General features: G+C 32.4%; 13 protein-coding genes across 29 annotated transcripts; 8 read left to right on the top strand and 5 right to left on the bottom strand.

Annotated features, from left to right (window-relative positions):
* Window positions 1–453: 453 nt before the first annotated feature.
* Window positions 454–14,384, bottom strand: LOC113846089 (zinc finger protein BRUTUS-like At1g18910). 9 transcript variants are annotated; one of them, XM_027473958.1, is made up of 12 exons: window positions 14,001–14,362; window positions 7,720–7,938; window positions 6,661–6,855; window positions 6,240–6,586; window positions 5,847–6,078; window positions 3,835–5,522; window positions 2,878–3,096; window positions 2,648–2,782; window positions 1,449–1,683; window positions 1,305–1,364; window positions 949–1,020; window positions 454–863 (listed from the first exon to the last, which is right to left on the bottom strand). In XM_027473958.1, exons 1-12 carry the CDS (start codon window positions 14,283–14,285, stop codon window positions 762–764), a joined length of 3,789 nt encoding a protein of 1,262 aa, XP_027329759.1. In that variant the 5' UTR covers window positions 14,286–14,362; the 3' UTR covers window positions 454–761. The 9 variants fall into 9 exon arrangements, 7 of the variants coding, with proteins under 7 accessions (XP_027329759.1, XP_027329762.1, XP_027329760.1 ...); XM_027473959.1 differs by having other exon boundaries at window positions 619–863; window positions 6,661–6,834; XM_027473963.1 differs by having other exon boundaries at window positions 619–863; window positions 5,847–5,994; window positions 14,001–14,348.
* Window positions 14,385–15,943: 1,559 nt separating this feature from the next.
* LOC113846273 (protein EARLY FLOWERING 5) lies at window positions 15,944–22,200 on the top strand. 2 transcript variants are annotated; one of them, XM_027474344.1, is made up of 9 exons: window positions 15,944–16,245; window positions 16,609–16,702; window positions 17,804–17,889; window positions 19,196–19,245; window positions 19,333–19,402; window positions 19,525–19,606; window positions 19,701–20,107; window positions 20,759–21,289; window positions 21,741–22,200. In XM_027474344.1, the coding sequence occupies exons 1-9, from the start codon at window positions 16,165–16,167 to the stop codon at window positions 21,957–21,959; spliced, it is 1,620 nt and encodes a 539-aa protein (XP_027330145.1). In that variant the 5' UTR covers window positions 15,944–16,164; the 3' UTR covers window positions 21,960–22,200. The 2 variants fall into 2 exon arrangements, with proteins under 2 accessions (XP_027330145.1, XP_027330146.1); XM_027474345.1 differs by lacking the exon at window positions 15,944–16,245 and adding an exon at window positions 18,726–18,821 and having other exon boundaries at window positions 16,650–16,702; window positions 21,741–22,147.
* A 1,930-nt stretch (window positions 22,201–24,130) lies between these two features.
* On the top strand, window positions 24,131–28,253 carry LOC113846553 (HIPL1 protein-like). 2 transcript variants are annotated; one of them, XM_027474963.1, is made up of 7 exons: window positions 24,131–24,271; window positions 24,371–24,528; window positions 25,110–25,913; window positions 26,000–26,216; window positions 26,444–26,622; window positions 27,057–27,298; window positions 27,854–28,253. In XM_027474963.1, exons 1-7 carry the CDS (start codon window positions 24,181–24,183, stop codon window positions 28,251–28,253), a joined length of 2,091 nt encoding a protein of 696 aa, XP_027330764.1. In that variant the 5' UTR covers window positions 24,131–24,180. The 2 variants fall into 2 exon arrangements, with proteins under 2 accessions (XP_027330764.1, XP_027330765.1); XM_027474964.1 differs by having other exon boundaries at window positions 24,181–24,275; window positions 24,372–24,528.
* Window positions 28,254–33,060: 4,807 nt separating this feature from the next.
* On the top strand, window positions 33,061–41,821 carry LOC113846551 (DDT domain-containing protein DDR4-like). Of its 3 annotated transcripts, none has more exons than XM_027474961.1 (12): window positions 33,061–33,705; window positions 33,779–33,889; window positions 35,256–35,342; window positions 35,436–35,473; window positions 35,554–35,635; window positions 36,644–36,750; window positions 36,869–37,034; window positions 38,279–38,371; window positions 38,528–38,651; window positions 40,144–40,186; window positions 40,307–40,492; window positions 40,575–41,821. In XM_027474961.1, the coding sequence occupies exons 1-12, from the start codon at window positions 33,364–33,366 to the stop codon at window positions 41,299–41,301; spliced, it is 2,106 nt and encodes a 701-aa protein (XP_027330762.1). In that variant the 5' UTR covers window positions 33,061–33,363; the 3' UTR covers window positions 41,302–41,821. The 3 variants fall into 3 exon arrangements, with proteins under 3 accessions (XP_027330762.1, XP_027330763.1, XP_027330761.1); XM_027474962.1 differs by having other exon boundaries at window positions 33,126–33,705; window positions 40,307–40,497; window positions 40,565–41,821; XM_027474960.1 differs by having other exon boundaries at window positions 33,126–33,705; window positions 40,572–41,821.
* Window positions 41,822–43,074: 1,253 nt separating this feature from the next.
* Window positions 43,075–44,613, bottom strand: LOC113848089 (AAA-ATPase ASD, mitochondrial-like). The gene has a single exon (XM_027477474.1). It carries the CDS (start codon window positions 44,611–44,613, stop codon window positions 43,075–43,077), a length of 1,539 nt encoding a protein of 512 aa, XP_027333275.1.
* Window positions 44,614–48,442: 3,829 nt separating this feature from the next.
* Window positions 48,443–51,316, bottom strand: LOC113874819 (hydroxyproline O-galactosyltransferase GALT6-like). Its single transcript, XM_027513029.1, has 7 exons — window positions 50,644–51,316; window positions 50,312–50,550; window positions 49,933–50,223; window positions 49,717–49,845; window positions 49,457–49,630; window positions 48,781–48,888; window positions 48,443–48,652 (listed from the first exon to the last, which is right to left on the bottom strand). The coding sequence occupies exons 1-7, from the start codon at window positions 51,314–51,316 to the stop codon at window positions 48,443–48,445; spliced, it is 1,824 nt and encodes a 607-aa protein (XP_027368830.1).
* A 1,713-nt stretch (window positions 51,317–53,029) lies between these two features.
* Window positions 53,030–54,452, top strand: LOC113847721. 2 transcript variants are annotated; one of them, XM_027476974.1, is made up of 3 exons: window positions 53,038–53,324; window positions 53,391–53,768; window positions 53,907–54,278. In XM_027476974.1, exons 1-3 carry the CDS (start codon window positions 53,109–53,111, stop codon window positions 54,060–54,062), a joined length of 750 nt encoding a protein of 249 aa, XP_027332775.1. In that variant the 5' UTR covers window positions 53,038–53,108; the 3' UTR covers window positions 54,063–54,278. The 2 variants fall into 2 exon arrangements, with proteins under 2 accessions (XP_027332774.1, XP_027332775.1); XM_027476973.1 differs by having other exon boundaries at window positions 53,030–53,768; window positions 53,907–54,452.
* A 13,427-nt stretch (window positions 54,453–67,879) lies between these two features.
* Window positions 67,880–71,481, top strand: LOC113847682 (transcription factor BHLH094-like). Its single transcript, XM_027476920.1, has 6 exons — window positions 67,880–68,302; window positions 68,386–68,589; window positions 68,675–68,740; window positions 68,825–68,893; window positions 69,019–69,096; window positions 70,858–71,481. Exons 1-6 carry the CDS (start codon window positions 68,168–68,170, stop codon window positions 70,984–70,986), a joined length of 681 nt encoding a protein of 226 aa, XP_027332721.1. The 5' UTR covers window positions 67,880–68,167; the 3' UTR covers window positions 70,987–71,481.
* Window positions 71,482–74,515: 3,034 nt separating this feature from the next.
* On the top strand, window positions 74,516–88,634 carry LOC113848562 (transportin MOS14). Of its 2 annotated transcripts, XM_027478173.1 has the most exons (27): window positions 74,516–74,835; window positions 75,199–75,276; window positions 75,423–75,485; window positions 75,713–75,760; window positions 75,887–76,033; window positions 76,691–76,822; window positions 76,945–76,985; window positions 77,568–77,659; window positions 79,631–79,758; window positions 80,627–80,702; window positions 80,867–80,987; window positions 81,075–81,174; window positions 81,481–81,562; window positions 82,714–82,796; window positions 82,991–83,110; window positions 83,991–84,042; window positions 84,157–84,312; window positions 85,070–85,193; window positions 85,281–85,362; window positions 85,443–85,531; window positions 85,633–85,707; window positions 85,820–85,874; window positions 86,303–86,422; window positions 86,641–86,733; window positions 86,818–86,963; window positions 87,566–87,743; window positions 87,843–88,634. In XM_027478173.1, the coding sequence occupies exons 1-27, from the start codon at window positions 74,713–74,715 to the stop codon at window positions 88,119–88,121; spliced, it is 2,883 nt and encodes a 960-aa protein (XP_027333974.1). In that variant the 5' UTR covers window positions 74,516–74,712; the 3' UTR covers window positions 88,122–88,634. The 2 variants fall into 2 exon arrangements, with proteins under 2 accessions (XP_027333974.1, XP_027333975.1); XM_027478174.1 differs by lacking the exons at window positions 74,516–74,835; window positions 75,199–75,276; window positions 75,423–75,485 and having other exon boundaries at window positions 75,713–75,773; window positions 87,843–88,537.
* A 1,112-nt stretch (window positions 88,635–89,746) lies between these two features.
* LOC113846840 (serine/threonine-protein kinase AtPK2/AtPK19-like) lies at window positions 89,747–93,670 on the top strand. Of its 2 annotated transcripts, XM_027475530.1 has the most exons (7): window positions 89,872–90,532; window positions 90,619–90,701; window positions 90,776–90,896; window positions 90,984–91,157; window positions 91,758–91,865; window positions 92,858–93,083; window positions 93,221–93,607. In XM_027475530.1, the coding sequence occupies exons 1-7, from the start codon at window positions 90,008–90,010 to the stop codon at window positions 93,229–93,231; spliced, it is 1,248 nt and encodes a 415-aa protein (XP_027331331.1). In that variant the 5' UTR covers window positions 89,872–90,007; the 3' UTR covers window positions 93,232–93,607. The 2 variants fall into 2 exon arrangements, with proteins under 2 accessions (XP_027331329.1, XP_027331331.1); XM_027475528.1 differs by having other exon boundaries at window positions 89,747–90,532; window positions 92,858–93,670.
* A 5,998-nt stretch (window positions 93,671–99,668) lies between these two features.
* On the bottom strand, window positions 99,669–101,863 carry LOC113846176 (transcription factor MYB1R1-like). Its single transcript, XM_027474157.1, has 3 exons — window positions 101,502–101,863; window positions 101,136–101,344; window positions 99,669–100,686 (listed from the first exon to the last, which is right to left on the bottom strand). The coding sequence occupies exons 1-3, from the start codon at window positions 101,746–101,748 to the stop codon at window positions 100,249–100,251; spliced, it is 894 nt and encodes a 297-aa protein (XP_027329958.1). The 5' UTR covers window positions 101,749–101,863; the 3' UTR covers window positions 99,669–100,248.
* A 10,467-nt stretch (window positions 101,864–112,330) lies between these two features.
* LOC113845941 (pentatricopeptide repeat-containing protein At1g74850, chloroplastic) lies at window positions 112,331–119,825 on the bottom strand. 2 transcript variants are annotated; one of them, XM_027473674.1, is made up of 4 exons: window positions 117,790–119,825; window positions 115,543–115,857; window positions 113,181–113,288; window positions 112,331–112,920 (listed from the first exon to the last, which is right to left on the bottom strand). In XM_027473674.1, the coding sequence occupies exons 1-4, from the start codon at window positions 119,607–119,609 to the stop codon at window positions 112,590–112,592; spliced, it is 2,574 nt and encodes an 857-aa protein (XP_027329475.1). In that variant the 5' UTR covers window positions 119,610–119,825; the 3' UTR covers window positions 112,331–112,589. The 2 variants fall into 2 exon arrangements, with proteins under 2 accessions (XP_027329475.1, XP_027329476.1); XM_027473675.1 differs by lacking the exon at window positions 113,181–113,288 and having other exon boundaries at window positions 112,426–112,920; window positions 117,790–119,791.
* Window positions 119,826–126,740: 6,915 nt separating this feature from the next.
* On the top strand, window positions 126,741–133,719 carry LOC113847364. Its single transcript, XM_027476421.1, has 4 exons — window positions 126,741–126,875; window positions 127,077–127,253; window positions 128,255–129,595; window positions 133,401–133,719. Exons 1-4 carry the CDS (start codon window positions 126,861–126,863, stop codon window positions 133,434–133,436), a joined length of 1,569 nt encoding a protein of 522 aa, XP_027332222.1. The 5' UTR covers window positions 126,741–126,860; the 3' UTR covers window positions 133,437–133,719.
* Window positions 133,720–138,394: the final 4,675 nt, after the last annotated feature.

Here is a 138,394-nt window from a genome sequence, read left to right on the forward strand (position 1 = left end):
ATAAAAGTGTAATATTTTTTTCAATAATTTTTTAATTGTTTAAAATTAACTTCGTGAATTGATATTTAATAGAACCGTTAAAATAAAAGGACTGATAGCTTTTCTCATTTGTATCGGCTTTATGGAAATGTTTTCCATCAAAAACTAAGTTTAGAAAGGTCATTTAGATCATATAAAAAAATAGAAAAGATTGAAAATACATACTTTTTAATCAAATGCACAAGAACACCTACTAATCCCTCTGGTCGTGGTCAACCTACTGCTCCATCAAATTTGTCAAAATTTTAAATCTATTTCTGAACCTAAAGCTCATACATATTCTCTGTTTTCCAGTATATCAGATAACTACTCAGCCTTGGCATCATTAGAATATAGAAGAAATCAATTTGTAGTAGTGTTCAGAACTCTAATGAATAGAAGTCAAAATTAAGCCGTTATCCACACTCAGTGTTGCAAGCATTTAAAGAGTCAGCTGACCACAAACAAAGTAGACAGCAAATGTGTATTAGTAGCAAAATGTCATGAATAGCATTTCATGCCTTTCAGACTGAAGATTCAATGCTGATTTTAACACCGAGCACAGCAATGGAAGAATTTAAATCAATTAAATGTCATAGACAGCAAGATAATTTTTTTTTTTACGGTAGAATGATTATTTTGGCATAAGCAATAGAGATAATCATTAAATATAATAATACAATCTAATGCTTTTAAATACAAAAGAGCTAAGGAGAAGCAACTTTATGCTCTCAATGGAAGAATCATAGAACTCTAGTGTTGTAGGAACCACAATAAGGGCATTTGTGGTAGAGCCAGTGGAAGGTGGCCGCTCCTTTCTTTTCACAGTCATTACACAATATAACCTGCAGGTTATACAGGGTCAATCAGAGTATACATTATGGAAAACCATACATAAACGCATCATAAACAAGAAAGTAGCCGACAAACCTGAGTTTGACTCGAAAGCACATCAGAATTTTTCTCTTCAGCCAATAATGCATCCAACATCCTAAAATATACCTGAAAAACATTCTGATGGTTTTAGAGAGATGATTACTTCAGAGACAAATACCCTTATTTAATATTGAAAGCTACACATTAAGACTATAATATCAATTTGTATGTAAAAACTAGAACTCCTAAAGTCAGACTTCATCAGCTTTTTGTAAATAATCATCAGAGAACAAGGCGGCTTCCAGTAACTCTCCAGCACATGTAGCTATGCAAGTAATGTGAAATTCAATGGTAAAATGTAATTTTAGCAATATGATATTGATATGTAATAACATTAAATAATAACTGACCTGCATGTCTCCAAGTGACTTGCTACATATTGGGCAGGTATATTTAAAGCAGGTATATTCCTGGAAAGTGCATTACAAATGCTACTAAAATTGTTTCTGTATTTGGTGGATGTTGGTAGGGGGAAAAAAAATACAAGAAAGTACCTGAAAACATGTTGAGTGCATCACATGACCACATGGGAGGGCTTTTACTGGAGAGCAGGATGTAAAGATATATTCATGACAAATTGGACAATTATCTTCTAAAGATTTCTCCCTGCATGTATGTATCATAAGAGAACGAGACATACAAGCATTGCAATTCATACAGTGAAAGTAGTCTACACCCAAACCCTTTCCAACACGGCACAGGTTACAATAGGGACAGTGATAAATTTCCCTGTTGAACATCCAAAAGTAAGAGAGCACTTTAGTTTTTCTTTCAGTGATAAATGAAGAACTTCAGTAACAAAATTTGAAAATTCAGCATAGCTAGATAAGGTGACAATAGGAGGAAAAGAAAAGGGAAGGGCCTCAAAAGAATTATAGGGGAAAGAAGGGAAATAAAGGGTAAATTTTACCTTTGTTTGAATGATACCAATTTACAAGGAGAAAGGAATGGAGGGTTAATTAAATTAAAATGACTAACAATAAAACAATTTACAATTTAACCCTTCTTTTTTAAATAAAAACATGATAAACCTAATATGTTTTTCCCTCTAAAATTGCCCAGTTTGGAAGAACTTAGAAAAGTATGAAAGGAAGGACTTTGGCAGGTTTAGTGAAAATCTCATCTCCTACCCTTCTTAAGACTTCCAAACAAGGGAAAGGCTAAGCATATGCCTTCCTTCCTAAATCCCTCTAAATTAAAAGTTGAAACACCAACATACTTGGAAGCCTTAAACACCAGTAACACTATTGCATATAGAAATCATCTCTCAAGTGCAGGCACTGACATTTGCTAGCTAATAGCATATAATTTAATGATGCTCTGGCATGGGGTGTGTGTATAGAGAGACAGAGAGAGCGGTTAGTATGCCAATGAAAATCAAAAGCATTGTTACAGTTACACCAATGAACACAAGGGTTAGAATATTAGCATGTAATCAACTGCAGTTATGTTATTGATGTCAATTAGTTAGTTAGTTGCCTCTTGATTGACTCCAATAATCTCTTTAATCTATGGTATTGATGCCATAAATAATAGAATAGAGTGCTAGCCTGAACAAACTACTTCTCACAAAAACTATCAACAATTTTTTTCTAGGATGGGTATTTTACAAAATCCAGCATTGTAGTGAAAGTAAATAAGACATGAAAGCTACTCTTAAAAGTATATAAAGAGACCAATTAAGCTACATTACCTTTCATCATCAAATAATTTGCAGATCCTGCAGTAATATTTTGCCATGGATAAATTACAAGAAATTGTTGAGCATGTGCCACTGATTGGTTGAATCATCAAGCACTTCATACACATCATCTTTTTAATAGATTTTCTATATATAATTAGGCAATTGGTCAAAGATGAATTACGGAAAATAGAAGTCCCCAATTCAAAAAATGAAACAAATTGAACACAAAGTATTCTTACCTGTCAATTGAATGATCTGATTCTTCATTATGGCAATGTATGCAAGTATAAAGTTGGTTGCAACAAGGAGCAAAGAGCTTACAGTTTCTCTTGTAGTGTTTACAACCGTAGATTAGTTTGAGAGGATCCCTGTAAGATGGATGATTCCCAGGAAATTCCTGTCCATCACTTTTGATATTGACTTCTGTAGAAGATATCTTCTGTCTAATAATCCAACGGCTGAAATTATGCATAAAGCAATGTTAAACCCTACAAGTGTGAATCTATTGCATGAAATAGATTACTAAAGGCTGCAATTAAGTTCATTCACACACATTTCCATTAACTTTAGAAGGGTATTCACTGAAGCAAGGATATACCGTTTGCTTAAGATTTATTTATGCTAACTTTTGTCAAATATAAATATCAATAAAATCCACAGGCATGCTGATGCAACAATGCAAGGCATCATTTGAATGCCATGGAATCGCATAGTTTACTCCCTTCCAAATATTAATGGGAAGGAAAATAAAGCAACATTGCACAACCTTGCAATTAATGTATGTTGGAATTAACTTATTTACACAAGAAAAAACTTGCAGTCAAAAACTTTCTCCGCATTTTGATTATAACCTTCTTCAAAAAAGGCAAAATAATCTTACCAAAATGTGCACTAAAAATGTCCAAGATTCATTGCAAATGAATTGTTTATTAACACTAAAACTGACAAGTAAAACCAACTGAGGAATATTATTGAATTGTCACTTCAAAATAGGACATATACAAAACTGGTAAGAACCAACTCTCTCAACAGTATAAAATGTCAGGTAAAAGCATATGAATAGTTGGTTATAAATTCTCTAATGTCATGTCATTAAACAACTCTCCCATAAACTTAAAATGTTAGGTGAAGGCATGTGAATGGCATTTTTAACTTACATCTATAACAAAAACCATTAGAAAAATCACAAGACCAACCTCATCAATATATTCTGTACTATATATGACTTTTTTTGAGGATCTAAGCAAGAGTCACGAGACACCCTTCTTATTGCCATCTCCAAATCATCTTGACTCAATTTCAGAAGTCGGTCATAGTGCCTGGACTTGTCACAAGGATGAGAAGACTTACCTTCATTACTTACTAGATTTGTGATATTTCCTACTTCATTGCAAGTATGTTTGTTATTATCATCAGATTGATTTGTGCATTTTGAGCACTGATTATTATTTTGTTCCGCATTATTAACCTTTACTTTATTGTCAAAGTAATAGTTAGGCAGCTCAACATTATCACCAATATGATCCTTCTGCAGACTATTTATGTTTTTGTTGGCAGATGATTCTTCTTGTAGTTCGTTTAGAATTTCTTCAGATAAATATTTGGATATGATCTCCAGTGGCTCAACAGGATGTAGAGGGGCATCATGTGATCCCTCTGTTTCCTTAGTTAAACTATACCCATCCCACCATTCACCTAACCATTCATCAAACATTGTATTTTTAGTAGCCATGGACCATAAGAACATTAAAACATGTTGTTCTTCCTGTGTTAGAGATGCCATTAACCACGGTATCATATCTTGTAATATTTCTGCTCTTATTCTTCCAAGCATGCATCCTATGATCTTCCCTTGCTCCTGATTTGAGAAGAATTCTCTAATTATAGGCCAAATTTCCATTTCCTCACGGTTTATATGATCTGAAAGTAGTTTATGCATTGATTTGCACTTTTCTTGCAACTTCCTGCATAAATGGTGATACCTTAGCATTCTCTTCTCCCTCATAGTTGAATCAGTAGTAGAAACTGAAAGATGTAATTCAGACATCTTATCAAGGATGCGAGATATTTTATCAAAGTGCTCAACTTCATGTTTGTGATCAAAGGCATAGGCATGGCTAATGTTTTTAAGTTTACCCCTTGTCTCCAAGGCTGGAAAAACTATCTCATCCTCTGCATCACTATGGATTTGATGAAGAAAACATATGAGATGGAATCGTTTGTGGAAATCCATAAGCAACTTATCATTTTCTTCTAACTGAGCTGAGCCAAGAACTAGGTATTCCAAGTCTTTCTTCATAGCCTTGTGAAAGAAAAATATCAGGTCAATTGGTTTAGGATCATCAAGAAAGGAATTAGAAGAATGATTTGTTGCATGTAATGCAGGGTGCAGATGTAACTTCACAACTGTGGCAGGAAAAAATATATGCAGATTAATTCCTGTGGAGTATGGTGTCTCATACTTGTTTATATTGCTGGATCCAGAAGATGAGGAGTAGGACGAACAATTCTGGCCAGAGACTTTATGAGGCTGCTTCTCAGAATTTAAGAAGGAAAACCCATGAGCTTCCTTCATTTGTTCAGGTAAAAAGGAACCTCTTCTTTTGAACATGTGTTGCAAGTCTTGTCTGAATTTTTCAATAGAGGTTTTACCTGAATAACCAATGCGGAACCACTCATGTAACAGCGATGCAAAAGCTTTACAGACAGAATTGTTTTCTTTCTTTATGTAATAGAGAATGGACCTGGATTCTTTTTCAGACAAGTGAACTGAAAACCAAGTTATAACACATTTTAGTAAACCAAGAGGCATCATACGCAGGCTCAAGCTCAGAAGTCTCTCTTCCATTCCACTTCTATAGTTCTTTCTAAGGATGGGAAATACCTGATAAAAAATAAGGGTGTCAAAACAGGAAACATTTGAAATCTTTCTAAGGATGGGAAATACCTGTACATAGGAAATTAAATTTATTGCTAAATGTGGAAGCCATAAACTGAACTTTTTTTAGCATAAGTTCATCTACTTGCTGCATTTTTTATCTTGATAATACTTTTACAGGTTAGAACAGTTTCAAAACCACAATATGAGGGTATTCCACTGAAGTTTAAACTGAAAGGTTGATGACCATCATCATATATTGTTAATATGCTGATTTCTTGTTCCCTTCCTTCCTTGGTAAAAGAAACAATTAGGGAATTAACAGAATACCTTAACTTCTTGAAAAGCAAATTGTTTGTTGACTTCTGATACAAATGATTCAAGTTTTCTGCAAAGCTTCTCCACAAATGTGCTCAAAGTTGTTCCACTTTCTGAGTTATATAATAGCAACTGTTGTATATCTTCAATGTGACTTTGGCTAACAAATTGTTCAATAGACTTAGACAACCATTCATAAGCATGTTTATTCAGTACAGGATGAAAGAATTTCTTCTGAGCATTGCTGTAATCAGTAAGTTACATTAAGTAATTAGACAGTTAAGAAGAACAACAGCAAGCATTTTAGATAGAAGATAAGGATCAGCCTTCAGGAACTTGAGCAATTAAAATAAAACAAATTAGTCAGATGCCACATTCCAGAAAAGAAACTGTCAGAAGCACTACCTGTAGAAGATGAGGATATCGGCAAAGAATTTTAGTTGAACAAGTATTGAGTCTAAATTCTGAAAGCAGCTGGATTGCCTTAGTAGATAAAGTTCATTCAGAGTTTCTTTCAAATCTTTCTTGATAGCATTATGCCAAAGATGAAGGACATTAACCTGGTTGACCTCATCTATTTCTGGACCATTCACTTTCATCCTACTTGAAATTTCTTCGGAGTTCTTATTGCAATAATTCAGCCCAACTGATTTATCTATATGTAGGAATTCATCAGCACCATGAAATTCTTCACTTGGAAAACACGTGTCAGTGAAGATAGGTTTATTTCTTCTAAGCCAAGAAAGCAAAACCTTCACAATGATATCTGAATTAGTAAAAAACATGAAGTTTATTAAAATATATTAAGTACTGAACTTTGGCCCACCTCTTGCAGTTCTTTTTCCATTGGTGCAATTTCATTTAAACTCTGGGCAAATTCTGTTTGTTTGTTTGCAGAAAGGAAGGATACCATCCATGGAAAGATTTCCTCCAGCAACATTATAGGAACACTACATATGAATTGCCACACAAGTGAGGCCTGTTCTTTAGTAGATAATTTCTGCATCAACAGAGGAAAAACCTGCAGCAGTGTAAAAAATTGATAATGTGCGTGTGACTATCAGAATGTATATCTCATCCAAAGATATATATTAAAAACATAGGTCATGAATGCCCTTTCTAAGTGTTGCTTTGCTTGTTGTCTTGATTTACCCCCACCACACATTTCTTTGTCCTGAAGTCAATTTAATGGTTCAGATCCCTTTTAACATAAAACCGGCACTAACAAAGTAGATGTTCAAGTAATTAATTGTTGCAAAACTAAATTTTAATCATGCATCTAACAGAAGGTACATCAAGCCAGATAATAAGTCATAATTGGCACAACTATTTTCATTAGTCAGCTTAATGTCTGTTCGACATAAGTTTTTTCTTGCACATTCAGTAAAGAAAAAATAAGTTTCTATCCTTTCCAAAAGTCAGGGTAGAAAGCGCTTAGACTCAACCACTAAAAAATTTTGAGGTTTTTGCAATTCAGTGATTTGACAGATTAAAGTTCCATGGGTGGGGGGTTTATTGAACACTAACACTTGGCAAAGATAGAGGATTTGGCCACTTTATAAAAATTCAGGGTAAATACGTTGAAAGCATGTTTTTTGCATTTCTATTACAATTGCATATGATCTGTATTCCATAAGAGGAAAAGGAGACAATGAATAAAATATATGATATACAATGTTTATGTCGACAAATTATGAAAGCACGTATCAACTGCATTTGATGAAGCATGTATTTTTCAAAGTACGTTCAAATAAATGAGAAATAAACCAATGAAAGCAACAGAGTAACCACATGAATGCATTTATGTCTGTAAAACAAATGAGGAAAGAACATTAAATGTAACTGGAGTAAATTTTCATGAATCATTATAATTGAAAACAGCCACCTGCTCTTCTTCTTTCAGCATATGTTGGTAGATGGAGGTTTGCAAGATTCCAATGCAATACACAAGTTCTTGGAACAGCACGGAAATATTCTTATCAGGAACCATCAGCTCATCCAAGAAGTGAAAGATGGAATCGAAAAGGTCATTGGTGCTGCTATGCTCAAGGGAATATGTACATACGACATTTTTCACATGTGTATCCAGTGCAAGGAAGATAACCTGGAAAAAATGTTTTGAAGTGATATTCAAAAGTGCTAACGTTAAATAGATAATGTTAAATTTATGTAATTATAATAATAAGACAAGTTTATCTTTATAATTATGTTAATTAAGTAACTGAATGTTTTATAAATATTCTGTAATTATCAATATAGATATATGCTTTGTTGTGGAGTTGAAACACAAATTCATCCATATATTCTCACTTTCTCTCTTTCAATGTGGTTGTTGTTAGTCACATGTTTATCCTGAATATCTTATTTCCTTATTTAGTTGATTGAGTCTACTTGTCATTTAAAGGACAATAAATATTTCATTTCCTAAAACAAGTGATTTAGTTTAATTATCTTTAATTCCTTCTTTTATGGGATTTGATTGGTCAAAGCTTTGTGGCCAACACCCTTTAAATTGTAAGCTTTTTGCACCCTTAAAGTTGTTAAAAGATAAAATTCATTTTTCAACATGGTATCAAGAGCTCTTTTCCCAGGGGCCTGATTGGAAGTCATGTTCAAGTTTGGCACCATGAGTGCCTATCAAACGACTTCTGATAGTACCCAAACAGTCCAACTATTTGATGTGGTCCCAAAGTGTTCTCATGTTTGTTTGTGGTCATGGGAAGGAAGAGTACCTTACCCGAGAAGCTGCCCAACCAGCAGATATAGAACCAAAGTACAAAACATGAAAAGCAGAGAACAATATGGGGATGCTTTGGCTTGTAAGTTCCATGATACCAGAAATTGGGGAAACTTATATGCTGGCTAAGACAGCAAACGAAATCTAGAAAGCTGTGAAAGAATCATGCAACACTGCTGCTCTATTCCAAATAAAAGGTATCTTAAGAGATTTGAAATAGGGTGATAAGAATGTTATTCAATATTATAACACCTTGGTGAAGTATAGGCACAACTGGATCTCTATGACGATCACGAATGGACCAACAACACAGATGCAGTGACCTATAAAAAGATCGTGGAAAAAGAAAAGATTTATAACTTCCTTTTGGGTTAAAAGGGTCTTAACCCTGCTTATGATGCAGTCAGAGGCAGGATCATGGCCACTCGCCCATTACCCTCACTAAGAGAAGGGTTTGCTGAGGTTCAACGGGAAGAAAGTAGGCAACAACTAATTCGTAGCCCGCAAGGCTTAGAATGAGGTATGGAATATTCGGCCCTTGCTGTCAGGGGGACCTTTAGTCCTGAAAATAGGCCTCGAAGGAATGGCAAACCACAGTGTGACCATTGCAATAGAACAAGCCACATCAAAGAGGGTTGCTGGAAGTTGCATGGAAAACCTCCTAAGAGGAAATCTTGACAACCACCATGAGAAGCCTGCGGACTCATGATATCTGCAAAGGAGAAGATGCCGGCTGCCTCCATCAAACCTAGCACGTTAGCAAGGAGCAATTGGAGATCCTCTAAAATTTAATTAATGCTCATAGACAAGAGAAACAATCTTGCATTAGGGTAATGGCGCAAATAGGTAATCTCATAACAGCCTTGCATACTCAAATTGAAAACAATGATGCATGGATTATTGACTCAGGAGCATCTGACCATATGGCTGGTAATGCTTCTCTTCTAATTCATTTTACTCAAAATTCTGAAAAACAAGTGGTGAGAATAGTGGATGGTACTTTGGCTGAAGTCAGCGATATTGTTATTGTAAAATTGTCAAAAGACTTGGTATTGAGAGATGTATTACTTGTTCCCCAATCTTTTATTTGTTAGCAAACTGGCTGGAAATTTGAACTATGTAAGTGGTGAGAATAGTGGATGATACTTTGGCTGAAGTCACGGGTATTGGTATTGTAAAATTGTCAGAGGACTTGGTATTGAGAGATGTATTACTTTTTCCCCAATTGACATCCAATCTTTTATTTGTTAGCAAACTGACCAGAAATTTGAACTATGTTATTCACTTCTCTATGAAATGGATATCATTTTCAGAATTTGGAGTTGAAGAAGAGGACTGGTAGTGCTAAGACATATGCTGATCTCTACTACTTACAAGGAGCAAAACAGAAGAAGAAAGAAACAATGAACAAAGACGATGATGTAATGGTATGGCATTATAGGTTAGAGCACCCAAATTTCAGTTATATGAAACACTTGTACCGAGACTTGATTAATAAAAATTCTTCCATTACTCCATGTGAAATTTACCAATATTCCAAGCATGTGAAAACTTCTTATCCTACTCACACCTATCAGTCTTCAAAGCCTTTTTCCCTGATCCACGGTGATGTTTGGGGACCATCCAACAACAAAAACATTAATGGGTCAACATGGTTTATTACTTTCGTAGATGGTCATACTAGGTTGACATGGGTGTACCTCTTGAAATACAGATTAATTGTCACTAGTGTTCAAATCCTGTCATAGATTAATTCAAACTCAAATTTAAACCGTAAGAGCAGATAATGCTTGTGACATTACCTCATATTTGGATTTTGGAAAATCACGGAATCCGACACCAAAGCTGATGTGTTAATATCCCTCAACAAAATAATATCACCGAGAGGGAAAATAGACATATATTAGAAGTGGTCTGATCTCTCCTTGCTTCGAATACTCCTGAACACTTTTGGGGTGAAACTGTCCTTAATGTCACATATCTTATTAATAGAATCCCTTCTCTAATCTTAAGTTTCACCTCTCATCATCAAAAAATTTAGACACTCACCCAAATACACATTCTATGCACCCTCCCTCTTAAAATCTTTGGGTGTACTGCCTATATTCACAATGATTGAGGTGGTAAATTAGATCCTTATATGATAAGATGCATATTTCTTGGCTACTACTCCACTCAAAAAGGGTACAAATGTTGTTGTCCGACCACCAAACACAACCATGAATATAACTTTCTTTGAAACCAAACCTTTCTGCTATCAAACATCCATTCAGGGAGAGACACATATACACATAACAGCAACAGGAATGGATGTTTGAAAGGATACTTGATCTAGAGCCTAAAAGCTTTCGTATCATCTCTAATATCCATCAAAACATACTTGAAAGAACCTCAACTACTAACCAAAATAGACCCGAAATCACACATTTCCTTAAGCTAAACACGACCATAAATCATGAAGACTCCACACTTGTTTCTAAGCCTAATGTCCCACAACAAAAAGAGTGGAAAGTTTACAAAAAGACAGCCAACTCAAAAGGAAGAAGCACCACAATGTGCTTTAAAGGAAGTCCAAGCTTCAACACACAGCACATGTCCATAGTAAGATCAAACCATTTACCTTACTCCAACTTTTGAAGAAATGGATCTGCCCATTGCATTGCAAAAGGGGTTAAAAAGTTGTACTAAGCATGCAATAAGTAATTTTGTTTTTTATGAAAAATTATTCCTAAGGTTACAATCTTTTGTGAACAATGTCACTTGTGAAAAAATTCCTAACAACTTTTATGAGGCAGCTGAGAAGAAGGAATGGAGGAATGTCATTCAAGAAGAGTTAACTGTGCTTGAGAAAAGTAAAACATGGGACACCATTGATTTTCCACCTGGCAAAACCCTTATAGGATGTAAGTGGATCTTTATAGTGAAGTACATTTTTAATTGTAACATCAATCATTACAAGGCTAGATTAGTAGCCAAAGGATTCAAACAAACCCATAAAATTTATTTTCAAGAAACATTTGCACCCTTGGCCAAGTTCAACACTATACTTTCTGTTGTAGCAAACTCATATTGGCTACTCCTATAAGTTAAATGTTAAAAATGCATTCTTTAACAAAAACTTAGAGGAAGAAGTGTATTTGGAAATTCCATTAAGAGTGAAACACAGAAAGGACTCGAAAAAGGTATGCAAGCTTCGCAAACCTCTATATAGCCTCAAACAATCTCCAAGCACATGGTTTGAAAATTTGACCAAAGTAGTAAAATTTCAATGTTACAAACAATGTTAAATTGATCACACTTTATTTCTCAAGCTAGGGATGGAAGGTTAGTAATTCTAATTGTATATATAGATGATATTATAATTACTGAAAATTATTTTGATATAGACAAATTAAAGAAGATGCTAGCAAATGAGTTTGAAGTATATAACATTGACAACCTAAGGTACTTTTTTGGCATGGAAGTAACACAAAGTAAGGAAGACATATCTATTTTTCAAAGGAAGTACACATTGGATCTGCCTGAGAAAATTGGAATGTTGGTAAGTTAAGAGGAAACTCTTTCTACTTAAGAGAAGTACAAGAGGCTTGTTGGAAACCTAAATTATTTCATTTTTACTTGTCCAAATGTTTCTTTTGAAATCAATGTGGTAAATCACTCTTTTAACTCCCCTTTAAAAGACATTGAGATATAATAATTTGCATTTTAAAATACATCAAAGAAGTTTCAGGGGAATATATTTAGATAAAGATAAGGATTACTTGAATTCTGGATTACTCTTATATACATATTGGACACTTCAACTAAAAAGAGATACACTTATGACTGTTACATTCTTATTAGTAATAATTTTATTTCCTAGAAGAATTAAAAACAAAGTGTAGTTGCTTATCCAAGTTCAAAAATAGAATATCCAAGTCATAGTCTTAGATACATGTGAACTTATTTGGTTAAAGTAACTATTTAAAGAACTAATATTTAAAAAAGTTATAAAAATGACACTCATTTGCGATAATCAAGTAGTCTTACATATTGCACAAATCCAATGTTCTATAAATAAAAAAAACATATTAAGATAAATTATCACTTCACTAAAAAAAAAAAATCTTATTTGGAGACATCACTACTAACTTTGTCAATTCAAATTATCAACATGTCTTCACCAAATCATTGAAAGATGTTCATATTAATTATATATGTGTAAGTATAGTGCATGTGGCTTATATGTTTTAGTACAAGAATGTATTAAATATGTGTAATTATAGTAATAAAACAAATCTATCTTTATAATTAAGTAATTGAATATTTTGTAAATATTCTACAATTATTATTACCATTAATATAAAATGTATGCTCCCTTATATAGTTAAAACACACGAATTTATCCATATGTTCTCACCTTTCTCTCTTTCAACCGATTACAATCACAAAATACATGCACCCCATTGCAGACACACGCTTCACAGCTCCAAACATGCATTAACAAACATGATGAACACAAATATTGGAAAGACATAGAGGTGAGAGAGAAGACATTGTACTCCTCATCCGATGCACCAATGATATTTAATTTCTCATTTAGTTCTTTTTATTTTTTCTGCTAGTGTTGATTGGCAGGTGAATTGTACTATAATCTAGCCAAGTATTACAATCAAAATTAGTTGATAGGTAGTAAAAAATGTATAAAAGCCAAGGAAGTTTCTTTATCATATTTGATTTAAGAGACTGAGATCTCTTTTTTTAGTTTCCTTTGAGGAAACATAAATCACGGAAAACTACGTAAGTGAAACACACATAGCAATGTTTAACAATATCATCGAATGATATCTAAAGGGCAGCCAATGTGAACTGTCCCGTCAAACTTAAAACCTTGTTGCATAACAAAAACCCAATATAATAACTGTGGACCGTTTCAGCTTGAATATGAATGAAATTAAACATAAAGTAGAAAATCACTTTCAGTTCGAAAAAAGAAGGTGAAATCTACAGCGTAACGTGAAGCAACTTAAAGTTGATACAAAAGAAATTTTTAGAAATTAAAGTAAATTTTATTTTTTAAAAAAATAGGAAGGGGCTTAAAGTTTAAACATATAAGAACCAATCAGGTTAAGATACTAATAAGATTAAGTTACTGTTAACACAAACCAGACAAAGCAAAATTAGTAACGAAGTTTGAAATCAATTCATGCGACCTTGAAATTCAAATTCCTCAAACCAACATAGGATAACGACGCATACAAATTACAACTATCTACACTCTTTTAATGGAGATTTGTCTAAAACTGGAAAAAAAAAAATCACACGTAGCTCAAACAACAGCAAGAGTAACGTTTACTTTTTTTTTTCTCCTCCTCTTTAAATTTTCTCTCTATTTTCCTCCGATTTTCTTCGGAATATATACTACAAGTACAATAGAGACTGAAACTGACCTCGTCTTCCGCAGCGCAATGATACTTATGAGCTAGTTTCAGGAACTGGAATCTTCGGTGAAGCTGAAGGACTAATTGTCGGCAAGGGCGTGGTTCGTCTTCCAACGACGCCGTTTCCGCCAAGCGACGAAGGAGGTGAAGTTCAGAGCGCAGAGCCTTATGGAAACAAACGAACAAGAGTATGGGAGCATCGACGAGTGAGACTCGCGACAGAATGTCCGTCGCCGCGTCTTCCTCATCGTTCTCCTCCTCTTTATCTGACAGGGAAGGATCGCCGCCGTCCATCCACGGCGAAATTGACGGCAGCAACCACCATCAACGGCGAGGGAGACGAAAGGGAGGCTCTTGTTGGAGAGTGGCATGGAATTTATCTCTGGCTCATGTAATTTTTTTATGCAGAAAAAATAAATAAATTAAAATTAAAAAGGAGTATGATATTGACAATTGGAAAGAGACCTTGTAACTAACGGCCAAGAGCGTTTGCGTCTTGGCGATTCGGATATATGATATGATATAAAGATGAGGGTGGCATGAAGAGTGCCTGTTCCACGGTTTAATAATTGAAGCGCGAATACGACGTGCGTCTTAATTAATGCCTCTGCCGCGCTCGGATTTGCTTTGAACAATGATGAGGTAAATTTCGGTTGCTTTTTTATATCGTGCTTTTGCTTTCGCGCTTTCTGTGACCGAGGTGAGGTTTGGAGTGGGTCACAGGGTCAGGGTCAGGGTCAGGGTCAGGGTCAGGGTCATGCTTTTTAAGGGGTGAACTGCAGAAAGGAGTACTCGTTCCATGCCGCCGTTACATTGTCTTCGACTGAGATTTCGTTTTTTAAATTCCTCACCAAGCGCTTCTATTTTTCAAATTCAAAATTAAAATAGTTCTCAAAATGCATACACTGTCCATGCTTTTAATTTTATATTGGTACAAACAATATTTGTGATCTTTTAATCTTAATTTTTTTATATTTTTAAGTAATTACCAAAACTATGTTAAAAATAATATATGGTTAATATTTTCCCAGTTAACTTAACATTTACTGTAGAGTACAGTTTTTCGGGAGAATTTAAAATTGAATCGTAGAAAAATATATGAAAAAAAAAATATTTATAACGTTACATTAATTTCGTGCCAACATGATGCAGTAAGCAAGTATCATCTGCAGCTATTTAGATTCCACAGTTCTGTATTACCTTTGAGAATGTTTAGTTGTCATTAAAATAGCTGCCCAATATATATTTTTTTCAGATTAAACATTTACCAGTTGACTTTTAGTTATTTTTAATGTGATAAAATCGTATTAAACATTTACCAGTCGCCCCCATTCTCCTGTGATGAAATTTTTTTTTTTCCAATTAGGCAAATCCTGACTGTTTGAGTTTTTCTGATGGGATTTATTAAATTTCGCATAGCACTATGTTCAACTGAGGTATAAAATTGCCACAATAAAAGTCATTCCACAAATCAAACACTAATAATTTTTAACTATTTTCAGAAAATATAAATTAATTACATCAGTGTCAGAGGTGGAATCACAATGTAAATCTGAATTAAATCGTGTGACTATCATTGTCAAAATAAAATGGAAATCGATTAATCGATTTCAACAATGACATTGTGAAATTAAATTTTTAAAATTGGTAGAAAAAATGTAACATAAAATAAACTATGTAAAAATGGCCCTTCTGTAATGGAACTTCAGACTTTAAATTTGTCGATAATAATATTAGCGCATAAAGTTAATCTTAAGTTATTAAAATTGAATATTCTTAGTTTGTTTTTAATTACTTGAAATCAATCTAATGCTAAGAAAACAATATTTTTCTTTTTTTTTTTGTCCAAATCTTCTCTTTTTTTTTTGTTCTGGAGCAGATTTTTCGTTTGAGATTGTGCAGGCGGAACTCATGCCTAAATAGAAGCCCAACAATAGGCTAAAAAGTTTTTTGGGCCGGGCTCTGAGGTGTTGTTCTTCGATTGGAACAAAAGCATCAGAGTAATCGTAATTGGCATTCCAAGGGTTACTGGTGCGTGTATCCCCTGGTAATACCCATTTGAAATCGTGGCAGAAGAATAAGAACAAAGAAGCAAGGAAAAGGGGGAAGGGTTTCGTTTTCGGAAGAAGAATAAGGAGCTTCTGATAGAGAGAGAGAGTTTCAGTCTTCAAACATGAAGACGACGAAGGGTGGCAAGGTGATGAACCCTACCGATGCTTACCGAAAGGAGCTTCGCAAGAAAGAATTGAAAAGGGTATTCTTCACTTTCTCATACTACCCTTCCTTTTCCTTTTTTATGTAATCTTGTTCCTCTTTCTATCTCTTCCATGCCCTAATTCAATTCCCGTTTCACTACCAATCGATTGAAAGTGCCAGTAGCTATTATGCAAATTTAAAATTATGACAGAAAGAAATGTAAATAGGTTTTTAAACCAGAGAGGTTATTTTGATGAAATGAACCTAGCTTTATTTGCCGCGATTTCTGTTTTCCGTAAAGGATACAATAATTTTTGTTGTGTATTTGTGTGTGTGTGTGTGTTCATTGCTTATGTTTTCCAAGAATTCAGCGCAGGGTCTAATTATGTATACTTGCACCTTTTTTTTTTTGCGTTAACAGAACAAGAAGGAAAGAAAAAAGGTGAGAGAAGTGGGGATTTTGAAGAAAGATCCCGAACAACTGAAGAAGCAGATTGAGAACTTGGAGATGATGAGTAAGTCATGTTTTATTCTGAATTGGAAGTCTGTGGAAATTTAGTTTCATTCGCTAATAATTATTATTATGGCAAAATGGTCTTTGAGGGTTGATAAAGGACTATTGGGTAATACGGTTGGTAGTTGTTGTGGTTTGAACCAATCTCTTGATTTGTGAAATTTCGAGAACCGTTTTGTAGGGAATAGTAGCAACTCTTAATGTTTCTGTAAGAATCACAAAAATATTGTGATGATGAAAAGAAACCAGTTTGTAGATTTGAAGAAATAATAACGAAGACATCAAATTTAAAATTGGTGAACTTTCCAAAATTCTAACTATGAATACGGAGAATCACCAAATGGCATTAAAGTGTGTTGGGAAGCTCATTTGAATTCCATCCAAATTTGTCTTTGTCCTGAAAGGATATTTTTACTCCATGGAGCATGGACTAAAACCTATGAGTCCATGTGCATTGGATGAATTATGTCACATGTAGTTATGTGTGTGTATATATATATATATATGTTGTGGTATGAAACATAAACATTTATGTATTTGTTTCTACCAGATAGTTGCAATGGGAAATATTGTTACCTACATATGCACGTGTTCGTGGTGCACTACTTTTTTCATATGGTTTTTGGGGTTATGCCCATTGGGGAGGGGGAGGGGGGAGGGGGGGGGGAGAGGAGAGTCTAAGTTATCTTGTTAATTCTTTATTTTTTTCTCTTTATATATTTATATATTGATTGACTATAGCTGTTGTCTGGTGTTATGATTTGTAAAAAGAAAACTGAGAAAATTTCTGTAATGAAAGTAATTTTTTCATTCATTCTCAAGTGTAAAGTACAACAATCTTTCTTATATATATAGAGAGAGAGACCTATCTATTGAACTGTTACATCAGGAAGAGGGTTTACTGACAATGACAGTAAACTAATTCTGTTATAACAATAATGGAATGCAGACAGCTAAGCTATCGGCACAACTACTTTACTAACACAGCAAGCTAACTGTATACTCTAACATATGGGCATATAGTTGTATTATAAATGAAGTGTGATGTCTTTTTGGATGCTATTGCCTATTTGAATTCACTGTGCATTGTTGGTTGTGGCAGAGGCTGATGGTGCTTTGGATAAAGCAAGAAAGCACAAGAAAAGACAGCTACAAGATACACTGAATCTTGTCCTGAAGAAGAGGAAGGTAATGATTTATTATGTTTTCTTTTTGTTGGACCACTTTGCTTTATTATCTTATATAGCTTTGCAGATTGTCCTGTACTTTTGTGTTGTGCCTGGTTATGTGCTTTCTTGAATGAAAATAAAGAAGAGAAAACTGTGTGGAATGATCTCTGGATTTCTGAATCCAATATCCAAACTGATTTCTCTTAATGATTCCGTGACATATTTCAACACTTCAACTACCTTGGAGAAAATTTTCTACCAAATTTCTTTCCCATACTTGAAGAAGTAAAAGAAAACTTAGTAGGTTTTAAGATAGTGAGAGTCTGTTAATGACACAAAATGTGGCAGAAATGGGCTACTTATGATGAATCAAAGTAATCATTAGTTCATTACATGATCCAGAGCTGCGCTCAGCAATGTGTCTGTTATGGTTGAAAAATATTCTTGGTTCTTTATCATCTTTTTTTCTTTGATGTGATTAAAAACCTTGTCATCACATTTAGAGTAATTGTGATTTTCTGACCTCTTAAAACCAGTCTTAAGACAAGCACATTGGCTGATATACCATTTTTGTCCATGGGCATGTGGCATTATAGTAGGTAGCCTATGTTCCTCTTGGGTTTATCAGCCCATAACTGGTAGTTTGTGGTGGAGTGTGATAGAAACAGATACTGTCAATGAACGAAAATAAGTAATCATAACATCATCATCCAGAGCAGCATTGACCAATGTGCCTGTTATAATTAAAAAAATTCCATGGTTCTTTGTTTTTTTAGTCTTTTTTCTCTGACATGATTAAAAACCATGTGTTATCACGAATAGAGTGATTGCTAATGTTGTGCCTCTGAAAACCAGTTGTAACAAGCACATTGGTTGATGTACCATTCTTGTCCATAGGCAAGTCTCATTAAAAGTAGCTGAAGGGCCCCCTCTTGGGTTTTATCACAATCTGTAAGTGGTAGCTTTAGTTGATATTTTCTTAGACCAATATAAATGGTTGTGCGTTCATATTTACAGTGTGTAATGGGTTCCTTTTTAAACAAACCTGTAACGAGTCATTTTTTAACTCTGACTTCTGAGATACCTGTGTTTTTTACTGTAATTTAAGTCTTAAGTGGTACAAGTCAAAATCAGAATTTAGTGCAAACTCGTTCATGAACTGAATTTGATATTGCATTAGTAGCAGAAGCTGTCTGGATATATGCATATATAGTAGCTGAAAGTCTTCAGAATTTGAACACTTCATTCAACTGTGTCCTTTATTTGGTTAAATGTTTATACCAATTGTTATTATTGATGATTGAAATCTAATCTATCTTTGATAGGAATATGAAGAGAAAATGCGGGAGAAGGGTGAAACCCCTGTTATGTTCAGGTGAAGTATTTTCATAATATTTTAAAATATGAATTTATACCCAATTTGTTTGTTTAGTTTACACGTTCTAGAATGTCTTTTTGGCAGTCATCTGGGGCCTCCTCGAAGGAGAACAACTGCAGAAGAAGAAGAGAGGGTTAAGCACCCAAAGCCTGAGGTAGGATTTAAGTTCTTTGTGTGTGTGCATTTGTTTATGATTTCCTTCTTTTTCTCTTTCTTCCGAACTAGACTGATGCAGCTGTTGTTAATCGTTGAGTTCCTCATTGATTTTTACTACAGGACTCTGTTTATTACCATCCTACATTAAATCCTACTGGGGCTCCACCGCCAGGGAAACCTCCTATGTTTAAATCGTCAATAGGTATGCTGAGCTTCTTCATATTTGTGTTGTAAAATTATGGAACTAGTTTGTTTGACATCTTCCTTATTTAGTAAACTTTTGTGCTAAACTGCAGGACCCAGAATTCCTTTGTCCGGGGCTTCATCAAGTGCTGCTGCATCATCCTTAGCAACAGAGTCAGAGGATGATGTATTAGCTGTACCTCCACCTCCGCCTCCTCCGCCACCACCACTGCCTGATGGTAGCAGTGCAAGTACAGCAGATGGTGCTGTTTTACCTGCATCCTTGCCACTGCCTCCTCCCCCACCTATGCCTCCAAAGCCTGCTACTGCTGTGCCAACATCATTACCGCCACCTCCACCTCCTGGTCCCCCACCTAAAGAACAAGTTGCAAATCGTCCTATACCTCCTCCACCTCCACCCCTACAACAGTCCCAACCACCTCCACCTGGCACCAGTGGAGGTGAAGACAGAAATCAGTCTGCATTGACAGATGATTCACCTTCCAAGGAGCCTGGTCAGGTAGGCTTTTGTCTAGCTTAATGGCTCCTGTTTTTTCTGTAATGGCATGAGCTGGTGGTAAAATTATTGTAGGACATGAAATTATAGATCTATTGAGAACATTAACTGGTGCTGCTCTGGGTTCTTTATCCGAACTGATTAAGTATGCAGATACTGCTATTTTTCAAAATCTAGAATATGCACATGGTAGGGAATATTGAATAAATATGGAAATTCTATGCTTACAATAGATAATATTTTTAAAAGTACTGAAGTTAGACAAATTTTAAAGGTTTTATTGATTTGCATACAATTTTCAGTCTATCTCATCCTCTTTTGGCTGTCTTCTGAACCTGTTTTTAGTTATTTAAATTACTTCAGAGCATCTATCAAACACATTAGGTATATTCTGAAACGGTTAAGACTCAAGTTGAAAGAGGACAGATACAGGTTTGTAGTGTTCTCTTGTATGTGTATGTGTTTGGTCTTGCACTCAGGCATGCATCTGGTTTTTGCATATTCATACTACATTGATGGGATGTTAGTAGACATTTATCATGGTTGCCAAACGGGAGCACATTACATTTTCTTATTCCTAGTTTAAAACTCAGGACTTGGTATGATTCTCCTAAGCAAAAGCTTGTTAGACAGTAACATAATTTCTACATGCAGGTGCAGCTTCCTCCACCTCCTCCACCTAGTAGGGTACCACCAAATTCTGGTGTGATTCAGTCTGATGGTGCTGTGGTTTCTACTGAGAGTAAGAATTCCCTGTCAAGCCAGGAGATCCCAAAATTGGTTCCCGGACCTCCTCCTCCAAGGCAACAACCTTCTGTTCCAGGACCCAACTTAATCCCAAGTTTACAACCTGATGTATTACCCCCTGGAATATCCCGATTCCTTCCACCCCCACCGCCACCTGACATGAGGCCTCCTTTACCTGTGGCTGGACTCCCAGCACAGGCACCACCTCCTGGAATGATGGTTCCCCTACTTCCGAGGCCACCATATGGTCCTCCACCGGGGCCTCCTCCAATGATGAGACCTCCACTTCCACCTGGTCCTCCTCCTAACTTTCAGGAAGAGGATCATGGGGCAGCTAGGCCACCACCTCTTCCTCAGAAACCATCATATGTTAAATCTGCAGCTTCTACTGTTGTTAAAAGGCCATTAGCTCAGCACACTCCAGAACTTACAGCTATGGTTAGTTCATCGTTTTTAATTTGCTTTGCTGTTATTTCAGCTCTTGAATTTTGTTCTTTTTTATTTTCCTGAGCTCCATTATTTACTTATTTTCCAGTAAAAGTTCTTTCAGTAGCCTTTAATAAGCTTTTCTGAGCACAAAATAAGCTAATGCCATCGTACTGTAAATTAGTTTTATGGTGATTGTTTTTACTCTCGTAGTGGTTCGAATCTCATGTATACCGAACTACTAATAACAACAACTAATGACTTCTTGTGTGCATTATTTACTCATGGAGGAAATTTTTTCTTAATAAGAGGCAATGCCATCTTTGAGTTTGAATTATGTCTACGGAAAGATAGCCGTCAAATAAGTTAACAGAGATCCTAAGTTGTTTATGACTGAGAACTTAAACTGCGCATCTTTGTATAAATTTTTGTCTAATTGAGTCTATATCTTGTTTTTGACTAGGTTCCAGCATCGGTTCGAGTGAGAAGAGAAACTGCAGTGGCAAAAGGCAAACCAAAACCGTCGCTGTCAACCTCTAGGACGGTCTCCGGGACAGCAGGACCAACTATTGTAAAACCAGAGTCGGTGAGCTCATCATCGGCTCCAAAAGCGCAGAGCATTGATGACTCATATACGGCTTTCTTAGAGGACATGAAAGCCCTTGGTGCACTGGATGGTTGAGATCAATGGGAGTGGCGTAGCAGGCATAATGCATGGGTGTCCACAATCAAGTTTGCTTATTTTATGTTCAAACAACCACCCTCGTGACCGACCTCAATTTTTTATTCTTGATGATAAAGTCTAATTAAGACCTTGTATACTCTTTTGTGACTCCTAATTCATCTCCTTTATCGCTGAAGTTTAAATTATTGCACTGTTAGTTAATAATATTATACGCTAACCAGTGATGTCTTGATACTTTATTACAACTTTTTTTTGTTGAAAAATTTACATTTTACATCTACATTTTAAAAATTTTAAATTTAGAAAAAAAATTAAGAACAAGTAACACTTTTTAGGAAAAGTAAACTAGTTGAAGTCATTTTTTTAGTGGGTTAAACAGATAGAATGTAAGTTAATTATAAAGACTTTTTTAAAAGCGCATATATTGATAGGTTCCAGTCTATTAATGGAGAAGCATTTGCAAATTATATTACAACTCCTTCCAGTTTCAATATAAAGAAAAAATAGCTAAATTATATTTATTAAAAGGCTATTTAATTTTATTTAATGTTCTTAATTTTATTTAAAACATAAATTTTTAATATGCCTTTTATAATAATTATTACACAATAAATATTTAAGGATGATTTAACTTTTCTATTATCATTAAATGACATTAATTAATTGTTTAAATTCATCTGCAAAATGTCACTGCAAAAAAGTGAGAAAAAAAATGAGGATACTTTAGAAATTTATTCTAAGTAAAAAAAAATTATTTTATTTTACAAGTTGAATAAAATTATTAATGTTATATCTCGAGCAAAGAAAAGGTCATTAAAAATAAAATTTAAATAATTAATATTTTAGGAATGATTTTATTAACTAACATAAAAATTAATTAAGATTTGCTTATATTTAAACTATCATACCTCGTTCGATATTGGAAGGAGTATGGTCTAGCCAGACGAAATATTTTTTAAAATATTTATTTAATCGCTGAACTAAAATAGAGTTAAAATAGGCAACATGCACTTAATTAGTCTCTGTTCATACTTATATGCCAGTAACTCTTGCAGTTATGATCGAAGGCTGTGTTTAGATGAAAAGTTTTTAAATTTTTAAAGAATATAAAATTAATAACGAAGAAAAAGTAAAATATGAAAATAGTTATAAGTGATAATTTTAAAAAATTAAACATAATAGATAAGTTTTCAAATTTTCAAGAAATCATTCAAATTTTATATAAAAATTATTTAATTAAAATTTTAGAGTATTTTAAAATATATTTTTTATTATCCAAATACATAGAATTTTATAATTATTAAAGGTAAAGATTTATAACTGCATGAAAATTTGACTGAAAGAGATGTATATTTGCTCGTTCACCGCATACTGGAATACTATATAGCACGCTCAAGATTTTCCATAATTTGGCCACATTCCTCCTCTCTATATGCGAAACAACTTGGATTACACAACATGACACATGTTATCGACTTTCAGCTCCCTTGCCAGCCAACACTCCTCGAATAGAATGTGCCATTGCTAAACATCGACCTAGCACATGCTCGTGAATCTTAACTAGATGACATCAACGACGAGCATGTGATGATGAACTGTGTTTTTATCCAATGATGATTTCCTTTTCTGGATTCAACTTACATATCACTCATCATATCTTTGTTGTCGATGGTTTTCTCTCTCCTCTTCCTTATTTTATTTTATTTTTCCGACAAGTGGTAATCCCAAGTGGACTTAACCAAATAGAATAAGGAGGAACATGAAGATGCTCTTCGCTTCAACTGGTTATGGGTTCTAGTTTATCACTCAGATAAAATAAGAGTGCAATTAATGCTACCCACGAACACCAAACACATATATTTTACATAGATCTTGTATGACCCAGTCTTTATTTACAAGGAAAATCCCACCCACTTGGTTTTCTAGATGCTGAGTTTCTCATAACCATCTCTCGTAATTTAAGTATTAATTGATCAAAAAGTCAAATATACATCACCCACTTCGTGCCTCAATGCATCTTCAACTAGTGAAGGGACACCCCCTCTGACTGAAAGTGACACATTCATTAAAAAAGTGGAAACAGAGAGAGGAGATCATGTTCAAGAGACACTCAAACAGATTTGTTGGCAAAACAGACAGATAGTTCAACACTTTAGGAACTAGTTTTCTTGTGAATACAGAGTGAGATGCATGTGAGCTGATATTCTGGTTTGGTGTCATGAAGGGTTTTCTTTCCATCAGCTTCTTGTTTTGTTGTTTCTTCCTTCTTTTGGATTCTTCAACTGCACTTCCTCTATGTGTTGATTCAAGTCAGTCTATAATTTCTTCGTTTGTCATTTTTTTTTTTTTTTTGAGTTTTGTACACTCAGTTTTTCTTTATAGTTGTGCATATTTTCTTTTTGGTGTAAGAGCACCCTTTACCCTCAATACCACACTCAGATTTTGTCCTTACAATGGAAGCACGTGTTGCAATTCCACAGAAGATGCACTGTTACAGAAGCGGTTCCAGCTGATGAATATATCTGATACTGCCTGTGCCTCGCTTTTGAAATCAATACTTTGTGCGGTAAGGTTCTGTGTTTTTTGTTTTTTCCCCAAAACCGTATATAATGAAAAGGACTAAAAAAAAGGAATAAAAATGTGTTTTTTTCCCCCTCTTCTTTGTCTCTCCCGTAGGTTTGGCGAATGAGTTATTTATGGTTTTGATATGATGTCAAGTAGTTTAGCTTGCTTGAAACAACAACATAAGGCAAGGTCTGCATGGTTGACTAAATACCAGTGGTCAAATTGTAAATATCAATCATTTTAATTCTTGATTTTACAAAAAATAAAATGAATGATTTTTAAAACACGAAGGACTAAACTGATGAACCCTTATAATTTCAAATACTAAAATGGGTATTCACTCACTAACAATTTTCCTGTAAAATAAACATTTTTATGCGAAAAAAATGGACACTAATGGCTATACCTTTTTGAAGCTGTAATGGTACATTGAGTAGGGTTGAGGAATTTCCTTGTCTTGTAAAGTGGCTAATTGATATCTCTAATAGTAACCACTAACCGCTATTTCACATTTCAAATTCAATCCATAAGTTTTACCCTGCATGCTGCTTTCCTGTCATGGCTAACTTTCTTTCTTTGTAGAAATGTGACCCTTTTTCAGCAGAGCTATTTACAGTTCAATCCAATCCCAGATCAGTTCCCGTGCTTTGCAATTCGGCTATTCCACCAAATTCTACTCAGTCAAAGGCAGCAGTACAAGACTTCTGCTCTGAAGTATGGGATACATGTCAAACTGTGTCAATAATGAACTCACCATTTTCCCCTTCATTACAAAGTCAAGGAGGAGGCACACCAGTTAAAACCAATGCAACCAAGCTAACTGAATTATGGCAATCCAAAACAGATTTTTGTAATGCATTTGGTGGAGCCTCAAATAATGAATCAGTGTGCTTTGAGGGTAAACCTATTGTACTGAATGACACTGAGACTCCTATTAGCCCCCCTCATGGTTTGTGCCTTGAGAAAATTGGAAATGGGTCTTATCTCAACATGGTTGCTCATCCTGATGGCTCTAACCGTGCATTCTTCTCTAGTCAAATGGGTAAGGTTTGGTTGGCCACTATTCCGGATGAGGGATCAGGAGGACAATTGGAGCTTGATGTACCAAATCCCTTTGTTGATCTAACTGATCAAGTTTATTTTGACACTCAATTTGGAATGATGGGCATGGCTTTTCATCCTAACTTTGCAAACAATGGTCGATTCTTTGCTTCATTTAACTGTGACAAAAATAAGTGGTCAGGATGTGATGGAATATGTTCTTGTAATTCAGATGTTAATTGTGATCCATCAAAGCTACCTAATGATAATGGTGCTCAACCATGTCAATATCAAACTGTTATCGCAGAATATACTGCCAATGGCTCTGCATCTCAACCATCCTTGGTACACATCTCTACACACAAGAAAATAGTAGTTTCTATAATGAGTTGAATTGAATGGATATAACTTCAATATTCTTGATTTTTCAGGCAACAAGTGCTAAACCAACAGAGGTAAGAAGGATATTTACCATGGGCCTCCCATTTACATCTCAACATGGAGGTCAGATACTCTTTGGACCTAATGATGGATATTTATACTTCATGATGGGAGATGGAGGAGGTTCTGGGGATCCATACAATTTTGCCCAGAACAAGAAATCATTGCTTGGAAAAATTATGAGGCTTGATATAGACAACATTCCAAGTGAGTAATACATCTTAATGACTGATGTGGTGACATTTAAAATATTGATCAATTGATGGCTATGTAAACGAGGGGGTTCATATAGAATCTAGTATGCTTAAAAGAAAATGTGCAGTTTAAATCATTGTATGTTTATTGAGTACTAATTATCATCCCTCCTCCCCCCCCCCCCCCCCCCCCCCTTCTCTCTTTCAATCTTGAGAATGACATCTATCATGAATCTTCAGGTGCATCAGAAATTAACAAACTTGGCCTCTGGGGTAGCTACTCCATTCCTAAGGATAATCCATTCAGTGAGGATAAAGGTTTGCAGCCTGAAATATGGGCCTTGGGATTAAGAAATCCATGGCGATGCAGCTTTGACTCAGAAAGACCTTCCTACTTTTTTTGTGGAGACGTTGGACAGGTTTGTCAATGCTTATCCTAAAATAAATCTTAAGGTACTAAATTAGTAGATTTATATAATATAGAACCGTTACGCAATCTGCAATTTAACTAGCTAAGAAAGGGAAAGAAACTTCAGAGTTTCTTAAAATTTGGATTCCTTGCTCCTGGAGACAACTGAACAAACAAAAGTCATATGCACTAGTCTTGACTCCTAAATATACTTCAAGCATATCTTTCTATTATTAAGTGCATGTTTTAATTTGCTTAATTTTCAGTCTTTGGAAAACTCCTTCAATAATATTTTAATCATAAACTACTTTGAATACAAAATAAGAATAGTACAGCAAGGTAAACAATAGTCCTGTTTGCAGTGTGACTACATCATGAAAACTGAGAACTTACCAGAAATAAATATTTTAAGTGGGAACTCCTAGTTACATAAATGATTTGCAGGATCTTTATGAGGAGGTGGATCTCATCACAAAGGATGGAAACTATGGCTGGCGTGTTTATGAGGGAACCTATCCATTCATTCCCACAGAATCACCTGGAGGCAATACCTCCCTCAATTCCATAAATCCAATTCCCCCAATATTGGGATACAACCATTCTGAAGTGAACAAGAATGAAGGATCAGCATCCATCACTGGTGGATATGTCTATCGATCCAAGACTGATCCTTGCATGTATGGAAGGTACACATGCTCTCTCTTTTCCCTCTGGCCCTTCAACTGTTTTTCATAAATGCATCAAATTCTAACTTATTAAACAAGATTTTTTGTTTACTGAACATTCCTCATGGTGCATAAACTCTTGCATGAGAACAAATTGCACCCACGTGTGCAATGTTATCAATTGTTTCTCATTAATCCTCGTTTTAGAGAAATGTTTTTTGAACCTCTCTGTTTTTAATGGTTTACTTTTATAATACATGTATATATATAATAAGGATAAAAGTGAATAGATAAAAATAATTATACATTTTTATTACACTTACAATTAAGTAGAAAGCTTATATTGAGAACGGAATTATTTGTTACTCTTTTATATCTGTAACCAATAAATATTATTATTATTTTAATTAAAATGCAGTATTTTTTATGCTTAAACTTAATTTAAAGAGTTGACATTAACAAAATTAATAATATATATAATATGATCATTTTTTAATATGTGAAACATTAGACAACATAAATTTTTATTAAAAATTATAACATTTAGTGATATTAATGCATTTAATTGTATTCCAGGTACTTGTATGCGGATCTTTATGCAGGTGCAGTATGGGCAGGCATTGAAGAGCCAGAAAACAGTGGAAATTTCAGCTCTAACAAAATACCCTTCAATTGTGCCCATGATTCTCCTATCCAATGTGACAATGTACCTGGAAGTTCCCTTCCAGCTCTGGGTTACATCTATTCATTTGGTGAAGACAACAAAAAAGATGTTTATGTTCTTACAAGTGCTGGTGTTTATCGAGTTGTTCCTCCAAGTCGCTGCAGCTACACTTGCTCACTGGAAAAGGCAACAACCACTACTCCTCCTTCTCCTTCTCCTTCTCCATCTCATGCAACCCATTGGAGTTACTTTTCTGGATATATGTTTCTCCACCTTTCATCTTTCTTCTTGCTTTTGATGGGTTTTATGTAGTACTTGACAACGTACTATGATCTTTGCACACTGCGTGTAGATAATTGAAGAGAATGTTTATAACTCACATTTTTTTTCTTCTCTAGTTTTTTCTCCTATTTTTTCTTTTCTATTGTATGATTAATTAATTAATATAAAAGGTAAGTGTATCAAAAATATGAGATTCCAATTTTATTGTTTATTTTCGTTCCTCTTATATCCTCTCCATTTGATGAGACCACAGATTGTAGTGCTTGATAGAGTTGGATTATCTAGCATGATTGGATTATAGTTTGGTACAATGAAAACCCGACTTTATTCACTTTTACTCAAAAGTTATGATTCGGAACTCAATTGATACATCTATGATTTTATCCACACGAAAAATCTAAATGCACGAAATCATTATATAATATATTTTTCTTTAATATAGGTTATGCTACTTACGATTGGTAATTGGCTATATCCCACACTCAATCTTGGATGAAGCATAAATGTTAACTTTGATCAATAATCACGAGGTTCGTGGGCAGCATTTAAAGTTTCATGCTCAGGTCTTACTGTACCATATAGTGTAGTCCAATTATTATAATTGTTGAAATGGAAAGATATCATTGAACTGAGCAATTGAACTGTTACACCACCATGGAAGTGAAGGGTACATTATCGGCAGTTGGTGTGGTGTGTGCCAATAAATGAGCAATGTTGATACATGTGTCAGTATTGACATGGCATAATTTTGGACCGCTTGGCACAGCTGCACTAGCAATTACTTGTAGAGTTAGAATGAGCTTAAAAGAATGGAATTGACAACCCACTGCAAAGGAACACTAGTCAACCTGACACTGAATTCCTTTTATCAATTGATGTCTTGAGAATCAGTATTTCAATTCATTCACTAATGAATACCAATCATTCATACTGTTCAGATATTTAATTTTTTTTATTTTAAAAATCTGTACAAAAATTAATCAAACTATTTCTATTGTTTTTACTATTTTATAAAAACATTTAAAACGGAAAATAAAATAAAAAGGTGATATTCTTTTGAATTTATTAAATCATTAATAAATAAGGTATTATTAAAAAATAATTAATATTTTCTTTTTTTTGAAATACTAAATGTTTTAAAATAAAGTTTTGTTAAACATTCAGAAATAAAATTTTTTTATAAAAAAAATATAATTATTGTATTAAATTATAAAATATAATAAATATATTTTTTAATAAAATTTTATTATTATTAACTATTTATCCTCAATTTTAATAAAATAAAATACTTAAAGATATGATATTGGACGGAAGGAATGATAAAAAAAAAAAAAAAAAGCCATTTAAACTGCGTAATACCTAAGAATCGAATTATTAATACTCTCTCTAACAGAATGACAGATATTGCATAATGGGATCCTGCATTTAGTACCCCAAGCCCATCATTCTCATCAAATACTAAAAAAAGATATTAGGAGCATTTTGAGGAATTAATAAAAAATTATAACAACGTGTAATTATTATAATTTTTAATTCATTGTAGTCATTTTTTAGTATACATTCTTTAAATAATTTTTAATTTATTTTAATAAATTTTATTATCAAAATTTACATTAAATTCTCACATAAAAATATTTAAAAAATACTTAATTAAATTATGTTGAAACGCTATTATTATTGTTACAAGAATTCGAGTTAACATAAAAAATAATACATTTAGGACTTTGTGTTTAAAAATAGTACAAGTTGATAAGTTAAATCGTGAAGCTAAATCCAGGAAAGAAAATGGTGTATTAAGTATGCAAATGAAAGACTAAAGGTTTGTTTGATTTAGTTTTAATTTTTAATTTTTAAAAATTATATTTTAAAATAATTTTATAAAACTGTGTTTAGAAAAATAAAATAAAATAAATCTTGTTTGATAATTTAGTTTTAAAATTATATTTAGTTAAATTTTTGTTAGTTTAAAAAAAAAAAAAAAAACAAAAACACCTAAATAGCAATTCTTTTTTTAATTTTAAAAGCTGAAAATAAAAATTAATTTTTATAAATAATTTTTAAAACTTACATTAACAAATAAGTTTTTTTATTTTTAATTTTAAAAACTAAAAATTCTATTTAAAAAGAGAAAACAAATAAGCTCTAATAATTGAATTTTTTTTTTTTACAAATGTACGATAAATTTTATAAAAAAAAATCCATTATATATTTATACATGAATCTCAATGTATAAAGTTTCTCTATTTTTAAATACACATAAAATTAGTCTCTTTATCAATTTTATTTTACCTAAATACTAGAATTCTCATATTTTTATCTGTTTCTTTTTGTCTTCTTGATGTATGCTATTTTTTTCGTGAATCAATGAAACAAAATTTAAAATCATAAAATTAACGATGTTCTATTTGTCATTACGAGTTACAACGCATGTTAGGTGTATTGACTAGAAATAGGAGTTTTCTTTTAACGACAACAAAATCTCATTCTACTTGTTGTATTTTGAAGTGTGTATCTAATTAATCTTATATGTTGATTTAGTATAAATCGGACTCCATTAATTTTTTCTCCAAACATGACCTAAAATTCGCGAAGTTTTGTTTTTAATTCTTGAGAAGTTGACTCTAAAATTCGTGGAGGCAGAACCAATCAGAACCTTAAAATTTATTTAGGACAAAATTATTTGAAAATGAAAGAGAAAATTGTGGTAGAAAATAATGAAGTATATTTTAAAAAAGAAATGGTCCATGGGTAGAAAATTAACAAATGATTTCGTAACATTTTAACAAAAAATTATTACAAAGGTAAATACATAAGAAAAGAATTTCTTGATTCAAGCCAATATACTTTGGACTTATTTGTACAGTGACCCTACGAGAATCTTGCCAAGATCGACCTAGTCAAACTGTGTCACATATTGAGAAACAGAAATTTGGCTTGATCCAATTCATTGAATAGGTTAGTACCTCTGGCCATAGCTTTAATGAGTGTTTCTTTTCCAGTTTCTTGACTTTAGTTTCAACTTTTATTCTTGTAGTCCTCACAAGAATGAACTTGGCTTCAACTTACTACTGTAGGAAGCTAAGCTTTCTCCAAAATCAACCAAATCAGTGACATGAAAAATAATTAAGGGAAAACACAAATTTTAAAGTAAACAAATGAATAAGGATTGCCAACAAGAAGTTTCTTGCTTAACTTGCTACATTATTGCTGTCTTGAGTTAGAGAAGGAAAGAGTATTGTTAACTAATGAAGACAAAGTACCTTCTCCTTTCTGTCTTCTTAACATGACCTTTTAAACTGAATCGCATGGATTAAAATAAATTGTTAAAAATAATTAATGTATTAATTTTTAAAAGTTAATTAAAATATTTAAATTTTAGTCTTATCAAAGACTTTTTTTGTTATATTAAAAATTAATTTAAATTTAATATACTAATGGGGTGGAAATAAAATTATATATATAATTTTTAAATTATATATATATATATATAAAATATTCCTGAAAATAAAACATGATCTTCCCAAGATTATAATGGTTATTTATATTTTCTTTTTCTAATATTTCCAGTAATGATTAACATAATACATAAGCGAATCTAACTTTGCCAATATGCATGATGATGAGCAGATAATGCCCCACATGCACAGATGAAACCCAGTACAGTAGTTCTGCAATTATTAAACTTATGCTTAACAACTCCTTTACATGCTTCAAACATGTACTTCAAATAAACACATTTACTTACAATTAGTTGAATTTACTCAAACATTTATATAACACATTACAATCTATATACGTATTTTTCTGTTATTCACTTCTCTTTCAGCAAAAAGGGAATTCAACTTGTTTTCTTTCTGAATCCGGTTTTAAACTTTTATTCCAGCAGCGGATTTACAAAAATGCATCTCTTGTCTTCCTTTTTTATGCCGAAAAGGGGAAATAAATCCATATTTTCGAAATTCTTCAGCCTCTGCAATTTTAGTTAGTAATTACTAGCTTATGTCGAATTAAACAAAGAGTTGCTAAGATAATTAAACAAATGACAAAAATTTTAAATTAGTGTTAAATAATAAAGTCGCATATTAATGTATTATTAACAAAGGTCACTTAAGCTCTTTTCTTTTTAATCGTTGGAAATATAAATTAGGGGAGGAGATGTGAAAATTGGCTTAAAAACAGGATTGGATCACTGTCTTTGATGGATATATTTTGCTAGCTCTTATTACTGAGCTATTACTGCAAAGACCCTCAAGCTTTACATCGTGCCCATGTTTAAAATCTTAATATAATTATAGAGCCAATACAAAAACATAAATCAATGGCCCATTTTTTTTAAAAAAAGGATCAATGAGTATACTACTAATGAGGACCTTATTGCCATAGAAAACACAAAAGTTGACTCCCCTCCCCAAAAAAAACTATTTTTTTCTTTATTTGTGGATTTATATTGGTTCAAGCTTTTGATTAAATTCAAAACTACCCTCTTTTAACTTGGATAAAAAATTTAAAACAAAACCAAACACACTGTTACAGATCTGAAGTATTACAAGAGAAACAGGGTAAGAGTCAAGGATAACTAAAAAAAACCTAATTTTATTTTTTTCCTCACTAAAATAATATCAGAAGTTGTCACTATTTTTTTTCAAAGCAAATATAAATTCGTGTTTGACTCATGAGTCATGAGGAACAGGCACTTAATTAAATTACCAGTCTAACCCAAAAGGTGAAGAAAAAAGAAGTGGTAGATTTTTTTCACCAATTGACCGAAAGTGAAAGCAAATCCAACTTTCACACACCAAATTGCAGCTATTGCTATTGTCCCCTCTTCCTCTCCATCACTCATCACTCTCTCTCTCTCTCTCTCTCTCTCTCTCTCTCTCTTCTCTCTCTCCCTCTCTCTCTCCCAAAGTTTTGCAGTCACATGAACAATACCTCATAGCATAGTGTATAGTGTATACACACACCTTTCCGTTTGAGGTTCGGATTGGACCCTTTGGTCCTTCCCCCCCCCCTTCTCTCTCTCTCTCTCTTCTTTTTTTCATTTTTCTTCTCTCTCTGTCTACAGTTCAATGCTAACCCACGATCCTCTACATGTAATCCCACCATAACTTCCCTAAACCCTCATTTGATCTCTCTCACCATGTCCCACGGATCCCCCTCTCCGGTTCCCGCCCAACCATCCTCGCCGTCGTCGGAACCCAATCCCCAAAACCACATCTCCTATTCCAAGGAGGAAACAGCCGGAGCTCCTCCTCCTCCTGTCACCCGGAGCAACCGCCCGCCCCGCGCGTGCACCATTCGCGCCGCCTCACGACTCCATTCAACTTTGCCGGCGGCGAAGAAGGAGAAATCGCCGCCGCCTCCGCCTTCGCAATGCAGCAAGATCGTGACGGCGCTTGTGGAGCCGCCCTCGGCGTCGCAGTTGGCGCGGTGGAAGCTGCGGTGCATGTGGGAATTCGCTTCGGCGCTGAATTTCTTGCATGTGAGCTTTGAAGCTTTGGTTTTTGTGTTTGGATTGCTTTTTCTGTATTTTGAAGGGTTGTGCGTTGTCGCAGTTGTTTAGGCCTCTTTTGAATATCTCATTAGAATTCTCTGCTGAAGAGTTGGAGACAGCGCTTCTTATACCCAACGATACTTTGTTTCACATACATATGCCTCTGCTTAAGGTTCGTCCTTTCTTCATGTTCTTGCTATTTTATCTTTCTTCTATGAATGTGGTCGTAGGCTTGGACTTGGGCTGAGTCTTTATTCAATGGGGTAGTAGGCTTCTGTAATTCCGGATTTGATGGAAGGAATTATTATAACCGAAGGCTTGCAATTTTTTAGTTTCTAATTATGTTATGATTGGTGACCTAACAATGAATTCAATAAATATAATATGGGTCTTGCTAAAAATAGGAAGTTTTTTTTTTTAAATTAGAAATCAAAGTGAGAATACATTACAAATCACAGTGTGGATTTAATAGTATATTTAATAAAAACTTTCCTTTTTGGATTTCTTAACCAGTGCCCTAAGGGCGTTAGTTAGCATTTTTGTATAATATTATGAGATGGAGTTTGGACATAATTGTTTGTGACTGAATTGCATGTTTGACAGAGATTTGTAATTAGATAGCAGGTACTGGATTTGAGGTTTTTATTACTAGTATGAGAAGGCTTTATTTACTTGCTAAAAAACAAATATGAACTTGCATTTTCCTTTCATCCCCATGGGTGTTAAATTAGGATATGTGCGGGTTGTAATATGCTGATCTAAAGGCCCATTTCCCTGCTGAGGAGTGGAATGTAACCTTAAAGTTTGTTTATTCACTTTTAAGAACAAAATATTTATGTTTGCTGTATTAAATGGCTACAAGCTGTAAAGCAGTCTGCATGAGTTTTAAAGCTTTGTCTGTGTATATACATGGGTTGACTCTGGTCCTGTTCCGAATGTTCTGGATGCAAATCAATTCTAAGGATATCAATTACTTACACAGTTTATAGAAGGGGTTATGCATCACTGTGAGTGAATTACAAGAAGGAAAGACCAACTTCGAAGAACTATTGAACCTTTGGTTAGAGGAGTCTTCTTCATACCTAATTATTACTAAAAGTTTTCTGACTTGAACTATAGTTCCATAGAAGATTCATCTATTGTGAGGAAAGTATGCAGTGAAAGGTTTGGAGATTTAGCTCTTAATTGAAGTTCCTATGCTTCAATAGGAAAACTGTTTTTATTAGAGGCAGGATATTCAACTGGTCACTGATCTAATGAGTCATGAATCAATGCAGTGGGAGTACTTGAACTTATGTTTATGTAAATTTTGTTTTTGATTTGAGTATTATAATAATATCAATCTTGCATTAATCTCTTCTGAGGGGATGGTTAGGTAACTAGGTATGTATTTGAACTTTTAAGATGTGGTGTAAGCTGAAGTTCTGCTGCAATGATCTTTCTCAAGGTCTATTTCTTAGAAAAGCAGTACTTTCATCTCCATTTATTTGCAGAGCTGCTATTGGTCTGATAATAATATTTATTAAACATTTTGATAGGCAATCCCTCCTATCACCCGGATGGCACTCACACGTGATACTTGGATAACAGTATTATGCAGGAAATTGAGAGATTGGTGGCATTGGGTAATAAGACACTTTTAATCAGCAAGCTGATTTTTTATGAGAATGTATATTTACAATTTCTAGAGCTAATAAGGGGACGGAATTCAAATGCAGGTTGCCGATGGGAATCTTCCAATCGTTGCTTCACATGGGTAAATCTTCATGCAATTTTTTGTATCCTTAGATGTTAATCTTTGTATTTCTCAAGTCTCAGGTTATGCTAATGTGGCAGGGCGGAAATTGAAGTATATAAATCACTTGATCCAGGGGTCCGTGTTGTCATCTTAAAAGCATTATGTGACATTCGTGTTGAGGTATTTTTATCTTTTAATATTCATCTATCTATATCTTTCTATCTTAAACAGGTTAACTTTGGTATCTTAGGATGAGGTCCCTCTGCTTGATGTTAACTTGAATCTTAATGGATGAATTTGTACACAGTCCATTCATGCTGGGCACCTAAATAAATGCTGTTATGTTATATGCACAAGCATAGGTCCCCTGTTTCAGCTTATTTTGTCATGCTCCTTGTATCTTTCACATAAACCAGTCCTTTATGCTTCTGCATTTAACAAAGTTGTTATAAATTATAATTAGCATCAATCTATTATCATGTGATATATTACAATCCACATAGATGTATAGCCATGCTTTATTTTACTTTTTTAAGGGCCAATGACATCTATATCTGATTAGGTCTCCTCAAAGCATGTTTGGAACTTCAGAAGCAATATTTTTCAAAGTTTATAATCTGATTGACGGAGAAATGCTGTTGGTGTTACTGTTCAAATGTGCTTGGGTAATTTAGATTATAATCTCAGATAAAATCTCAACCAAGGAAACAAATTTTGGAGCTTATAACTGTAAGCTGACAGTGTATTTTCTAGTTAACTTTTGTTTTCCCTTTTTATTCCCAACAATTTATTATTTTAAATATAAAACTAATTAACTAACTACTACAAATGACTTCATACCTTTTTTTTTTAATAATTTTACAACATAGTGATTTTTCAGGCAATCCAATGATTATGCAAAAATCAATTTTCATCTAACATATCCAAACATAAAACTTATTTCATCTCATAATCATTTATATTTATCATCAATTAGTAAATAATCTTTTTTCACAGCTAATCTAAACACACTTGTTCTCCTAAGATCTTTTTTTGTGGGGGGTATAAGAGGTGTCAGGGAAGCTGAGACCTCTATATCAAAACCCAACCCACTGGGTGCATCCATAATTCCCAAATGGTTTTACTTTGGTTACCCCTTTCTCTATTGTACCAGTGACATGATGATCAAATTTGAGTAATATTTTGCAGCAAGAAGATATCCGAAGTTATATTGATAACTCAATCAAACATGGTGTTCAACTTTCAACATTCCGTAAAGAGCGTATTGGAGGTGATTCACATGGAATTTATTATTGGTAATATACTTTTGTTTTCATGTCATCAAGGTCAATTTAAAATGTTACATTACATTAGAAAGTATTATTCATTTAAGTCTGTTTGTGGTTTTATTCATTTGAAATTTGACTAGTGCAGGTATGAAGATGACCCCATTATTGGTCATAGGTTGTATCGAGAAATAAGGAAAACTGAAGTGATCCAAATGAAGAAAGGGAAAGCAAGAGGTTCCCAGGTTATTTCTAGTACATCATTCCAGTGGGAAGCTGTTGCTACTAATTTTGATGAATTTCAAGATGTTTCTGTAAGTTGCTAAAGCTGTTGATCTATGTTCATTTTAATGAGTTATCATTTAACACAGATTTCTGATTGAGATATTCAATCACTTAATAAGCTAAAAAGTAAATTATATAATAGTGCTGTTATATTGGAAACTGCAATACAGTTCTACCTTTACAATGATTAGAAACTCAAACTTATATTCTAAGCAAACTTTTTGGAAGTACAAAACTGTAACTGCATTGGAAATCCAAATTTTGTCCTCAAATTATGAATACATTAGGCTCACAAATTATTTATCAGAATCTAATTATAAATTGATGGAAGCTTTCATGATTAAAATTACTAAAGATTCTTATTTCTTGCAGATTTTATTGATTTTTATATTATTGTTTTATTTTACCAAATAAAACCATTATTTAATGTTCATGGGCTCACATTATCCATTGGAATTTTAAGTAAACTCTATTATATCAGAAAGAGAAATTTACTAAAGTGGGTAGAAATAAACAACTAGAAGAAAAATGACAACACACCCATCAGGATACACATGCATAATAAAAACAACCGCTGAACCTTGTCCCATTAGGTGAGGTTACACATGCACAAATAAGGAAAAATTATACTGTTTGATTTCTGTGAGGGGAAAAGACATTGAGAATAATACTGAAGAAGCAAACATATGAAGTGATAAAGTTTGACTTCCGAAAATTCTGTGAGGATTTTCTTTAATTTAATAAATTCCCTAGTCAATACACTTTTTTTTCCCATTTTTTAATGGATACTATTGTTTTTAGCAGTTCTTACACACAGATAGGCATAGTCTTCTTCAGAATGTTGTGGATAGTTCTTCAAAGTCCCAAGATCTCTTTGTAGCTCTGCTATGTAGGTTCAAAAAGTTAGTTGTTTGATCTCACAAGTAAACAATATAAACGTTTGTTGTTTAACCTATATTGATTTAGAATTACTGCAATCTTAACTGGCGATGTAAACCAGAGGGGTTGAAGTTTCTCTCTCAATTATGTTATGATATCAGATGTTTAACGTGGAAGCAATTTTCTCATTCAATTGTTTGATGATTTGTTGTTTGGTCAATGTTATTTCATAGTAAAACTTTATCCAGATGATTGGATTCTCCCTTATTTTTCTTTTTATATTCTCTGTAAGTTAAGAATAAAAAACTTCCCCTGCTTTTTTTATGATTTATGTCTTGTTCTTTACATTGAGCTGTGTAAGGAATTTAATAAATTCTTTCATCTGCTCACACAGGAGAAGCTTTTCTCTAGTAAAAACAGAACAGAGGCTTCTGTGGGGAAAAAGGTGAAGATGGACATGCTTCCTGAAATTGAGAAAGTTCATAAGGTACTCTATACTAGGTTGAGAAATTTGAGAAGAATTGGTGTTTGGATAATTAAACTCAAATTCTGTGCTTTTTTTTTTGTAATCATGATTTATGGTCCTTGAAGGAACTTAACTGTGTTTTTAACTGATACCAAATTGATTTGTGTGTTGGAACAGAAAAAGGAGAGGTTACTGAAAAAGCAACACAGAGAAGCTCTTCTTCTTGATAATTACTTGGTTGTTGATGGGATTGGTCCTGGGCGTTCTCTTCGAGACAGGAAACCTGTTACCTATACTTTTGGTAAGAGCAAGAAAGTTTAATTGTAACTGGAGCCAATGTTTTCATGTTATTGGTAGTTGATGCCAACATTACTAATTGGTTTGAATTATTATTTAACAGCTGGAGCTTGTCTGTTAGTCTGCACTCCTCTTGTATAAATGTTAGAAGAATACCTAAAAAATAACTCACAAAAATCTTGATTGCATCTTTGAATGTTTTAGTGTCTTACATGATCTTTAGAATATATTGAGAAAGCAATATTAGGAGTTGTTTCCTTATTTAATTAAGATTAATAATTTATTGTATTAGGCAACTTGTTGGGCATGTTTTAGTAATTATATACTAGTACTTGACCTAATTTTTAAGATATATAGAACCTTTGAATCAGTATTTTGTAACAGGTGATTGCAACACGCATCAACATAATAAAATAGTATTCAGAATCTTTAATCCTTTTCCCCACCTTTTTCTACCTAAATACTATAATTTCAACCCAATTTGGGTTTTGGTAATTGCGCTTGAAGCACGTACTCTGGTCTATTAACTCATATGTACATTATGCCTGTAGGGGAATGTCAATGTTAGGGCGCATCAGTGCTACTATAGGGATAATGTAGTGGAAATATTGATGGTGGCTATTTATTTTTGGATCATCCAATGAGTCAATGATCTGATAAAGAATGTCCTATTTTTTTCCTATCTGGTGATCAGTAGTCTGTCTCAACACGATATGATATTATTAATAAAAATCTTAGATTCTGTATTGTTTACTCAGTATTTGGGTAATTTAAAGAAAGCCTTGGTGCAACGTCCAGATTTCTACCTTGTGGTTTAGTGGTTGGTTGCTGGTTTTAGTCAGGGAAACAACACTTCTCCTCATGAGGGTAAGGCTGTACATATGACCCTCTCCATTACCACAATGGTTGTAGACTTGTGCATTGGGCCACGGCCACCTTTTCTTTTTTAAATCATGGTTGTTCAAGATTCAAAAAACAAATCACATTGGTTGCCATCCCCCCTCGATGGTGGTTAGTTGCAGTGAGGCATTTTTGGAAATGAAAAAATCCAGTGTCACATTCTTCTGCAACGTGCAACTTCATAGATTGGCAATCTATAAAAGCTAGAATTGCATCCATTTTAAAAATTATTTACAATGAGCTTGGTGGTTCGAACGTATGAGTGAAAACTACAAAAGTATGAGTGCTATGAACACACTGAGTGATTGAAATTTGTGGCAAATTACAAAAGCATGGGTGAAAATGATTAAATTAAAAGTGAGATCTACATGATTTTTGTGATTTCAAAAAAATAAAATCTAATAACAGTGTGTTATAAAATGTGTTGCTGGCATTTCTCATATTCTAAAACACTCACATCTAGCCCAGTGCATTTGTCTTTGTTCAAATTGTTTTACCTGATTTTATTTGTAGTTGGACTTGAAATCAAGTTACCACCTGCTTAGAAACCACTGTGTTTTAGCCTAACGTAACTTTTGACATTACTGTTATTGCAGATGACTATGATCGATCAATCAATGAGGCAATTAAAGTAACCAAGTATGCGCTTATATCCTTTCACTCTTCGTTATTTGTATATCTCTGGGGTGGGAGATGGGCCAGTCATACTCACTTGTACTGCATACTCATGACATGAATATCTGTTTCTTCTGATTTCAGGCGAAAACAGCCATCTCCAGAACCTATGCCTAGGAGAGAATCAGTAGTAAAACCTGAGGCCTTGACTAATGGTAAATATGGTCCTTCGCATGCCACAGAACATCTGAATTTTGGCATGTCATCTCCAGAATCACTTGACTCGGATTATGATGAGGAAGATCATGAAACTGATTCAATGGACCGAAGGTGTGTAGTTTTTGTATCCATCAAATCTGTTCAGATGCTTTCTATCTAGTTTTCATTAATCGTTTCACTTTAACATCTGCAGTCGACGAAGACAGAGACCTAAGCGGTATTTAGATAAAGAGTTTGTTGAAGCAGTATCAGATAATGAGGCAGACTTTGACAGTGACGATGATATTGTTGGAGAAGCTGTATATGATGAAGAATATCTCAAGAAACGCAAGCAAAGGAGGCCTTCTAGTAGCTCTGAAGGAGATGAAGAATATCAGTGGGATGAATACAATGAAGATGACGAAGAAGAAGATGATGATGATGATGAAGATTCCTTAAGCATCAGTGAGGATAGTGATAAACCCCGTAAGGTTAAACAGTTGCCAGGCCGTACTAGGAGAGAAACCAAACTCAGGTCTGTGGATGAGATTCAATCAGGTCTTAGACGCAGTAAGAGGGCAACTAGAAACCACATAAATTACCGACAATATGAGGCGTCAGATTCAGAAACAGAGTTTGTTAAACCTGAGAAGTCCAATACATCAGCTGATCATTCGGATCCCAGTGAGAATGGTGAATACATGATGGAAAGTGAAGATTCAGATGAAGATCAGGAAATGAAAGTAGACGAGCCTGTTACTTATCCTGCAGTAGAACAGAATGAGCAAAACGAGCCTCCTGAAAAATTAAGTAGTCCTGGTCAGGAAGAAGTTGAGGGCACAGGAAAAAGGCGTTTTCTTGATTTGAATGAGCTTGCCCCTAGCACTGGTTTTGATGATGGTCCTAACACGATAATGAAAGATGAAGACAATGATTACTGAAGCTTCTCTCTCTGCTTTAGAGCAGGGATGGTAGTTTCTATGAGGGGAAGCCAATATGTATGATAGTAGAACTATAAATTTTGTTATAAGCCCCCGAGGAAGAGGTCTCTTCCTATGGCATAGTCTAAGCAAAGCAGCCTTGGGGCATGATTTGCCACCAGAAGCAGCATGATACTGAGTCATGTAGATTAGGTAGTCATTTTTTTCAGTAAAGGGTCCTCCAAAATGAATGAGAAATTGTTGGGCGTTATTTAGCCCATCCAATCCGTGTACAATAGCTGTTTAACAGGTACTGTAACTTTAAAAATATGTGGCTTTCAGATTCTTAAGCCCTGTACTTATCTCTTTCTTTAACTTGATACTGATTAGTGTGATTACCACATTAGATAGAGCATTTCGGTTGACAACCTGAAGCCATATCTATATTAAAGGACTTGTTTAGTCACCTGGACAAAAAACTTGTCATTTAAAATTTTCTTCTGACATATGACAAACTTTTACGGCGATGAATATAATATTTTTTTTTTATTTCTCAGAGTCATTATTTGCTAGATTTAATATTCATTCGTTATGCATCACTTTAGATATTTTAGTTTGTCTTAATATTTATCATTTTAGAAAATTAAGAAAATATTTTTTTTAATTTAATTACTCATTTGTTGTTATCTTACCTAAATAGTTCAATAAATTCACAATTGTAATTTTAATAAGGATTTTATGTTTACAAAGAAATTATGTTATCAAAGTAATTTTGCGTAGTCAATAATTTCTTTTAAGAACGGGGCATTAATATACAAAAAATGAGATTTAAAGAGTATTTTCTTTTTCTTTCTTAAATACTCAAATTTTATCTTCTTCTTTCTCTTCATGCTATCCATCATATTTGTTTTTCTTTTCTCTCAAAATTTACACACTTGAAAATATATGAAAAAATCATTTTGAAAATTTATTTAGGATTGCATATCGCTTCAATAATCAATTAGTGGTGATTATATTTATTTATTTATATCGTAACAGTAAATTCAAATTTAAACAGTTAAAAAGATTATTTAAGAATTTAAACAAAATATTCACCTCAGATTAAAATAAATTTCAATCACATAAAAGTACTGATAGTTTTTCAATTTGATTAAAAATAAAAATTAGATATATTAGGTTTTCTTTTCAATCTTTTTAGCAATTTTTTTAAAAAATACAAATAATATAATAAAAAGTATATGCATACATGATACTTGCATGATGGATATTGCGAACTAGCGATGGAAGTAATATTTACTATTAATCACCGATTCTGCATAGCAATGTAATCGAAGCACATTGTCTTACTAAACTAAATATTCCATCCGATCTTATGAATAAAATCCTTTTAATTGAATTATATATATTTAAAGAGTTATTAAAATTAGTTAATGTGTTGAGTTTTAAAAATTAATTATAATATTTCAAATTTATTTCTATAGAAAGTCAAACTTCATCATGCATTGATTGATGAAAAGTTACAGAAAGTTTAGTATTCATGAGAGACAAAATTGAAAAAAACAATAATTAGGGAGGTACCTATCCATAACAATAAATTTTATCAACTCCCTAAAAGAAGTGCAAAATTAATCCCAAAAGAAGGAAGATTTTTAATAGGAAATCAAAGATTTCATATGCTCAATTACAATCCGAACTAAACAAGAGCGTTGGAAGTATGTGTACTATGATGAGAAATGTGCCTCACAATTTACCCTCGTGCCAGAATTTCTTTTACACAAGATCATCAATAATGAACTATCGCTGGCATTGGTTCATTGCTTGTTCAGTTTCTTTATTACATAAAAGTTCACCATTTTCCTTGATGGAACTCTTATATTGCACATCCTCATCATTCTCCTTAATGGGACTACTCTGTCTCAGTTCCTCAGCTTTTGTAGCAGCTGCTGCTTCCTCAAGTGCTTCAATCAAGTTTGAAAGACACTTATGAGCATCATCCAGTGGAGACTTGGGCATAAGGTTCTCAGCAACATCAGCTGGAGTGATCTTGATCCCCCCCATTAGCCTCTTAATTGTGTCAAACAATGGATGAGTCTCAAGCTTCAAGTAGTTATTAGCAAGCACTTTAAACCCATCAAAACTACAATAGGAAAGCTCAACATGCTTGTCCATTCTTCCCCTTCTAATGAGTGCAGGATCAAGCTTCTCCACATAGTTTGTTGTGAACACAATCAACCTCTCCCCTCCACAAGCTGACCATATTCCATCAATGAAATTCAATAGCCCTGAGAGTGTGACTTTGCTGCCACTATTTCCTTCTTCTTTGCTGTCTTTCCTTCCAACGACATCCTTGTCATTCTCATCATCTGATAACTTATCTGATTTCTTCTTCCTCTGCCCTGTAAGATCAAGTGAGCAATCGATGTCCTCAATAACAATTATAGACTTACTAGTTGTCTCAATCAAGAGCTTCCTCAGCTCAGTGTTGTCCTTCACAGCAGTGAGCTCCAAGTCATAGACATCATAGGCCAACAAATTGGCCATTGCAGCAATCATTGTGGACTTACCAGTGCCTGGAGGGCCATAAAGAAGATAACCCCTCTTCCATGCCTTGCCAATCCTAGCATAGAAATCCTTGCTCTTGCTGAAAGTAACCAAATCCTCGATGATCTCCTTCTTCTTCTCAGGCTCCAAGGCCATTGTGTCAAAAGTGGCAGGGTGCTCAAACACAATGTGGCTCCACATGGTTTGCTTGTAACTTGGCCACTTGTAGCCAGGGCTGTTAGTGTATAACTTCCTCTGCCTGTTCCTCAAACGAATCTCCTTCCCTTCCCTCATCACATGCTCCAAATATGACCCAGTTATTACCTCTCTATACTTGTTGTGAAAAGTGAGCTTATAGAACCTTTTCTCTTGTTCTTGATAATAAGACATTGGAGACCTTGTTGGTGACATAACCTTGCTAGACACCCACCAAACTTTAACACCCTCATAGTCATCAGTTACTCTCTCATACTCATCCATAGTCAACACCAAGTTGCTACTATCCTTTCCCATCTCAGCTTTGAGCCTCTTTGCACTCTTTGATGTGTTGGCACTAAGGTATGCCTCCACAGCAGCATAGGCCTCACTACGCTTGAGCCTGTCTCCCAAGAACTCATGGAAAGATATTCTGATGTAAGGGTAGAAGTAGCCCATGATCGTATGTGTGTACTTCTCAAAAAAACGTCTAACCTCGTAGGGACAATATTGCCTTATGATCGCCCAGACAAACATGAAGCTAGCTAAGGTTGACCCCATTGTTGTCCACATCTCACTCATCTTCAGTGGCATCATTGTGTGTGTGTAACTTGGGGTTGATGAAAATATGGACTTGTATGTGATGGAAAGAGCAACAAAGCTCTCTCCTCTTTGGCCTTGTGTGTTCTCAAAAAGTGAGGGGAAAAGAAAAAAGTAGAGAGAGTGGGTAGGGATGAGAATTGAGAAAGAAGAAAAGGACTAGTGTTTATAAGAACCAAAATGAGTCAAATGACACTAAGGGAAGGAGTGTGGAGTATTTTTAAAAGGGGAAAAGGACAAGAAAGATAGAATATTAGGTTCCACTAAGTCCTTTGATTTGGTGGGTCTATGTGGAAGGTGGTCCAAGAGCCTCAAAGATATGAGCTGATTCATGCTATGTTGTGTCTTATTGGAGATTGCAGGGAAAGAAGGCTTAGAAACTTGAGCAAATACCATAAGAAAAAACAAATGTGGCCCCCTATCTATGAAGGTTTTTTTGCGCATGATTAGTGAAACTCTCTCTATTGAAGTTGCTACTTGGCTGTCAATGGAGATGACGGCCTTCTCAACACAACACATAATGGGGTCCTTCTCATGCTCACAATACTTAAATTTCTTGTGCTTGTGTCTACTTCTCATTGTTTGATACAGGGCTTGTCATTTTCTTCAAGTTGTTGAAACATAATAACACAAAGACAAGAATAATTCAACTTGATAAAGTTACACCACTAATGTTTTCCATATTAGATCCATGTTAGATGTTTGTTTCTTATCCAGTCTATATATAATTTCCCACTAAGCATTATTATAAAATTAAATTCAATGTTTAACTGTGGTCTAATTTGTATGACGGATATCACTTGATATAATGACGCAAAGATTCCTGAGATCATCAAATTAACACCTCCTGAGTAATTATTTTGCTAATTATGTTTCCTATGAATCAGAGTCTCTCGACTTAAATTGGGAAACAGAGAATTAAAAAAAATAGAACCCAACATGAATCATTTTTCCGATTCAAACACAAAAAACAGATTATTAAGTATTAAAGTTGGAATGTTCAAGAGAGGATTCTACTAAGTACTCTCGACAACGTCAATTTGATATACTGTTCAAACCTTAATTTGTAATATAACTTGTTGGGGTGAAGAAATATGCGACTTTCATTGATTCTGTGTACAAAAGATATCTCTAAAGGTAAATAAAAAGATACGGAAGAAAACAGAATCAAACGTTGTTGTTCTATATGCCCCAAAATTATAGTTCACACAACCATAATTTTCAGAGCAGTTTAATTTAAAGTTAAATAAATTTTATTTAAATGATTGAGTATGATTAAGACATGTATTTAAGTTAATCTAAATCACATTTTATTAAAAAAAATGAGAATTAAGTCGATAAATTTAAAACAAAGTGATATGAAACTTACCTTGGCAAAAGTGGTTCACACTTCACGGTCATGGCCATGTGATACCTGCCGCCACCTTTTAAATTTGAACAGGTTGGCGTGACATCCATTAGTTTTATGTTTCGGTAATGAACCGATCATAACCATGCCATCTCAACAGTAGAAATGGGTTGTGTTTTTAAAATATTGTTATTCATATCATAATCTTTATAAAAATCGCTGTGTAAAATTTATTAGAAAAATTTATTACAAGTATGAGTAGTTAAACGCGAGTTTTTACTGTATTATGATAAGATTTCCCGATACGTACGATGCAGAATTGGGTAGTAAAAGGGAAGATTGTGGTTCACTAGAAAATGGAACACGAGATTATTGAGATAATTATATTTCATACAAATGAGGCACTTTTTAATGTTATACGCACATGACACATCTAAAAAATAATTATGATTAGCTAAAATCCAAAACCCCAATCTGCTACTGCTTCCACAGCTGGTAAGGCTCCAAAAACTCAACAAGTAAACAAAAATTGGGTCATTATCGTTGGCGTGGCACTTGTACTTGACTCAACAAAAAGTTATGCCTTCCACTAGTGTTTTCAGAAGGGACTCGTATAACTTTTCCACATTCTCTCGAGTCCCTGTAAATCTTTTTCATTTAGGTAAAATAAACTACATTCAATATTTTATTTTTACTCTTTTCCCTGTTAATAAAATTAAATTTATAAAGAAAATTTACAATTGTGAGTAATATAATTTCATTATTTAAACATCAAATGATTAATGTGTATAACTATTTTTATGTTTTACTTATAATTATTTGATTTTTTGTATAAACATGTCTTGAAAAAGCTCCTCTAAAATAGAAGGGAAAACAAAAACTGTCTTACTTTAATTGAAAAACAAAATTCCCTAGAGGAATAATAATTAACTGTTATAGCAAGGATAACGATCTTAATTGAGACAAAGGGTAGGGGCACTCTGGCATGAAACCTAGCTAAATCAAATGTGGTGACAATTTAATTCAAATCAATAATGGCATTTATATAATCTGATAATTTTGTGGTGGTTGTCTAGGAATTCATTTATTCATGTTTTCTTGTCTGGTGAAGACATAATTTAAATGCCCTAACAGACTTCTAATTCATGTCTTATTCATTTATTTTTTGTTTTCAGTACAAAAATGATCATGGCTGTGTCTAAACCATTTTAGATAATAGTCCATCTCATTGCCTTTGACAAGAGTTGTAACGTTTGCTGATCATGATCGATGAATGCATTAGCAATAATTGTACATATATTATAATTCTTCAGTCGATGCATTATTGGTCTTACACTCTTACCTGCCCAAATAATATGTTGGATTGGAATAGTCTTGTAACCTAGTATGTACCTATTATATGTATGATCGTTCAAAATGCTGTTGATGCTTCACCTGTTCCGATTTCAACAAAATAATTTCCGAAAGTGGCTGATTTCAAGTTGTAAGTCACAATTTCCTCACACGCTTGCAACTCTGAATTCAACTTTTTAAAACATCTCAGTGCTAACTAAGCTGACAATGAATTTTTATTTTGTCGAATTGCATGATATCTATACTTATCTTTTATTTTATTATATTTTTGCTATCACCCTCTTTAAACTGCATCACATCATTAATCACATCTTTCACTAAAAAAATTTCTCTGATTATCCGTTATTGGAGAACCGCTAACCATAAAACCATTAAGTATGACAAAATATTATAAAAATTTAAACAACTAACTTTTCAAGTTACTTGTATAAAAAACTGTTATACGGAATATTGTAATATTATAAAAAACTAACTTTTCATTGAATTTTGTAATATTATCATGAATATTATATATACATATATATATATATATATATATATATATATTATGCAATTTATCGTTCATAAATATATAATCCAACAATAACTATTTAACTATATTTTGAATATATCACCCGTTAAAACATAGCAAAATAATAAAGTATCAATTGCTATTTAAATTTTATAGAGTTAATCTACTTTATAAAAATTTTACATTATTCATTTGATGAAAAATTATTAAAAGGAGTTATTTTACTAATTAATGTGATTTGATCTTGACCCAGTTTATAAAATGTCTAAAATACTGGAATATAAAAAATATTACAGAACTTGTGTGTTAAACAATATGTTCCAATTTTCATCCGGTAGTAGTAGATATTAAAACACATGTTCCCACTTCCCAGCCGAAACAAATAAACCCCCGAAACAGAAGATGATATAGATTAACTTAAATAATAAAATTATCTTTCAAAAAGAATGAATAAATAAATAAATAATGGAATTTAAAAGGCCATTTATACAGAGCTACCTTTAACTATCCAAGCTCCACTGTATATACAATATTCGAAGCTAAGCTATGACTGCAAAACTTGTTTACTTTGATCCTCACTGAATTCAAAGATGGTGGCAACCTATACCTCATCTTTATCTCATGTTGCAACATTGAGGCCTTGTCTGCGTCTGGAATTTATCCCACAAGCACATCATCTGCCTAGGCGATTGGTAATGGGCTGTATAATAGTCTTCTACACAACCAAATTGGCAGAACTTGAAGCTGTGCATATAGTATACCGGTTTCGTTCGGTTAAATTGCTCCACCCACATTCCCATGCTCACATCTTCCATCTTAAACAACTGCATAAAGAAGAAAATGCCAACACCTTCAACCACTATGGACAACAGATGCACCATCATGGAGATACCTGAGCCATTACAGTTACAGGACAACAGAGAAAATGTGCAATATATATTAGTACACTAACCCTTAACTTGTGCATCTCAAATTGAGATACAATGTAGCGTGCAATATCAGAAGACAAAACATAACCCGGTCCGTTAGCATAGGGTGGGTAATCCTCTTCAGGCCACTCCTGAAAATAGAAGACAACATTAATAAATTAATATACCAAAATTATCACCAGCAAGAATTTAGATGTTACAATTGACAACGATAAGGAAGCAGGAGCCATTGTTAAATCAATCACAACCAATTCTACAAGAGTAAGACTTCAGAATACTCAAGAGTCAAGATCAAGAAAGCATTTCATTGAATGCTCGTGTATGGTAAGCACAGTTACGGACCATGGTCTCCAATTCATAAATTCAGACAGCTAAGAAATATGGTGCTGCAACAAAGTACTGCAGATAAAAATGGGAACTTGATGATGACTGATTTGGAGAGAGAAAATGGATGCAATTTTTGCATGGAATAATTATTGTATAAGCACAGACCAATCAAAAGCTTGTGAAGTATTGAAATAATAACAAAGTTTGAGTTGAAATTATGCCTAACACCTTGCTCATGCACAGATACACTATTTGGATCAAATACAGACACGTTCTTGGTAACATATTGTAACAAACAAATTCACAAATATTTTTCCCAGACAACTTTCGCTCCTTAACTATGATAAAACCATAGCAACAGGTTCTGATTACCTCATATGTAACAGCCCATTTACCATGGCGCAAGGGTTTGTGGTGATAATTAATGTTCCCGATATAAAAACTCCTAGAAATTGGAACATTCCTTGCCTCATTTATAATAGCATCCACTCTTACAAAAGTGTCATCGTCACCCTTCATGATATACCCTGCAGAAACTGTGCGAACCTGTGAACGGTGCAGCAAATCTTATAACTCTCTTAAAATTTATTCCTTTTTCAAATTGAAAGATTTTTAAACAATCAACAACTTACTCCGTATTCACATATGGCCACCGTTTTCAACACAACAAGGTCATAGTTATCCATGTAAGGAACTATAACAATATCACCAAAATATTCTGCTTCCTTCTTCAACTCTACATTAACTTCTTTCCTCTGGTGCTGTTAAAACCATTCAAATGTCAAGAAATCAACACGAGCAACGAAACAAGCATAAAATTGAGAAGCTTGTCAACTTGTCTGCATTACCAGTGCCACGAAGAAACGAGCCACCACTTTCAAAGACTTGACAAGGCTATGCTGCATCCATGACTTCCTCAGAGCCATCCGTTCAGCAAAATGGTTTCCAGCCGAAAGGACGCCAACAAATAATTCCACGCCAGAGTAAGGAAGCTCTGGAGCACGCCATCTTGTTGAAAATTCAAGATGCTGCTGAGGTGAAATGCCAGGATGCGCTGAAGGCAAAGAGGCGGCAAATACAGAACGGACATCAATGTCCCCACTCAAAGTAAGACCAGTGGCATCCTCAAGAGTAAACCCCTGTTCAAACCAAACAGCAACATTAAGAATCATGCAAAAGTCATAACCCATATTGAGATTGACAAGTTAAAGGGCAATGACAACTTACCGTGCTATAAGGAAAAGAAGTTACATGCCTCCCATCAACATTAACATGATAACCCTCCAATCCAGCACTCAGAGTAAGAACAAATAGCTTGTTCTCAGAAAAAGGGAATGGCCAATCAACAGTTACTTGCTTTGTTCGACCAATGAGTCTCTTCAACCACCACGCAGCATTAGACTCCCCTGCATGCCTATCCACATCATCACCCCAAATCCACTTCTCACACTTCAACAACCCATCAACTGTATCAAACACAAGCTTAGTTAAACTATCTATCATGTCACAATTCACAACAATGAAAAACAAAAAGTGAATTCATTTCATATTAATTTTACCAGTATCTTCATCAGCCCTGGATTTCCAACCATCACAACGCAAAGCAGAACCCCAATGCATGCGGTAACAAGTGTTGAGTTCAATCACGGGTTTCCCACTCCAATCCCCTTTCAACCTAGGATTGAAATGCAATATCCTAGGTGGTTCTTCCCCTTCCACGATCGTCAACCCCTGCAACTCCATCACAAACTGACACGTTTTCCGTTTCATCGTTAACGGTATCCCAACCACCGTTATGTGGGACCCTAACGTGAGCCCACACGGAATAACCGCCACATTCCCGCGGCCCAGAAACTCCGACCCGGATAACGCAAAGGATCGCGGGCACGACCCGGATCGGTTTTCGGGTTTCGTGATCACGCTTCGCGGGTTCCCTGATTCTAGTTGTAGCTCTTCCCAAACGGTTTTCCCCACTCGGCACGCGGTTTTGTAAAGCTTGGAATCGAAAGCGGCGTCGTTTAGGATCAAAGAGGAGACGACAGCGTTTTGGCGGTGAAGGTGTTGTAGGGTTTGAGTGAGTGGTTGGTGTTGCTGTTGGGTTCTAACGACGAAGGGGATTTCGAGGGTGATCAAGATGAGGTATAAGAGTGCAATAGCGATGAGAATCTGAATGGATCGTTGCTTGCTAAATGATATAAATGTGTCCAACTTTGCTATTCTTCCTCTCTTCATCGCTGATTTTGAAGATTAATGGTTGGTTTCAGGTTGGGGATGTTGTTGTTAGCATTTTCTGGGAAACGGAGAGAAAAATGGGAATGGGATTGATAAGAGTGGAATTGAAGTTGGGTACCCATGGAAATTGGAATGGAGCATTAAACTTGGCTACGTCGTTCATAGGTTTCGCTATGCATGATCACACAACACGAGTGTGTATGTCATGTGCTGTTGCTGATGAATCTAAATTTTACTATTTTTCTGCCACGTTCTGCCCTCACTTTCCATCAAGATCAAGGTTGAAAGGGTTTAATTCAAAGTGAGAAAATCACGATAAGAAGAGGGTTAATAATTATTTTATTTAATTCACATGTATGTAAATAATTGTTTATATATGTGAATTGTGATCCAGCATTTAGCATGATCACAATTGATGACATTTTGTCGTGTTTTTTTTTTATCTTGGTAACATTTTTTAAGAAACGTTTTAATTTATTTTTGAGCCATTAATAATATTATTTAAAATAGGATTTTAAAAGTAGAATATGCTTTATTTTGAGATTATAAAAGTTTCTGTACTTGTAAACATTTAAAATGATTTATATTTATCTTTCTCCAAAGTGTTAAATGAGAACTTAAACTTTACGATTTTTTTTCAACAACTTACTATTGTTAAATATAAAACATTGTCTTATTATGTTTTTTTTTTCTTTTAAACTTGTCTTATTATGTTTGATTTAATTCTTAGGAGTCGTCAATTGTAATTATTGATAATGAAACATGCCATCATAGTATCATACCTTATAGGTACTTATAATGAATTCTAATGCTAGTTTCTTAAGTTGTATGAATCATACATTTTAGTTTTTAAAAATCTAAAAAAAACTAATCTTACAAATTTAAATATTAAAATACATGACTCATGCAATTTAGAATACTAACTTTAGATTTTATTTTGAGTATTAGTGTGAATTTTTTTATTAATTATTGATTTCTTAATATATATTTAACAATTTAATCGATGATCAATGAATGATTATTAATTTATTTTAATAAAGATGCCTTCAAAAATTGTTAATAATAATAAAGTTGTATTAAAGTCATTGTAATGTTAGCTTGAAATGTTGTTGGAACATGTTCATAATTTACTTGGGCTCCTGAACGTCCAGCGTGGCAGCATTTTCCTCTTTGGCCCTCCTCAGCAAAGACAGAGACAGAGACAGAGAGACTATTATGAATGTATCGACCACATGTGTGTTGCTGTGACTACGAGATTATTAGAACACGATTACCATGAGAATATTTAATTTTCCCATAAAAGAAAACAAGACGCATGCAACCATACAAATGACAAATATCAATCAACAGAACTAAACGTCACCAGAAAAATCAAAAGAGATAAACCATATCTTAGCCTACCAAAGTTCAAAATTGAAAGTTTCAAACCATCGATCAATAATAGTATAATACTACTCCGATAATCTATTCTGCACCCTGACCCTGACCTAACCTAATAGCCTACTATTATTACTAAGAGTATACCCATTCTCATACGCAAGATCTTATACGTATCAGGTCAACGGTCAATAATTCCCCATCCCCACACTCCCCTTGGCGCGTGACAGGATCCAACAGCAATTTGGTAGCCACTAGATCCATCTCCCCACACAAGTCCCCATCCACTTCATACACCACAGTATGAATAAGCATAGATTTGTTCACTTTGCCCATAACCCATATCTTTTTTCCATAAACAAAAACAAAGCCAAACCCACAAAGAGAAAAAACCACTCTTCTACCTTGTAACACTATGGCACACCGTTCCTCTCAACGCCGAAACTTGAAAGCTTCACAATCCTTAACAACTTCTTCCCCTTCTCACCATCCAACACCAAACCCAGATCTCACACGACCCTATAAACCCTCTTTCTTGGTAAAACACTTGTCAAGCCTAAACTTGGCCCATAAACACACTCCTCTCGTTGACACGCGCTTGCAGACCAAAACCATGACAACCTCTGCCATTGTCGATACCTCAAAAACTTCATCACTTCTTAAACCTAATACCCATAACACCAGACTTGCTCCAGAGCCTGCACAGAAAACCCACAAGGAGAAGCCCCATAAGCCTTGTTTAGAGTTGGAAAGGAGGAAACTTCATGGCTTGATTAAGAAGGATCCCGGGTACGAGGTTGAGGATGTTAAAATTGAAAAATCAAGGAATTTTGTTGTGGAAAAATATGATGTTGTTGAGAGAGTTTCTGTTTCTCTGGCTCCAAGTGGGGGTAGAAGAAGATCCTTCTGTGGGTCACAGGTTGATTTAGGAGATGTCTTTGCAATCAATGGGGCAAAAATGGTTTCAGCTGATATGCCACCCTTTATGCAGATCCATGCTGTGGATTGTGCTAGAAAGGCTTTTGATAGCATGGAGAAGTTCACATCCAAGACCCTCGCACTCTCCCTCAAGAAGGTAATAATCATAACGTTAACTCATTCTAACATTCAATTATTATTTTTCCTTGTTACTTTAGGACTTAAGTTGTGATTGATTTCAAAATTTGTGTCTTTTGTGGTTGATTGGTCAACGGCGGTGGTTGCAATTTTGCAGGAATTTGATGGGGTGTATGGGCCGGCATGGCACTGTATTGTGGGGACTAGTTTTGGGTCTTTTGTGACCCATTCGGTTGGAGGGTTTCTATATTTCTCCATGGATCAAAAGTTATATATCCTCTTATTTAAGACCGCTGTACAAAAAGCGGGTTGAAGGAAGGAGGTGAGTGAATTCTGCAATGGTCAGAAGAATTTTGGTATAGATTTATCTTAGAAAGATAAAGCCTTAGAGTAGCAGCATCCTCTGTACATTACTTCTGCTTCAAAAAGGAATCACCCACTTTGTTTCCGTCCAATTCTACCTAAGTGGGTCTGGCCATGTTAATGCATTGTATTGTAACCAATGGAGTTAATAGAAGAAATTAAATTTTACATGCCAAGTGCCTCTTCTTGTTGTTTACCTACATGCATCTATCTTTTTTTACTGAAATCAAATTTGTTTGTATAATTATCAGAATTGTAATTTTAAACTATTTCTATACTTTTAATTTTAACTAATTGGTACAATGTATGCGGACATTTTATAACAAGTTTCTGCTTTAGGAGGTTATTTTAGTTGTGTTTTGGAGAGTAAGGTCTTCCTCATTGTTTTGATAAACTGATATGTTTTATAACACGTAATATTGTCTCATTTGTGTTACTATTTTTAGTTGCTTGGTTACACTTCTCGCTAGGGACAAGTTTAATCTTAGTTGCTACCTCAGTTATCAGCAATATCATGAGTACGAAAGTAATTATCACGCATTCAAATAAATACATACGTTTTAATAAAAAAAGAATGACTAAAATCAATTTTGATATCTATCCTAACCATGTTTAAAAATTAATTTTACTTAATTTTAAAAGTGATGCTTACCAAATGTGCTAGGGAAAGTTGAGTAGCTGGATATCTGATCTGAACAGGCACTTCGTTCGTAGTCATGAAAGGCACATAGAACGTGTAGTTAGTATTCTCACGTCGCTCTCGCTCACTCATTCTTGCCTGCAAAATTTGTGCAATTATTCAACTTTCAAATAGATTTGGGGTCCATTGCATTAAATTTTTGGTCTAAGTCCTCATTCTCGTTCTTGTCCATTTCTTCTTTCTCTTGTGTCGTGAGGAACTAGAAGTTCTTAATCCTTGGATTGATAATTTGAAATCTGCCTTTTATTGCATACGTTAACCAAAATTCATTCAAATAGCACAATTCTTCCATCGACCCCGAATAACCTGGAAATTGTTGGCAGCAGTGGAAAGGGGGGTTTGGTACTTGTTCAGTTCATATCCTCCAACTTTCAAAGATGCTGTGCGTCTATGACTATAAATATTATATAAAAAAGAAATTATAATTTCGATGGAACTATTAATTACGTGAATCATTAAAGAATCAGTGGGTGTTTGAATCTAAATTTAAATGGTCATTGATGTACAATTGTTATTTTTTATAAAGAGCCGTGATAGTTTGATTTCCTTTTTGCTTTTTTTTATCTAACTTCCGCATGTCATTAATTTGACCGGATAGATTCTGATTAAGTTTCATCTCACACTTGTAGATCAAAGGTAGTCTTTTATAGGCAAACCACAATTGTACTTGTATACAAAGAGTTGACATGATTTCGGCAAGAATTTGGATTATAAGGAAGCAGAGCGGTTATATTTGTACTTTGCAGCTTAGTGGACACACTGCCTTAATTTGTATGATAAAGTTTATTGAGATTTGAGAATGGCTAAAATCTAAAAAGGGTGACCCAGATCTCCTAAATGTTTGTGTTCCTTGTTACACTTTTGTGATGCCGTTTTGTTTATACGTGTGTCCAAACTCCAAAGGAACCCTACAAACCAAACTTTACTCCATGGCATGCCACTTCTCGAGGACACCCCATGACCCTACAAACCCGGCGGTCCATCCCAGTTCCCTTGTAGGCCTGTATTATAAACCAAAATGTTCACTTGCACACCCATTATCATAACTTTATAACATTGCTTCAACATGTGACCAAAAAGGATCATAAATCAAACTATCATTTTAAATCAGATAAGTTAAGTTTGATATTAATAACTCATATATATATACTTAATAAATTAAATTATAGTTTTTTAAATGAATATAATAAATAAACTTACAATTATTTATATATATATATATATGCACATGTAACATTTACTTCATTCTAATCTATAGGAAGTATTACTTAAATGAATGGTCATTGTTTTTTCTTCAAAAAGAAATATCATTTTACTATCATAAATTCCATTTTTAAAATTTAATCCATCCTCATCAATAAAATTATATTTTACTAACCTTTTATTTTATTTTGTTTTTAGCATGAAAATATCCATTAGGTATTAAATTAATTAAAAAATATTCAAAGAAAATTCAATAAAGAATAAAGAAATTATAATTTTGACTTTGTAATTTTTAACCAAGTTAAATTAAAACTTTAAATTTAATTTTTGAAAAATAAATAAGTTGAACTCAAAATCTCTTTTTTCTTACAAGATAAACCTAAAGTGTTTAATTCAACTCATCATTTACATCTTAAGTCAGGAATAGGGAAGGTACTTTTTTTTTAAGGGTTTCCCAAAATGGAAAGGCATTTCGTATTGGTTCAACAAAGACACTTTTTTTTGTCAGGAATCATAAATTAAAAGTCCAACGACACTTACAAAATAAAGAATGTTAAACCTAAAGCATTATAGCAGTACAAAATAGATAAATTGAATAAAAAAAATATGCACGAGAGTTTCAACACAGACACACACACAAGCTAAAAATAAAAAGGCACTTCAAGTTGGAAACATTTACATTGGGCTTCCGTCACAAAAGATGGTCTCGGTTTTACCTTTCCAAGTTTTTAGACAAAGAAATATTGTCTCTCTAATTTAGAGGGATGGGCTTTATTTTAGTTTCGGGCTCAACAGTAAAATCTCTCGTCCCTTATCGGCCTTAACACAATTTTTAGAAGATTAATATTATGAAATATTAAATATGTAAAATTGAAAACATTTTAGAATTTTTTATTGATAATAAAAATATAATTTTATAATATTAAAAATTAGTTTTATTAATAAAATAATATGTTAATGAGATACTTTATAAATATATCATTGTGATTAGCAATAACTTAGTAAGTTTAAAATTTGATTAAAACAAATGAAGAAAATATAAGTTATATTTTAAATGGATAATCAATTAAACAAATATTATTTTGATATAATATAAGAATCAAACGGCATGTGTGTTACAAATAAGAAAAAAAAATGTTTGCATGAGAAGGATAGTAGATGAAAATCTTATCCTGCTTTCAATAATTAGAACCTAATTTTATAACATACAATTAGACAATACATAATTTTTTACTCTCTAATTGGTATCTCCCTAATCATTATTTTGATTTTGTGTTCCATGGTTTGCAAAATTATTTTGAGGGAAGAGAATTTTTAAATGTGGCATTGTCATATTTGGTGTCTTAAAAAAAATTCATAAGCATTGTTGAGAAAACAGCAACCACATGTAAAACATCTCAACCAATAGAAAAGAGAAGTGCATTTGGTAGAAAGTATATTGTGTGTACAAAATATTATTATCCCTTTTTTAACCTTTGTGCCTAAAATGAAAGGGTGAACGTATTGCTTTTCCTTGAAAACAGTAGTAGCCATCGTATGACTCAAATATTGACTTTACTTCTAACGACCGCTTTTTTTTTTTTTTCCTCTTATTGTATGATATTAAAACGTTATTATTAATTTTGGTTTTATCAAATCTGTTATGTTAACTTTGAAGCTTAAAAGTGCATATTTTAATGATGGACATTATTCTTCTTCATATATTTTAAAATATATATAATGTTATATACAATAAGGTATTAAATAATTCCAAAATAAGATTTTTGTTTAAATATTATCTTTATGATAATTTTTAAAAAATAACAGGGTGTCTAATAACTTGGTTAAATTGCTGATACAAAGCTTGAGCTCTCAAATATTTGAAGCAGTATACCCTTTGAAATAAAGGGAGGGTAGCTGAGAAGTGTGTCGGAAGCAGTATATTAGCTTGAAGAAAATGGCTGTATAGGCATATTAAACTGTCCCGTTTAATTTGTCAAATATCCTGTTGGTTTTTACTGCATTTAGCATCATTTTGTACTCATTCTGCATGATTCACCCGCTGCTTTTAGTAATGTAAGAATATAGCTGTATCCATTGACATCAACATGACTCAGTATGTAAGAATAAGCTCAGTCTCGAGTTGACTCCCAGATCTAAAGCCTAATGTATAGACAAACAAGTTTCGTTGGCAAAGTTGTTTTTCATTTCAGTTTATATACATATTGAAATAATAACATAGTTTAATCTAAAAACCAATTAAAATTAATTATCAGTAAAGAAGGTTCGCATTTTAATGTAAATTTCCAAGCATTTGCGGTGGTTTATCAACCAGGACTTGGTATGAAGTGAAAGCGAAATGGAGACATTTTTTGTATAACAAGAAAGAAAGAAAAACAATGATCTACAAAGAAAGGGCGTGCGAAAGCCGGCGTTGTAGGCTTGTAGCTGCTGCTGTTATTGAATATCTACAGTTCATGCGGCGCACCCTACAACTCCCAACAATCTATTATGATGGATGTATCTATGAGGCACACACATTTATCAAAGAATAATTCTAAGTCTGTGTTTAAGTAAGGATTTGTAAATATAAGTTTGGAAGAATTTATTTTATTTAAAAATATGAACACAAATATGCATACTTATTATTTCATATTTACTTTGCGATTCTCCAAAACGCATCGAAACTTGAAAGTGGGGTATTCTGCTGAACATTCTCATTCGCAAGATATCTTATTTGGAGTTTGGCATGACACTATTAAATCCCTATCCTCATTTGGCAATCTTATCTTTGAGCAAGTTGTCCTTCTTTACAAAGACACAATAAGATTTTCGGTAAGGGCCACAAACTTAGACTCCAGTTCAGACTCACATTCCTCGTCGTGACCCGAGACATACACATACTTTTGATAGTTCATAAGTTGATATTGACTTAACGTTTTGCGATCATCATTCCCTGTTAATAGCCACCTATCAAGGACAACGGCTTTTCTTCTTACAATTTCGCAATCTCCTCCCCATTGATTGAATTTTGTCATCATCAGATTAATCAAATCCTTCTTTTGAAGACAACGACACCCAATTTGTTATAATAATAAATAGTATAAATTGATTAATGATTATGCAAGAGGTCATGGTTCTTCCACCCACACTACGTCCTTTTTTCAAGGAAAGTTTATGGAAAAGTACATGCCCAAGCCAAAAAGAATGGATCTTCCCAATACAAACATGGAATGGATTTATAAACTATTTTTGAAACTGTTGTCATTACAAATCTCACGTTTAGTGGAATAATATATTTGAATTTCAACGTGATATTAAGCGTATATTTGATTTCACGTTAAATGAACTAATAGATTATTTGTCTAAGCTCTCTTAGTATGCTGAACTTGTATCAGGGTGTTCGAAATTATTTACAATATAGTTTACCCATTGTAGATTCAAGAACAGTCATATTTGACAGGGTGTTAATCCAAGTATATATACGTAGATAGATCTAATTATATCTTCGCATGGTCGCGTCACTTAATACGACTCATTCATATCATTTGAAAACCTATAGGGATGCATACATACATTAAAATAAATTATCTCATGTTAAATTTTCATGTGAAAAAGTTACGTATTTCATAAATGTTAATCAATTTAAATAAGCTCATAAAATAACAAATTTTAAATAATTTAACATGAGAGGACTGATTTCTCAAACTATGCTCATAAAAGAGAACAAAATATAAAATTTAATCTTGACTTAAGTTTTTATATTCCAGTACAAACAATTTTATTAGCTAAGACATCTCTTTCGACTTTTTTTTATAGTTATTGTTCTAACTTTTTTTTTTTTCAAAATAACAATATATGATTGAACGTTTGCATCAAAATTCATTATTAATCTCGTATTACGAACTTATATATATAACACAATTTAATAATTTGTTCTAAAATTAATTATTAAATTAAAAAGTTTTTATACTCTAGATTATTTTAAAAAATTATTTAATAAGTCATTCATATACGTTAAAATTAATGTGATATATATTTTACAAATATATAAAATAAAAATATTTTAATTATATTTTTACTGTTATTTAATTTTAACAAATATATTTAGTATGAAAAATTTGTAAAATTTAAATATTAATTAATATTTTATAATCTCAATGAATTTTAATGAATAATTTATTATTTATGATATTTTTAATCTGTACAATATTACACATTAAAATTTATATCAATTGTTTTAAAAAAATAACCACCATTTTGTTACATGTCTTCTAAATTTTGTATAAATAATTTTTATGATGATATTACAAAATCTAACCAGTAAAAATCATTTTCAATAAAAAATTGCTGAAAATATCATTTTACTAAAATTTTGACACTTGTCGTAGCCGTATGGATACATGTATGTATATTTAATTACACACGTGTAAAATTATACCAACAATTATACTGTTGAATAATTTTTTTATTCAAAATATTACAAAATCAATCATTGATTAAAAATTATTGCTATATATATCATACGTATACATTTTAATATTAATTCAAAATATGTTAATTATTAAAAATTTATATTAATTCAAAACATTGTTCATAACATTAAAATTAGTATAATATATATCTTTGAAATATATGAAATTAAAATAATTTTTATTATGATTTTATAATTTTTAAATTTTTACAAAATTTAATATAAATAACAATCAAGATAATATATAAAAATAATTCAACGATTATATTTTAAAAAAATATTTCATATAAATTTATTGATTGTTAATTACACAGTATCATATAAAGTTTAAATAATTAAATTGATAGAATTTATTTTTAATAAAAAAATTATTAAAATGTCATTATGAATATATATACATAATTTAAATACTAATTCATACTTTATTGTTTCACTGTATTTTAATCGATGATGTGTTATTTAAAATACAAAAAAATAACTATTGTTAGCTTATATATTAATAAATGTTTAAAAAAATTTAAATACAATTTTCATGATACTATTACAATAATAATTAAATAAATTAATAAATATATTTTTATAAAAATAGAATATCAAATGTGCCAGTTTTTGAGATATTTATGGTTTAACGATTTTTCATATTATTACATTTTAAAAAAATTATATCATTTTTAAAAAATAAAAATGGTTATTTAAATTTTTTACAGACTCGTATAATCAATCTTAAATTATTATTAAATTTTTTTGTCTTTGCCTTTTCAACACGTGCATGATTCTTATAGGAAAAGGGTACAAAATTGGAACAAGTCTATTATTAAGTTATTGATTAAGAGCTTTCAAGACGGTAGATGGAGTAATGACATTAGTGTATAATAAGGATATGAATTAACTTAATTCTTTAAAATTATAATTATATCTTAGAAAATAAAATATATTTATAATTATCAATAAAAAATAATATTTAAAATTTATGATAAAATTACACATATGTATAACAAATTATGTAATTGGTTTCAATCTTAATTATTAATTTTTGAAACTAATAAGCACTAATGTGTTTCGTCTTGTAATATATATCCTTCTCGTTTTAGAAGAACTTACATCTGATATATTTTAAATATAAAAATATAAAATACTGATAATATAAATTCATTAAATTTTTTATATAATTATATCAAAATTATGAAAAAAAATCATTAAATTATGTAATCTTTATTTTGTATAATTTAATAAACTTACTTAAACTGAATAATAATAATAATAATAATAATAATAATAATAATAATAATAATAATAAAATATTAAAGAGATTGAAGATTTCAAACTTCAAATAATTAATATTTTGATGAAAACCTTAAGTTTAAGCACTATTTGAATTGATTATTTAAAAATTAATTATCCCTTTTTAGTTTCTAAAAAAGTTATAAAAAAAAAACAATTATTTGTGGAAATCAATAAGTTCCAAACCAGTAATAAATAGATGTAACAACTATGTGTAATTACTTTAATGAGCGTTTAAGTGAACTTAATTAAGTAATTATTCATTTAATAAATTATTAAAAATAATAATTTATTTACGAACTTGATTATAAGAGATATCAAAATAAACTTTAAAAAAACGTTTTTGTATAAAATTTAAAATAAAACTGAAAACATAAAATCATAAATAATTATTTAAAATAAAAAAAAATCTTCAAAATGGTGATCTAAACAAGTACTAAAGCACTTACATCCTCTGATTTGATGTAACCGTGGAAAGTGGCATTAAGCATGGGTATATTTGTACATCACTTTTGGTGTTTAAGGGCATGCATGTGCTGCGAGAATGAGCTGGAAAAGTAGCGACTTGTGACTCACTGACGATCCAATCCAAACAGCTTAATTCCAAATTCAATTAAGCGAATAAAACCCAATGAACACGGAATAACCACTTGCTAGCTGGTCTATTCTGGTTTTCAGAAACCCAGAACTTGGGAGGCACATGAAAATGGGAAACTTTATTTGGGCATGGCAAACAAAGACTTTCTCGGGTTTAATTAATTTTTCTTGGCTGATTATCACTTTTTGGCTAAGCAAGTTAGGTAATGGTGAGTGATGGTTATGTGGGTAAAAATTTTCATAATTGACTAGTTAGGCAATAATGCTATCCTGAGCCTGGAAACTTCTGTTCAACTGTGTGAAGTGCTTGACATTTGACAATGAGGGGTAGCATTTATCACTGGCACCAACTTGCTGGAGTGTCCACGAGATGGGTTGTCAATTTCCATGGCACATCAACTCAAGAAGAGCCTGTCCACACTCAACACATACATATATAGAAGAAGGATTACGATGGGTAACAATCTTCCGGACAAATATTTGTAACTGAAACTTTAGCTATGGGTAACTATATATCGTCGATAAATAATGTAAAATTTGCTAAAATTTATACATTGATTACTCACGATGTTTTTGTTAACTAACTTCCCTTCATACGATATGATTTTCGTTATTATTGTTGCTAAATTAAATATGTATTGTGAATTTATACAAGACACTGGTAATCGATTATATTTTAAAAATTTATATTAAATTAATTTTTTTGGTTATTAGCAATGCTAATATCTTTTATTAAAATAAGTCTACTTCATATTCAGAGTAAAGTTTGGCTTTTTTGGGAGGAGGGTTGAAAGTTGCACATTGAGATAGTCTATTCTGTCACATTTTATATCTCACTTGGAGTTGGTCCCAATAGAATTTAAACTCTAGATCTCTAAGATGGAGTAGTCAGTGGTCAATAATCTTAATTAAGTGGTTGCCGTAAAGTGCATTTGTCTTATAACTTTTATTTTGGTCAACAATTGTCGTAAAACGTTGAGTCAACCAAACTGCAGCAGGCAGAGGCTCTTGGGCTTTAGAATTTTTTTAGTCTATGTTCAATTCTCTTCTCTGATTTTCCGCTAAGAAAATTCCCTGCTCACATAAATGATAGATCTTTGTTCTTCAAATCTCTTATTATATATAATCAATGTAAGTAACTCATATCTTCAGTCCGTACCGATATTCAATCCTGTGTTAAATCGATGTAAGAACAAGAATTATTGATATTTAAACATATGCAGTATGAAAACAAGTGTTCAAACACCGTGGTTAAAACAGAGCCAATTTAATAGTTGGGTTTTGGATTAGCTTTGTTGCAAAATGATCTGTAAAATAAGATATAAAAAATGACATATAAGATAAATAACAAAGAAAAACTGTCGTAGAATCTAATTCTCTAGTGGCTTATGATTTGTCCAACATAAAGAGGGTACACATCATTCGGGTGTTTTGATTTTCTTTTTAGTTAAGGTAAATGCTAATTAGTGTCTTTAGAATCAAGGCACTTTATTAATGAGGTTTTTCTATACTGTTTTATGTTAGTAAAAGTCTATCGACCATTTAATTAAAGTTTGGTTTCACCAGCTACGTTTTTAATGCAGTGCAAATAATTGTAAGGATGCAATTCCCATGGATTCTCGTTTGTCCTCTTATTAAGTTTTGTTAATTATTCTTGTGAGCTTAACAAACTCGAAGAGTACTCATATTCTGTTCCAGCTCTCATTCATAAATGTTGGTAGAGAGAAGAATAATTTCAATATTTGATAGGGCCCGATTTTTGGTATCATATTCAACGTATGATCGCAAGCAATGTTAGGTAAAAGTTGGAAGCAGGATATTGAAACGAAGGAAAGGACCCAGCATCATTATAATTAGGATAACAATGATTTCATGCACACGTTATTCTTTGTTTACAGCTCCCATGAGTACGATCGATGTCGTCCAAAGTTAATTTCTCAAATCAACCAGTAGCTTATTTAATCGGTTTTATACTTTAAAAAAATTAATTTTAGTCTTAAGAGTTCAACATAAGCAGTTAAAAATAGTACATTTTTTTATATTAAAAAATACCATATTTATCACCGTAAGAATAAAAAGTATGATAAATATTATATTTTTAATAAAAATATATCTTTAAAAATGTTTAAACTCAACAGTAAACATCTAAGTTAACAAAACTGTCATAGTCAAATCTCAAAATTTTTATGAAAGATAATTTTTTACCTTATTATAAATAAACTTTTCAATTAAACATAAATCAAACATATTATAAATTGTGAGATTCCCCTTCAGCAATATTTTTTTAATGTAAAGTATGCAGAATCATTCTTTCAACATGACATGCAATCGTAAATTTATAATAACTACTAAAGCAGTAAAAGTTATGTTTATTATACAATGTATTGGAAATACAGGTGAAATACAAAATCAATGTAAATTTCAAAATACTTAATACTAAAAAATATGTCACAAAATGGAAAAAAAGAAGGGTACATAAAAGGAATATTGTATATAGAAATTATTCCATTTTCAAGAATAATAAATCAAATTTACAGGGAGATTATTTCGTGCTAATGTTTACTTTCATTGACCTACCCAACCTGAGATAGCACTCTGCTAAGTGCTAACGAATATGAATATAACAGGAAGAATCAACTCAAGGGTCTATTCATTACTATCCAAGTGATTGATATGTAAGTGACTAAGATTTTGAATACTTTAGGTCTGTGCTACCAATTGATTAAGCATAACTGGAACCTTGGACTAGCCCGTGAGTCCTTGACAACTAGTTTGGTTCGAACTGAATGAAGGATAATTAAGTCCAAAAGGAAAAGGCGATAGCATAGCACGGTCCTTCCATTTGAGTCAGAAATTTTCTCAAACAAGAAAAAGGAATGGTTATATCTGATTCTTTGCCTGTCTGTTCACCCTTTCATGTCTTGCCTTTATTTTATTTTTATACGCTTCAGTCTCTTTTTTTTCATCTTGTTTGTTTATGACAACAATCTCATTTTATTTTTTTTCATTTTGTTTTCTGTTGATAGATTATATCAATTAATTGAGAATCAAATTCTAATCAGTAAAAAAAAAAAAAGGATTTTGTTTATGTACCCTTTTAAATATGTGAATAAAATATATTTTTTTGGCTAGCAAATACATTTAACAAATTAACTCCTTCTTAATTCTGAAAATTATTGAAAGTTCTTCCTAATGGGGATCTCTCGTGTCCTATTATTTGATGCTTTATTAGTTTGGGAGAATAATAAAAAATAAAGTGCTTACATGAACAGATAAAGAGAACGACCATATGTCTTCAGAATGACTGAGAGTAGCATTGTATATATAACATTGCAGGTGTGTGTTTAAGTGAATATTTGTAAATTTAATTTTACATTACTTAATTTACAAAACTAATTTTAACACAAAGCGAGTTAGAAGTACGTGTTTATGTGACTTTTTTTAACGTGGGTAGGTGTGTGTTTGCCTGTTTGGATGAATCTTTTGGTTTTGTAAACATGCACTTTTAATATTTACAACTTACTTTAAGTTTTGAATAATTTAAAATTGAATAGAACGAATTACTTAAGCAGTTAAGCTCTTTTAGTTTTTTTTATAAACTCGAATTAAGACTTGTTTAAAAATAATTAAACCATTCAAACAATTTTAAATTATAATCAGGAACTAGTGATTTCATTTTTTTAATCAAAACTTAAAGAACTTTCATTTTCAGCCACATACACTGCGTTTTTAAGTTTTTTACAAAAGGTTACACACTAAGATACACGGGTTTTCATTTTTTTAAAATATTACAGCCTAAAGTTAATTTTCGAGACATCCCGAGTAACGTAAAAATCAAGACACTCATCATAACATTTAATAATATTTCCATCATGACATTCATTATAATGTATTATTAATAATATTGAATTGATCGTGACATTTAATAATATATTACGCTAAACTTTTCATTAAATAAATTTTTTATATCGACCACAAGCAAGGAAAAGCGATAATTCACTGTACTACATTGAGATAAATCATGAGTGGGAAGAATAAAAAGATCCTATTGGATTTAAATTTTAATAATATTATATATACGTTAATATATAAAATTAAAATAATATTTAATTAATTTTATTTTCACTTTTCATATTAAAAATATTGTTAAAATATGTAAAATTAACTATATCCATAAAAAAACAAACGAAACTGTCACAACAATAATATAATTTTATTTCATTAAGTGAAATAATTAAATAAACTACATAGCTTTGTTTTGTTTGGTAAAAATTTAAAATTTTAAAAATTTTATTGATTATGGTCTATTTTATAATTATTTACAAAAAAAATTTAAGCTTTTTTTTACGCGAGTAATATATAATATATATTTTTATTGACATTTCAATGATCTTTTAAGTAAATGTTTAATTAAACTTTTTTTAATATTCTCGTCAATAAGTGTTATTGAGTTATTTTAACATAATTTTTTTCCCGCATGTAACAACATATATTTTTAGCATTTTACTTCTACTCTCTTTTTTCATAATTTTTTTTAAGTCCAACATTCATTACTGTAGAAGATAATTGATTGCAAAATATTACAACCATAAATAACTCCAAATAATTTATTCTTAAAATTGTTATACGTATATTTATTTTACTCTTATTAAAACAAGTATATTTAATTTTTAAAGTCAGTCTCGAAAAAGTTTAGAAAAGTTATCAACTATAATTACGCCTTTTAGCAAAAGACACACATTAAGAAATAAAATTCTGAATGTTAATTGTAAATATATTAAAAACTAAATATAAAAAATTTATCAACTATAATTATCTTTTTTAAGCAAGCGGCACACATTTCGAAACAAAATTATGTATTTTACTTGTAAATACATTTAAAAATTAAGTAAACAAGTATAGATTAAAGACTGAGTGAGCGTTGAAGTACACATATTTTTATAAGAAAGTTTTTAAAAATACTTCAAATAATTTCCATACTTGTAATTATTCCATCATTTACGCCTTGTGTATTTCAAATATAAACACCGGAAACACAAACACCCTTTTCATTTTAAAAACCTCTTACAATATTTTTTTAACACACACAATTGTATAGTTTTTTAAGTAATATATATAACTAAATTAATTTTATATGGTTTTACTTTTTCTTCTCTTAATTAATAGTCAATCACCATTTTTATATTTTCATAATATTGATAAAAGATTTTATCCCTGGTAACTTACAAAGCCACGCGTGATAATTTTTAAAGATACGAATAACTATGTCACATTAAATATTTAATTAATCTAAATTGAATAAAATAATAACAAAACTACCTTCAAATTTTTTGCGTAATTATTTATTGAAAGAATCAAATTAGAAACTGCCTATTAATACTATTATATTTTTATTTATGCCGGAAATTTTTGAATTAAAAAAGTTATATTTATCGTACTAAAATTTATAAAAAAATTACTTGTATTTTGAAAAAGAAAAAAAAAAGTCCGGAGACGATATGATATATGATAGTCGAAGTTAAAGTTGCATGACATGTTAATTTTGCTTTTTAGAAAGGGGAGATAAAAACAGGGAAGAGATAAGTAAGAAGCGCAGTAGGCGCAGTACGCCACACCCAGAGGAGCTTTGCTTTGGCTACTCCCACTCCCACTCCCAGTCTGAGACTGAGACTCCTTGAATGCTACAAACAAAAACGCAAAACATCACATATCACAAACTAACCTCACTCACTGTCCCTTTCATCCTTGCTCACCTCTCAATTCCACACTCAATAAATTAATTTCCAATTCTCAGTTCCCAATTCAATTTGAATGAATCTCCATGGAACCTCCCCTCATCAACGACTCCACATTCTCCTCCGATAACCCTTCCTTGTCCGAGATTTGGCCCACTCCTCCCCACACTCCCAATCGCCGCAAGAGGAACAATCTTCTCCCTCCCACTCTTCACTCGCTGGTTCGTTCTTTCCATTTCCACTTCTTCCCTTCCTTTTCCTTTTTCTCTTTCTCATTTCTCACACCCCTCTCTTCTTCTAACAGAATCACTCTGCCTCCAATAAACATATCAAGTTAGCAGACCAAAACGCTGCGTTCAAACTCCAAGCTGATGCCACCTCCGTAGCCGGTAACAAGTCACCTCAACCAACCGCTAAACCTTCTGAGCAATCACCACCTAAGCAAGACTATATACACGTGAGAGCCAGAAGGGGACAAGCTACCGATAGCCACAGTCTCGCCGAGAGAGTAATTCATACTTCACTTCTCTCTTGTTCTGTTGTTTGTATTTTTATAATTATTGTTTATTCAGAAGCTTGCGTTGTTTTCGCAGGCTAGAAGAGAAAAGATCAGTGAGAGGATGAAAATTCTTCAAGATTTAGTTCCCGGATGCAACAAGGTAACTAAACAATAAACATCATATTTTGTTGTGTTATTGTTGTTGTTGTTTTGTTTCATTTTATTTTTTACCTTTTCCATTTAGGTAATTGGTAAAGCACTTGTCCTGGATGAGATAATTAACTATATCCAATCACTGCAGCGCCAGGTTGAGGTGGGTACCTTTATCTTTCTATCCATTAACGTTTACCTCTCAATGATGTGATGTTTGTTACTTTTATGTTTTATGTTACGCTGCTGAATCTAATTCTGTCCAAAATTACTTTTTTTTTTTTGCAGTTTCTTTCAATGAAGCTTGAGGCAGTTAATTCGAGGTTGAACATGAGCCCTAATATTGAATGTTTTCCTTCAAAGGATGTAAGTCTATCGACTTCAAGTACGTTAAGCTAACGTCAAAGTTATTACGTTTAGGAAAAGTTAAGTAAAATTGTATTAGTGGGGTGTTGTTGACGTTTGGGAACACCCGAGAAAAAGCGCCCTGCTTGTCTGGGAAATTGTTGACTGAAATGGTTAATTTTGGGGCGAATTATATTTTACTAAAAAACTTAAAGAATACATCGATTTATAAATATATGGGTCCGTGTAATTTCCTAAAATCTTTCAGAGGTATAATAAATTAGACTATTGAAAATTAAACTAAGGGTTTTACTGGTGCGTTAAGAAATTAATAAATAGTAAATTTTAAATGTATGTTTATATTTTTAATGATATATTTTAAATTTTGTTCCTTAATCAGTGTATTAGGGACACTTGTTAACAATTTTCTTAAACTAATTCTTATTAAATACGAAGGAGGTTCAATGTAAACACACTGGGTGTCTACTCTAACTGCCTTTCCACAACTCTCTGATGTGTATCAATTAGCAAACACGCTGGATTTTTTATGCATAGATATGGAAAGAAGAATGTAATGGATGCACACTGCAGCGGTAGTGGAAAATAATTGAAAAAAAGTTAATATGGTTGATAAAAATTGAAAAAATATTGTAGAAGTCATTTTCCGTCTAAATAAGTGTATGGGAAAAGGTTGTAAATAAAGAATAGAATGATGCAAACTTCTTTGAGTGTCAAGAAACAAAATTATAAACGGCTTAGAAAAAGAATGAGCTGAATACTTTTTGTGAATTCTGTGGAGCCCTGAATCCTATGACCTTGTTAATTGTCATCCATTTTGGATTCTTATAAATGTCAATTATCACTGTACAGTGATCTGCATGTAACAGTGATGTATGAATCCTCAACTGAAGTGAACCCAATTGTCAGGTATCTTTGCCTGATTCTAGGTAATGTTCTGTAAGCTTTCATAATATTACACGAGATCTGAATCTTGGATTGCGACTTCCTCGTGATTCATGTTTGTCTGGAGCTGCTGCTTACCAGTTATATCTTGGGCTTTTTACTGTCCATTTTTTCATTTTTGATATATTGACAACATAATTCGTTGCATCATTCAGACAATTTTCTCTTATGATTTGCAATATTAAGCTTTGACTTTTCTCTGCCAGAAGAATTTAGAGATTCTCATTGTGTTACATTTTTTGGGCCTTTTGGCAACTATTATTTAAAAGATTGAAGAGAAAATAAAATCAGCTTTTTTGTAGTAGAGAAATGCTAACTACACATTCTTTAATATATTTTTTATTGATTAAAATTTATTAAAAATCACATAAATCATGTGGGTCTCTTTTGATTTAACGACTTTTACTCCTAATTTAATGATTATCACTCAAACTTTTAAAAATAAATTTTAGTGGAGAGAGTGTAGTTATTAATGAATTGTGCCGAAGCAACCAATTCTCACTCGTACAAAATTAACATTTCTATGCAATTAATGTGAGTCAAATTACTACTTTTGGCTTCAAAATAACCCCGTGGAAAAAAATTGAGTCATGGAATGTTATCTAGTAAATCAAGTTTAGACACTATCTTGACAAACACTCCTACCAGTGTAAAAGATTTAGTTGTTTAGCAAAGATAAATCTTCTCAATTGGCCTTCTGTCTCCAGCTCCAATATTGTTTACGTAGACCTAGAACATTTCTGTAACTCATCATTGTTTTTTTCGGACTGTTTATTTTCAGAATACTAAGATTTTGATCAGTTGATTTGTTTGATTCAGGTTGGTACTCAGCCATTTGACCTTGCTGGAATAATATTTGGATCACAAGCAGCCAGGGGATACGCTCAGGGATCACAGCCAGGATGGTTGCATATGCAGATAGCTGGTGGTTTTGAAAAAACAACATAGTTCGAGGGAGATTCATTGGGAATGACAGATCAATCAATGGGGTTGGTTTTCCATTAAAGAAAAAAAAAGATCACTTAGGCTGGTTGGTTAGCGTGCTAGATTAACAACCACCTAGTCAATTGATGCAAAAATGCAGTAGGTCTGTATGTCCATTGTCATAGTATGATATACCAAATATCAATTGTAAGAAATGCATCTAATCTCCTCGTGCATCATCTGATTGGGCATGTTGTGCTTCACTATGTAGCGACTGAAATAATCTTATTGTGGTTTTCGTTTTAAATTTCTGCTGTGAAGGGATTCTTCTCTCCTGATTTGTTGCATCACAATTCGTATGTAATAGCAAAACATGTATTCGCGTTTTTTGAGTGGAGTCGGTATGAAAAATACCCCAAGTTAGTAAAATTGAGTCGTTGTCAGAATCAGATTGGATAACGCCAAATATATCTAAGATACATGTATCATGTTTTTTGAGCAATAATTGAATTTGATATTTTAACGATTCTGTTGCATTTTGATAGAAAACCTGCTATCATTCACACAAATATAAAATTGTGATAAGATCTCATCAAACATTGATTTTCTGAAGTTTTTGTCATAAGAGAGCTTTAAAACTGCGACTTAACGAAGCTTAAGAGCGGAAGAGCCAGCAGTATAATTTGCATATAGAAACATGTACCGATAGGAAATGAAAATGTTGAGAATAATCACATGAACATTTACTTTCTAGACTAGTTTGCCGAAAGATTAATACGTGCTAGCTGTAGGGATGATCGAGCAAACTTTGAAACTCTCTTCATTGACCCCCAAGGCCAAGGTTGGCAAATATTAAGCAGAGGGTTTTGACTTTTGAGATGAAAGAAACTCACATCCTTGCTTCCTATTCTTGAGCTGCCCTTTGCAAAGCATCTAGTGTCAGAATAAGTCAATTTCCATCACAAGCTAAATTTCTGTTGGCTTTTTGAAGCAAACCCATGAGAAATTCAATTATGGTCATTTTTAGTATAACTACTTTGGGTTTTAGTACTCTCGGCTAAGCTCAAGATTAGTCAATTAGGCAATTGCCATCAGAATCAGGCAGGGAAACGATGGATCATGCATGGTTCACTTCGTTAGAATACAAGTGTGTCGGATTCCACTCTCTGCCAAGAGAGTTATACTTTTCATTTTCTTCATCCGGTCAAGAAAACATGTTTCCTCCATTTTAAAATCTTTTATGGTCTGTTTGGGTAGAAGGAAAACATAGATAACGGTTTATCTTTGTAAATTTCCAATTGGGTTTCTAATGTTTTGACTTGTTCCTCTTGTTTGAGATGCACATCATTACTTGCTTGAAGGACTCTTTCGGCATACTCAATATGCTCCTCCATCATTTTCTGATACTACCAAGCATCCATCTGCAAAGCTGCCTTCTCTTCCTGCGAGCGAGTGATCATGGCCATTGCATTGTTGGCCTCAACAGTTGCTGCACTTCCTTCTTCGTCCACCTCCATGTACAAAACCACAAATGACTTACGATTTAAATGAACTTGCCTCTTTAGATTGTTTACGCTACTACTTTAATAGTTTTTATAAATTTTAGTTAATAACCAACGGTAAGTTAAATTAGTATGCTAAAGAGTATCTTGCTACTATTTTATCTTTGATTATTTTCCTTACGAGAGTCAGAGGCAAATTCTATCTCTTCCGTTGATAATTTTGCTAATCCAGAACACCATCTTACTGTTGTTAGGAGAATTAGTAGGAGGGATTCCAAACAACTTGATTTCCGGGGGATAAAGTGAGTTATTTATGGAAGTTTCATGTTTTGTTAAAAAAATATTATAATTATAAGGATTTATTCTGTGTCTTCTTATCACGATAACACGTAGTCTATGATTTTATCATCCAAAAATTGTCAGGGAAATGGTCTGTAAAAAAATTATAAAATAATAAATTTATGTCATAAGTTCCTAAACGTAAATAAAAAGTGTACAGCGACGTTAAAGTTGTGTATATTTTATTTCTTCTTCTTCTTCTTTTTTATGTTGGTATTTTTAAAGGAAAAAAAAAACACATATGACTTATCTTTTCTCCAAATATTGCCCTGTGTTAAATTCGATTGGATTAATTTATTTGCCTCTTTCCTTTTACCAAATAGAAAATTAAATAACCTAATCAAGATAGCTATAAAATGATAAGATGCAAATGCTTGATGACATATTTTATTTATGGTTTTATTAATTAAGATTGAGTTTAAATAAGGAAAATAATAATTTTATTAAAAATATAGTATTTATTACAAGTTTATATTCTCAAAGTATAAATACAAATTTTCAATAAAAAATTACCACTTTTAGTTATTTATCATCGGTCATAAATATTGAGATTGACATTTTATTTTACTTAAATCAAATATGGAGTCATCCTATTTTAACCTATGGTTTAATTTATGATCTCCAAATCAAATTCAAATATGATAAGTTTAAAATCTTTTTAATGTTTACACATATAAATTATCTTAATTACCAAGTGAAGAAGCTATTGCATGTTTTTCTATATATATATATATAATTCAGTACTTACTTTACAAAGTAAAAAAAATTGAAAGTATCTTGCCTTTTATTTCTACAAATTTTTAATTATTAAAAATATTAAATACTTTATATAAAATTTAAATTATATATATATACTCATTTCATTTAATAATTGTTTTATAAAATAGTAAAAAATATTTAAAAAGTAAGAAGATAATAAAATAAAGGTATATAAAATTACAAGATTGTTAACATTTTTTTAACAAAAGTCAATTTAAATATAAAATAATGTCTCAATTAAAAATTATTAGGTTGAATTAGGATAAAAAGCCTCGGGCTCTATTGTTTTGCTTTGAAATAGGACTTCATATCTTCTTCTTAAAAAAAAATATATAACTACATTTAAGAGTGCAACTTAATTAATTACTTTTTAAATAAGTTTTTATTACACAGGGCTCATATAATAATTTTGATCATTAAAATTATTAGAATGAGTTTTAAAAAATATTAGAATAAGATAAACATGGTTTTATTTTTTATAACATTTTTAGGCATTCTAATAGAATTATCAATTTATTTTTTAATAAAAAACACACGTTCTAATCAAAATATATAGTTTAAAATAATTTAAACATAAATTTTAATTATATTAAATATTTGAAGTTTAATATTATTAAAATAAAATTAACTAACTTTTAAACCAAGGAGATACTGATTCAATCTTCAAAAGTTCAAGCATATTGTCAAGCAAAACGTAAAAAATTTAAAGAAAAACAACTGAAGTTCAGGCTTCCTCGTCCAACGAGGATTCACGCATTGAGTCATTGACGGTCTGTAAAGTGGGGCCCAGTCTCCAACCTGAATAGTAATCGCCACGTGTACAGATCAGACGCACTCCATCGCGTATTAACCTTCTGCTAAAAAGCGCATTGACCATGGGTCAATAAATCGAACGGCCGAGACAGTCTCTCTCTTGAAGATCGCTTATCAAAGTTTATTTATCAAACCCCTCCAAGCAAGACCCCAACCCTTTCTCACCGGGCGCCAAAAACCCCTTTCGTCGCTTTATCAACAAACCCACTCTCATTTCAAACGCATTGCCCACACCAAAACACCAAAATCCAAAAGCCACACTTAAATCAGAGCTAGATTGAGCTTCGCTTTCTTCTTTCTCTATCGGTGCTGCGATTCGATTCGCTTCGATTTGACCATGGACCTTCAGAACACTGTGAAGGAAGCCCTAAATGCACTGTACCATCACCCCGATGATACGGTGCGCATGCAGGCCGATCGCTTTCTCCAAGAATTTCAGCGAACTTTGGATGCGTGGCAGGTTCTTCTTCAATCCGTTCCTTCCTCTCTCGATTCGTTTCCTTTGCTTTCCGATTTGGTCTTCTCTTCTCCGCGCGCCGATTTGATTTTGAGCCAATGACTGGATAATTCGTTTGCTTTTCAATGCTATTTTTTTTTGTTTTCGATTTGACAATTGTCGTTGATTCTGGAGCTGTGAACTTCGCCGCAAGTCATCCAGCTGTGGTTTGGAGTCGCTTCTATTTATGTGGCTTTTAGATTTCTATGAGAATTAGGGCTTTTATTTTATTTATTTGTGAATTGCGAGCTCAGTAATTTAGTGCTGAAACACAATTTCGAATATGCTTGTGTACGGTGCATATGTACATTGCTTTATTTTCTGCAGGTGGCTGATAATTTACTTCATGATCCCAGTAGCAATCTAGAAACCTTGATATTTTGTTCTCAGACCTTGAGAAGCAAGGTTACTAACTCTATTCTTCTTTTACTTCCGGTTGATATAGTTATTGCTTGTACGGGTTTAAGAATATTAAATGCTAATTTGTAACTGAAAAATGCTTAACTAGAAGGGCTTCTTCTTCGTGCTTGCTTTTTTTTGGTATGATTTAGGTACAACGAGACTTTGAGGAGCTTCCTTCTACGGCTTTCCGGCCGTTGCGTGACTCATTAAATGTGAGTGAGTATCTGTATATTTTTGGTGCAGTTCCAAGGGAGTTTATTGAAGTTTGAGATATGTAATTTTATTCATCTTAAAGGGATTTCTTATATTCTCCTTTCTTCTCATATGCTCTGGTATAAAATTGTTCGGTTTATGGTGCCATGATCATGAAGATGTTTAAGTAGAAACAATACTTTATATGTTTGCATATAAGCTTTATTATAGTTGTTTCTGAATGCAGACATTACTGAAAAAGTTCCACAGGGGTCCTCCAAAAGTCAGAACTCAGGTGTCCTTTAGAAGTCCCTTGTGCCCTACTATCTTCTTTGTAGTTTGTTTCATTGGTTAGTTTTGTGCATTTTATATGGAATTTAATGTGCCCAAATGTATTGTTCAAAATTGTCTGGTCCTGTAGATTAGCATTGCAGTGGCTGCATTGGCTGTGCATGTGCCTGCAGAAGACTGGGGGGATGGTGGTATAGTGAAATGGCTTAGGGATGAGATGGATTCCCATCCAGAATATATACCAGGATTCTTGGAGTTACTTACCGTTTTGCCAGAGGTATATAAGCTGACATCAGTGACGTGTGAGGAACATGGATCTTATTTTCTTCATATTAATTAGACAAATGTCTAAACTTTCAATGACTAAATGCCAAGCGGTTATGATTTACAAAGTTGCTACTTTGACGTATAGTGTTTTATATAGTGCTCAGCATCACATGACTCCAATTATTCTGAGGGCATGTTTGGATGAGATTATTTTTGAAGATTATAATCGGATTGATAGAAAATAAAATTGTTGGCATTCCTATTTAAATGTGTTTGGTTGTTTAAATTATAATCTTAACACAAATGCGTTTATATGGTAAACAAAATTTTGGAGATTATGATGATTAAAAGCTAAACAGATTATTTTTCGGTTAATTTTTATTTTTCCCATTTTATCCCCCACAGTTGATTTACATACAAAACCAACTCGCGCAAATAATGTCTGTTGATTATTTTAGACAATTGAAACAAAATAAATTATCTTCAAACCTCTTTTCATTTTAAATATCCTAACTTTAAAATTGATTATTGAAATAATCCCTAAAAATAATCCAATCCAAATACACACTAAATGGTTTTAAATTTTTTTTTTTCAGTAAAAATAGGTTTATTAGCAATTTTTTGTTTGTGTTGCATATCATGCCTTTTACATTATTTTCATAAGCAGGAGGTATTAAACTATAAGATAGCAGCTCGTCCAGAAAGGCGCCGTCAATTTGAAAAAGAGCTTACTTCTCAAATGGAGGTTGCTCTTAATATCTTAACAGCTTGTTTGACTATTTCTGAGCTTAAGGAACAGGTGAGCAGTTAATTTTATTTATCAATTTACTTACTGTCCATTGTATGATTCTTGTGTGGTAATTCAAACTCAGGTTTATTGTTGAGTGGTCATATGGTGATGTTTTCATGTTAACATGTCAGGTTCTTGAGGCATTTGCTTCGTGGCTTCGCCTAAAGCATGGGTACAAAATTTCTCTGTTACTAAATTTTGTTTATCAATGGTGTATTACTGACGGTAGTAGTATGCTATTCTTCCTCAAGGTTTCTTTTTAGGCTTTAAGGTAATTTCTTCCTAGTTTTTAAGAACTTTTATCGCATCAAAGGCTCAGTTAAATCATATAATGGATCAGAAGAAGCTTTTATTGAAGTCATGTGAGTATTCTGTATTACCCAGAGATGGTCTCACTGTAATTTGTTTTTGGGGTGGGAGGGTTACATCAACATTAATTGTTGGCTTTCATGTAGAAGAATGTTAAAAGGAGTGTATACTTTTGTTGTAAGTTCTCCATATGTGGACTATTTGCAGAGCGAAAGTGATAAAAAAGTGTGGGGATCATATCTATAAATTCTGGGATTGGGTTTTTATAAAGTTGAAAGAAGCAGCTTTTGGATTATGTTACTGTTTATTACAACTTGATGAAATTATATTTCTTTTTTACCAAATATATTGAGGCTGCTCTTCTCTCAATCTTTTAACAGAGGAAAAAGAGAGGGAGGTATTTCATTCTATTGACCACAAATGAATTTTTATTTTTGTTCTCCAGGATTCCTGGATCTGTTCTAAGTTCTCATCCATTAGTTCTCACAGCATTGTCAAGCTTGAATTCTGAGTTACTTTCAGAGGCATCTGTAAATGGTATGACAACTGGGAAAACATTCATATTAATTTTAAAATATTTACGAAATGCATTTCAAATTGTTGATGATAGACATTTTTACACCCCACATAGGCAGCATGAAAACGTGTTGAGTTTTTTTTTTTTTTCATTTCAAATTGGTTCATTATTAATATTTGTTATTGTTTAAAACCTGTTTTCCTCCTTAAAGTAAAATATTTTTAGTTTATATAAAGTTGACTTTGAGGAACCCTGTGTGGGGTGTAAGTAGTAGACTCCCTACACAAGTGGTCAAATTGCCAAAGCTGTTGTCAACTAGTTCTAGTTCCTCCTTTTCCCCTCTATTATATTTGTGAATCACAAGTCGAGAGCTATTAGAAAATATGCAGCCGTTGAATTGGACTATCTGTTTGCTGAGAACATGGAGGTTTGACATACTCCAACAAAAAATTATTTGCAAAATAGTTGAAATTGACAAATACATGGTGTCTGGTGCCTAACTATATTGATTATAATAGTGGTCTCTTTTTGCTAGTCAATGTAATTTTTTTTTCCCGCTATTAGTGCTTGTTGATGAACATTAGGATTGATGCAGATACACTAAGGATATAATTGTAGAATAAATAAAGAATTATTATAATTCTCGACACTATTGGAAATCCAAGCCACAAAACCCTGTATACAAATAAGCTGGAATGTGCAAATAGTTTAATGCTATGATGCGTTGATATTAATTATCATTGGAATATTAAATGTTTGAAGTGTTAAGGAATCTTATAATGTAAAGGTATGACAGTACTATAAAACAATAGGATAAATGCCTCATGGCCAGTCTAATGGTAAAAGCTGAGATCATATACTTTCAATTGTTTGATCATTACTGTATAAATTGAATTGATTGAATAAAGAATTTTTACCATGACCAAAAAATTCCCCTTGCATACAGAATTTCTCAAATAAAAAAAAAATCTGGTCTCCTTCCCTGAAAGAGGTAAAAGTATATCTTTTATGAAAGAATACAAGCAACTGTCAGCCATGGAGGAAAATTGGGAAGAAAGGAAACTTAAAATTCAAAGGTGTGGTTTACATTCCCTTTGGGTTAACATTTTTTTTGGGCAGAAGCTCTTCTGTGCAGCTTGAACAAAGTTTAGAGAGCACTAGTCCTTCCTTGTTCCATCAACAACTGTTCTGATTCCAAAGCTAATATTTTCTCGACGAAATTTGTAACAATCTGACCAGCAAAGTGGTAGAGTTTAAAATTTTTATGGTCAACTTGCCATCAAGTTCATCTCCTTAATCTTCTCAGAAGACGTGGACTCCCACCTTTGGAGGCTGGTGACATACTTGAACTCCAAACAAGTGTATGAAGATCCTTTCCACAATTCACTATCAGCTCCATTGGCCTGCCTTTTTGCTGTTGTGAAAGATCCTGGCATTTGGAGGTGTCAGATATCCTCTTCCCTTTAAATACTCCCCCTAGGACGTATGGGTGAGTTAACGTTCCCTGCTGCAACTCCCTCTTCATCACTATTCATTAGCAAGGTAATGGTGGCGGTGGCTGGAAAGTGCTGACTGTGGGAACATGGTACGCTTTATAGTGTGAGAAATGGAGTTAAGTTTAGAGTTGGAATTGGAATGGATATCCTATAAGGTTTATTAAGTGGAGCATAGCTTATATGAGTATAGTGGGATAAAAAGCTAACTGTATTTGACTTTACTAATAGGCCTGTAATATTGCACTAGTACACAGCCTAGAATATTATACACTGTGGAAGATTAGTTTTTATGTAGCTATATCATCACCTTAAAATACTTCGATTTTTTCCTCTTTTGCTTGTTTGCTTAAAATTTTGATATATTTAATGATTGAACTTGCTTTCAGTTTCAGCATTTGTTATTATTGCCACCATTTCATTATTATTGTTGTTGTGTTATTGTCACATGGGATTTTGGCAATGTAATATTCTTTTCTTGTTGTGCCCTTTTTGCAGTGATTTCTGAGTTAATACACTACACTGCAGCAGGAAATATTGATGGGGTTTCTGCAAATATGCCCTTAATTCAAGTCATTGTACCTCAAGTTATGAATCTTAAAGCACAACTTAGTGATTCTACTAAGGTAAACACTTTTTTGAGTTCCAAATCTGCAAGCCCTTGGGCCTGAGGGATTGCCTACTCAATTAGAACTATATTCTGAAGCGTATGTAACAATTTTCTATGTGATGGTGCTGATTCAAATTTTCATTCTTATGGGAGAGGAGGGATGGAATTTCCAAAATCACCTTTATAATACCAAAGAAGTAGTGAAACAGTAGTGCGGTAAAAAGGGATCTTTGCCCCAATAATCATTGTAGTGCGATGGCCATTATCTGGCCATGAACACAACGACTATTGCTTCTAAAAAATATGACTGGGTGAACATTCTGTAGTGGCAAGGCTGCATGTTGTGACTTGTGAGGCGATGCTGCTGTAGGAGCAGTTTCAACAACTGTGCTCTATATAATTTTTCTGATACATGATATAACTAGAAAAGCCACATTTTGATGTTATTGAAGTTCACTCGTGCAAGTGTTTTTTTGCTGTTTTTTTTTTTTGCCAATGGATAAATAGATGCATGAGTTACTTTCCTAAATTTTTGTTTTTGTGCCTCTGTAAATTACTGCTGGAAGTGTGTGACACTCACTCTGTACAATTTGTTGAGGTGTCTCAATCAACAAAAATTGTAAAATTTGAAAAAAAAATAAAAATTCTCATTTCAATATTAAGCCAATACTTTTTCAATAAGAAATTCTTTTTAAGGATTTCAGTTATAAACTGTATGACTATGGAATGACCATCAACATTGAGAAATGTAGCTTTCTTCCACGTTTTGTATGATCAAAAAGATGTTTCATACTTTATATATTATGTTGACATTTTTAGCTTAAACACAATTGCATGCTGTTCTTCTTGTAAGACTCTTTCATGATTATTTTATCTGGCTTTAGGATGAGGAAGATGTGAAGGCGATTGCTAGGTTATTTGCAGACATGGGTGATTCATATGTAGAACTGATTGCAACTGGTACGAGTACATAGATATAAGCTTTATCAGTTTCCTTGAGAATCATCAGTGCTTTCTCATACACTCTGAATAACTTTGTAGCTTTGGCAAGTTGCTCATAGTTCTTAGTGGTTGTTAACTAACTTAACTTATTGGATCTCTATTTTCACAAATTAAACTTTCAGGTTCAGATGAATCAATGTTAATAGTGCATGCATTGTTGGAAGTTGCTTCGCATCCAGAATACGATATTGCTTCTATGACTTTTAACTTCTGGCACAATCTTCAGTTGAACTTGACCAAAAGGTGATTTTTCTCCCCTCTAGAAAGTATTGTTTTTATTGGGCGTTGACTTGATCAGATTGTAAATATGACAATTACATAATCTGACAGGGAGTCCTATATTTCATATGGGAATGAAGCCTCCATTGAGGCTGAGAGAAATAGAAGGCTGCAGGTTTTCCGTCCTGCATATGAGTCACTTGTATCGCTGGTGAGTCTTCCTGGGTGGAAACTGAAGTTGTAATCAAAATTTTCCTCTGGAACTGTTTGAAACCCTTGGTGATGCATGATTTCATGCCCATGTTGTGCCACCTTAATCAATTTTGTAATTGTCTATATCCAATAAAAAATTGCATGACTCTTATGTACAAAATTATTCTCAACATTGTTGTTTCATTGTGAGACATTATATTATGCACACATCGCTTAAACATCACACTTCTTATCTTCATTTATGACTGGATTGTGTAGCTGTTATTATTTTTATGTTATTTTTTTTTTCATGGATGTTTTACAGGTTAGCTTCAGGGTGCAGTATCCTGAAGATTATCAAGACCTTTCATATGAGGATCTTAAGGAATTTAAGCAGACTAAATATGGTAATGGTTTGGTGTTGTGATGCATTTGCTTGGTTTCCCTTTTTGTCTCCTATATTGTTGTGCAGTGGATTGATTCTATCCTGGGTTACAAGTATTATATACTCATTTTTATTATAGATATTAAATGCAGTCAAGGAAAGCAATGGATTTGTATGTGTGGCAGTGTGGGTGTTGTACGCACAAAATTATTGGTTTTGCTTGTGCACTTAATACCCTTAGATATGGCTATTTTAGTAGCAATTGCTGGGGATTTCTAAAGTACATATTTTCCAAAACAACTTCACTTTCTGAACATTGAATTGCAAAATTGTTGGGAATTTTCTAATCTGTTGTGGAGTAGTAGTATTGAAATCTTGACGGATGTGAAATTAAGAAACATATGATTATGGTTGGATTGGAGCGCAATAATTGGTCCTCCAAAGCTATAGGAGACACTGAGTTTGCCTCTCAGATTTTGGATATGAATTTGGTTCCTCCATGTTAAATGGACATCAGTTTAGTCCACAAAGTATCTATAGACATCAAATTGGTCCCTCAATTGATACTTATTTTACACTGTGGTATGAAGGGCCAAATTGATGGCATTTCCCCGACTATTATGTACCTTTTTTAATTCCCTTGGGATGACTTCTTGGCCTCTGTGCTTGTTTCTTTCTCTCCCTTTAACATCACTTTAATCCAGATAAAAAAAAAGTGACTTGTCATAATTGCAACATAGATAAAGCTTCCTTAAGTGTAATTGTCATTTCCATGTGATCTGACGTTTCTCATCAGTGGGGAATTTAGAACCACTCTGATTAATGAAACAAGTTGAATGACTAGAGTTTGACACTTGAGATTGGATTTGAGATAATTTTATGGGTTAATTCAAGGGTAGTTTGGGAATAGTTTTGATGTTGATGGCAAAGTGAAAAATTTTCCTTTGCATTAAGCAATTTAGTATTAAGCTGTAATGCTTTTTGATCTCTTTGAATACTAAACTAGAGATGACCTTTTTTGTGTGGGGAGGTGCTGGGCCCCTCGCCTACTCCATGCCTGAAACGCTATTTTCTACAACAGCTAAGTTAGTTTATGGGTTGCTCTTTAGCATTTTCATTTCAACCACAATTAGATGATATTTCTAACAGGCTAACTGCACATTGTTGTTTCAGCTGTTGCGGATGTATTAACAGATGCAGCATCAGTTCTTGGTGGCGATGCCACCCTTAAAATTTTATACATGAAGCTTCTTGAGGTGTGTATTATATCTTGAATTTCCAGGTCTTTAGTGTTTCATCTTCCTCTGCATTAACCTGAATATCAGCATGTAGGTTGTAGATGTTGGCTATATTTCTTCTGCCTCTTGTATGTACTTCTGTCTACATAATGTGAATGCTATTTTCTAATCCTCTTCAGTAGTTCTGAATCCCACCTTCTCTTCCTGCTTAGGCTGTATCTGCCCATGGAAATAATGAGCACAAGGAATGGCGTCCTGCAGAGGCTGCTTTATTTTGTATTCGGGCCATATCAAATTATGTGTCAATTGTTGAAGCAGAAGTAATGCCTCAGGTTTGTAAAGGCAATTATATAGATCTTCTCCAATGTGTGGCCAAATTACTAGAATTCCTGCTGGCTTTTATTTTTTACAAATGACTTTCTGCCTTTCAATGCCGTGTTATAAATCCCTGCTTGGTTTTATATACTCTTCACTTCTGTCTAGAATGATTTAGATGATTTTCTATCAATGTTTATTTCTTTTTGTGGATACATAGGTACAAAATACGGTTTAGTTTCATGTGATTTATATTAAAGTAACTTCAATAGTGAATGAAAAATTTTATTGAAAAAGAAACAATGATTTCTGAATTTTGTTTTATCTCTTCTACATTTTATATGTACGTGAAGAGTTTTTTAAAATTGAAAATATGCAAAGACATTCCTTTCATTTTAACCATACATTGAAGGAGATCGTAGAAGTGGTACGGTAATTGTTATACTAAAAAATTAGTGCCTTCTGCTAGCAACAAGTTTTTTCTGTTTAGATATGACAGTGAATGGTAAGGGAGTGAATTTAAATATTAAAAACTTGGGTGGGTGATTCTTAATATATGGCTGCATCCCAGGAAAATTAAGTTAATTTCCCCTTATCTACTGTCTGTTTGATATACTAATAATCTGAGTGTAATTTTACAACTTCAATTTTTTAATTTTGACAGAGAACTACTTAGGCAGGTACTCATTTGTTACATTTTTTTACAACTCCAATATGGCAATATACTTGCTACCCTTTTTCAGTGGCTGGTACAAATGTTTATTTTGCATAATAGGTCGGCCCCCTGATGTTTGCTTTGTGTGAGAATAAATATTTAACTGCAGACACTGAATATTTTCTATTGTGAACTCATATAAGACATTTGCATATTTGTATTTTGTTTTTTGCTTCATACAGATCATGGCCTTGCTTCCAAAACTTCCTCATCAACCCCAACTACTTCAGACAGGTAATGTGCTTCATGCTGTTTTTTTAAATAGTTCCGCCTTGTAGCTTTTCTATTTAAATTTCTATGCTTCCTTTCTAATAAAATGCTTGTTATGCCTTTTTGCCACATTTTCAGTGTGTTTAACTATTGGAGCTTATTCAAAATGGCTTGATTCTGCATCTTGTGGACTCTCTATACTGCCTTCAGTTTTAGATATCCTAATGAATGGCATGGGTACATCTGAGGAATGTGCTGCCGCTGCTGCTTTGGCATTTAGACATATCTGTGATGGTATAGTCAATTTATGTCTGAGTATATTTATGCAATTTCTTTTTATCTCTTGGAATGTTGAAGAGTTACTCTGGTGAGTTAAAACTACATTCAGTGAATGCATTGCAAAGCGGGGTCACTACAATTAAAATGATAACAAATCAATTTCTGAACTTTTTTTTCTGATTATGAAGCTTAGTGCTGAAGTTTTACATGGGGCATTTGTTTTTATCATTTTCATGCATAATGACAAAAAACTCTCGTGCTTTTATAGGATGATGCTTCTGGTTTAAATAAGCTTCATATGTTTATCAAGAAAAGGAAGTATCATGAATCTAATTATCCAACAAGAAAGCGAAAAAGAAGATAATTTTATTGGTTTTACTGAATAACATCTGTAGTGATTCTTAGAAGATAAAAAAGAGAAAGAATATTGAATGGGGAGACCATGGAATATGTTGTTTTAAATGATTTTATTATTTTTCCTGTGGCATGTTAATTTAGAATGAATATTTGATGGAGAGAATTATAAATTTTTGTGTTAGAATTTATATGTCATAGATATAAAGCCATTAACAAGCCTTCACCATAGTTGGTTTATGAGATAATATGAGATAGCCTCTATAACCGAATGGTCAAGAATTCAATCATCGTTGTCATCATTCTTCCTAATAAAAGTGCTTCAAGGCTCTTACCTAAGGAGACAAGTTGGTGATTGACAAAGTTTTTAGTGTTTGATACATTAATCATTACTCAGATGATTTGGTTCTGATTTCAGACTGTCGGAAAAAGCTTTGTGGATGCTTAGAGGGTCTGTTTCACATCTACAATAGGACAGTTAATGGAGAAGATAGTTTCAAAGTTCCTGCTGAAGACTCCTTGCATCTGGTTGAAGCATTAAGGTATTTATATTTGGGGGTAGGATTATTTGCTATGATTCTATCTTGAATAGTAGCTATTTGATTTTAACATCTTAAATATCCTTGCAGTATGGTTGTTACTGAACTTCCTCCAGATGATGCTAAGAGAGCTCTTGAAGCATTATGCATACCAGTCATAACTCCTTTACAGGTTAGTGACCATCTGCAGGGATTTTTTTTAATTATTTGTTTTCTTCTGATGATTTTTCTTAATACATCTTGCTCCATCAGGAAGCTATCAATCAAGGTGCAGAAAGCTTAAGTAAAAGACCTTCTCGTCAGTTAACAATTCATATTGACCGATTTGCTTACATCTTTAGGTGTGTTTCATAATTAATATTGCTATGTCCATGTATCCCAACCCTTCTTTTAGGCTCATTTTTTAACCCAATCCTGAACATGGAACTGAATATGCTTATAGATATGTAAATCATCCTCAAGTTGTGGCAGATGCTATTCAACGGTTGTGGCCAATTTTTAAGGCTATTTTTGATGTGTAAGTGTTTTATGATGTCTGTCATTTCTTTTTGTTTTCTTTGCCTGTTCATTGTCTTTTACATTTTGAAGCTTGGTTATCTGAGACTTTTTTATAATGATATTGATGCCAGTCGTGCCTGGGACATGAGAACAATGGAATCTCTCTGCCGAGCATGTAAATATGCAGTGAGTAAGCTAGACCATTAACTCTTCTACATTTGGCCAATTATAATTAATGACATTGCAAGAGTTGTTGTTGAGTCGTTCAATTGGATTGGGCTACCTTAACTTCCCTTATTTTTGCAACTTTTGGGTGTGGTTTCAATCCTTGCTAATTATTTCTTAAACTGCTGTATGTTCCTGCATGATTTTTCTTGAGGTTGGAACATAATATGTTTATGGTTTTCCCCATGTGCAATAAACTGTGTTTTCAGTTGGCTGTTTGTCAGCCATGTCAGTGATACAAATTTAAAATTTAATGTCAGTTCCCAGGTGGTTTCTTCCTCCTAAAGAGTCTGTACAAGCTCAACTCTGGTTCTATGCATTATCAACGTTGAAAAGATTAGTTTGTATTATTGAATGCTATGTAGCAATGTTCTATCACATGTTTCTAGGTGAGAACTTCTGGAAGGTTCATGGGACTCACAATTGGTGCCATGCTGGAAGAGATTCAGAGTCTATATCGGCAGCACCATCAACCGTGCTTTCTTTATCTCTCTAGTGAAGTTATAAAGGTATTCATATTGTACCTTTCCATTTTTCTAACCATTCTTAATAACCAAATGCTGCCAAAGTTATACATTGTGCTGGCTACCTTTATATTGTGCACGTTAGTAAATGTGTTATATGAATGAGTCAGCATGAAAAATTGGTATACAAAATTCTTATCTATATTATGTGGTCAATGAATTAGTTTGCCATAACTATGGTGTTGGTGTCTCTTGTATTTCAGATATTTGGTTCTGATCCATCTTGTGCTGACTACCTGAAAAATTTGATTGAAGCACTCTTCCAGCACACAACACGCCTTCTTACAAACATTCAGGTTTAATTTAAGTCGCTTTGTGGTTACAGTCCTTTCCCAATCTTTTGATATTTTTTGGATATTTGAACATATTTCTTGCTGCAGGAATTCACAGCCCGGCCTGATATAGCAGATGATTGTTTTTTGTTGGCCTCAAGGTGTATTCGCTACTGTCCTCAACTGTTTATTCCCTCGTCTGTTTTTCCTTCATTAGTTGATTGCTCTATGATTGGGATCACCGTACAGCATAGGTACAGGCTCTCTCTTTCATGTTCATGCACTCACACCCAACCTTGAAAGCATTCCACATTCCTCTGAAAGGGTGTTATGTATATTCTTGATCTTTTTTTGTTTATTATTCACCGTTGAGATGCAAGGAATTTTTTAACAAATTTTCAAGCTGCTCCATGTCTCACTTCCTTGTTGCCTGCATTTTAGAATTTCTATCATAAATGTAGATTGTATCTTTAATGTAATGCTTTTATTTTGTTTATGCTGTTTTATGGTTAAGGCATGAGGGATAGCATTCATTCATTGAACGCATGGAAGCTGGAAAGTGGATTTAATGATAATATTTGCATATTTTGAAATATAGAACTACCTTGGCTAGATTAGATGAAATAAATTTAAAAGGTAATATTTTCCTCATAGAATACCAGGGTTATTTTATATTGAAAGATGCTGTTGATTTAAATGTTTTATCTACCTCTAAATCTATTTGTCGTCCTTTTTTTCTCTGTAGATATTAATATTAAAAGAGCTTATGCTATGAGAATCCAGTGGATATATTTTATAAAATTTATCTACAGCACTTAGTGTGGTTGTTTAACCTTTGCGCTTTTCTCCTCTGCAGGGAGGCTTCCAATTCCATATTGCATTTCTTGGCTGATATTTTTGATCTCGGTAACTCCTCTGTGGGGGAGAAGTTTATTCCAATCCGAGATAGTGTAATTAGTCCTCGAGGTGCCAGCATCACCAGGATTTTGATTGCTTCATTGACTGGAGCCCTTCCAAAATCCCGAGTGGATGTGGTAATTTCTCAAGTCAATGTTACCTTTTTAAATTTTTGTACATGTTCACCTTGTTTACAGGTTATGTGTTATAATTTGTGTGCACCTGCACCTCCTCAGGTATCTTATACTCTACTGGCATTAACTCGATCATACGGGCTGCAAGTACTGGAATGGGCAAAAAAGAGTGTTTTGTTAATTCCATCGACAGCTGTAACAGATGTGGAGCGATCAAGATTCTTAAAAGCTCTTTCTGATGCAGCATGTGGAGGTGATATTAATGTATTAACTGTTCCTGTTGAAGAGCTCTCAGATGTTTGTCGACGTAACAGAGCAGTTCAGGAAATAGTTCAAGAAGCTTTGAGACCGCTTGAGTTGAATATGGTAAATGTATCATAGAGGATTGGTAAAATGCCTGTAATAGGGAGGGCCATTTTGTTTAGGTCCTGTCTATCGGTTAGGCTAGTTGGTTGTGTATTATCTATCTGTTATATTCATTTTTTTATCCATTATCATTCTCCATTTTTTTAGGAGAATTTGTCCCTGCATGTTCTCTGTTGGCCGGAAGAAATTAAATAGGGTGTTGTATCTTTTTATTCTTGAGATGTGGGATTGGTGAGTAATATCATTTGTCCTGGTTGTCAATTTTGGGGGCGGTTACATGGTATACAACTGTAATTTAATGAAAACAAAAAAAAAAGGGGGAAAATAGAGTACATTGATAAGCTACTGCAATTATTTTTTAGTTGGAATGATTATCGATTTTGAAATCTGTGATGGTGGCCGTGTTCCGTTCGTTGGAGTAATCTCTTAAAATGGAGCAGGGTGTGTATTAAGTACATATGCGGCATATTGGACCATAAACTGATTGAGTTGTATTCATTCCGTGTTTGAATTTGATTTTTTATTGATGTGATGTCGATGTGTCATTGAAGTGTAATTTAATCTCCTATCGATACCTGTGACGTCTCCAGCGTTAAAAATTTTGAACGGAATATTCATCCCTACTATTAAATTTTATTTCACTTTAATAAGTTGTGTTGAATAGATGATATGACAAATGCCATGCTAGGTACTTGGATTACTACATAAAATCTCTAATTATTAGTCAAAGTGGGCGAAATTATCAGAAGAATTTTTTCCGCTGTCCCCACCAAATAGCCTTCAGGTTGGGTTAGTCGGCCACCTTGAACTTCCAGCATGTTAATAAAGGGATTAAGGGAAGGAAGTGATGAATCCTCGGATTCCTCGAGAATGAGAAGAGTGACCAATGCATTGCAGAAATTCCAGGAGAGTATAGCGCGAGACGAATGTTGAAGTCGAATGCAGATGTTGACAAGAAGTAGAGGGGAATGAAGACAAGAACGAGCAATGCGACCTTCAACTCTTTTTCTTTTCCCATATATATCCAGTTTGGGTAGGGTTTAAATTATTACAACCCAAAGCAAGAGCCGTCGATTTTCTTTTATCCAAACCGAAGCTTTAAGTGAAAGAGGATCTACTACGATGTACATCTAAGATCCAAGGATAAATGAAATTTATTTTCTTTATAAAGAGGGAAAGAAAGGATAAAATTTATATATGATAGGTGCTTTATTTATGCTATTTAATTAAAATTATATTTATTATATTAAAGATATAAAATATGATAAATAATTTTTTAATAAAATTTTATTATTAGTAATTGCTTAATCCTAAGAGTTGAATTTAATATTTTTAAATATTTATAATATTAATCTGAATATTTGTAGTACTACATTTAATTATTTTTTAATAGAAAATTAGAGTAAATTCTTCAAATATTTTTGAAATTGTATTGGTAAAAAGTTTTTATTCTTAAGATTAAATAATAAATCTAACTATACGTAACACATTTTTTTGGGTAAAATAACTATTAAAAATTAAAAAGTAAATAAAATTAGAGAGTAAAAAATAAATAAGGTTTGAAAAATCTTAAATTTAAATATTTAATTTACACAACCCCAAAAACTAATTTAAATACTTACTAAAAAAAATATTTATTCGGGAACGGCCCTGGTAAACTTCAATTATGGAAGGGTAGGTGATTCTGACGAACATGAAAAGCGCGTCAGAATCTCCTTTCAACTCCTTGTTTTATTACTTCCATAGTTCCATCGGCATGCCAATTCCCGTCAAATCCAATCAATCATTCAGCAATTCAATTCATTGAGCGAAATGTAATCCATCTCCGTTTTCTTCTTCTTCTTTCCCTCCCATAATCCACTAAATGTAACAGAAAATAAAATAAAATAAAACAAAAACACATGGCGTCGGCATTGGAGAAGAAGAAAAGCCTTCACTCCCTAATGGCCGCGCACCTCAGCAAGCTCACTATCCCACCTTCTTCTTCTGACCCGAACCCATCCCCATCCATGACCAGCCCCCGCGTCATCCACAGTAGGTCCCACTCCTTCGTGGGTCCCTCCCCTCGCTTCGCCCCCTCCCCCAATCCCCTCTTCTTCCTCCACGAAGATGAAGATGACGACTCCGAACCCGACGATAACCAACCAGTGACCGTCCCCGTCACTACCCACCCTTCCCAGGCCCCTAAAATGGCACCTTCTGACTTCCATATTCTTAGAGTTGTAGGGCAGGGTGCCTTTGGTAAGGTCTTTCTTGTTAGGAAAAAGGGTATTGATTGCTCTGACGGTGATGGGGTCTTCGCCATGAAAGTTATGAGGAAAGACACCATCATTAAGAAAAATCACGTTGATTACATGAAAGCCGAGAGAGATATTCTCACTAAAGTCATTCACCCTTTTATCGTTCAGCTCCGCTACTCTTTCCAGGTCTCCTCTCCTCTTCACTTTCTACTTTCATACAACAAATCAAATACACTTCTATTTCAATTCATAATTAGTTACTTTATGTGCAGACAAAATCTAAATTATATTTGATCTTGGACTTCATTAATGGAGGCCATCTTTTCTTTCATCTCTATCGCCAGGGTATTTTCAGGTACCTTCTTCTCTTCGCCTTTAATTAAATTATGTATTTTTAATAAAATTTAATTATGGGTTTGGTATGTGTAGTGAGGATCAGGCAAGGATTTACACTGCTGAGATAGTGTCTGCTGTTGCACATCTTCACAAGAACGGCATCGTCCATCGGGATCTTAAACCTGAAAACATTCTTATGGATGCCCATGGCCATGTAATGCCAATGCCCACCTACTGTTTTTCCTTTTTTATTTTCAATTTTCTATGTTACTGAACCTTGATGTTTGTCCTGTTCATATAGGTGATGCTAACTGATTTTGGACTGTCTAAAGAAATCGACCAATTCGGCAGATCCAACTCTATGTGTGGGACCACTGAGTATATGGCTCCTGAAATCTTACTGGGTAAAGGCCATAACAAGGATGCAGATTGGTGGAGTGTTGGTATTCTCTTGTATGAAATGCTAACAGGGAAGGTAATCACATCTCTTGCATTATTTACAAGGATTTATGTTATGTAGGTAGTACCGGTTCAATTATTTGTGGATACTATAATAATATGCACTGTTACAAGTTAGAATCAATTATGTCTCTGCAATTAAATATTGAATAGAGGAGTCTTGACTAGGTAAGTCTTGGCCAGGGCATAGTTGCTTATGCATTGGGTAGAAAATATAAAGATAGTGGAGTCAGCAGGTGCTTGTGAATGTGATTCATGACATGGATTTACTCTAAACTTACCTTTTATGGGTGAGCTTGATTTAAGTTAAAATTATGGTAATGGAAAGTTAGGAGGTGTGTTATCTCTATAGATCCTTATTTGAGGATCAATCTTTTTATTTATTTATATTTTAAAAATTGATGTCTGGTTGAATCTGTTTATTTTGCTGTTAGGAAACTTTCCTATTTTGTTTCTTATGTGTGTAAAAGCATGTGGTAGAGCTACCAGCATTTGATGGCTTTTTGGAGCAAGTTGTACCACTCTAAAGAATCTCTTGCCCAATACAAAGGGCTTTTGTTATGTTAGAAAGTGTATTCATTCATCTTTTTCCTGATTGTTGAGTTTTATTTGGCAGGCACCATTTACGCACAATAACAGAAAGAAACTTCAGGAGAAAATTATTAAAGAAAAACTTAAACTGCCTCCTTTCCTTACCAGTGAAGCTCACTCTTTGCTAAAAGGAGTAAGTACCTGACAGTTTTCTAGTTTTGGTCCTTTTCTTTCTCTACTCTCCCTTCTTATGGTAATATAATTCCAAGTATAATATGCTGGTTCCCCAAATAAGACGTATAGATTTTACTTTGTAGATCTCTGAATTCACTGCCGTAATGTTTCGTTGGTATCTTTTTTGCATGCCAATGTTTTTTCTTTTTATGATTTGTTTTGGTGAAATCCTATGTTAAGTGTTTCGCTTTACTCATGAAGTAATCCTATGTAATACTATTTGGATATTCGATTCATTAAAACATTAATTTTACATTTATACTGAATTGGTTTGATGAACCGTGGCTTCGCATAAGTAACGAAACTAGATATATGTCAATTCAACCCAATACCATATGCATAGGCATATTCCAATTTATATTTGTCATAACTATTCTAAATTCCTTTTTCAAAAAAAAAAAAAAAAAAAAAACCCTATAGTTTGTAAACACATTGCAATTTTTAAAATATATTTAAATTGAACCTGATGGTCTATTAATCTACTTTTCATTTAAAAACAATATGATTTTTAAATGATTTTAGCATTCTAATAAAAAATAGTGGAAAAAATCTTCCATGATTTCCCTGCTACTGTATGTGAATCGGTGTAGGTTGCGCTGTAAATAGCCACACTCAAGATGTGATCATCGTGCCCAAAAAAGTAATTATTTGAAGTACAAAATTGAAGGGAATAAAATCATCAGCACAATGAGTATAACCACCCTTCCTAACATGATGCCCATTTTTAGAAATAGTAAAACATCGATGGCCACATTTTTGTACTTGTTCTTTTGTTACAAAGCATCATCATTCAAAGAATAAATTTGAAAAAGAATATAAAAGAACACAGGACATGATGTTCTCCAAATGTTTATGTATTGAGAGTGAAAATAAATATAGTTTTGGCAAGAGAGAGAGAGAGAGAGAGAGGTCCAATGCTAAAAATTGTCCATTATTGTTTACTTGTTACAGTTGCTGCAAAAGGATCCATCGACAAGGTTGGGCAGTGGGCCAAATGGAGATGACCAGATCAAAAGTCATAAATGGTTTAGGTCAATCAATTGGAACAAACTGGAGGCAAGAGAACTGGAACCAAAGTTTAAACCAGATGTTTCTGGGAAAGATTGCACAGCTAATTTTGACCAATGTTGGACAGCAATGCCTCCTGATGACTCACCAGCACCCACACCCACTGCAGGTGACCATTTCCAAGGCTTCAGTTATGTGGCACCAAACCCTTGGCTTTCATCTACCTAGACTGAATTAGGAAGAAAATGTGTATATTCAAATTATTACCTCAACAAGACAAGTAACCCAAATCTTCTTCTTTCTTAGCATGCACGTAACCCAAGCCTTCTCTCACAAAGGTGCCACCACCCACGATTCTCTTTCAATCAAAGGCAACTCTTGAACGAACGTTGTAACTGCTCATTGCAGAGATAATATATAGTACAGAATGTTTAGTGGCTCTGATATGACAGCTTAGTTCATTTGTCTTAAACAAAGATAAAAGATATGCTTTGCTTTGTCATCCATTCATGTAAACATTAACATATTTGACTAGCCAGTGCCCAAAATATGAGGGGGGAAGTGGATGGCATATTTGACTTATTCTTCATCAGAAGAGTTGTATGTATCAAATTATGGTGTCGTATTTATGCAGCAACGCCACTGAAACGTTTATGCATATTCATTGTTGCTCCTTATGTATATGTAGCTATGAGCTATTCAAGACTAGCTATCAAATGTTTTGGTTATGAAATCTATGCAAGAAGTTATTAGTATCTAAAACTATCATGTCTTTTTTATTTTAGTCTTTCAATTTTAGTATCTTAAAAATACAAAAAAAAAAGAAAAAGATTACAGTCTTTAACGAGAGACTGAGACTGAATAAAATTTTTATAAGAACTAAAATTAGAAGGTATAATAATTTTATGGATTTATAATTTATTTAAACCTAAAATCTATGAGAGAGGTAGGTGTCAGCATCAATGTCTTTGGCTTTGTTTCCATTTCTCTAGAAGTGCACACATTTTTTCTTTGGTAGAAAGTAGGAAAACACAAAATAATAATAGTATCTAAAAAAGTATCTGCCTAATCTATCAAGGTGCTTATCTTTGTGTGGTTGTTTGGAAAGGGCTTTCTCCTCCATCGCTACATGCTCGAAAAATAGAGGATCTGGTGCACAGGAAGAGATGACTCAGGAAAAGCGTAATGGCTAAGGCGAAATCACTACTTAAAAAGTAAAGACAAGTATTCAGAAACAAACAGTGAGAGAGGCATTCTTGAAAACACAAATAGAAGTATCAAAGAATCTTATTCCTCCCCGACTTTAGACTTTGAGTGACAAATGTAATAAAATATCGAACACACTTAAACATGTGATTTAGGTGATTGATTTAAGGGCAGGGTAAATTCGAGATTACATCTTACAAGTCTCTGGCCATATAAATATACATATATACTAGTCCCTGAAATCAACTTTTGCCATGTGTATAAAGCCCAGAATCTTAATGGTTTTGCATATGGTGCGACCAGGGACCAAAGTCACGAAACCAATTATTAATTAATTATATGTATGCTACCACATGATTTCACTCGTCAAATGGACAAGTAACGCAACAAGATTCTGTCTAGATTACGTGGGTTGTACTCTTTGCAAAAGAACTTTCATTTAACTGAATGGGCAAGGGATCCACCCACTAAAGGAGCTGAGATTAGTATATTTTTGTATGACAGTTTACAGGAAACCAGAAAGAACCCAAAAAGACCAATTCACCCATTTACATCGTATGCTTATAAATTGACCTTGCATGCCTTTGATGTTGCAACAACCATCTCTTCACACACCATGGATAGCAGTGTCAAGTCCAAGAATGATATGTCTCTTTGTGAGAAATCAATGAAGGTTGTTGTTAACGTCGTTAGGCTATCCTCTTTCTCCATTGCACAAAAGACCCTTGGAGGAGCTACCACTAGAAGCAGTGTTAGAAAGGGTGGGAAAGACCCTTCAGGGTATAATTATTCTGATATGGAAGAACCTCTTGTTCCTGATCAATTCCCTGCAGCTGCACCCAAAAGGTCTCAAAAGCCACAGAGCCGTGCAAACCCCACATATCTGATCAAAACTGAAGCTGTTAGCCCAAAGAAAGAGAAGTGTGTTGATGGATTGGCTACTGACTATATCTGCAAGATACGTAACCAGCTTGGCCGTGGTTTATAAAAGTAATTTAGCTATTGCATCTCTTCATAACTTCATATATGTATGAAATATACTACTTACATAAGCAGCCATTTTGGTCTTCATTAACCAGATGTATTAAACTTAGTTGAAGGGCTCTTTTGCAATAAAAAAGTTATGTGGCTGTTTCTGATGAGACCCAGCTTAACTTTTTCATTGATGCTTTCTTTAATATTCCTTGCCGAATGGACAAGTATTATATGTAGACGAGTTTATATAGGTGCTGTTTTTCAATTTATGGGTTTGCATGAATTAAATAATGATTTCATTTGGTTTTATGATTATAATATGTTATACACAAATAATTTCTTTAGTCAGTGGCTGTTTAGGCTCATGTCAGGGAAGATATTTTTCAAGGGGAAAATTGAACAAAATATAGATGGCATGTAATAAAATTAAGGATAAGTATTTAAGTGTTGCAGTCATAGTGGTGGTCCCACATATGTGTGGATAAAAAAGATAAAGTACAAGAAATCGTGTACAAGTGGCTCAAGAATATAGTTACTGAACATCCTGATGGCTGGTACCCCAACATTGAAGCCTCTGATTTTTCATTAACTAGAATTTTAAGATCCAAATGGGTGTGTAGAAAGAAGGGAACTTAAGACCATTATACAATTCAATAAGTATTCATGCGCGTACCCTATGGAACAAGTGGCTGTTGAATTTAGTGTTTAATCCTTTCAAGCTAACATACACAGCATTTATGAGTAAAATTGGCTGAGCCTAACTGAAATAACAACGAAGAGATGTTCACTTCAATTGTTGTCTTATCCTTCACCGGCCTACCATCTCTTTTCACTCACAATAGGTTTCAGCATCTTTCCTTTTTTCGCCTTTCTGAATATATCTGTAAAATAATTTTACTTTGTCTTCAATGTTAAGAACCCCGTGAGAAGTATATAGTATATTCACTTAAATGCCCGGCATATAGCATTTACGAACCTTGAATTCAAGTTATGTGTTGGTTCATTCTAGTGACAAATATCTGTTCAAAGCATTGAATAATTGAACAATAAAATTCGGTGTGCAGCTCGTACCCAAGGAACTTATGCCTTCGAAGGGAATGGCTATAGCTAAATGGGAATCTGAGTCTAGATATTGTGTGCTCTACAAGTGAACCAAATCTTCCACGATCCCCCATCACCAATGTGAACAAAATATTACATCATGGTATGATGACAGCTGATGATCATGTCATTGTCTCGTCATGTTTATAGCTGAGTCATACGTAATATCTGTGCTCTCTAGAGTTAATCAATTGATTCCACCACCTTAATTTGCACCCTTATTGATTTTCTTCTTTCTTAATGCCTATTAAGTTATCAATCATACCTGCATTATGTTAATTTAGCAAGGGAAAGTAATTTTCCACATCTCTCTTTGTTCTTTGGTTGTTTAGATCCTACATCAATTGTAAATATGACAAAAGAACAACTTATAAATGTCCAGATAATCTTCTATTTTTTTGGGTAAAAAAGTAATCCTCTTTTTATGAAGTAGCTTTTTGAGCTTAAATTTACCTTAAGCTCAAATTTAAGATTGGTAAAAATAAGTCAACAATTTTGTTAGCTCTTCACACTTACTTTTTCGAGAATCTATAGGAAAATTGCTTATTTTTTCCAAGTCTTCACAAAAATGTTTAATGAACATGGTTCATATTAGGGAATAACAAGAGTCTGATTTATTCTTCGCAAAGGATATATGTTTCAAAAGCAGTAAATCTCCACCTTACTCCTGAAATGATAAGTCGATATCGTACTAGTGTTTAATTTTATAAAATTCTCCCTTTAATTCTAGATTTTGTGATATATCATTCAATTTTTTTTCTTATAATAAAATGACATTCACTTTAACTATTCAATTCTTAATTTCTGTGACCCGGATCTAAAATCGAGACCACATGTAACGTGTTTTGTCACTTTTTTTTTCCATTCAGTTCACATAATCTGTGCAGAAAGATCTGAATACAAACAAATTTAGTTGAATTGAGACTCGTGGTTTTATTTTAGAACCAAGAGAGCAAGTGATTGCTCTTAGAAGTTGCAGGACTATTGTTTTCAAACCAATTATTTGTGCGATTGTGCCATATTAAAACGAAAAGTGTTTTTCGTCTAATTGAACTTAATTTGTAAAAATAGTTCTAGCATGCGTGATGCGAAGACTAGTAGATACCCAAATAAGATACCTCCTCCGTGCGTAAGATTCCTGGGTCATTTGTTTTCTTGTTGATCGAAGTCAAATTTTCCATTATCAAAGTGAGTGTTGATGTAGAGCCTAAAGTCCAGAGTCACCAAAAACATAATTGAGCTAAGGGCCTAAAAGGCCTGAGACTGAAGGTTATGTATACACCATCATTTGGGCCTTAACTATATGCAAAAGTCACACTCGAGCTTAACGAAACATTTAATTTACGAGATATAAATTGTGAGGTTATGAGTGTGTAAAATTTTCACGAATAGATATGACTTTGAAATGAATTTCTTACTATTGAATAACAAAATCCATTTGACTATGGAGAACTGTACTAGCTTGTACACACTGGACCACCTATGTCAGCAACGAAATACTTGTCATTTCAACTACACCACACCACCATATACAACCGAACGTAACAAAAATGAAAAAAAATACTGCACCCCGGTGAAGAAACATGACATAGAACCCGACATGATCTTTTACCCACAACAAGTAGAAGGATTCGGCTCCACAATTACTTCTCCTTCCCTGTTTCATATATTTCTTCTACAGCTTTTCACCCAATAATATCAGACATTGTCCTTAGAGCTAACCAAACATACCTAAATTTGACAATCAGACAGAGACTGTTCTTGCTGGGTACGAACTATAATTAATCATGGTTAGTGTAAATAGCCCAACAAAATACGTGGATGGAGCTAATAAAATATGTTGACAAAAAAATTCATAAAATTAAAATAATGAAACCAAATAAACAAAGATAAAAATCTCTTATTTTTTCAATCCTCTTTTTTATTATCATATTCCCTTTCCTTTTCACTTTCGTTATGCCAAAATATCGAGGGCATTCGTGAACAAATCTAACTCGATCAGAATTATTAAAAAAAACTAACTGAAAAATAAACAAATTATTAGAATATATTGAGATTTTGATTTGATTCTAAAAATTTATCCAATCTAATACAAATTGAATTTATATATGCTTTTATATTTCTCATACTTGTATTGACATGTATTAATAAAATTACCTTGCCAGTTTTAGTCTCCATGGCCTTATTTTTAAAAAATAACTTATTGGTTTATATATATATCGTAAATATAAAATCGAATGATATGTTATCATAACCGCAAAATAAAACACAATAAAAACAAACGGGTTAAAGCAGAATTAAATATGTTGGCTGTCCCAACAACATTGTGTAAGTTCTCTTTTAGTAGTATAAATTTAAAACGAAATTTATTAACCAGTGATTTTTTCATGCATAACAAAAGTTTTTAAAATTAAAATAAATATTTAATTACAGATATATTATATAATTATTTTAAATTTTAATTAATATAATTTATTATAGTAAATAGGACTAAATAAATAAGATAAAGAAATTTAAAATATGAAATTTTCATAATTAAAATTAAAAATATTTAATGCAAGAGAAATCACACAAGATAATGAGAAAAAGAATAACTCCTAAAAATGTACTCAGTTTAGATAACTCATAAAAACACTGCCGTTTCAATAGTTAACCTTTGGATGAACGTTTTTACTTTAAGTTTTTTAAAATTTATTGTGACTTTTAAGGATCATGTGTTACTTAACTTACTTTATAAAAAATCAATTCAATCCAAATTCTTTTAATTAAATTCGATGGGATTGAATTGACTTTAAAATCAAATTAATTAATTTTTTTCTCCTTAAAATCAATATAATATACAGAAACAGCATAAGAGTATCTGTAGTAAATTCTTCTATTCTTATTAACTAAAAATTGCTAAAAGGAGGCACTAACTAAATTATGACAAGCCCCAGCCCCGAAAAAACTGTTTTGAGTTGTTGACTGGGAACATTTGAATCGAATTCTTCTCTTCTGTAATAACAGAACGTTTTGTTAGAGGGGAAAAATAGTACGCTCGTGATGGAACTAATCAGGGGTGGTCCCTCGTATCTATATGAAAGGATTCTAATCAACAAATCTGAAATATGGTCCTCGTTTATCAGTACATCCCGGTCGCAGTAAATTAACAGGAATTTCTGAACCTTTGCCTTTAAGCCGTATGCTGTAGGGCAGCCAGTAGCATTACCCCCAATCGCCAGCAGAAAAATACTAGCACCCAATAATTCGTGCAAATGAAATATATTTCGTTTAATAGATACTACACAAATTTCGCTTAATAATAAAAATATGTTGGGAGCCAGGATTATCACATCCACGGGAGGTTTTTTATATGGTAAAAAAAGATTTTTAAAAGAAAGGTTGAAATTAGACATGGTAAGATAATTAGCAAATTTTGTATACAGATGTTAATTAAACAAGGCTTTATATGAATCAATAGAGAGAAAGATAAATAAAAACTTATAAATGACTTGTATTTATATTATATAAGATAAGATGATCCATTCGCTCGAAACAATTATGATACTATCACAGCTACCGTAATTAGTGAGTAGGCGTAAATAGGCAAATTCTGTAGGAAAAACGTGCGCGTCTGCTACCCACCTAACAGGAATGACACAGACTGCCAACCTTTAACCCCACTTGATATTATCCCCCAAAAGAGCCACAAACCACTCATCTGTGCAATCCATATCCAAAGCTCATACGTTATCAGCAAAAGAACAGAAAGTACTTTGTTATTTCAGTTACATAAACTACAAAGATAAACGGCCTGATAAACATGAATCTAAAGTCATAAAATTAACATAAGCAAACAAGAAGAAACAGGACATGAGGACCTTTCCCGGGTCTGTACAAGGAACAGAAGGATCAAATTCAGTCACTTAAACTTTGCCTTCTCTAATCCATCGCCCTTTCCTTCAAGGTTTTTCTCTTTCTCCCACCAAAAAGACAGGAGACTAGAGATAAATATATGTGATCAGTGAATCCAAGATACTACAGATATGGGCCATAATCATGAGGCATCTTTTTCAAGCAACACTAATGATGCTATCCCCATTGTTGAAACACGGCATTGCATGTAAAGCTGAATGTCTTGATGATGTCTGCCTTTGATCAGATGAGAAGGATAGCCCGAGGGAGAGTGTTGGTGGCTCAACAGCTGAACTAGAACTGGGAGCATTGATATCAGACACTGTGGAAGCTCTAGGATCTGGAACACCAGGAATTGCTCGGACTAGCTTGGTTGGCACATTGCGTTCCATGTTTCCTTGTCCCAGAGTGAGTTCTTCCATTTTATTGTCAGATTGGACCGAGATCATTCCAGAACCAACACCCAACTGATATACTGGCATCATTGGAAATCCATTGATTTTGCTAGTTTCAGGGACTGCAGGGAACACAGGCTGTGAATGAGACACGCTGTCTTGATTCTGGGCCTGTTCTTCCTCCATTGGGTTCACAGAAACCTGACACAAAAATTGATAAGATCATGAAAATTTTGTTCCTCCAATCCTAGTTTTTAAAAGATATAACTCTTGACAAGTCAACTCTTCCAGTGGCAGGGAACCAAATCCCTAAATTACCCCGTTCTAGTTCAGCTAGACTTTCAACCACCATAGGAAATTCAAAACCAGGTACACAAAATAGAAAAAGTTTAATCTCCTTTTCTTCAAATCCATAACACGGCATTAGTAATAGTACTCATACTTAACCATTGACCAGAACTCAAAAACACAAAGAAATAAATGATAAAATTCATTTCATCTTGTAAGATCATAATGCTCTATTGAACATTCATTAAACTACAAAGCATCTAGATATTTCCTATATAGAAATTGCTGGGAAACAAAATTAAAGCAAAAATTCTAAATATGAAAATAAATAAACATAAAAAGAAATGTCACGGTGGAAATACCGTGTCGGTGGTGATGTCAAAGAGGCTGGATCTACGACGACGGCGATTGAGGTTACTCCGCCGGAGAAAGTACTTTTGAGCATGGCTAGCAACCTGTGTTGGTGTTCGGGTTTTCACGTAGTTCTTGGAGATTCCCCTCCAATCTCCCTTTCCTACTTGCTGCAATCCCACCAAGAACAGCTTGTGCTCTTCCTCCGTCCACGGAACCCCTGGTGAATTCAATCATCAGTGCAAAATCAATAATCTATATCACAATTCTCAAATAATTGAATAAAATCAACAAGTATAAGGTTAACCACAAGAATCTAGTTTTTCTATTATTAAAAACAAAAATTGATGATAACCAATCGAAGAAATTGATCGAACCTCGCTTACGCTCGCGCTCGCGATGTCGGCCGGAGTTATTAGGAACGGCGTCATCGGCGGAGGCGTAACCGGCGGCGACGTCTTTGTTGCTGCTATTGTTGCTGTTGTTGGCGTCTTGAGGATGCTCGTACTGTGAGAGATTGTTCATACTCACGCTCTTCCTCATCGAATCAACCACGACCCTAACTCCGAACAGCATGATCTCGCCGGAGACGGCGGAGTCAGCTGCGGTGCTGGCGGGAGACATCGTCCTATTGTGCGTTGTTTCCGTTTAACTCTGACTCGGGAAGGATCGGAGTCCGTACAAGCGCGTCAGTGACTCGGTGAGAGAAAGAGAGAACTCGAGGGGAAATGAACGACAGAGAAGAAAGGTAAGAGATTAGTGCGGGGTTTAATACAACAGAGTCTGAGACGGCAATGACGTGGCAAGCATGTGCAGAGAGAAGTTTTGTGGAAAAAACTAATATTTTAAAACATATTAACCTAGATTTTAGAGTTAAAAATAAATAATTAAAAGAGACCATTTTTAAAAAAATATATTTATTATTTTGATAATATAAAATTAAAATAAATATTTAATTTTATATCATATTACAAAAATTTAATCGACTATTTTATACGGAAATGATGAAAAAATAACAAATCACTGATGAAAAAAAAAAAAAAAAACTGTTGAATTTTGTCAGTTCTATTTATCGCGTGGCGTGCTAGGCTCGGTCCATCTGACGCCGTTACGTGTTTTATCTTGTCTCCTTATCGAATCCTTTCTATTTTTCGTACAAAAGGGATATGCCGAGAATTTAAAATAAAAATTGAAAATGAACAGATAAGAAAAATTTAAGAAATTTTAATTGCATAACAATTTTATATATATTATGTAATAAAATCGTTTGGTTAAGTTTAAAATTAACATGATGTCCTTGTTACATATTTATTAAAAAATTAATAATTAAAATTAAATCAAACATACCACATAATTATATTTAATAATTTAAATTTGATTTATGTTTTTTATTATAAATGAGAATATTTTAAGAAGTGTAATATTTAGTAATATTTTTTATTTTTTTAATATTAAAATTAACTTAAAATAATATACGAATTATGTTAATTTTTATTACAATTAGTTTACTTTTTATTTTTTAAATAAATCTCTTAAAATCTTATATAAAATTATATATTTCATGTAAATATTTATGTTTATATTTATAAACAAAATTATAACTTTATATTTTATTATTATAGAATAAATTAAAATAATTTTTTGAAAATATTTATTAAAAATATTTTTATTATATATATATATATATATATATATATTAGAAATTATAGAATTTTATTCTCCTTACAAGACTATAACAACATTAAATATTGACTATACAATCATACATAAATAGTTAAAATTAAAATTTTAATAATAATTATATAATAAGTTAAAAAATATATAAATTTTTCTTTTAATCCTAACTATTTAAATTAAATCTAATAATTTATTTATTATTATCATTCTCACAATAACTAAATATTATTAAGTAAATATATATATATATATATATATATATATATAATTATACGATATAAGTTACATTTTATTTTTATATTATTTAATAAATTTTTGTTTGATAAATTAATTATTAAATTAAAAATTTTAAGCATATAAATTATATATACAAATATTAAAATTGATTTAAATTTATTTAATATATTATTTATATACATAAAAATTTACATAATATATATTATTGATATTTGTGAAAATAATAACTCGTTAATATTAATCATAGAGATGATCGATTTTAATAAAATTGAAAACAAACTAAGATATATATGTTAAGAGTGACTATGAAAGCCTAAAAGAATATTAAAGCGGGCTATTAGCAAAGACGGACACTTTACAGCCAATCCTGTCCTGTTATTACTTGTTAGACATCGAATTTTAAAAGAAGACGACAATGTTAAACGTGGGTTCGATTCTCATTGGACTTTAAGGTAGTAAATCAAATTAAAAAACAAGTAGGATAACAAAAAACTATTGAACCCATTCGTCGACCCGTAGCTACTTTTAAAGATCCGTATGTTATGCTACACATAATCTAGGATCAAGAACTTTGTATTTTATTTGATTTTGTATTAAAAAGTTAGAGGTTAGGCCACACATGGAGTAATTTCCAAGTTATGACAGATTAAGTCCTTAAACCACAAACAATCGTGTCAATCTAAATCAAACCATCAAGTGAATCTCACATTTTTTTTAAATATATTTTCAAAGATTAATTTTGACTAATCGTTAGTATAATTTTTTTATATTAATAATTAATTATAAATTATTATAAATATGAATTTGTATTAGTTATTGTAAAAATTTATTATTTTTTATTGATATAATAATTCATAATTAAATAATACTATAAAAAGTTATTACACTATTAATATATTTAACTCAATTTTGTTATTATATCTATTTATTTTAATTATTTTATAATATACTCGTCTCCTAGTTAAGTAGTTGAGTTGAATTTCAATATCCATATTTGTTAGATTACTTTAATTATATTATTTTTATAATAAATTGCACTATATATATATATTATCACTTTTTTATAAATTAAATAGTTCAAAATTATTATTCAATTATGTTTTTTTCTCTTCCACTAAATTTCCTGTTTGAAATAGTTGATATGTCTATATATTAAAAGAGAAAGTGGACTTAAACACTACGCTAATCTAAAATATTTTTTATTACTAGTGAATGTGAGATCTCTATACTTATATTTAACTTTTAACAATGTTCATTAAATGAATATTAATGATATAATATTAACCACATCTTATATCCATGAATTAGTATTTTAAGGCCATCAATTAATAAATTAAAAATATTTATTAAAAATTGCAGAAGAGGAATACATATAACAATTATTATTATACATATATTATATAAATAGAGAAGAGATAAGAGATAAAAGAAATTATACACAATATTATATATAGTAATAATTTAAAATTATTTAAATTGTTGAAACTGAGCAGCAGGAGACAAACTGTAGCAACGATTTCTAATCTCCACTAATGGAATTCCGACACATGGGCTCCTCAGTTATTTTTATTCGAAATTGTTGAAGCACAAAGGATTAGGGGCCACATGCATGATGGAAACTAAATCTCAAATCTTCATCTATCAGATCAATGGTCAACCTGACACTATTCTAAGCAACTTGGTTTTCAAAGTTTAAAGATACGTTTTAAGATTTATAAATTATTGTGTTTATAGTTAAATTTAAACTTGGGGGGAGATATATATAAGTGCAATTCTTCTCAATGGGAATAAGACTAAAAATTATTTTATCTTAAACATTGTATATGTCCAAAATATAACTGGATATTAAATTAAACCCACCTGATCAGCACCACAATACGAGCTGCAGTTACACTTAATAATAAAATAAGGGTTGCCCCTTGTTTTATATGTTATAATAATGTTGTTGGTTGTTTAATCATAGAATGGGAGGAGAAGAGATTTTATTTTATAGCTGGGATGATAGTGAAAATGAAGGGAATTGCATTATATTAATTAATTATGTGAAAAGGGATAGAAGATGCCGTGTATTGGTTCATAAAGGGAATCAGGGAGATTTTTTTCGTTATCTCTGGACGCAGGTGCACACACCTTTCTTTTTTTTTTCCTATATAAAATAGAAGATATTATTATGATATGGTGATTGATGCAGGTAGGTCACCTTTGGTGGTGGGGTGCAACTAGGAATGGAGGATAAGCCTCGGATAAGGCTATGTGGGGTTCCACTATCACATTTTGTCCTTCCCATAAGTCATTATCTTGCAAAGCAGCCACAATTTTTGACTCTATTTACAACTTATTAACATCCACTGCAAACCTTTTGATTCCTTCTCTGTTCCATGCTTCTATATTTCATTTTCATTCGTCTCTGTTCATCATATTTCACAAGCTCCTGCATGCAGTGTTACTTGGAAAAGTTTGTGAGAGTAACATACACGTTAATGATTACTGATGTTATACACGATATATCATATAATATACATATATTCAGAATAAAATAAAATCCTGGTACGAGCAGTTATCCGCAAAAGCTTAGATATAAATGCATCCCTGACGGTGCTGACGAGATGTTTAGTTCAATTTTTTTTTTCTTTTAAAAAATATTACTTTTTCTCCATAAATTATTTCCTAAAATTTTGACAATAAACAAGATTAATTTTTCAACATAAATTGAACTAAACATACACTCGTGTTTCATTTTCTTTTTTTTCCTTGTTTATATATTATCTTGACTATTTTTTTTTCTTATTAATTACCAATTATGTGTTGATTATATTATTTTTGAGAGGGGAGAAGGGGTAAGGAAGATATGGATTGAATATTTACTTTAGAGATGCCCAACTTTTCATATTTTGTTTCACGAATTCAAATATTTTGTACCATATATATATTCCTCTTTTATAAGCGGTAGAATTGAATATGATAACCAGTAAACTGACGGTAGCCTTAGAAAATAAACACAAAGATAGTGAAGATTTTACCAATTGATTATCTTTAATATTGAACAAACAATCACGATTTCAGCATGAAATATGATAGTTTTCTTGCTAGGGATGATGAATCTCAGCGGTAAAGTATCTCTAAATCAAAAGTGGTTTCTTAGTTGCAAAGTAAATGAGTTACGTCCAATGTTTAGTATATACACGGGTTGTCTGAGCGCACAGCACAACCATAGCAACGTGCTTAATTCAGTTTTCTTTTTCTGTTTCATGCTTTTTTTAAATCTAATTAAAGAATATCTTAAAAAATATTAGTGAAAAAATATAAATAAAAATGACGATCTCTTATAGTAAAAAATAGAAAGAAAGATCGAAGGTGGCGGCCATGGACCCTGTCAAAGTGTGAATGGTTTTCCTCTTTCCAGAAGTGTAAACAAACTTAGATTTTGGGGTAAAAAAAATCTATTTGCTATATTTTCAAAGTAGCTACATTAACCTCGTCAACATGGCATTCGTGTTAAAGGGAAGAACTTGGTGGTTACACTTTACCTTTATCATACTTCCCTTGTATCTTAAAATCAATACTCTAACGTGTTCTGTCCACTTAATAAACACCTTTTGTTTAAAACTAAAGCAAAAGCATTGATTTAAATTTATATTTTATTGTACGTAATGTTTTTTTTACTCGTAAAACCTAATACTATTCAAATCAAATTTTAAATAAAAATGAGATATTTAATATTAATTTTTTATCATAATAAGCTTATAATTCTAAGGGTTAATTTGGTAGGACTTTTTTCTTTTTTGTTCTAATCAAGCATGCGTATAACAGCATGGTATTACTGTAACAATATTTTTCCTTCGTTTGGTGGATGTTCTCTTTATATATACATGAAGCTGGTTTCAGACTTTTCTTTGCACACGTGTGCATCTTTATTTGTTTTCGAAATTGGTTAAACCAATTTAGCTATTAATTTTACTTCTATTTCTGTTTACTAAGTATTGATGCGAGATTTTGCTTAGGGTAGTGGTTGAGTCTTTCAATTATTATAGATATATTGATTTGCTTCTTTCAAATAATTAAGTGTGAAATCAGCTTTTATTTGATGATTAAAGATCTATTGATTCTATTTACAAAAGTTCATAAATAACTTAAAAAAATTTATAAATTATTTTTAGTTTATTTCAGTAAACTTATCGGTATTTTATAATTTATTTTAATAAATTATATCATTAAATTTTTAATGTAAATTATTATTTAAAAATATTTATTAATAAGTATTTAAATAAACAATCATTCAAACTCAAACAACCCCGCGAGACAGTGTATGCTTCTTAGCAGTAGAGCATTGTCATAGCTACATTTGAGATTGATTTGCATTCTATAATGCATTTTATCGATGTAATTATGGTTCATTCATTGTATTACTCATCTTAAAATATACGGTTTAGCAAGCACCTTTTAGATAGGAAATATTATCATATCAAAGGGTATTGTTATTTAGAAATTTATTACATTTGGTTAGTCGTTAATTAGTTGGTTTATCTTTGTATATAAATCAATTCAAGAACCTATGTTGTAATTGGCTATCTCATTTTATCAATAATAAGAAAAATATTTTGAAATTGTAGTCCAAAATGCCAAGAACAAATGGAGTTTGATCAAAAAGTCAGATTTTAGAAAATATCTAATAATAATAACAAATAACAACTACGGTAACAATAGAGTTCATTTTATTTCAGATTAGTTAATTGAGTTTACTCGATCTATAAATACTCTTATTATATGTTTCTCAACAAATAAAAAATTAAAGATGGGATTAAACAAAACTTAAAATTTAAAAGTCATAGACAAACACTATTGCACGTGTCAACTTTGATAATACTTTAACTTAATGATACATGATAAGCAATTTATTAGTGAAATAGAGATTTTAAGTGTTTACTATTTACTATTTAATAATTTTAACTCATTCCAAATAACAATATCAAAATTATATTTCAACTAAAATATACATTCAAAATCAACCTCGTTGTACCCCAATTAAAATCCATGTAAAATATTGAGTTATTTAAATTGCTGAGTCACGTTCTTTATTTTACAAGGAATCTGAGACGGGCATATAAGATTAATATCCCATTTCGCATGATGAATTCCCCATTTTGTTAATTCTTTAACTTATAAATAATATAACCAATAAAGTGAAGCACTTAAGATATGAATTTTTTCGTACGAAAATTTTGGTACCACTAATTGTACAAGGGCTTAACTCGTTTCTTGGTGGCAGAAAGGTTATTCTTTTTGTTTAACGTTTTAAAGAAAAAGGTAAAGAGAAAATGTACTAGGATTGGTGTGATGTAGCTTTAATCACTTTGTTTCCCTTCTTACATGCCCTGAATCAAACTAGTTCAAGAAAAGTTCAGAGAAAGTATATTCCCACAATAAAATTATACAATAATTTATATGATTTTTCTTTTTTCTCTTTATCTATCACTTATTGTATGAATACTTATATACTTTTTTTAAAAAAGAATATTATTTCTCAAAAGCTAAAGCCTAAAGCTGGTCAATGACAGCTCCATCTCAGTTGCTCATGAAGTATAGTCTATATATATGGCGCATCCTACACGATCACCACGACAATTTTACAGTGCACCATTAACTTATAAGTCAAACAATTGAAATGCTTTTCAATCCAACAAATCCCTGATCCGAATTCTTAGAAGCCTTAATTTAATTTATTTTAAAGAATATATATATATATATATATATATATATATATATTAAATATTTTAATTAAAATCAATGATAATTATTATTTTTAAATTGGACACATATATTTACTTTGTAGATATTATTTGTTATTCTTTATTCTAAGTTAAACAAATAAAATATAAAGATTGTAGAGATATTAAGAAGAGTTTATAAACCTATAAAAATACTGTCATTTTTACAAAAAAAATTATTTTATTTTAACAAATCGGTTAATACAACTTATTTGAAGTTCTTTTATTTTATGTTAATAAGTTTTATAACTTTTCAATATTTATACTCAAATTTATGACTAAATTTCATATAAAAATAGAATTATTTAATCTGTATATTTTAAATACACCTTAAAAATAAATCAAATTATCTAATCTAATCAGAAACCTAAGTTGCACCTTTTAACTTATTTTTAAATTTAAACATTTTTAAGCATATATTAAACAATTTTAAAAAATGAAGAATGAATCTAAGCGGTGTTTAGCCGTTTTATTTTTCTTTGTTTAAATGAAGAATCGGACCAAATATAATTTTCAAGAAGTTCTAAAACTTTAAAATGAACTTTAATAAATAAGACACAAAACAGAGCTTTTTATGGGGTTAGTGGGAAAAAAATTTACATTTAAAAAAGTGTTGTAAAAAAGTTAAATTAAACACTATCTAAATCGATTAAAAATATATAAATGAGACAAAAACTGATTTGACCATATTTAAAATTTTTGTAAGCTTTATTTCAATTTATTTAAGAAAATAAAGACTAAATAAGAGAAGGGTTAAATTTCCAAAATAAATAATCGTTTGTCTTAGTTCTTTTTCAAAAATTCAATAATCATAATTTTTTTTTAAAATAAGATAAATCAAACGTATTTTAAATTTAGCTTTTTATCATTAATATGAATCTTGCAAAAGGTATCATTTTTAAGTTAATTTAAAAATTTATGTAACTTAATTTTTTAATAATTTTACAGTAATATATTATTATATCAAATAAATATATTTAACTATGCGAGTCATGAATAAATGTCTTTATCCATTGAATGAATCATATATTTACAATTGTCAATTGTCACTTTGTTTCTTATGGTTGTCAATCGTCATGAGCTCAGGTTTCCCACACTACACCACCCAACCGGGCCAAACATGGACACCCTGGCCTCATGCACGTGACGAGAAACAGTGTTAATTTACTAATGAAAAAAAAATTGAACGCCTCTAGGTTAAAAATTATAATCTATAATAAAATTTAGATATATTAATTTTAATATTTCCCCACCTCACATTTTATAATTATTTTGTCAAATTTGTACTTTTAAGGAAATATTTATTTTCTATAATTTACATCAATTTTTATTATAGTCTACACGTTTTAAAATTTTAATTTTTTGTTTTTATAATTTTGCTTTAGATTATTGTCTTTAAAATCTCATTTTGTTTCAATTTTTTATCTTCCTCGTATATTAGGCATTAATCCATGTAACTATAAGTTATAGGATATGTATTTTGACATATTGTTCAAAATAAGGATTGAAATTGGATTTTTTAATATTATAAGAAATAAAAATCAATCTTTTAAAATATGTATCTAAAATAAAAAATATATATAAGAATAAAAATACATATTTAAACCATTTTTTTGTCACACTACTTACCATATGTAGAGATGTTATATTATGCAATCAAATGATACAATAATTTGTAAAGTTTATTTTACTCTTTTTCTTTCAGTTATTTGTTTCACTTTATTTAATTTTTTATTTTTGTCTTAATTATAAATAAAGTTGTATAAAAAAATTGTGTAAATTAAATTTCTCTCGTGTATACCACTTTCTTTATTTTAATTTATTTAGTTCTCTCTTTCTTTCACCATAGACTATGCATACCTCAAGAAGTGTGGAAGACTCGTTTTCCAGGGAACATTATCTACTTAAAAATCAAGCAATGGAGGAAGTTAAAAGTCTACTGTGGGCGATCCAATCAAGCTTTCACAAAAAATATATTTTATTGTTGAAATGTAGATATAAAAAAAAGTAAAGCATTTTGTCCCAACATTTGCCCATAATCCAATGAGTGATGTAAAGTTATTTAATGTGAGGGTTTTGTCATCGACTTTAACTTGTTCTCGGATGCTATATACAATGATAAATCCCATGCCTACAGCTTATTTCAGCTGAATATCACCCTGTGAAAAACATGAGATTGACTATTTAATTGGTGAATAAGAATTATCTAAAATAAATACATTTTTCTTACTCAAAGAAAAAACTCAATTTGAAAAATCATTTTCTTTAGTAACCGTGCTCATTCTCATATCCTTATCTCCCTAGCGTGGTCTACATTCCAACTTATATTTGCAAGAGGAACATTTGAAAAGTTTTTTTAAAAATTTATTTAAACTTATAAAAGTAATTTATAATTATTATAATTTTTAAATTTTTTTAATATTTTTTGAAAATGATTTAAATTAGTAGAGATAGACCATCAAGCACATGTATTAATTAATTAGTAGGGAGTTGTTTTAAGTCAATCTATGATTTTGAGTTCCAATAAATGTAATTATATTAAATATTTGGAGAAAAAAATTATCATCTGTAATAATTCTATTCGATTAAAATAAAATTGTTTACAATAGAAGATATATTTAGTTTATAAAAAATTGATTAGTATGTTTAGAACAAAAAAAAAGATAAACATAAGTTAATAAAAAAAAGTGGAGAGGAAAGCATTTCAAGGTGAGACTTACAAAATTTAGGTCTTTCCAAAGGTAGAACTCTCGTCGGATAAAAAAGCAAAATGTAATTTTACGCATAACTTTTTTTTCTTTTTAATTCAACAAAATCTAATTTTATATATACACACACGTTCATTCTTAAACTCATCTAAACAAAATTTTAATTTTTTATTTCTATTTATTCAAATTAAATATTTTTATTATATTTTCTCTGATCTATTTATTTTATTACTTCTTTCATCAACCAAAATTCTTTGATTTATTTTTAAAAAATTATTATCAAATTTATGTCATAAACTATTTATTAAACACCGTTTACTCAAATACGTCCTAAAGGCCGGTGCAGAAGTCCTTGATAAACAGAATTGATGTGACTCTGAAAGGCATATTACATGATAAGGGATGTGTCATGCAAAATTATAAGAATAATGACCTCTGTCGATAAATAATTCCAGAGTACCTATTCATGACGGCCGAAAGCGGATGCTTGAAAATTTTCTAACTCGTGGTCGTCATGATGATAGCATGGAAGAAAAAAAAAAATAAACACTCACGTATTTCACATCTTTCTAGGAATGATATAGATGATCATGCTGGTTTGGGGAGTCATACCAGGAGCTATCCCTCCCCTCCTAAATCGAAAAGTGAAAATTTATTTCTTAAGAATTTGTTATGAAGGGATTTGTAAAAATTGAAGTTCGATGCATTCTTAATGTAAAAAAGTAATTTGCTGTCTGTCAAATATGATCAAACATCGTTTGTCACAAATGTATATAAGAGCACGTGAGCATCGTCAAATAAGATTAAAAGAAAATTTGTAAATTTTTGTGACGTTTCTATTTCTATGCGGAATTAGGAAACCAACATATATATATATACCAAAATTTGGTGCCCATAGCCAATTGAGCTTCTTCAGAGACCTTGAGAGAATATATATACCAAAATTTTGGCGATCTGAAAGCCAGCCCACTCGGGAATATCAGTGTAACAAATATGTGCCCCAATCTCAATTTCAAATAATGACAAAAAAAAATCTTAATTTCAAATAAACTAAATGTAATTTCTATATTTCTCTAATCTAAACTGCACTAGTTAGAAGCTCTGTTCTCGTACTATCTGTTCTAGAATCAAGATCATTAGCTTTACCACTTTGCACTTTGGATGTTATTGCTCCTGGAATAGTCAACGGAGTATTACTTAAAGATATTAAATTATGCAAATTTTTACTACTGGAAGATGATTCAGTGCCCGACAGAATTCGTCTCAGTTGTGACTGCTGACAAACAATGCGTCCTTTGTTCCATCCAGGGAAAGCAAAGGATGATGAAACGTTATCCTGCAAGAATGAAATGGCAGCCTTTGCGATAGGGAAATCTTGGCTATCTGTGCTTTTCTCCATGAAACCCCGACTGGAAAATATATCAACGTTAGAAAGCACTAACTGGTGATCTATATCAGGTACTAGATAAATCTTTTACTTTTCCTGATTAAAAAAAAAAAAAAAAAGACAGACCACTGCACCTTCCACCTATTCATAACCAAAGTGGATCACATGCAAACATATTCTGCACCAATTTTACACCTTATTTCTAACATCAATGGTTTAACTCAGCTGTGTGGTGCAGAAAATAAATAAGATTTAAGTTTTTTAGGGGCAAAAGGAACTTACACCACAACAACTGTTGCTAGCTCAGGAAGATCCTCGCCACTCATGAACATTTCCTGCATATTGTTCAGCCAAATTGATAGTGCTGTTAATGCACCACCTTCCGACATCCTGCAAGACAATCAAGCTTTAGGTTTCACATGATTCATTAAAGCTATAAATGCTTAAAGCTCTCTCATTTTGGAGGCTAAGAAAAATAGTGTTATCAACTTCCAATTTCAATGATCATGTCTCTTGAAAATTTTAGAAGACTCCAATAGTCACATTTGTCCATCTTGTTAGTCATTTCATCTACTCAATCATTCTCACGCTTAAATTTCAACTACCAATTTGTTGATTGGTTACTTAGAGAAAATCATCAGGAAGCACAAAATCCTCCAAAATTAACCTTTCTAACACGAAAGTAAATTGGCTAAAGAGACCCTCTCTGAAAATCAAGAAGGCTAATTGCCTGAATAGAAAGTGGAAGGTTGTAATTGTCTATTGATAGGGTATCGAATAAAGAATAGAATTCTTTATTGAATCTTCTCTGAACAAAAGAAGAGAATAGGAAACAGTACAACACCTTCCTCCTAAAATTTCAAGAGTTCCAGTCTCTCCTTCCAATATCTGATTTCTCCACAAATACCCTCCCTCCCTTTCGAACTAACTATTTATAAAGCATGAAACAAAATAAAGTTATAACCAATACAGTTATGACTAACAATTCAAATCCCCTGCAGCTGCCCTATTCTTAGGCTTCTTCTGATAAACCTTCACTAAAGGTGGCCTACACCTATCAATACTCGGTACCAAAAGCTTCACCTTGTCCTCAAGGTGAAAGGAAGGAAATGCCTCTTGCATCCTCGCTTTCTGAAGTGTCCTCCTCCCTCCCATTCATACCTTCTATTTCCTCCAACAACATCACTTTTAACTGCTTATTTTTACAAATATGGTTTGGGCCATATTTTTCCTCACATCTAAAACACTCCCCCTTTCTTATTTTCTCTTGCATTTCTACATTGGACAACCTTTTGAAATCACCACCCCGTCCTCTAAATCCAGACCCACTTCCATTACTACCAGCAAATGATGCAGCTAAAACTACTTCAGCATTTGTTCCTCCCACTCTCCGTTTCTGCTCTGTATCCACAGTCACTGTATGAGAGAAAGAGGATGGTCTATAATTGCTTTCATGCTTCCCTATGGCCTCAACTCCATTCTTCATCACTGTTGCATTCTTTTGATCAATCATCAAAGTTTTCTTCATAATTGATGATAGATTCGGAGGTTCATACAATTTCACCTCAGCTCCAATTTCTTCCTTCAAGTCATTGACAACTATATCCATCAAATGTTCCTCTCCTACCCCACTCAGCATTCCTACGAACTTCTCGAATTGAGAAACAAATTCCTCCACCATGCCTTCTTGCCTTAAAGCCAATAAAGCTGCAAAAAAACTATGTACCATGGCAAGCTGAAATCTACCAATAATGGCTTCTTTAAACTCTTCCCAGTTTTGGTGCGCATGACATGACTCCCACCATTAAAACCAACTTAGAGCTTTACCTTCAAGGGCCATCATCACTGCCTGAAGCTTCTCCCCCTCCTCAGCCCCTTGCAAGCGAAAATAGCGTTCCAATTTATTAACCCCCCAAACACATCTTCTCGTTTGTACACCAGAATTTTCATCTTTTCCCCCTGTTCACTCCCTCTGATAGGTTGCCCACCTACTGCCGCCTCTGACTGAGCGTCATCTTCTGCCTGTCATGCTGCTTCTTTAGAACGGCAAACCAAGGATTCCACCAACACTTCTAGTCATCAAAATCATTCTTCCTCTCAATTCCGATTCTCTTATCACTCACAATTCCAAGCTTCTTGATCGCAGTTCCACAGCTCTATACATTACTCCAATCGTTCGATTCTTGACTGTATTTTGGTAGTTATTTTGCGCATAATCGATATCGATACCATAGCTCCTAGATGGAGCTCTGATACTAGATTGATAGGTATCGAACAAAGAATAGAATTCTTTATTGAATCTTCTCTAAACAAGAGAAGAAAATAGGAAACAGTACAACATCTTCCTCCTGGAATTTCGAGAGTTCTAGTCTCTCCTTCCAATATCTGATTTCTCTCCAGATACCCTTCCTCCCTTTCGAACTAACTATTTATAGAGCATGAAACAAAATACAGTTATAACTAATACAGTTACGACTAACAATTCAAATCCTCTGCAGCTGCTTTATTCTTAGGCTTCCTGTGATAAACCTTCACTAAAGGGGGCCTACACCTATCATTTATGTCTTGACACTGGAGGTTTTATATATGCTTTCCTTTATTAAATAATAATACAAGTTTTAAAAAGAATTGATTGTCACTATACCTGTGCACATCCACAGACCACACAAGTTTACTACTGCGAAAAAGTTCAGGGAAAAGCCCTCGCTTTGATGCTTCTTTGAGCACTCTTGCAGCCCTTTCTCTCTGGAACATCCACCAAAGAGCTTCTAATAGTGCATTGTAGAACCTCATTCCCAATCCACATCCTTCAGAATTGAGTTTGTCAAAGACATACTCCACAATCTGCCAATTAGATTCATCATCAAAATCTCCCTTAATCATTTGTCCAATCACTTGATGAATATCTGACACCCTCATTCTGATCATCTCATCAATTAGATTATAGGCATCATTTGACCTGAAACCATGAAGACAGAGAGGTAAGCTCAAATATGAAACATAAATAAAGCATTAGAAGGAAAATGCAATTAATAGGTGGTCAAAGTTGAATCAAAAGTTCACACAGAGTTAAGCTTTTACTTGACAAACATAAGAATGAGATAGCAAATTGCAAAGAGAAGTAATGAAAAAGAAGGTTCCCCCGTGTAAAATAAAGTGAGAATGGGTCCTAGACAAGATCTAATCAGCATACAAATGTGCCACACAACATTGAAAAATTCTATCACAAATATTATTGTTTCGTTAGACTTCAAATTATGATTGACATCCATAGTTGATTTTATTTATTTATATTAATTTCAAAGTAGGTCTATGGCCTAGTGTGGAGAGGGAGATGACAAACGAAAGTGAAGGTAAAATGGCTTGGCTAGGATTATCCAGTGATCAAGTAGTCCCCAAAAGGGAACTGGTTAACAGTACACTTTTTGAAGAGCTTCAACAGAGCTTATCATATAAGCACTTAATAGGTGTTCAGCTAAGCTTATAAAGTGGATTACAATGTTGTTATAAGGTTTTTTAAACTTATTTTGATAAGATTCACAACAAAGCTTATCAAAATAAGTTTATTGAACAAATACTTCAAGTGTGCCCTAAGTTCAACGAATACAAGCACACAAGAAAATGATGTCATAACATGTATCCACCATAGCTTGAATGCAAATATTATTTTTACATAAAGTCTTCAATACCATGTTTTTTGGGCTCCAACTCCCACTATTTATTCAAATCGCCTATCAGTAAGACAGTAAATCAAACCATCTATACTAAGCAAAATAAAATTCAGTATACAATTGACACCACACTAATAGAACATTGCATGAGAATTCGCTACCAAAAAGTTGAAAAATGTAAAGATGCAGAATAATAATGTACAAAAATACAAATCGCTCCAGAAACATTCAAAGTTTGCTAGACATAACAAAGCAAAAAGTTAATTGTAGGGGTAGAATGTATAGGGATTTGGGGGAGAAAATTACTAAGATGAGATGCAAATTATAGCAAAATATAAAAATCTAATGGAAAATCATATGGAACTTCCAAGACCAAAACTCATAATTCAGGGAAGCTTATAGTTATCTAATATTCATGTTAGTTGCATCTGGTGTTGGTCACATGAGCTAGTGAAGTATTCCTTTGTTCGAAACAAGAAAAAGTAGTCATGCTTCAATGCTCAATAATGGGCCCAAAAAATTCCTTGCTTTGATACTTGTTTCATTTTAGTCCAATCTCACAAACAAACAATAAGTAAAACATTTACCATATGTTTGTATGTCAACATTGTACCTGAATTGATGTCAACATGTGATGTAATGATGCTCCGAGACCTCGAAAGTTTATTTAGGAAGAAAGCATGTGTAACGAATGGCAGTTACGGCAGCTATACCATATGATAGTTATGCTTTATTTAATTTAGCAGTGTGCGTGGACAGTTATGTTTTGTACTGAATGGCAGTTATGCCATATGATATGACAGTCATTCTTTGTGGTGTTTTATTTAGGATTAGGGTGTATGTGGGAAGTTATGGCACGAGTTGTATTTGTCAGTTTCAGAACAGAGTAATATTATCTGTATGGAGATGTGAGTATCTGGGTCAGCAAATTCATTGCTCTAGGGTACAGTCTGTGTGTTTTGTATTTCAATAAACATTTCCTATTCAATTTTGAGTACCTTTCTGGTGTTCCATCAACATATCATTACTCAACTGTAATTTTATCCAATATTTAATTCAATTATTTTCACTATCCCTTCAGTATAACATGCTTGATATCATTTATCAGTCAGTATTTGTAAGCAACCAATTATTATGACTCAAACTTCAATTAGAAAGTAGCATTGCAATCATTTTAAAATAACAGAAAAAGCATTGCAATAAAATAAAAGAATGCTGACCTGTCATTCTTTGCATAAAGAGCTAGCATCATGCAGTAGCACATGACACTAGGCAGAATTCCTGAAGCTTTAATTTCTTGGAACTGCTCCTCACTCTCTTCAACAAGCCCAGCAGAGCAGTATATGCTTAGCACTGCTTCAAGTGTCAGCTCATTTGGTTCACAGTTTGCCTTTTCCATCTCAACATAAGCTTTTACAGCCTCTTCATGCTGACCTCCTTGCCGAAAAGCTTCAATCACACCATTGAACAAATGCACATCCCGTTGTAAACCAGACTCATTCAGCCTGAATAAAATTGCTTCCACTTCTTTGTACAATCCCCCCCTTGCACATGCATGAACAAGTGAACTGTAGGTCTCCACAGTTGGGTTGCTCCCAACTTCATTCATGGTGTTAAATGCAACTAGAGCCTCTTCATACAGTGCAGCCTGCCCAAACGCTTCAATTACCCCAGTGTAAGCCTTGGAACTTGGCACTATTCCTTTTTCATTCATATGAGATAAAATTTTCTTTGCATCTTCATAGAGCCCTCCCTTCCCACAAGCAAATATCAAACCCTCATAAGTCTCCATGTTGGGCTCAATGTTCTCCTCCACCATGTCATGAAACAAAGTGACTACTTCCTTAAAGTATCCACCCTCCCCAAATACCTGTATGAGAATATTATAAGTCCCAGCATCAGGGTCCGTGTTGCTCACTTTCATTTCAAGAAAAAGATCGCGAACATCATCATACCTCCCATGCTTCCCATACAAATTCAACAAAATACTATATGTGGCCGCATTCGGCACACACCCTGCAGCCTGCATCTGCCGAAACACCCCTATTGCCTCTCTAATGGACCCCAGCTCAGCATAAGCCTCTAACAGCACATTATACGAACTAATATCGGGCAAATTACCCCCTGACTCCATTTCCCTAAGAAGCTCAGAAACCTTCTCAAGCTTATTCAACCTACGAAATGTCTGAACAACATAACTATAAGTGTTAATATCAGGAACTACCCCGCCTTCATTCATCGTCCTAAACACCATTTCAGCCTCATCACCTAATCCCCTATGAGCACACGCACTAAGTAAAGTATTATACGTAATAACATCAGGTTGAACCCCTTCATGCCTCATTTCAGCAAACAACCCTAACAACCCCTCCCAATCCAAACCACCCCTAGCACAAGCATTAATCACAGTGTTATAAGTCAAAATACTGGGAGAAACCCTCTCCCGCTTCATTCTATCAAGAAGCTCAAGCGATGCCTGAAACTGACCGTTGCGACCATAAGCATTGATGATGGCGGTGTATGCGAAGACAGTGCGAACGACGCCGTTTGAGGGCATTTCGTCGAACACCTCGCGGCACTTATCGAGCAAGCCCTCTCTGCCTAAGAGAGTGATCATGATTGTGTATATATGTTCATTGGGTTTGCACCATATCTGACGCTGCATGTATTTGAAGAGTCGCAGCGAGCGTTGCCAATCGCCGCGCTGTGCGAACTCTTTGAAAACGAGCGCAAAGTCGTTGAGGGATAGCTTGTTCTTGAAGGGGTCGAGGCAACGGGCGATGCTGCCACGTGGCGCCAAGGTGATTAGTCTGTTGATTAGGGTTTCTACGTCGTAACTGTACTTTCCTTTTTCTACCGTCACCGACGGGTTTACTGGGATAAGTTCCTTGGAATTGGCACGTGCTTGGAAATGGAATCGCCAGTGAGGTTTGGGTTTGGAGAAGGTGAAGAAGAGGTGGCGGAAGGTGGTTTGGGGGCTGAGAAGCGTTGGGGGGAAAGGGGAAGGGTTGGGTACAGAGAGAGAGGGTGAAAGGGTCATTTCTGTTACGAGATCGTTTTCAGAAGTTGAGAAAACGGTTACGCAATGGCATGCTGTTGTTCAATGCGGATTCAGGTTGACATGAATTGAAAAAGTGTTGGTAGTTGGGTGGTATGGTTTTGGTTTCAGGGGGAGGAGGAGGAAGAAGATGGAGTGAGGAGAGTAAGCTTCGTCACTGAATTGAGAAAAGGCCACGTGTTGTTGTTCTTTGTGGATAACGGTCAGCGGAGTGGAAAACGCAAAATGGGAAAGTATTCGGGTTATTTGACCCGGATATGCGCGGATAGTGGAGCCCCAGTGATGCCGGGTTGCGGATTGAAGTATGATCCATTTTGAAGCGGGTGTGGACATTCGGAGCTATTGGTGGTAACGGATTTTCAAACAAAATTGAAGCGGGAGAAATATATAGAAGCTTTATGCGTTTTTCATACGCTATCTCTATGATTTATCTAATTTAAATGGCAAAAATGTATACGATGCATCTTTTGCACTCATGTTAATTCCTTTCCACAACAACACTGACAAGAGCTGTCAACCTAGGCTGAAGTCTACTATCCATCTCATTTGATTTCTTAAGCCATCTTTCATTTTCAAGAGATACATTTATAATAAATAAATTTAATTGCTTTTTTTTCCCTAAAAGTAGATTTTGAATTAGATTACGGATTATATTTATTTTTGTCATGATAACTTTAATTATTTTATTACTAGAGATTAAAAACCTAATAATTAACATCATCTTAAATAATATATAAAAACTAAACAACATACAATTAAAGAAAATAAATAAATATTACACTATCTATTATCTTCATAGTTAATAAAATTTGACCGGTTAAATAAAAAACTAATCAGGTAATGAATTTGATTAACTCAAAAAATTAGTGAATTCAAATAAGAATCAGCCAAAATAAATCAAATTGCACAATAATAAGTAAAAAAATTCATTTGCATAAAGAATATTTTTATTCTAAATTTTTAAAATAAATAAAAACTCATTCATCATATTTGTATTTAATTTTAATTAATTAATTATTGCTTATCTTATATTTTTAATAAAATTGATTTTCAGAATCTTATATTGATTTATTATTTGATATAATATGAGCTTAATTTTAGTGTAATGTAATTATAAATATTTTTATTTTACTATTTAATTATAATATATTGTAAATACAATTTTCATATTAATTATAATAAAAATCAACAATAATACAATTCAATGACAGTATAATTATTTTTTACACTATCATTATATATTAAATTAATTTTATATTGTATAATATTAAAAGATATATTCTATTATTACCGGTCTAACCTTAAATCAATCATAATTAAATTAATGAGTTGTCAAATAATGTTTTCATTTATTTAAAGATAGGTCTGAATTTGAAATTTTCTGATTATTTAATTTCCATCACATCTTGTGCAACTCTGTTTATTTATTGTTTTCCTGATTAAATTTGATAAACTAAAATTTTATTTCTCTATCAAATTAATAAAATTCTTATCTTTGACAACACTTAACTAAAATAAAATTTTACATAAATCTTATTAAAATATATATATATATGATATTTGAGTAAAAAATACTCTCTCTTTTTAATAGACATGCACGTGGATTGATCCTGAGTATAAAGATTATTTTTTATAACTTTACAAACTTTTTTGGAGGTGTGAAATAAACGTACGTTCTAACAACATATCCAATGGTGACACATGTAAGTGCAATTAACCATAAATTTCTGTTGGATGAATATTTTTTTTTTTCATTGGCACAAATATTTTGTGTTCTTTATCTTCTTGCAATATTTCTGCATCTTGAATTGGAAATTACAAAAGAAAAAAAATAGTTTTATTAATAAAAATATAAACTTGTCAGTAAATTAATTGAAGCTAGTTAAAAATTTTAACCGATTGAAGAATATTTTCACTAAATTATATTATATACAAGTTGCATTGTTTTTTTTTACACTTATTAATTATAAATATTGCATAATATAATTGGACAATACGAAGGTAATCATACTGGTAAAGCTAATTGTAAGCACAACACAAAATTGTAGATACCGTTTAATTAGAGTCATAAATTAAAAGGTTAATTTTTTTCTAATTTCTTTTTAAGTGAGTTTTTAAAAGTTAATATTATAATATTTTGTAAAGACTATAAAAGCTTAATACCTATATAGAAAGTAAGTATCAATGATTAAAATATATTAAATAAAAATTCTTTCTTCTTCTCTCATTTTCGCTTTGAGATTTTTTTTTTTTAATTATGTCTCAATAATTTATTTTTTTTTGTTTTTCATTGCCAGCGTAAATAAATAACAAAATTTGTGTACTTGTCTTACTGTTTTCCATTTTTTAATTTTAAAAAATACTGTATCTGTAAATAATCGTTGCAAAATTATTTATCATTTTTCAAAAAAGTAACTGCGTTGAAGTTGCTGTAACAATTCTACCATCTTTTTTCTTTTTCTTTTTTAAGTTGTTTTATTTGTTTTTCTTGTATTTTACTTGATTATTAGTTATTGATTTTTTTATAATATTAATTCTATGGTTAGTTCAATATTAAATAATATTTAAATTAGCTCAAATCTTACATTTTTTTATATATTTTATAATATTTAAAATTGTTGATTTAATTGTAATTTATTAATTAAAACCCGTATGTTTGACCTTAGTATTATTTTGACAAAAATACCTATTGTAAAAAACTGTACTATCATATAAATTCTAAACAAAATTTCTAAAATCAAAAACTTATTTCAAAAAAAGTTGTCACTTATTGCTAATTTCAGGATTAAAACAATTTTGTTTTTACTTTTTTTATCTTACATAAATTAAGCTTCCCTATCCACTTAATTCTATTGTTTGAGTATAGTTTTTTTTCATATAAATTTTTTGAACATTTACTTCCAATTTTGTAATTTTGGTAAAAAAATTATCTTTTTATTTATCTTTTATCATTTTGTCTGATTCCTTCTTCTATTGTTTAATGAAGAGTTATGGAATTTTAATACAAACTACGAAAAGCGCTCTCTCCCTCTTCTTTTATAAAACAGTATTTAAAAAATAACACAAATGCATAAATGTAGAATAAATTATTGAATTATGACATACTTTTTTTCTCATTATTCGGTGGTTGATAAAAAAAAAGAAAATATTTTGTTGTATACATATGATTTGATATAATAAATATTAAAAAAGATGAGTCAGTTTGATGTGTTTATTATTACTTTAATTTCAAAGTTTTTTAAAATGTAAAATACCTTTGTTATTATATAATTACAAGAGAATAAATATATATTTAAAAAAAATCACTTAAAAAACAATAAACATTTGAAGTAATAATAAACACACCCAAAGAGAAAATATTATTTCTTTTGTACAGTGTTTATATATACCAACTATTTGGGAAGATAACCAAAATTAGGTCTGTTAAATTTGTTTTTGATCAACGGAGTCAGCTTAACTGTGTTGCGTCGGTTAAAAGTGAAAGTTCCAAACATGGGAATGGGATCCATAGTTTTTATTCGGTGGGAAAGGACAACCGTTTTCAGACGGAGAAAGAAAGTGGACCCCAAATTCCACCGCCCAACTGTCCAATTACGCTTCCCAAGGCACCACTTCCTCCAAAAATCAATATATTAAAGATTATTTCATATAAAAATTAACCAATTTTTATTTTAAATTATGTAATGTATTTTTAAATATATACATTTTCAATTTTAAACTTTATTATTTTCTTTATACAAATATAATTTATTTTAATGTGTAAAAATATACAATAACCAAATGGTGAATTTTTTATATAATAATATGTTATAAGAAATTAAAAAAATATGAGAGTATAAATATTATATTTATCATACGTATATTTTCTATATGGATAAAATTTTATCAATAAAAAAAAATATCAACTATTTCAATTTTATTACATTTTCAACATAAATTATATATATTAATTTTCTTCATCGATGCTCTAAAAATATTGATTAAAAATAATTATAAAAATCAAAATATTTTACTATTTATTTTTAATACTAATTTAAATTATTTGATACGAATACACCAGGTACTTTTATATCACTAGTCTATAAACACAAGGATAAACTCTATGTTCAACTTCTCATAAAAGATTTCGATAATATTAGGAGCTAACAATATTCAACACTTTTTTAATATAAGTTTTTATAATGTCAAACACTCGTAGAATAATATATGACTCTCTTTTTTTTTTTTATAAATGTCACTCGTAAATTTATAAATTTTAAAAAACTAATAATAAAAGTACTTATAACATCCCTCTTAGATAAACAAATGTAGACAACTAATCAAATGTAGGCATAGATTAACCAATACACTAAAAGCATTTTTTTTTTTTTAAACATTGAAAAGTAGCTACTATGTTAAAATAAAATATTCAATATTAACTTATTTGAGTCATTAAAAAAAACTCAGTAAGTATATTGAACGTTTGTTAACCAATGCTCTTCAAGAACCTGTTGACAATACGTGTCAATTTAATATCAATTGTATATTTTGCTTTTCAATGCGACTACTGTTGAAGAAACTGTTAAACAACGTTTAATCAGCTTCAATTTAACCGGCCCACAAAGTAATATTGGGCCTACAAAATTACTATATTGTCATTACATATATTTTTACTTACACTTTACATCTGTGAAGAAAAAATAAAAAACACTTTCACTTTACATTATTGTCTTGTATGAGCATCAACATTTTTTAATATCTCAGTACATAAAATATATACAATGTTATAAAAACATTATTATAAAGATTCATGATAATATATACAATGAGTGTAGCATATCTTTTTCTTTTGGGTAAAAGGAGAAAACAAATATTTTTTTAAATATTGATTATAGGAGATTCACCGCCTTTAGTGTTCACTTTAAATATTTAAAGATAATAATCATTTATTAAAAAATATATTTATTACATACACTACACTAGTGTGTAATAAACTTAGATGCTTAGACTAAGTTAAGTAAATTCTAAGAATTAAGATTAACAATACCATATGAAAAGCTCAAATAATTGTTTAATTAAAAAACATTATATTTTTAAAAATTGTATATGAATATGCATGTGCTATTTTTTGAAAATATAATATATATATATATATATATATACAAACAAAAGCAATATTTTTTTTAGAAAATTGCGTTTTCTTTTTTAATATATATATATATATATATATATATATATAAACAAAAGCAATATTTTTTTTAGAAAACTGCGTTTTCTTTTTTAATATTGTTTTTTAGTGTAATTTGTTGTCATCAGTATTTATTACAAAAATGATGTGAAAATTGAATGTTTTCTCAAAATTAGGTAAAAACCCTGAAAATAAATTAACAATAAATCTTTGTTCGAATGTAAGAAGAGAAAAAGAAAGAAAGAAATTTGATGATAATAAAAAGCAAAGGTAAATAAGTAAAAAATCTATTTAGCTTAAGATTTTCTTTTGTTTTATAAATAATTACAAAAATATTATGCTGTTTTAACTGTATGTCGTGTTTTAAAAAATACAAGTGTAAGCAACATATCAAACAAAAAAGGAAAAAAAATAATAAGTGAGTATTATTCTTACTTAAAAAAATTGTTTCTTTTATTTGACATATTGCATACACATATATGTGGGTGTTACTCTCACTTAAAAATTTGTTTCTTTATTTGATGTATATCATATATACATGCAGGGAATTGTATCTATTGAAACAAACATTTTCATACAATAGTAAAATGGACAAATTTATATTTTACAATCATAAATTTATTTTAATATTGACAAATCACAATAAATTTTAATAATTAATAATTTAATCGTATATCTCATATAATACACTCATAATGAGAAAACTTTTTTTTATTTGAAAGTAAATGAAATTTATTCTAATCATTAAAAATCATTTCCCAACTCTTAAATAAAAAATAACATTTTTATTTGACACATACTCACATACTGAGTCGAGATTCAACATGCTGGGTCAAACCCTACTGTGAATAGTTTTTCTTTTTTCATGCAGCAGATTTGACAAGAAGAAGGGTGAAAATGATACTAGAGAGTGAAGTAATTTGAAGGAACGATGCGTACACACGTAGATACACACTCACACACCTTGAGTTGAATTTGAAAGACATGATTCAACTCTAACCTGAGTTGTCTTCGTTCTTTTCTGGGGCAGAGTTGACGGGAAGCGAAATCATGGGTATTTTTAAAAAATATATTAAAAAAATTATGAACATAGATAAAATGCAAAAACTATAATTAATAGTATTAAAATAAATATAAATTCATAACTTTAATAACACTATAAGTTGGACGAGAAAGTAAAGTAACTAGAATGAACAACAATATGTATACTCGAAGATGGAGGGACATTATCCGTGTATAGTGAGTGCTGCGTATGATTTTCTCGAGGGTTGTGGAAATTGTGAGACAAAAGAAAAATGATAAATAGAATGAAAAGAAAATGTAAAAAAACTGTAAAATAAACATTATTCGTGGTTTCGACGGTTTGTTAGTTTTTCAATTAAATAATAAATTAATAACAAATTACGTAACTTTGTCAAAATTCATATATTTATTTTTCGTACTAAAACTCCCAAGATTATGAAATGCTCGTTGAGTTGGGATTAATGCCACAGCACGTTTAATACCAATTCCAAGGTAATTAGGCTCGACAATTTGAGATCATAGGTTTGGTGCCTAAACCTGTGTTAGAAAGACAATACCTAATTTTCATTTGTTGAAATATTTATTAGATAATCCCCAGAAAATATTTAGAATATAATTAGCCAACTAACAACAAATTGACAAGTCAATATAAAATGTGTGTTTAAACTTTAAATTATGTTTTAAAATTGAAAAAAAAGGAAGATTATTTAGTCAGTATTATCTTTCTTTCCAGAACAAAACGTGGGCGTTTAAGGGGGGTGCATAATGTGAGATGGAGTAGAAATATAAACGAGAGAAGAGAAAAATGGGGCCCACGCCGGTGTTACGGTTTGTGATTGCGACGTGGTAAATGTTATTACGCGGAGGGCAATCTGGTAATTAGGCATCGAGTTCCTAACAGACACACACAGCTACTACTGTGAGAAGACGAAGAAAAACAGAAATAAACTCCCATCCCATCATTCCCCCTCTTTAACTTCTTTCTGTTGTTGTTGGTCTCAAACGAAGCACCCAACACCCACTTTCTGATGCATTAGACAACAATGGAGGATTCCGAGGTAAACCGTTCCGTTCTTTTCTTTTTAACTGCTCCTCCCGCCGCCAACCGCGGGTTTTGCTTTTCTGTTTTGTACCAGGAAGTTTTATTCCGTTATTTTTTTTATTTTTTTTTGGGTTTAGGAGGAATGGCGGTGGTTGTTTGTGATTTGTGATGGGTTTAGTGTTTTGCGTTTTGATTTGCTGTTTTGCGTTTTGATCAGAAATTGACGGCGTTGAAGAAGGCGTACGCCGATATCATTCTGAACACGGCGAAGGAGGCCGCGGCGCGTATCATGGTGTCGGAGAGGAAAGCCACGCGCTTTCAGCAGGAACTTGTTTCTACTAAAGAAGAGGCGCTTCGGATGCTTCTCAGACTCAAACAAATGTTCGATTCTAAGGTCTTACAATCACTCCCCTCCAAATGGGTTCTTTTTCTTTTCTTAAAAATTCGTTCTTTTTCTGTTTCAAGCTTTGGGTTTTTTGAATTGGGGAGTTTTTGATTCGGAGTCTTGGCCTGGGTTTACCCTACTTATGCTTTGTGAATTGTGATGTTGGTTTCGTGTGTTTACTTACTCGATTGAGCAAGTTTCTTGTTGGTTTCCTGCTTCTCTTTTCTCTGGGCTAGTTTGGATTGTTGTTTAATTTATTGCATCGTTTTTATAGGCTTCAAAGTAAAAATTCCGATCAAATGGATGAGAGGAAAAAAGACTCTTTTTAATGAAAATGGATAATTGCTTTGTGAAGTTGTTGAAATACCTTGCAATAGCTTAAATGTGGATTACCTTTGTAATAGTTATGCTTGAATCGAAGTGTTTTTTAAATTTAATTTGTGTTTGTGATTCCATTTATATCATCAATGTTACATGTTTTAAATTTCCATGGTCAAAGAGTTCTTCAGAATCATTGCACTGTTGTTATCTTATGATTTTTCCATCATTAACAATTACTGTATTTTCATCTTTGAAATGCAACGTCATGCTGAGAAAGTTCTTACTTGGAATAATAAGGATTGACTGTTATTTTTATATAACTTTTTTGGATGTCACTGACTTGACCGTGGATGTAGGCATGATATATTAGCTAGATACTTTTTCATGTTTGTATATTTTTGCATGCTACACTTGTACCGTAGCAGGGGAATCATATAAAGACATATATATTGTATTCTTGTTTCATTTTTAAGCCCAAATTTGACTGTCGTGTAGCAAATGCAATTACGTTTCAACATTGAGAGCTAGCCAAAATTATAGCACACCCCACATACTCTCACAACAGTAATTTAACATGCCATCCTTGCAACTTCTATAACTGAATCCAAGCAATGAAGTCCTCCGAGTTAAATCATTTCTGTCTTGTCTCTTATCTGCTGTTTTTTTTCTGATTAATGTCAATTTTACAGGTCAGCGAAGCGGAGCTGACATCATTGAATCAGCAGAAGAAGATTGAGGAGCTTGAAGCCCAGCTACAGGAAGCTGAGGAAATAGTTAGAGACCTAAGGGCAGAGTTGAGAGAAACCCAGGCTGAGCTGGAGAATGTGACAAAACACCAAATGCATCCCCCAGTTGCACAAAACATGGAGAGTGAAGTTGCAGCTCAGCAAAACATAATGCAGGAAAACAGACTTGATCATTATGATGGATCTGTATATTCTGCTTCTGGTTTACAGTTTGAATCTGTCTCTATATCTGACTCTAGGAATCCAACTGTAACTGGAACAAATGATAGCAGACAGTTCTGTGTGTCACATGATCCTACAAACAACTGCTACATTCATAACCCAGATTTTGCATCCATAGTCATTAGGAGGAAAGAGCCTGAGCTCTACAGAAATGGATGCACTCAGAGAATACGCGCATTTGAAAGGAGTCTTTTTGATGGAAATATGACTGTTTCAGGAAATTTAGATAATGTACAGGATGAAGCTTTAGTAAGTGTACACGAAGAAGGTAAAGTGATGGCTGTAACAGCTAATGCCAAAGCTGATATTGTTTGTGAAAAGGAGAAACTGGATGAACTTAAAGTGGTGAAAGCAGACACTGACCTTGTCAAAGTTCCAGTTCATAGAAAAAAGAGAAGATGTAGGATAAGGAAGGCTACTAAATGTAGATTACATTATAACCTGGTTCAGGAAACAAATAAAGAATCATATCTGTCTTGTGTGGAAGATTCTCCACTTGTAATGGATAAAGATGACCCCTCAAGGGTGAGTTCTTCTATGGCATATGAAAATGAAGCTCAGAAGGATCCAATGTCTTCTTTTGCTGATGTACCCACAGACACAACTGCAACAAATGAGCAATCAGGATCTCACAGCAATACTGAAAATGGGGAAGTATTTCTTAAAGCTTGCAGTGCTTGGAACAAAATTAAAGATGATAAGGAACCTTTGGATAAATCAGATTTGACCAGACAAGAGAGTTTGTCCACTGAAAGTTTAGAGGTTCCGGCTAGTAAAGATGTTGAGGCATCTAATCGGTCACTGGATAAAATGGATCCCAAAGTATCTGACTTAGATGAGAAGGTTTTTAGCCGATCTGTAAGTGATAAGTTTAAGTACACATTCCGGAGAAAGCGTAAGAAGGAGCCTGTTAGCAGTGATGATGTTGATTGCTCTCAAGATAGTAGCAGTTCAAAGAAAAAGTTTGGAGAGAAGCAAGATGGTCATGTGGAGCCTCAGAAGTCTTGCACAATGACTGAATCATCACGGGACAGCCGGCGACTGGCACAGGTTGCTCGTCAGGTTGGTGATAAATATATGAATGTTTTTTTCCAACTTTCACTGTTTTTGGGTATGCAACCTGTTTGCCTGTCCATTCATGTACAAACTTTGTGATTGCAACACCTTGTACTTTTTAATGCATTTGGTTCTTTTCCCGTGGAGCTTGCTTTAACTGGTTTATTATAACTACATAGCTGTAAGAACTTTTTATTGACATGCTTTACACTGGGAGATGGAAAATAATAAATTCCATCACGAGGTTAATAGTCATTATCAAAATAGAGTTAGTTTTTTCACTATTATACTTACTACAGAGATTAACATTGATTTAAGCAGGTATGTAATACCCATCATCATTCTTCCATATTATCTATGTAGGAAAGTTTGAATACACATATTTATAATGTAAGCTACTGAATCTTCTGAAAGGATTAACATTAATGCTCTTTTAAAAGATAAACTAGTTAATATCAGTTGATATTGATATTTCAAGAAAAATAAATCATTGTATTAATTTCTGTTTGTGTTTTATCATTGCAAGTTGAGAAAAAAACCACTTTTGGAAGTATCTCTTCTCCTATTTTTGAGCTGCACCAAATATAAATCATTTCTTAATTTTAATTCTTTTTTCATTTAGATGGAAGAGATTTACAAGACTCTAATCATACTCCTACAATTGGTAAAGAAAATCCTTGACTTGATGATCGTAATTCTATTCAAGTTCTTATTGAAGTCCCTAGTTATTCCTCAAATCCTTTCCATTCTCCCTTTCACCAGCTGCTCATCTCATTTCTCATGATTATTGTGGCTTTCCAATACCCAAGTAAAGACTCTTCTTACGACATATGGGGAAGAGTGAATCATGGTTGTATACTTGTATGTATAATTGGAAAATGTTTAATATTATGGTGAGTGAATCACTCGAATCTTGCTGTAGAAAAATCTCATTCAAAGAATCTTTCATAACTTCAGGGTTATGGTCAGGCTGTTAGGGTAGTTAACAGAGGCATTTTGGTAGCTATTATGCCATTGCGGCATGTTGCCTGGCTTCATTGTGATTTTGTACTTATCACGCCTTATTTTCTTGGAGTGGCCAATGTGGCTCACTGTTTCTTAATCTCCAAATCAAGGGAGCATGGTGCACCCTTTTTTTTTGGAAATTTTTTTATGATTTTTGATATGGTCAGAAAGGTTTTAAGGTTGGAAAACTTCTTGTTTAACCAAAATCGTTTGCCTCTCCATTTGGTTTCAGTTTCAAAAACCATCCAACCATACCCCTTTTCACCACTGCAATTCTTCTATCCATGGCCTTTTTTCAGCAACCCACTGGCATTCTTTGCTCTTTGCAGCAACTCCCTCCTCTCTTTTTTCACAGGCCGGTGCTCTTCAAGCCATCCTTGGTTCTTTATTTTTCCTTTCTTTTTTGCTGTGCTGTGTACGTAACACTTTTCAGCCCTTTTTTTTACACCCCATGATTTCATTCCCCTATTCATTCACACTTCATGGCCCATGTTTTCCATTAATGTCATGACATCATCTTCCTTTTCTTTTGACTTCATTGCTCTTCTCAGCCATGGCATCATCTTGGAGATGATGTTTCCAATTAAGGTATATCTATTTGAAAGTTCAATATATTTAAGATTCAGAGGCCTATGCTTATTTAGGATTCGGTGCTTTAATTGATTTATTTTTATATTATATTTCTTGACTTTTGTTGTTAATGACTTGTCAATTACACCTTAGAATGATGCTCATTGTACCTAGAATCTAGACTATGATTTTAAGGGTGAATATGTCTATAATTTTTGAGAATTTATATATCCATAATCTTACACTATAGCAGACATCCAGCTCTTTTACCACTATCCAGGATTGACAGCTATGGTTCTGGTTTTTGAAAAAAAATTTCTCTTTATGGAAATCCAAATCCAGTTTTCTTGCACTATGATTGTTTATTCTGGTGAAGTTTCCTCTAATTGCATTTGTTTCTACGAATGCCACTTACTGATTTTGCAATCTATTCATGTCTTGTATGTCTATTCATGCAAGCCTTTTATGAACACCCCTAGTGTTTCTTGACTCTAGAATAAGATAACAATTAACTGCCAGTGGTGTACTTACCCATCAGGTATATATGGTGCACTTATTCTGCTCTAGCTATTATTAGACTGTCAAAAACACAAGTTTTCATTCAGTAAGCTTCACAATTTTTGGTTCGAAATTTGACCCATGTCAAATGATACTTATCCATAGACTTCAATCTCTCTTAGCTTAGTGTAGCTATGTGTTTCTCTTGGCTCAGAATTGTATTTTGTCAAATGCAATTTGAGTTTCACTGATTGTTTCTTGATTTGTGGATCTTAAATATCCTCTTTCCTTAGTTTTGTGTCAGATTGTAACATTGATTGACTGCTGCTTTTGCTTGATTCTATGATTTTGGCTGTTCTTTGATTGTTTTTTTCACTAAATGTATTTCAAATGGAGCACCGGTTATTCTGTTTTTTTTTTCATAGAAAGTAGTCATATATTTGCTAGAATCATGAATATACTGACTTGAATTTTTCAGACGATGTTGTATTATCTTCCTTAAACCAATCTTGGCACCTTGCTCTTCATTCTTTGTTAGTGTAAGATTGGGCTTGCCCCAAGGATCTGCAGAAGTTCTTGTATCAATTTTAGATATTTTGGACATGCTAAAAGGTTTTGGCACTGTTCTCTATTTGCAGCTGTTTAGCGTATATGGCTGGAAAGAAATGCAAGACTAGTTCACTGTAGTGTTGCCTCTTGAGTTCATTTTGGATTGAGTAGGTCACTAGGCTTCTTTTGGTGTTCTGCTATTGGTCTTTTAGGAATTGTCTTTGGTAGATCTATGGATAGATTGGTGTGCTGTGTTTCATGTATTTGTTCTTAGTGTTTTTTTACCCTTTCATTCTCTGTTTAGTTTTTGAGGATTTCTTATCCTCTAGCATTTATATCTTTCTTTTCTTAATAATTTCTTTGTTTATAAAAAAAAGCCTATGCCCACCATTTTGCTTTAAGTTGCTAGCATTGGTTAAATGCTAGCAATGATTTGGGTTCAATCTATCATTCTGGCTATCTCTTCATCTTAGTTTTATGTAAAGCATGGAACTCCAGATGCACTAACCTTCTTCATAGTAAAGAAGTCAGAGATTCTATACAGTGTACTTGAAATTTTCACTATACTTAATATTGCATTCCCCCCCCCCCCCCCTTTCTCCTCTTCCAAAATAACGTAGGCACCTGGCTCTTCATTATACTCCCCTATGATAGAGTGATAGACGTGTATGTGTGTGTGCAAAGCAAAACTGGTGGCCTGATATGAGCTTTACTCTCCCTGCTTGCGGCTATATGGTTTTATTTTGTGGTTTTCTCCTTGTTTCTTCCAGCAATATAAGATTGTTTCTTCCCTGGAAGTTAAATACAATTCTGATTAAAACAATATTTAAATCTGTATTAGATATCTGAACTTTTGTAATGCAATTTTTGCTTTTATTAAAAATATGTCCAATGTCAGCTAGATTATGTTATTGTATGTGTTAATCATTCTTCTAGTGAAGTTTCATATCATATTCTTGCCTGTGAAAGTGAGCTTCTCGATGACCTTGAATTAAGTTCATCTAACTTCTAAAACAAGAATTGGTGAATAAGCGGAATAGCAAATATAAATATATATTTGAACTGTGCATTGCACATGTTTAAGCTTTAAATGGCACCACAAGATTTGCCTGATAGTAGAAGATGTTTGTTATAAAAAACTAAAAAACTAAGGTACGAAGCTGACATGTTTCTTCAATTTGGTTTGCAGCTTATATCGTTGTCTGAGAAGAAATGGTGGCAGTAGGGTCTATTGCTATGATGAGTGGGTAGTATGAGAAGAGTACTCAAGGCACAGTCCAATGCGCTATTGATTCAGGAGGTGGCGTTTTAAGGATGCTTTACTTTGGTAGAGCTGTGGAATGTGTTAATAATATATTATTACTATATATCTACTTTTCTTTCATCCTTAGCTTAGAAATTGCTAACATTATATTCTAGAGAAACATAAATTATATATGCTGTTGCTACCCTTTTCTGGGGTCCTGTTTGCAATACAAATTTTGCTGATTATATATTTATATTCGCGCGTCAATGATGCTTGCTTTTTCATTATTTTTCCTTTCGATAGTAGGCGTCCTTTTTTTTTTTTTCCTTCTTTCTTTGCTTGCCTATTTTGCTTTAAAATATTGCACAATCAGGCTGGCTTTGCTGACCTGTTGCTCATAACCATAGAATCAACAAAAGGCAGATAATGGGGTCTAAATTATTAGCTTATGTTGGGGTGATATTTCAGAGGGTTTGAATCCTGTTTTCCTATGTTTATGTAAGTAAAGTGATAACGACACTGGTGAGGAAAAATAAAAAAGACCCGAAGTAACTTGTGTAAATTTGTAGACTCTTGCACATATATTCTTGTATAGAAGAATTGGAGTAATCTTGAAATTGCAAATACCAATGGATTTAGTTCTTAAAGTTACAAAATTGTTCTTTTAGTTCTTATTCTTATAATTTTAGACGCTAAAATAAGTTATTTGGTAAATTTAGGGAATGATGATATTTTTATAATTTTAGAAATGTAATTTATCGGTATTCATAATTGTATGTATTAATTTGATATGTTATTCGATATCTTCTCCCTAGACGTTGATTTATCTCATTTTATTTTTTATGTGCTAGAAAGTGTAGGAAAAAAGGGATCTGATTAAAATAAGAGCACGACACACAAGTACCAACTTATTATTCAAATCAAAACCTCTGTCAACTTGTTTTGATCATTCCTTATTGGCTGACCTCGTTAGTTAAGCTTCTAGCAACAATTTAGGTACGTTCACTTCTATCGATCTATGATTCGTTAGTAAAAAAAAGTTAAGTGCTGTTTAACGCTCAATCAATCACGCAGTCGGTGACTCGGTTGTGTCTGCCCTTTTCTGTGTGCGTTCTAATTTTCAATTATATGAATGAAGAATTTTATACTTAAAAGAGAAATCAAAGGCTGGAAGTCTCGAACGTTTTACCAGCGTCTCCCTAAAAAAAGATTTAGGTATAGTGACAATTTGGTTGTCAATTTAGTTTGTAATTACTGTCCATTTCCTCGATTAACCAATACTTCTTCTTTCAGCAATTATATATATAATCTAAGAAAAATACGTAAACTAAAATAAATTATTAAATCAAAAATAAAGTATTTACTTTTCAATAAATTATAAAAATAATTATTTTATAGGTAAGAGAAGAGAAAATATTTAATAAAAGGAAAAAACCTGTCACTCAGTGATACCAAATGTATGTCAAAATTTCTATAATCTTATGTAATTTCAATGTAAGAGCATAACAAAATATATGAGCGATATACTTAATTCATGAAAATTATAATATATATATAAAAAGAGAGATTAAATTATACTAATATAAGTTATATTTACTTTTATATTGATAATAATTTAATATAATATATAATTTTATTGTTAAACTATAATTATATATTGTCTTATTATTTGTGTTAGATTTTGTCTAAATGAAACAACTATAAATATGTAATTAAAGAGTCATTATTTTCATATATTTCAAAAATGTAGTATATTAATTTTTATATTTATAAATCAAATATTAAATACTTTTCCATTGATCTAAAATTTTGTAAATATAATTTATGTGATTAAAATTTTTAATCTAACGGTTAGTTTTAAAATTAAATTGTTTAATAAAAATTATTAAACAATGTAACACTATTATAATTTGATTCCTTCTCTTGCATAAATAATATAATCATTTGTATCATTGAATTAAATTGGAATGTCATGGTTTCATGGGATAACTCAATTAATTAATAGAAAATATAAATCATAAACTAATTAATTATGAATTATGTATTAATTTCTTGATTTGTCTAAGAGTAATATTTTTTAAAAATAAATTATATATTGTTATATTTATATACATATTATTACTTCAATTTAATATATATATATATATATATATATTATGTTTTTACTATTAATATCATTATAAAATTTTAAGACAGAGAACAAACCTACAAGAAATAAAAAAACTATACAAATAGAATAAAAGCATAAAAAGAGGGCAAGTGCAGAACCCTAGCGAGGTTGAGTTAGAATGGGAATAGCAGGTAAAATCGGGGATTATGCTTTCAAGGCATTCACAGCCACTCTCGGATGCGCCACTATTTACCTCACTGCAACCTTCTCCGTCAATGTTTACAGAGGCCTTGCTTGGCACAATAATCAATCCGTATTTCCTTTTCTCTCTCTTCATTTTCTTTGTTCTTCGCTATATCATTTTTTTCGCTTCAATCAATCTACGTTTTCTGGATTGTGCCTATGTTTAATGCTCTTTGTTTTATGCCTACGAATCAATGATTGTGTTCGAGCAATTAAAAGCTATTTTAATATTTTAGTAAGTTTTTTTTATAAATTCTTAAAAACGCTCCCACAATCATTGTTACCTATTAAAATTAAATGATCTGTTAAGTTTCTCTGCAATGCATTTGTAATGATAGTGAATCTCGTGTCAAGTCTGCGATTATTTGGATGCGTATTTTTCAAATGCTGCTGAATGTGTAGCCTTAATGACTATGTGTTGGATTAATTTATGGATTTGTTATTATACTGTGATATTACTGGCAAATTTCCTTGAGCAGTATGTTTATGACTTTACCTAAATTTTGGTGTTTCTGTGCAGAAACTTGACAAACAAGAAGTTGATGAGCAAGCACCATGAATTGATCTCATAAGCCCACCTTTAAATTTCAGATCATGATGTGCAGAAATATAATGTGAGAGTTTCTTTCTGATAATTTTTAACTTGGTTGGCCAATAATTAAATGGCTCATCACGATTAATAAGTTGTTTACTTATCGAAAGTAGATAGATATTTTATAGATTGTACTTATCCATTATTATTTGTTTACGTGTTATGTGTTTGAAGACTTACTTGGATCTACTTCTGGTCATATATGAGGGTAGATAATGGAGTTGTATTGAGGATATTGATTGGCCGTTTTGCAGTCTAGTTTATTTGAGATGAAAAAAACTTTTCTCTTTTCTGAAGCTATTTTATGGTTTTCCTTTCATGCATTTTTCGCATCAATTTGTTTTTATTCTTAAGTTAATATTGTATTATTCCATGATATTGGTGGTTTCTCGGATTGACTTGAATCACTATTTATCCTATTCTGGTGGTTATAGCTATTCGTGGCAGTTTTTAAAGTTTAAAAATACTTTTTGGAACATTTTTCTTGAACTTAGGCCTTGTATAAATCTGCTATAAACATATATTTCGTCTGTATGGCAAGAAGTCTCGACTTCTTTTTGCTCCTTTTGATCTTTATATATTTTCAATTTTTCTTTTAAGTTTAAAATTTTAGGCGATGTTTGTGCCACCTATTTAAATGTCAAATTAATAAATATAAAATCAATTATGTTTGGAACAGGACAAACTTATTATTCTGTTCTTCTGTGTACGGAGTAGAATTTGGCTAGGTGTGAGATTATAACCATTAATTGGAAAATTAATGGTGAAAATTTTAACTATTTCATAATTAGTTATGGACAGGCTTGTATTTTTTTAACAATTTTAGAAATCCCAACCGATAAAAGAGAGCGCGACAACAGCATAGATCACATCAAGTTTGTTGGCATATTCGGCGTTTATTGAACTATCTCCCAACCCAAATGCCAGAGCAGATAATAAGCAACTTAACGTCTTACTATCTTGTGACTAGTTGGTTTGACACAAGTATGACGCCCATTATATTTTGAATCTCCCATTTGTTTTAGTGGAAGCAAGCCCAATAATATTTACAAGGGGGAATTTTCTCCTTCGGTTTAACGTTCCTTGTAACTGGAGAATGCCGTGGTTGAGAATCGAATAATAAGCGCTCTCTTAAGATTGCAAGAACGAGAATTCTTTACAATAGTCTTATTTGGGTGAAATTCTAAAGAAGTTATAATTATATATATAAATAATGAATAAAATTTCTTTCATAAGTTAAAAATAATTTATTTTTCAAATTTCAGAGAAGTTAAATGAGAGAATTTTTTTAAAAAAATGGAGAAATATAAGTTGTTTTTAACTTAATAGAATAAAATTTATTTATTTTTTATGGGATTTTTTTCCTACAAATTTTTTTTTTCTAAAAGTCTACCGAAAATTGATTATGTCCATTTCTGCATAATCACCATCATTCAAACTTATCACTTCACCTTCACTCTTTCATTGGGAGCATGATTTTCACTTGTTTTAAAAAATGCATCCTTGATAAGTGGTTATTCCTTTTTCAAGTTCAGCCCAATTTTTTTTTCCTCAAGCATTGTATAACTGTTGGTGTTCAAGCTAGGCGGCTCAACCAGAGTAACTAGGAAGTATATAAAATGTCAGGGTGTTTTATAAATTTTATTTTCTTGGTGTGTGAGCAAGGATCATGGTTCAGGTAGAGTAGACTAACAAACTTAGAACTCTGTTTCAGAGGGACCTTAAACATCCACATCTTACTCGTTTCACCTTGATACGCAATTCCATTGAATTCAAGTTAGGTATCGTTCATAGCAATCCATCGTGGAAGCAACATCGTCATCATCTTCTAATTGAAGAGGTGGTATCATCTCGTTATATAAAACGATTTACATAACATTTGACACATTTATTTGCTTGGAATTTGGATTCAGATTAATTTTTTTGTTTTTCAGAAGCTTAAATTTGTAGTACGTTCAACCGTTATAGGTTTAGGGTTGGTTCTCATCTCCT

This window comes from Abrus precatorius, unplaced genomic scaffold (genome assembly GCF_003935025.1).
Source record: "Abrus precatorius isolate BTA unplaced genomic scaffold, Abrus_2018 Scaffold8, whole genome shotgun sequence".
Lineage (NCBI taxonomy): Eukaryota > Viridiplantae > Streptophyta > Magnoliopsida > Fabales > Fabaceae > Abrus > Abrus precatorius.

What these genes read in the sequence shown, in the direction of transcription:
- LOC113846089 (XM_027473958.1), bottom strand. Translation starts at nt 14,285, where the DNA reads ATGGACGGCGGCGATCCTTCCCTGTCAGATAAAGAGGAGGAGAACGAT. An exon ending in TGGAAAAAGAACTGCAAGAG is followed by an intron (nt 6,587 to 6,660) that starts GTGGGCCAAAGT and finishes ATCATTGTGAAG; the next exon opens with GTTTTGCTTTCTTGGCTTAG. An exon ending in AGTCACTTGGAGACATGCAG is followed by an intron (nt 1,021 to 1,304) that starts GTCAGTTATTAT and finishes AATGTTTTTCAG; the next exon opens with GTATATTTTAGGATGTTGGA.
- LOC113846273 (XM_027474344.1), top strand. Translation starts at nt 16,165, where the DNA reads ATGAAGACGACGAAGGGTGGCAAGGTGATGAACCCTACCGATGCTTAC. An exon ending in TATGTTTAAATCGTCAATAG is followed by an intron (nt 19,607 to 19,700) that starts GTATGCTGAGCT and finishes GCTAAACTGCAG; the next exon opens with GACCCAGAATTCCTTTGTCC. An exon ending in CTCCAGAACTTACAGCTATG is followed by an intron (nt 21,290 to 21,740) that starts GTTAGTTCATCG and finishes GTTTTTGACTAG; the next exon opens with GTTCCAGCATCGGTTCGAGT.
- LOC113846553 (XM_027474964.1), top strand. Translation starts at nt 24,181, where the DNA reads ATGAAGGGTTTTCTTTCCATCAGCTTCTTGTTTTGTTGTTTCTTCCTT. An exon ending in CTGCATCTCAACCATCCTTG is followed by an intron (nt 25,914 to 25,999) that starts GTACACATCTCT and finishes TTGATTTTTCAG; the next exon opens with GCAACAAGTGCTAAACCAAC. An exon ending in TTTGTGGAGACGTTGGACAG is followed by an intron (nt 26,623 to 27,056) that starts GTTTGTCAATGC and finishes AATGATTTGCAG; the next exon opens with GATCTTTATGAGGAGGTGGA.
- LOC113846551 (XM_027474962.1), top strand. Translation starts at nt 33,364, where the DNA reads ATGTCCCACGGATCCCCCTCTCCGGTTCCCGCCCAACCATCCTCGCCG. An exon ending in TCACATGGAATTTATTATTG is followed by an intron (nt 36,751 to 36,868) that starts GTAATATACTTT and finishes TGACTAGTGCAG; the next exon opens with GTATGAAGATGACCCCATTA. An exon ending in GAGGCAATTAAAGTAACCAA is followed by an intron (nt 40,187 to 40,306) that starts GTATGCGCTTAT and finishes TTCTGATTTCAG; the next exon opens with GCGAAAACAGCCATCTCCAG.
- LOC113848089 (XM_027477474.1), bottom strand. Translation starts at nt 44,613, where the DNA reads ATGATGCCACTGAAGATGAGTGAGATGTGGACAACAATGGGGTCAACC.
- LOC113874819 (XM_027513029.1), bottom strand. Translation starts at nt 51,316, where the DNA reads ATGAAGAGAGGAAGAATAGCAAAGTTGGACACATTTATATCATTTAGC. An exon ending in CAGGGCTGATGAAGATACTG is followed by an intron (nt 50,551 to 50,643) that starts GTAAAATTAATA and finishes TGTTTGATACAG; the next exon opens with TTGATGGGTTGTTGAAGTGT. An exon ending in CTTCTTTTCCTTATAGCACG is followed by an intron (nt 50,224 to 50,311) that starts GTAAGTTGTCAT and finishes TGGTTTGAACAG; the next exon opens with GGGTTTACTCTTGAGGATGC.
- LOC113847721 (XM_027476973.1), top strand. Translation starts at nt 53,109, where the DNA reads ATGGCACACCGTTCCTCTCAACGCCGAAACTTGAAAGCTTCACAATCC. An exon ending in TCGCACTCTCCCTCAAGAAG is followed by an intron (nt 53,769 to 53,906) that starts GTAATAATCATA and finishes GCAATTTTGCAG; the next exon opens with GAATTTGATGGGGTGTATGG.
- LOC113847682 (XM_027476920.1), top strand. Translation starts at nt 68,168, where the DNA reads ATGGAACCTCCCCTCATCAACGACTCCACATTCTCCTCCGATAACCCT. An exon ending in CTCCCACTCTTCACTCGCTG is followed by an intron (nt 68,303 to 68,385) that starts GTTCGTTCTTTC and finishes TTCTTCTAACAG; the next exon opens with AATCACTCTGCCTCCAATAA. An exon ending in TAGTTCCCGGATGCAACAAG is followed by an intron (nt 68,741 to 68,824) that starts GTAACTAAACAA and finishes TTTTCCATTTAG; the next exon opens with GTAATTGGTAAAGCACTTGT.
- LOC113848562 (XM_027478173.1), top strand. Translation starts at nt 74,713, where the DNA reads ATGGACCTTCAGAACACTGTGAAGGAAGCCCTAAATGCACTGTACCAT. An exon ending in CGTTGCGTGACTCATTAAAT is followed by an intron (nt 75,486 to 75,712) that starts GTGAGTGAGTAT and finishes TTCTGAATGCAG; the next exon opens with ACATTACTGAAAAAGTTCCA. An exon ending in ACCCCAACTACTTCAGACAG is followed by an intron (nt 84,043 to 84,156) that starts GTAATGTGCTTC and finishes CCACATTTTCAG; the next exon opens with TGTGTTTAACTATTGGAGCT.
- LOC113846840 (XM_027475528.1), top strand. Translation starts at nt 90,008, where the DNA reads ATGGCGTCGGCATTGGAGAAGAAGAAAAGCCTTCACTCCCTAATGGCC. An exon ending in TATCGCCAGGGTATTTTCAG is followed by an intron (nt 90,702 to 90,775) that starts GTACCTTCTTCT and finishes TGGTATGTGTAG; the next exon opens with TGAGGATCAGGCAAGGATTT. An exon ending in TTATGGATGCCCATGGCCAT is followed by an intron (nt 90,897 to 90,983) that starts GTAATGCCAATG and finishes CTGTTCATATAG; the next exon opens with GTGATGCTAACTGATTTTGG.
- LOC113846176 (XM_027474157.1), bottom strand. Translation starts at nt 101,748, where the DNA reads ATGTCTCCCGCCAGCACCGCAGCTGACTCCGCCGTCTCCGGCGAGATC. An exon ending in CGAGCGCGAGCGTAAGCGAG is followed by an intron (nt 101,345 to 101,501) that starts GTTCGATCAATT and finishes TGAATTCACCAG; the next exon opens with GGGTTCCGTGGACGGAGGAA. An exon ending in TTGACATCACCACCGACACG is followed by an intron (nt 100,687 to 101,135) that starts GTATTTCCACCG and finishes TTTTTGTGTCAG; the next exon opens with GTTTCTGTGAACCCAATGGA.
- LOC113845941 (XM_027473674.1), bottom strand. Translation starts at nt 119,609, where the DNA reads ATGACCCTTTCACCCTCTCTCTCTGTACCCAACCCTTCCCCTTTCCCC. An exon ending in CTTTATGCAAAGAATGACAG is followed by an intron (nt 115,858 to 117,789) that starts GTCAGCATTCTT and finishes TCATGGTTTCAG; the next exon opens with GTCAAATGATGCCTATAATC. An exon ending in TGGTCTGTGGATGTGCACAG is followed by an intron (nt 113,289 to 115,542) that starts GTATAGTGACAA and finishes ATTGTCTTGCAG; the next exon opens with GATGTCGGAAGGTGGTGCAT.
- LOC113847364 (XM_027476421.1), top strand. An exon ending in AACAAATGTTCGATTCTAAG is followed by an intron (nt 127,254 to 128,254) that starts GTCTTACAATCA and finishes TCAATTTTACAG; the next exon opens with GTCAGCGAAGCGGAGCTGAC. An exon ending in TGGCACAGGTTGCTCGTCAG is followed by an intron (nt 129,596 to 133,400) that starts GTTGGTGATAAA and finishes TTTGGTTTGCAG; the next exon opens with CTTATATCGTTGTCTGAGAA.